General features: G+C 42.2%; 1 protein-coding gene across 3 annotated transcripts; it reads right to left on the bottom strand.

The window, feature by feature from the left end:
- Positions 1 to 36,039: 36,039 nt before the first annotated feature.
- On the bottom strand, positions 36,040 to 95,033 carry zdhhc13 (zDHHC palmitoyltransferase 13). Of its 3 annotated transcripts, none has more exons than XM_079462378.1 (17): positions 90,951 to 91,088; positions 90,326 to 90,528; positions 89,287 to 89,409; positions 86,135 to 86,212; positions 74,555 to 74,699; positions 74,373 to 74,437; positions 73,848 to 74,010; positions 65,486 to 65,611; positions 65,146 to 65,279; positions 52,331 to 52,431; positions 51,064 to 51,188; positions 44,970 to 45,032; positions 44,759 to 44,852; positions 44,586 to 44,669; positions 44,305 to 44,462; positions 38,010 to 38,104; positions 36,040 to 37,831 (listed from the first exon to the last, which is right to left on the bottom strand). In XM_079462378.1, the coding sequence occupies exons 1-17, from the start codon at positions 90,972 to 90,974 to the stop codon at positions 37,687 to 37,689; spliced, it is 1,926 nt and encodes a 641-aa protein (XP_079318504.1). In that variant the 5' UTR covers positions 90,975 to 91,088; the 3' UTR covers positions 36,040 to 37,686. The 3 variants fall into 3 exon arrangements, with proteins under 3 accessions (XP_079318504.1, XP_079318505.1, XP_079318506.1); XM_079462379.1 differs by lacking the exon at positions 90,951 to 91,088 and adding an exon at positions 94,766 to 95,033 and having other exon boundaries at positions 36,041 to 37,831; XM_079462380.1 differs by lacking the exon at positions 90,951 to 91,088 and adding an exon at positions 90,596 to 90,845 and having other exon boundaries at positions 36,041 to 37,831.
- Between the last annotated feature and the right edge of the window lie 49,146 nt (positions 95,034 to 144,179).

Raw genomic sequence — 144,179 nt, 5'->3', positions numbered from 1 at the left:
TGTGGGTCTCTGGAACTGCCAGTCAGCGGTGAACAAGACTGACTTCATCCATGCTTTTGCTAGCCAGTCTGACATTCACATTCTAGGTCTTACTGAGACATGGATTCGTACTGAGGACTCAGCCACACCTGCTGCTCTCTCCACTAACTAATCCTTCTCTCACTCTCCCCCCCAAACTGGAAGAGGAGGAGACACAGGTTAGCTTATTAACAATAATTTTAAATATTCCGCACTATCTTCCCTATGCAACAACTATTCATTTGAATACCACGCTGTCAATATAACTTCTCCTACTACAGCTCAGTATTGTCATAGTTTACCACCCCCAAGTCCTCTGCACAACTTCATTGAAGAGTTAGATGTGCTGCTCTCATCCTTTCCAGCGGATGGTGGCCCTCTCATAGTCTTTGGGCACTTCTTCATCACTTTCAACATGCTCCTCCCTACATGCACTACACCAAAACCACCACCTGTTTATTTTAGACAAAACCTTCGCTCTCTCTTCCCTAGAACCCTCTCTGGTAAAGTGAGATCTTCTCTTCCCTCCAACTTTGCATCTCTAGATGCTTACATCCTGTCTAGATAATCTCTGTCTTCCAGATCAGCTTGTGTCACCCCTCCAGCCCTTCACCCGATCCCCTCCCGTTTCCTTCAGGTTATATACAGAACACTCACACCTGCACTCACACACATCATCAACACCTCCCTGCTCACCGGCACTTTTCTATCCACATTCAAACAGGCCCAGGTCACGCCACTACTAAAAAAACTCCCCTGTTAATCTCCCAGATTGAGATTTAGAACACCCTTGTTCATCTCTCTCCACTGGCTACCGGTTGAAGCCCTTATCAGATTCAAGTCACTGATGTTTGCCTACAGGACTATCACTGGATCTGCACCGGCATAGTTTCACACCCTACTACACTGCTACACCCTATCAAGAACCCTGTGTTCAGAAAACGAGCGGAGCCTTGTATTGCCTTCTCATAAGGGCATTAAATCGCTTTCCCACTCATTCTCCTTCACAACTCCTTCCTGGTGGAACATTCTTCCTAACGTGGTCTGGTCAACCACATCTCTCACAATCTTCAAAAAACTACTTAAAACCCATCTCTTCTGTGAATACTTGACAGACAAATGAAGTACACTAACCCTCTCTCTTCTCTCAACAGGTAGTGATCTAGCTTTTGTTGAAACTAGTAACTTTGTATTACTATTGCTCTTATATGAAATATTGCATATTGCTCCCTGAACTCTTTGTAAATCACTTTGGTTAAAAGCGTCTGCTAAATGACTAAATGTAAATGAAAATTTTAAAAGCTCTATATACGTTGACTTGACAAGAGAAAACATTTTGAAGAATGAACTTTTGACTACCAATGTATTTTTCCTAATATGGTAGTCCATTGGGGTGGAGATCTGTTTGGTTTTAAGCATTCGTTCAAATTTCTTTCTCTTCAGAATAAAGAAATTTACACAGATTTGGAACAACTAAGTAAGGTGAGTAAATGATGACAGAAATATTGGAATTTGGGTGAAGTAGCTCTTTAATACAAACACTTTTGTTTTGGTGAAGAAGTTTTTTTTTTGCGAAGGTTTAGATGTAGTTGTTTGCCTTAAATGACAAGTGCTGATCAGTAATAACATTAGGGGAGATTTTTTTAAGTATTGATACTGTGAATGTTGAGATTACCAAACATTGTGAGAAAAAATTGCTTTTTTTAGGTAATTTTCAAAGTGTTTATATCACAACAAATGCCAAACAATCTGAAGATGAAATATAAAAGTCAAGAGCCCAATAAAGGTAAATACTGATCACAATAACCGTGATTTGTTGAAATAACAAATATACTACATAGGTGCATTGACCTGCTTTTTTACATCAATGTGAAGTACATTTGAAGTTTTGTTTGACGTCAATTTAACGTCTTTTTAACATCAAGGTACCCACTGGGTTCCTATAGTCATCATGCAGTGTTGGGCCTGATGGAAACACAACCTGTTTCCAGAAAATTGTCTTTTCCCCAAAACCGTAATTAGCAGTTAGATTAATACATTCCCTGTCCCCAGCTTGCAATGCTTATCTCGAAACTAACTCCTTTAGATTTGAAGTGTAATGAACATATTTAGATGTTTGGGACTTTTTGTCTGATAAGTAATTTTTGTGTAATTTTCTTATTAATTTGTGAGTGTATGATTAACATTGAATGATTTGTTTACAGGAGTGTTCTGTGTAAATGTTTCAACTGCCCCTATACAGTGGTATTTTGTAAACACACCCACATCAACCTTTTAACCAATCAGATCTACAGTATGCAGGTCGTGTTTATTTGTACCATAAAACATTTGATAAGGGCAAAACATGGGTGGCCGAAGGGCATGTAATTTAAAGGGGATTAGTTAACCAGTGCTTCTATCCGTTCTTAGAATTGAGAGAACTTGAATCAACAATAAAATCAGGCCAAAATAACACAATAAACTTTTCCCACAGTTTATGCAACAAGTTTCAAGGAACTCTCTGCCATAAAAAAACTTAAACATTTTCTTAATGTAGCTTTATTTGTCATTCATGAATTGGACGTGTCTCTCAAAACTTAACAAGTTTGGATGAGCTTGGCCTTGGGACCTCTCAAAGTAATACAAATACAAAATATATAGACATAGATAAGAGACACACACAAATGCCCGGTTTCAGAGACAAAGGATTAAGGCTAGTAACCGACTAAAATTAATGTTTGAGCTGTCTTAACTCAAAATAACTTGCCCTGTAAATATCATTAAATGTGTCAGTGACATTGTTTGGTTTCCCAGAAAGGGATTATACTGGTCCTAGACTAAAATAAATGCAAGAGCTGTGTCCTATTGTGTGACAAAGCAAAATTCAGAAAAACTAAATGTTAATAATATATTATTAATAGTTCTATTTATAATATAAAATAACATAAGAGATGTTTGTCTTCAGTGTTAGTTTTTTCACTAAATGTTTGCTGTCACACCATACTGTAGGACAGTGGCGTAGCAAATCAGGTGCAATTGACATTTTCAATACATTGACCTTTACAATATAAAGAACACTTACCTAAAACTTGAGATTTATTTTTAAAAAGACTGGAGATTTACATTTAAATGTTTTACATTTATTCATATGGAAAAATAGATTTAGAAACTATTTACATTTTCTTTACTGACTAACCATCTCTTATTGCAGGCAGAAGATGATACTGACCTGCCTATTATCCATGGATTTAAAAAATAAAATGTACGTGGGCCTAAGCGTGTTTGTGTTTTTATTTAAGTAAAGTAAATAAATTGTATACCAAAAGTATGAAGTGTAGCGGTTTAGAGATCATCATCAGGCTGCACCTTCATCACAGGTCTCCTATCTTTTCTGAAGATGTGTGTAGTGTAGCACATGCAACAGCACAGGCCCTTTCAGGTTCAATTTTTTTGACTTTTTATACACTGAAAACCTTCATTCCTATCAGTTGCCTAAGGGACATTTCATGATGCTGTCCTGGATAGAGCTGAATTGTTACAGGTTATGGTCAGGGAATGGTGTCTTCAAACACAGTCCATCATAAATGTGACTGAAGATTGTTGACATGCAGATTCAGGTGCTGGTGATACTGTAGGTATGTCACACACCATCTAAGACAGTGGTTCTCAAACTTTTCAGATCAAGTATCACCTTCAATTCAATTAATTGTTCAAGGTACCACCTAATGACCGCCATAGAAAATCAGCTACTTTGTGGGGACTTATACATAAATACAGACTGGTGGTCAGAGCGTTGGGCTTGTGATCAGAAGGTTGCCGGTTCGAATCTCAGTGCCAAGTTTGTAAAAAAAACTACAAAGTCGCTTTGGATAAAAGTGTAAGCCAAGTGAGTAAATGTAATTATTTTCTACAATAGCGTAAAAAAAGAAAACATTAAATCAGTCATACACTACAGTTACAGACAATTACATAGGAATGTTCTATGTTCTCCACTAGATAGGGGGTATTTGACCGAAAGGGGAGGGGGGAAATCATCAATGACTAGGCTTACTGAAATGTAAATCAAATATTTTCATACCTGGATACACAAATCACGTAATACTGAAGCGAAAAAAGTTTGGGAACCACTGCTTTGGATCACCAGTAACTGACTTACATGTACGTACTGGTACAGCAGCTCTTTCACTCTATCAGAATTCCTCTCAAATGGTACCCTGTAAATTTGCTTCATTTTCATCTGATGCTTCTTGAATATACTGTCTATTGTGGAGATGCTTATAAAGTTGACATTTTGGAATATGGCATTGTCTTATAGGATTGCAGTGTCTCATTGTGATGGCATTATTTGCCATCACTATGTTACAGATCTCTTGTTCATTGAGAAGTTTTTCCTCTGCCACCTGTGCAAGGTTGTCGTGGAAAACTGTGTTTTTCTTGTCATTTTTAGTATCATAACATACCATTAAGGTAAGATATTACTGTAGGCCTATCACTCACACACTCACACTCACACACACACACACACACACGCACACACTCTCACACACACACACTCTCACACACACTCTCACACACTCACCACACACACACACACGCACACTCTCACGCACTCTTTTCCATCTTTAAAAATATATCTAAACTACGTCATATGCTGTCACCATCGGATGCAGAGAAGCTTATACATGCCTTTATGACATCAAGACTAGATTACTGTAATGCACTATTAGGTGGTTGCCCTGCAGGCCTATTACAAAAACTCCAACTGGTCCAAAAAGCGGCAGCTCGAGTTCTTACGCGTACAAAAAAGTATGAGCATATTAGCCCGGTTCTGTCAACCTTGCACTGGTTACCTGTAAAGCATCGCATAAACTTTAAAATCTTGCTTATTACCTATAAAGCCTTGCATGGTTTAGCTCCTCACTACTTGAGAGAACTTCTAACATATTATAGTCCATCACGTGCACTACGCTCTCAGGTGTCAGGTCAGTTGGTAATACCTAGAATTTCAAAATCAAGTGCAGGCGGCAGATCCTTTTCCTATCTAGCGCCTAAACTTTGGAACAGTCTTCCCTGCACTGTACGGGAGGCAGACACACTCTGTCAGTTTAAATCTAGACTAAAGACGCATCTTTTTAATCTTGCATACACTACACTATCATAATATATATATTTCAAAGATCTAGGCTGCACTAGTTAGATCAACCGGAACCAGGGACACTTCCAATAACAACTGATGCATTTGTTGCATCAAAGAGTGCAGAACAGTACTCTACTCTCAGCCAGTCTGGTCTCATTGTTCCAAGGTTACCAGAGCGGGCAGGATGCAGTCCAAGGTTACCGGAACGGGCAGGGCGCAATCCATTCCCAGACCTGACAAATGCTGGACGAAGGACATGGCGACTCTACAAAACTTCAGTCGCTATTAGATTATTAATGATAATTTTAAATCTAAATTTGTTTTTTATTTTGCCTTGTTGTGCAAGCACTGTCGAGCTTGTGCAGAGGCAGCAGTTTTTGCCAGGGGGAACTGGAATCCCCTGGTTAGGCCTGGTCTCCCTCTGAGGTTTTTTTTCTCCTCCAATGGAGTTTTGGGTTCCTCGCCACCGTTTGCATACTGTTTTGCACTGTTTGCCTGGCCGGGGGGCTGCTAGAATTTGATAGTCTTATTTAATTAACTCTGCATATAGTCATTTATTGTGTGTCTGATATTTGAACTGTGTTTTGACTTCCATAACCTTTTATGTTTTACTTATAGTCAATGTTTTCTTGTACAGCTGCTTTGTAACAATGAAAATTGTAAAAAGCGCTATATAAATAAAGCTGACGCGCACTCTCACGCACACTCTCACGCACTCTCGCACACACTCTCGCACGCACGCACACACGCACACTCTCACACACACTCTCACACACACTCACTCACACACACTCACACACACACACACTCACACACACACACACACTCTCACACACACTCTCACACACACTCTCACACACTCTCACACACTCTCACACAAACAAAGTAGAGCGAGGCACATTAGGCTGAACTCGGCGACCTGCCTCCACCATTGTGAGGCCATGGTTGATGACATGGTCTATAATTGTGGCCCGAATTTCATTTCATGCTCCTCTGCCTCTTCCCCCTATTCCATCACCACGCACCCTTACTACTCCTCTTCCTCCTCTTCTTCCTCCTCTTCCTCCTCTTCCTCGAGCAGGCAGTTGCCATTGTTCATTTACTTGGCCCGGTGCCTCCATGTTCAGAAATTGTATTGGTTCTGCATGTCAAGCTCTTTATATACATGTTTGGCAGCATTCACAGTCATGGACATCACCTGTCAGGTAACTTAACATACTGTTTAATTGGTCATCTGAGATGTGTGAATCTCCTCCTTCGTTAGTCAAGTTCTAGTTTCACCTGACTGTCAATTGCTGTAATAAATTTATAAAATGTTCCAAGGGATTCATATATGGTATTCATGGTATTATGGTCTTGACTAATTTTGACAATTGAACAGACTATTGTGCATATGATGACTTATACAATGAAATGACGCTGAAACGTTTTGGAGCGAACAATCATTAGACTGAGAATCGACAATCAGTTTAGATCAACAAGATCAATTCACTTGGAAATTGTGCTAAATGTAGGCTACCTGTAGATGTAGCGAGATATTGACACATGTATTTAGACATTTGCAATTTGATCAAATGAATGAGAAATTCCATTCTGTTGTAAACAATTGGCAAGTTGTTTGGAGGTTTGTCCATGTTGTTTTGAGAATGTAATTTCTGTTTCAAGAAATGAGCCAAACCAATGGAGAATATATAGAGTTACCTGTCGTGTCAACTCAAGTACCACTGGGGTCTCTTCAAGAACCACTAGTTGTACGCGTACCACAGTTTGAGATACACTGATCTAAGATATTTAATTAGTCAGCTTTATTGATTCAATTCCTTTTTGCTTAATATTATCATTTATTTTCAGAAAATAACCTGAGGCCTATGATTCAGTCTATGACATCAATCAAGACGCATACAATCCTCATTGAAATGATCATGACTGCATTATCTTTAGTTCCCTTATATCATATTCATTGTGATTCATTAATCACAAATTTGCAAATGGAAAGACTGCATTGTTCATAAATTCCCTCCATCATATGCACTTTCTGTGCTTTTAAATACTGTATATTTAATATAAAGGTCCAACAAATTAACATGGCAAAAATTATTCATTTATTTCGTCCTCACTGAAGACTTTCACAGTAGATGAGAAATAAAAATTGTTAATATAGTATACAATACAATAACTATTGTTCGCAAAGCAACACACCACTTGATCCGATTCTCATTTCCATCATTGTTATAACTATAGTTTAAAAGAACACAATTACAGCACATCAAGATTAACCCAATATATAAAAGCAAAGGGTCAAGAGCCCGACTCAAGGAAACACTAATCACCATAACGGTTTATTTCAAAACGAACCACTTTCAACAAAAGTATTAAGTGTTTTGCCCGCCACGGGTCCTGTGCATATTAAGGGTTAAAAATAGTAACTAATATTTTCTATTTGAAATACTCCCAGCTCTGCACATGAACAAGTTAAATCAACCTGAGTTAAAGATCACTTCATTATCATATTAATGATGAAGACCTGCAGTTTACAAACTCAATCACTGAAATAAACCATGAACAATAAGAAGTCACGCTAGTAGTGTTTAGTGTTTCCTTTAGTTGATCTCTTGGTTGCTTATATTAAGGCATGTTGATAGTTTAATATGTTGCCGATGATAGAAATTGGAATTGGATAACCTAATGATACCTGAAAAGAGCTCAAGAAAAGGAAACATTAAACTCTATAAGGCCTAGTCCACAGTCCAGACAACTGGGACAAACAGGAAATGAGGCACAGGTGAGACCAATACACGACATAAAGCATGATGGGAACTGAGTTCTTACAAAGTCACAGGCAGAACACAGAGTAGCATGGCGCCCTCAGGTGGTGAACCGAGGAGCTTAACACTTGGGGTGACTTCTTATTGTTCATGGTTTATTTTAGTGATTATGTTTGTTAAGGTGTTCATCATCAATGAGTTAATGAAGTGATGATTCATTCCTTAACTCATTCTGATTAAACTCTAACTCATGTGTTATTAAGGGAAACATTCCTTGTGGGAAGGCACGTGGATAAGAGTGGTCCAAGGAACACATTTTTGCTTGTTGGGTCACCCAGAAAGGGTCCATCATCATGCAGTTAAGTCCTAGATGGACATCAAGTGTAAATAACAGATAAACACAATCATCTGTTAATATCTCAGCAGAGGTGAAATAGACATGTTCGCTTTACCGATGATATTACAGACACCACTTTCACTTTTTTTTCTATCTGTCTAAGATCTTATTGCAGATTAACAGAGATTTAACTCTAGTTCATTATGTTTTAAGTCATTGTTATGGTGATCAGTGTTTGTTATAGTTGGACTCTTGACTTTATAGTAATTTGTTGGTTTGCTTGATAGTTGCATTAGTACTTTGCAATGTACACTTATTCAAAGAAAGTGAAAGGGCCTTCACAGGAAATACAACTGTATGTTTGATAAATAATTGAAAATAAATTTTTTTTAGTTCATATTACATTTAAATATATGTTTAGTAAAGTGTCTACAGCTGTTATAATCAGAACAGCTTTATTGCCAAGTGTGCTTACACACACAAGGAATTTTCTTTAACAGAAAGATTTCTGTCAGGAAATATAGTTCTGCAATTGAGACAGACTTAGACACTTGAAATAAAAACCGCATCAGGGGTGACGAACAATCATGAATGAGTTTTGTACTACATATCCAGCATGCACTGCAGCATGAAGCAGTTCAGCTGATTGTCACCATTGTTGAGAATCATATGTGGATTGTTGATGTCTCTGTGTGTCGTATTTACTCTGTAGATCTCCTTCCAACTATAGATAGTGAGCACCTATGAACCAGCAAACAAGAAAATTGTGATTTGTATATCACTATTGCCACCATATGGTCATTTATAAGCATAACTTTTTTTAAACTAACAAATAATGCAGGGAAATGATCTTAGCTGCATTTTAAAACTATGATGAGCTTAGCTCACCAAATAAAATTCTCCACCATATCTATCAAGATCAAATCCATGAACTGAGTTATTTAAAAAAAACCTGTTCCAGTCAAGGAATTGGTTTAACCCAGAGTAAAATGCGTATTATAACCGTGATTAAATATACATATTTTACAGTCTCTGATTAGTAATGTAAAGTGTATTAATCATTGATGCATTCACTGGACGAATGAATACCAATATTGTAATACTGTACGTTATCTCATGGCCATAAGTAACGTGACTTTACCAAAAAGACTTTAGAGCAAAGGTAGCATAAATCTAACACGGTTTAAGTGACTTTGTATTGTGAGCACTGAGCACATAAAAAAAATCACAAGTGAATATATGGTTGTTTATTAAAGTACCCTACGTGGTACACATAACGATCGCAAATACGAACAAAAACCCACACGAAACATAAAACAAAACACAGAAAGAGGTAGAGAGAGAGACAGATGAATTGTGAGAAAGCATATCAGCATTTCCTAAACACCAATAAAATCATCTTTAACAAAGAGGGACAAACTTAACGCAGCTATTCTTTAAATAGGAATGCATACTTGCTGGCTCTGTGCTAGATCCGTATGCGCTTGGAGAGATGGAAAGGTTCAATTGGTTTCAGGATGCGGTCATGCTGGAACAGTTCCGGCCTTGTGGCCGCGTGGCAGGCCGCAGTCCATTGTCCCTTCCCCCCCCAGTGGGGGGAAAGGCGGTCTCCAATTAGACGCCATGAACTGGTTTCTGCTCGAGGCAGGTATATAGGAAAAGGTCCACAATGAAAGAGCGCACAAAAGAGAAAAAAAAGAAAGGAAGAGACGGTGGTCCCTTAAGTTCTAAAGATGTCACGCCCTACAGATGTGACTCCCTCCAAAGGTGCCATCATCTGATTGGGTCAAAGTAAATTGTCTTTGTCTTCCAGTACTTGTTTTGCATGTGGAAGCTGATCGAATGTCCTCTAAGAAACTTCTAAGAGTTGAATAAAACTATTATAGAAATAATTACCCAAAACACAACTAACATTAACATTAAGGATATCACAAATGCATCTCATAGAACCCAAACATGATCTACATATCATCTTGGTTAAATGAGTTACTGCCTATCTAGTAATTCCAGAAGTTAAACATTAAACCAAAGTTGCTGGAATGAATGTGTAAAAGAAAGACATATTAACAAGAACATCAATACATGGTATGGTTCTAATGTACTGTGGATATATGTACTATATTTCTATATAACTGGATATAGGATTGTATTCTGTTCCCCCAATGAAGAGAGCAGTCTCTATACATTCCATTAGGTCGTAAAATAGTCTTATCTTGATGGTTTGGTGTGGGTCACTATGGTAACCAGGGGTCTGGTTCTGCGGTGTTAGTTGCAGAGTGGGGGTAGATCACCCGGTCCCTAGCTTGCTGGCTGGGTGAGGGGCGAAGTTGTTATAATTTAGAAATCAAACTTATTGACCTGCCTCAGACACTACAGTGCACAGCTTGGGTCCATTTGAAGATCCCCGCAGCTGGGAAACTTTGTGACTGTGAGATGGCTTAGTCGCAGGTCAAAACTCACTCAACTGTTCCGATTACAGTCTCGAACAGGTTTGCCTCACTCAGTGATGCACCGACTGAGAAACCTGCTGAAAGCGCCCTAGTTATTTGTGATTCTATTTTTCGGAACATTAACATAGAGGCACCAGCCACCATAGTTCAGTATTTACCGGGAGCTAGAGCGCCTGACATCAAGTCAAATTTAAATGTGCTGGCTAAGGCTAATCCTAAATTTGATAAGATTGTTATTCACGTCGGCACAAATGATGTTCAACTCCGTCAATCTGAGATCACAAAAGATAATATTAAAGAGGTGTGTGAGCACGCAAGCACGATGTTGCTTATCGTGGTGATGAGATACAGTATTTAGAGTGAAGGAAAAACGTATCTCATACCCTGCTGATTTCGTATGTTTGCCCACTGACAAATAAATTATCAGTCTGTAATTTTAATGGTTTATTTCAACAGCGAAAAAGAGAAAAGCAACAAAAAAATCCAGAAAAATGCTTATGAAAAGTTATGAACTAATTTGCAAATACTTTTTCCCCACACTGTAGTAGATTATAATCACTAAATGGCTGGCTGTCTGAGGGGTGCCTGCAGAATGACAGTTTTATAAATAACTGGAAGAGTTTTGGGGCAGAACTAACCTGTTGAAAAGTGACGGTCTCCATGCCTTCTGGGCTGGTGCTGTCCTCTTCTCTAGAAATATGGCACATAGTTTTAATGCTAAAACTTGACTCACTGAGGCCCAGGTTAGGGAGCAAACAGAATGGCATAACCAACTGTTTGCTTGCCGTCTCACATCACAGAATACACAAAATGCACAACATGCAATAATCCCTTTTTATAAAATAGAGACTGTGTCTGCCCATGGATTAGCAAATATAAAATAATGTGTAAACCTCTTAAAAGTAATTTAATAAACGTTAAACAAATGAAACATGAACAAAATACAGATAATCAACTGTTAGGACTCGGATTGCTAAATAGTAGATCTCCGTCTAATAAAGCACTTTTTGTTAACGATATGATAACAGATCATAAAATAGACATGCATAACATAATCATCTGGCTTTAGCCATGTTTCTTTTACTTTAAAAGAGTCTGTGCCCCAAGATTATTTTAATAAATATGAGCCTCGTCTAAAAGGCAGAGGGGGAGGTGTTGCTGCACTTTACCATTAATGTTTTAGCATTTCCCAGAAGTCTAACCCTAAATACAATTATTTTGAAGTCATGGTACTTCATGTATCAACAACTAATACTAAGGATAAAGATTTTTTAAATGTACTCTGGTTATTGTATATAAGTCTCCAGGGTACAACACAGATCTCATTAAAGAATTTGGTAGGTTCTTATCAGAACTAGAGTTGGTGACTTTAACATCCATGTAGATATCAATACAGATGCTTTAGGATGGCTTTCAAAGACACTCTTAATTACTGTATATGGGCGTAAGACAACATGTGTCAGGACCCACTCACTTTCATAATCATACTTTCGATTTTATACTGTTTTACGGTATAAATGTGGGCAATACCGAAAATACAGGAAAGCCCTAAAAACGTGTAGATCCGCCTACTTTTCATCACTAATAGAAGAAAACCAGCACAACCCTAGGTTTTTATTTAACACAGTGGCTAAATTAACAAAAAAAAATCGTCAGCGACTTCTGATTCTGGATATCAGCTTAGCAGTGATGAATTTATGAACTACTTTACAAATAAAAGATCCAAGATTTTAGAGAAAAAATTATAACTATGCGACTAGAGGCAACACTAGCTGAACTATATAAAATCATTAGATCATCTAAATCAACTACATGCATGCTGGACCCTATACCTACAAATCTACTGAAAGAGATGCTCCCAGTAATTATAGATCCTCTTCTTAGCATTATCATCTCTGACACAAGGACATGTAATATAAGGTGGCTGTTATAAGGCTCCTTGTCAAGAAACCCAAACTCAACCCTAGAGAACTATAGTTAACTACAGACCTATATTGAATTTACCTTTCATATCTTAAGTACGGTGGTTTCATTAAGTTTTAAGTCACCATTATGGTGATCAGTGTTTGCTTTAGTTGGACTCTTGAAATTATTGTGGCTTGTTAATTATTTAGTAGTTGTTTTAATACTGTCATAATGAAAATGTATGCATAAAAATTGAGAGGGGCTTCTCAGGTATTGCAACTTTATTTATGCTTAGCAACTGAAACTACATTAGCAATAAGTTGATAATTATGATACACTCTCGGAAAAAAAGGTACACTAGGGTACAAAAAATGTTCTTTGAAAAACAGTTTTGTACCTCTTCAATAAATGTACCCTTAATGGTACAAGAAAAACCTGTGATGATACTGTTTGGTAGCTTTCAAGGTACAATTGATATTAAGGTACATATGTGTTCTCACATTAAGGGTACAGTAACCTTTATTGATATATAACTCATTTTTATTACACATGCAAATAGCATATGAAATTGAAATTTTGTCTAAATTAAATCACGAGTAATCCCCTCATAAAAATATGATAATACATTTGGTTTTACTCAATTGACTTTAAAGTTCGTTATAATATCAGTTTGAATACAGAATATTGACACGATTATTTATTGAGTATTTAGGATTTATTTTGATACATAAAAATATCTCTGACTGTTTTAAATAAATGTTTTTATAATATATGAGAATATATATTCGCATATATCCACAATTAGTATCGCACGCATTATTGGTTGCTATGTTAATTATTAGGCATAGCAACAACAAGCCGATTGGCCGTAGTTAACTGCCACACAGTGTTCTAGAATTTTCAGTCAGAGCGGAGAGCGGGAAGCAGGTTGCGTGCCAGTGTTTCTTGGTGAGGCTTTTATTAGTTCAAAATAACAGAGTTTGGATTTGGATTAGTATTATCAAACTATAATTCGAGAAATTTTGAAGATGTGTTTTTAGTTTTAGGGTTATATTTAGTTCTCAAGTCTAAATGTCAGTCACCCGGTTAAATTCGGGCATTCACGAAACGTTAGGCCTACTTATACCCAATGCTGTTATATATTCTTTATACCTTTTAATAATTCCTGGACATTTAATAACTTTAAAATTAGGTTATCGCGGGTGCATACACCGTAGAGTATTGAATTTAACCATTTATTTCGCTAATTTTTGGGATTGCAAGTGATACGAGATTGGACGATTTCTGCCGCCATTACGGAATATTCCGCCAACCTCAAGCATCTCCGGCATGGCTTTGGCGTCTTTGTCATCAGAGGAACTTCTGTCAAAATTAACAGAGGCTGGGCTTAAATTGTGGATGCCAGAGGAGAGGCTGTAGCAGAGAATATTTGTGGTATGCATGATTTCGGTCTAGGCTTTGCTTGTTTTAAAATTTCTATTTTCGTACTGTTCAACATTAGACCTATTAAATGTATTTTTAGATATGGATTTCCGTGCTGCTCTGGTTTTACTTCCAGTGATATTCAGGGAGAAAGTGGACAATTATGTCACCATTGGAGTCGTACAGGTATTGTGTGTTTCCTATGCATTCCCAAAAAATGTACTCTATCCCCTCTCACACTGTAAAATCAGTAAATTTATGAAAGATTGCAAGAATTACTTAACTGGTAATTACAATAATGTGCTGTTCACACATGCGACGGGGTTCCATCTCTTTACTGGTTAGATGACATTCACACATCCTTACTAAAATAACAGCTCAGTGGCGGTTTCCCAGACACGGATTTGTTTAAATCAGAAGTTTAATTATGAAATTTAAGTGATTTTAACAAACACTTCACACTAAAAACATTACTTGAGTGCCTTTTGAGACAACACAATGGTACTGGTGTATTTTATGATATGTCTGTGCAAGTTGTTATCAGTTTGAACAGCTCTAAGACTTTTTTTAGTCTAGGACTAGTCTTAATCCCTGTCAGGGAAACCAGCCCTTTAAGTCAACTTAATTATTATTTTGACTCTTTTATAGTCGTTTGGGAAATAATTTTTCTCCGGACTTTTCTAAAACTGATTTTCTTCTTTTTGTTCAGGATGAACCAGCTACTCCATATCCCACTGTATCGATTTTGGGAACATCTGACTGGAAACAGGTCTTCAGTGAGAAGAGAATCTTCAGCACTGTGAAAATGGAGGGATCTGAAATTTGCCAAGCAGTTGGAGTCGAGGATGGAGTTCTTTCAGCTTTTTGTGCGTATTTTGTCTTCAACCTTGCGTCCCCTGAACAGTACCGCCCTTTGTATCCGACCCTCGCTCAGCCCCCACCATACACTTCACCAAAATCGACTCTCAGCAAACAACAGGTTATGGTTGAGGTGCGAGAAGGAGTCCTAGACTGTCATTTGAAAGAATTAGGAGAGCTTCGACAAGAGGTACAACACCTGGGCAAGATAGTAACAGAACAGGTCAATGCGGCACGAGGGAAAGTAGGTGAGACAATGCGCCACGTGGCAGAAAATATGCAGCTTCCAGAGGGAAGTGGTGGTAATAAAAACGGAGCAGGAAGCGAAGAGGAAGGGGGCAGTTCTAGAGCATCTATCCCTGTAGGAACAACAGGTCAGGCCCATGGCACAATGCACACAGTATGTATTACGGGAACGATGGTAATGGAGGAGGAGCCAATAGCAAAACGTACTAGGGGAAGGGAAAGAGAGCAGCAGTTGTCTAATTTTTCAATTGATCATTGCCCCCCTAACGAGCCAGAGCAGAGAGAGCAGGCAATAAGTCACCATACTAATCAGTTATATCCAGGCGTACAAGCCCCATTGTTAGTAAAGAGCACTGGGGTGCATTTCCAGCCCTGGTCACACAGTGACATGACCGCTATTTCCAGTAAACTTCCTCCAATTACATCAGGGGGCTCTAAGTGGTTGAGTAAATTAACAGCCTTGAGTCATGGTACCGTTCTGGCTTTGGGTGACATAAGGTGTCTGTTGGGTAAGATTTTTACAGCCTCTCAGATGGGAGTTTTGAACTCGAAGCCCAAACTTTACAATATCCAAATGATCTGGATTTTTCAAAGGTAATCACAATGGTGGGCAGGGCACTCGGTCGATTGTACCCATCGCCACCCACCGTATACCAAAACATAAAGTTTCGAATAAAACCAGGTGAGACAGGTGTAGCATATTATTTCAGGTGCGCGGCTGAGTGGGAAAGGATGGTGGTAGAAAATAGTTTAAACAACCCAATTACACGAGACATATTCAGAGCAGCAGTCATGGCAGGTGCCCCTAGTGGTGTTAAACAAATAATGGAAAATAACCCTGACATTCCAATTGCTAGTAACGAAATATGGGAAAGGCATTTAGTCCACCACACAGATAGGGCTGTTGAGAAAACAGGCAAAGAGGAAGAACAATTAGAAAAGATAAAAATAGAGTTGCTAAAACTACAATTAGAACAAGCAAAGAATGAGGGAGGGACAAAAAAGAGTAAGCAGATGCCACAACAATCCTATCAGCCACCCCCTTACCAATATTACGGCCCACCGTATGATACAGAAGCCCATGCAGCAGGTGGGAGGGGAAATAGACAAAGGAGCAATTGGAGGGGTAGTAATAGAGGGAGGGGGTCGTATGGAGGGAGGCAGCAGGGCGGGGGAAATTGTTACATGTGTGGTGAGGCAGGCCACTGGATGAGAGAGTGTCCACAGCTTTCAGGTCAGTATAACGGACCACCTGCGGAGGGATGGGGTCCTCGAAGAGGTGGTGCCGGTGGTTGCGGCAGGGAACCACAAACCCCATACAACCCGGGGCAACACCCTCCACCACCCTCCAACTTCCAGGTGCCCTTGCTCCCGACAGGGGGCCGGCGAGGTGGCGCGAGCGATTGTTGATGGGACCCCCAGAGAGCTGAAATGAGGGCTGGGGCTGAACCTCTTATTTCGTTAGTGGTAAACCATTAAAAGCTCTGGTGGACACCGGAGCCACCTATTCGACTATCACAGGTGGCATAAAACAATCTGATTGTCTCCAGCAATGCTCCCATTCCTCTTATGGGTAGAGATTTATTAATAAAATTAGGGGCTAGCATTCTGTGCTCAGTAGAAGGGGTTATAGTTACATTTCCAGATGGTACAACCATTAACTGTTCCCTATCAGGTAATACGACAGACAGCCAGTGGATGCTGACCTCGTGTGGGGAGGAGGAGGCAGCTGATCTTTACTGGGTAAAATTAGATGATGACACACAGTGGGGCACAGCAATGGAACTGTATAATAAATACCGTTCATGGATTTCAAATTTAGATATCTATTTACCCCCAATAGACCCATTGCATTGTACATTGTTTTATGACAGGAATGACATAACCATTTATGAAGAAATGTTTCAGGAAGTGGTCGCAGGCTCCCAGCGAGTCTGTGTTATTCCATCATTGTAGAGGTTCATGGCGTGAGCCATGTCGGGGACAAACAGATGATGAGAGCGCTTGAATATTGGTGGCATCCTTTTTTAAAAGCTATGGTCTCAGCACATGTGAGCACGTGTGAAGTTTGTCAGGGATATAACGTTAAACCCACGATTAAACCAACAAGGGGTTCGTTTCCTTTGACCTGTGGTCCAGGGGACGAAATCGTGATCGATTTCACAGACATGATCACGAGGGTACAGGGTAAGGGTTATGTTCTGGTAATCGTAGACTATTTCACTGGATGGCCTGAAGCTTATCTTGTCGGCAGAGAAGACAGTACGGCGGTGATAAAATGTTTAATAAATCATTATATACCTCGTTACGGTTTTCCTCGCCGTTTACGATCAGATAACGGCAGTCACTTTAAAAATGAACATTTGCGAATCGTCGAAAAGGCCCTAGGCCTAAAACATGCATTTGGTGCTGTCTGGCACGGGTGGACCTGAGGAGTCAGGTCCAAGAGAGGGAAAGTGAGGGTGGAGAACCAGAGGCTGAAGAAGCCGCAGGTGAAATCACAACACCACCAGTACAACAACAATTGCAAATCCTTCACAAGACAGGTGTCGTGTGCACAAGTCCATACACAGATATGGTACTGAAAAGGTGATTGCACAGAACAGACAACCAGGTGAATGTGCTGTGACCAAAGGGAAGGACGGTAGAATCATTTTCCACTTAATAACGTAAAGGGTATTTCAACACCCCGGCTGGGGTGTGGTCTGGACAAAAAATATTCACGGATGTGGAAATACGTATTACCATTTATTCTTTATAATCAATATATATTGTTATAATTGTGATTTTTCATATTTTAAATATTCACATTTTTTCATATTTATTATTTTCATATTTATTATTTTTCATATTTTTCATATTTACTATTCTTCATACTTTTATATTGCTTTTGTGATTTTTATATTGTCATATTCATTAACGTATAACCATTTATTCCTTACAATTGTATTTTGTGGGATTTTAACCATATATTTTTCCTTAATTGCATAATCCCATTAAGTATACTGTGTGTTTAACCATTTTAATTTCCAAGAGTGTGTTTATTGTTCCTTTAAAGTCCAAGAGAGGGCAACAAGATGAAGCTGTGGGAAAACTGTAAACTGTCGGGGATCCTATTAATAATTTCAGGAGTAAATAATCCTATTGGAGATTGGCTAGACAAAACATTGGGAAAATGGAAAGCAATAGTAATGTCTATTGTGATGTCCATAGGGGTATTTGTAGCAATTTTGATTACGTGTGGTTGTTGTTGCATTCCTTGCCTTAGATCACTGTGTAATCGCTTAATAATTTCAGCTATTGAGAGACCGGAAAGCCCCAAACCATTTAATATGCCATTGTTGTCTAGCTATAATAACGATACGGAGGAACAAGAATTTTGACCTCTTTCGAGGTCAAGAGAGGGATTGTTGGGGTTACGATGTTCTATGGATTATAAGTTTATATTTACTGTTGTTTTACTGTAAAATATATTAATATGAGTATGTTTATGCTGTGCTGGTTTTCTAATCTTGAAAACTAGTTTGCAGGAGTGTGAAACAAGAGCTGTGAGGAATGCAGGAGCTGAGTTTCGGATAACGAGTGTGTGTGTGTGTGTGCGAAAGAATGTTCCTGTCGTAAATCACATTTTTCGGCTGAAGGGGCCAGGCTGTTTTCATATTATGTGTTACAGAGAACCAACAGTTTGGGGAGAATGGAGTCAGATTATCGTGGCACGAGGTGATTGGTTCTAGAGGATTGAACGCCTGCCCAAGGAAGGGGAGGACCCTGAAGAGAGAATCGACGTCACATATATTATAAATATTTGTAACCCGGAAGTGTGTTTTTCAGTTGTTTGCTCATATATTTGTTGAGAGGCAACCCCAGCTGGAAAGAAGCTTTTACATCTGATAATAAATTTTACTTAAGGTTATTGGGAAAAACTGTCTCTTTGACTCTTCTTCAAATTTTTGAACATGTAGGACTGAAGCGAAAAGTCCGTCAGTTAGCAGCCCGAGTACCTGGATGTGCTAAGTGCAGCACAAAACCTCATCTCTCTGCTAAAACAGACTCTTAATCAGAGTCCTGTAACACCACATCCACAAGTTCAAGTGCAGGGTCAGGGGCAGCAGACAGCGGTTCAAGAAAGCCAGACAAATACCACCATTGATCAGGACATGGCCAGGTGCATGTTGCTAGCCATACAGTGCATGGATACCCAATCTAATAGTTCAAAGCTTTAATTTGCATGCACTCTGTCATTTAGTTAAACCCCTGCACCATTAAAGTTGAAATTATGTTAAACGAACTTAGTTAAACATAAAAACATTTTTATAACTATATACCTGCAAACATTAATTTTATGTTGGAAACAAATCTAAATTGTTTTTTTTCTTTTCCTTGTAGGGCCTTTCCCAGCATGTTCCGGAGATATGCAATAAATGTAGCATCCAGAACACATACCAAGACTGCAAAAACATTTAAACCTTATGATTTAAATGTATATCTTTTAGATACAAATTCTGAGACTACCCCTTCACCTGCACACAAACTCAAGCTTGGGCTTGTCCAAGCAGGGCTTGTCCAAGCAGGGCTTGTCCATTGCAATTGAGAGGTCCTTTTGCCATGACGCATTCAGAGGTATGGTAGTGTAATTGTCTTTTTGTCAACTGGAAAAAATTAATGTATAGTACAATCATAAGTACAGGTAATAGAAACTGAGTTTCTCTGCATTTTACAATAGTTTTCCAGCACGTTGTATGAAGCATTCCTGAAAATGGAGTGTTGGATGGATGCTTTATAAGGCTAATGGGGATTTAATATTTTCTTTATTACCACTTGAGTCAGTATGTTTTGGGTTATAAAAACATTTGTCATGTTAATTTGATCTTTGATTATAGGGGGTGCTGTACCAGACGGATAAACATTATTCCTCCTGACTCAGAAGGTGTCATGATTGTGGGGTGAGACACGGACAGAGGACCCAGGTGCAGACAGCGGGTAACATACTCGGTTACTAACGTAACCTTGGTTCCCTGAGATACTGGAACGAGTACTGCGTAGCAGGACGCTATGGGGAAAACTCCTTTTCTCCGATGACTGAAGCAATTCAATAGCGCAGTGAAAACTGCACGGTGATTGGTTGGAAAAAAGTTAAACTTTAAACCAATCGTAGCGGATCTGCCGGACCAATGGCGATGGCACCCGCCAGAATGGGCGGGGCTTATGGCTATATAAGCAGACGCATCGCGCAGAGTCCTCAGGTTACTTCGACTGAAGCGACGACAATGCAGCTCGTAGCACGGTAAGGAACGCAGTACTCGTTCCCGTATCTCAGGGAACCGAGGTTATGTTAATAACCGAGTACGTTCCCTATCGACACTTCACTCGTACTGCGTAGCAGGCCGCTATGGGGAACCAGTATAATCATGCCGTGCTACAGTGGAACGAAAACACAGATAGTCTCGGAGCCTTTGCTCGGAGACGGGGTAGAACAGGGAATCCCTGAGAAGGCGGAGAAGGCCAAGCTAGTAGGAGGCCTAGTCTGGTTAATCGTCCCAAAAATATTAGGTGCTGGCGTGGCTGTAGAGCCAGGGCTCAGCGGCCTGTTCCAAAGCAGAAAGGACCCGAGCCTGAAGGGCCGGGACGTCCAGACTGTAGAATCTTGTAAAAGTGGACGGCGAAGCCCAGCAGGCCGCCGCACAGATATCCTCTATAGAGACACCGCTAGACCATGTCCAGGGAGCCTCTAGTAGAATGGGCTCTAACTCTCGTGGGACATTGAAGGCCCAAGGAAGAGTACGCCAGCGATACAGCCTCGACTATCCATTTTGACAGTCTATGTTTCGAGACTGAAGACCCTCTGGTGCAGTCACCGAAGCACACAAAGAGCTGTTTCGACCGTCTGAATGGGGCGGAGTGCTCAATGTATATTTTTATCCTCTGACTGGGCAGAGCAGGTTAGGCTCTGGGTCCCGCTCGGAGGAGGGGAGATCAGAGAGCGTAATAACCTGTGCTCTGAATGGAGTACAGAGCACCTTAGGTACATAGCCATGCCTTTGTTTGAGGACGACCTAGGCGTCGTTAGGCCCAAATTCAAGACAGAATGGGCTCACAGAGAGAGCCTTTAGGTCGCCCACACGCTTCACCAATGCTAAAGCGAGAAGCAGAGCGGTCTTGAGCGTTAAGGAACGGAGGTCCACAGATAGCAGAGGCTCAAAGGGAGGGCTCTTTAGAGCCCTCAGGACCGTGGGCAGTTCCCAAGTGGGAACTGTAAGAGGGCGAGGGGGGTGTAGCCACCTGGAGCCCTTCAAGAAACGAACGATGAGGTCATTTTTGCCCACTCCTTTTCCTTCAATGTGGGTATGTGAGGCTGAAATAGCTGCCACATAGACTTTGAGCATGGAAGGGGCACGGCCGTTATCCAACAACTCTTGCAAGAATGACAGTATCAGCGATATGTCACAGGACACCGGGTCAGCGCCGCGTGGTGTACACCAGGAGGCGAAGACAGACCATTTGAGGGCATAGAGGCGTCTAGTGGACGGGGCTCTAGCCTGGGATATGGTGTTCAGGACGCCCTCGGGGAGGTCCGTAAGGCTCCCGTCGAGAGGCCAAAGGTGTAGAGCCCACAGCTCTGGCTGGGGGTGCCATATCGTGTTCCCTGCCTGAGAGAGGAGGTCCCGCCTCAGGGGAATGGGCCACGGGGCTGCTACTAGTAGCTGAGAGAGATCTGCGATCCAAGGCTGGTTTGAACACAGAGGGGCTACCAATAGCACTCGGTGCGCTTGATCCTTGATCCTCCTGACCGTCTGCTGTAAGAGCGCGATCGGGGGAAAAGCATAGAGTAGCCGGTTGGGCCAAGTGTGGGCCAAGGCGTCCCTGCCCTTCGAAAAGTACGTTGGGCAATGAGTATTGTCTTCTGAGGCGAAAAGGTCAACTTCTGCCTTGCCGAAGATTTGCCAGATTTGCTGAACCGACATGGGGTGGAGCGTCCATTCGTCCGAAGGAACGTTGCTCCGAGATAGCATATCTGCCCCCCGGTTCAGTCTGCCTGGAACGTGAGTTGCCCTCAGTGAGCTCAGACTGGACTGGGCCCATTCCAAGAGGCGTAATACCAGGGAAAAAAGGTGTCTTGAGGACAGGCCGCCCTGGTGATTTATGTAAGATACCACCGTCATGCTGTCTGATCGGACTAAGACGTGGCGATACTTTAGCACGGGCAGGAAGTAGCGAAGAGCCAACCATACTGCCTGCATTTCCAGGTAGTTGATGTGGAGGCTTCTTTCCTGGTTCGACCAGAGGCCGAAGGCAGGTTCGCCGTCGCACAGAGCCCCCAACCCGTGTTGGAGGCGTCTGTCGTGACCACTTTTCGGCTGCACGTGGAGCCCAGGGGCATACCCTGCTCTAGCCAAAGGGGATCTTTTCACGAGGCTAGGGCGGTTACGCAGGCTTGGTTCACCAAAACACAAGCGTGTGGAGGAACTCTGGGCTTTAGCCAGTACTGGAGGGGGCGCATCCGGAGGATGCCCAGACTCATCACCTGAGATGCAGAGGCCATAAGGCCCAGCATTTTCTGAAAAACCCTGAGGGGGCGTGAAACCCCGGGTGTGAATGAGGCTGCAATCCGTCGAATAGCCAGAGCTCGTTCTGGCGATATTCTGGCAGTCATGTGATTTGAGTCGAAGACTGCCCCCAGGAACGATATACGTTGGCTGGGGGACAGTGCACTCTTGGCAAGATTGATCCTGAGTCCCAGGCATTCTAGATGGCTGAGGAGGAGGGATCTGTGGGACCGTAGCTCGTCCTCTGACTGGGCTAGAACAAGCCAGTCGTCAAGGTAGTTCAGAATGCGGATTCCCTTCTGTCTGTTCCGGAAAGAGCCGCATCCATGCACTTTGTGAAAGTGCGGGGAGCTAGAGAGAGTCCGAATGGAAGGACCATGTACTGATATGCAACCCCCTCGTAGGTGAATCTCAAGAATCGTCTGTGATGGGGGGCTATCTGGATGTGGAAGTATGCGTCTTCCAGGTCCAGAGAGAAGAATCAGTCCTCTGGGCGTACATGCGAGAGGATCTGTTTCATCGTGATCATTCTGAAGCGCCGTTTCATAAATGCGTGATTCAGATGTCTGAGATCGAGGATGGGGCGGAGGCCACCGTCCTTCTTTGATACGAGGAAGTAGCGGCTGTAGAAGCCTGACTCGATTTGGTCTGGAGAAACCATTTCTATGGCTCCTTTGTCCAGTAAGTTCCTCAACTTCGTGCCCAGAATGTGTGAATTTGAGTTCTGTACTCGGGTGGGGACGACCCTGCGGAAGCGCGGGGGTCGACGAGCAAACTGGAGTGAATATCCCCGAGATATTATACCCAGAACCCAATCTGACACACCGGGGATGGCTCGCGAGGCCTTGGCCCGGGTGGCAAGGGGTTGGGTGCAATGGGGAGGTACGCCGCCTTTTGGGGGCTTGGCTCCCAAGGACAATGGAAGAGGAAGATTGCTCTTTTTTTGCTGACGATAAAACAGGCAATTCAAGCTGTCAACAAGCATTATGGTAAAATATTAATTTAGTGCAGAGTAAAAAAAATGTATTACGTATTACAGTGGTAATGGTGTTCACCATCTCATTATCGCCTGCCACCGCCTAGAAGATATTCTGGAGCTCCTTGCTGGCTGAGTAAATGCAGAGAATCAGTTTCGCATTTGTGTTTCACGGGACAATCTCCTAGAGAGGGGGCTCAAGCAGTGGCAAAGACAGAAGAAAGGAAATCCTGCCAACCAGCTAAAGATAACCTTTATTGGTGAAGCTGGAGTTGACTCTGGTGCTTTATGAAAGGAGTTTCTTACAGGTAAGTTATTAAGTACAATAAAAGTGGAAATGCTGTTACAAAAATATATCAAAATTATCTGTGTAATTCATACACTGCTTTTTCTCAATGTTATTCAAAGATATGATCAGTGGCATTATAAAAAAAGCCTCTTCTTGGGTCAGAGAGCAAAGAGTTCACAGTACTCCAACAGTGACCTTGACAATGGTTTCTTTAGGTTTGTGATATTCTATGCTCCTAAATCTTTAAATTACATGTGTAGTGGCAATGACTGAGGGCTTTTTAAAACCTCACTTTTGAATAATAGGACTGCTGGAGAGATCTTTGCTGTCAGCCTAGCTCAAGGTGGCCCAGCCCCATGTTTTATGAGAGAGTGGTGCTACTCTTACATCACCACAGGGGAAGTTGATGTCACCAGAATTTGCAAGGATGATGTAGATGATGTTGAATACTGTCTATTGATCACAAAGGTAACTTCACTCTGAATACTGCCTAATAGTTACTAGCATAGTTATTGTTATATCGCATTGTCGCTTTGCATATTACCACAAAGTAATAACATAGTTAATTTGGGATCCTGTTATCACTGAATGTATTTCTTTAGGTTGAAGAGGCAAATGATCTGACTGAATTCACAAATGAAATTATCAGCTGTGGATACACAGGAGCACTGAACATAGAACAAAAAGATGCCATCATTCTGTAAATATGGAAAATACTTTTTAAGCTGACAGTTTTATGAAAGACAGAATTTGAAAGACTGTTCAATGTTACAATGGCAACTGTTAGGACTCTGTCCTTCCTGTCTCGAGCTTTCTAGCTCCCTGGGCAGAGTCATGACATTGCCACGTCTTTCGGGTTTCTGTATTATGTGTAGAGACACGTGGCTTTATGTTGTTCCTTGGTGCCACGTGTCTTCCTGTTATGTCTCTCAGCCCCACCCTCCTATCTCCTGTAGTTTCATTATGGTTTCATTCCCATCACCTTATGCCACTCTCCTCATGTAATCACTCCTCGTTAGTGTCTCCCTTTATATAGTCTCAGTTTCCCTGAGTGTCAGTGTCGGTGCATTGTCTAATGTCAGTGATTGTAAGTAACTACAGGCCTATTAGTATATTACCTATAGAATCTAAAATTCTTGAGAAAGCCATCATAGAGCAGCTAACCAATCACTTAGATTGTAACAATTTGTTGCACTCTATGCAGTTCGGTTTTAGACGCAACCATTCCACTGACGCAGCTTGCTGCTATCTGCTGCTTGGACAGGGGGGGCACGGTGGGTGCCGTGTTTTTGGACTTGAGAAAAGCCTTTGACACGGTAGACCACAGTGTCCTCTTGTCTAAGCTCTCTAAGTATAATCTGTCCATGGACAGATTTGCACTGGATACAATCATATCTCTCAAATCGGTTGCAATGTGTTAGGGTAAAAAATGCATTGTCTTCTCTGAAGCCCAGCACAACTGGGGTCCCGCAAGGATCAATTTTGGGTCCTTTGCTGTTCAGTATTTATATCACTGATCTTCCGACTGTGTGCAAAGACGTAGACATCATCATGTATGCAGATGATGCAGTCATCTATGTGCATGGGAGTGATATGGAGCAAGTAGCCACTAAATTGTCCTCAGCCATGGACAAAATAAGTAATTGGCTTAAACTTCTTGCCTAACACTAAATATTGAAAAAACAGCTGGAATGTATTTCGCTAAGTCCAAAAAAAGTAAAAGATATACCCAATATCTATGTTAATGGACAAATAATTAACATTGTGACAGAGATCAAATATCTAGGTGTCCAACTGGACCAAAATTTAAGTTTTAAAAAATTTAAAAAATATGCCACTCTATTAAATATAATATCTCCATTTTTAGACACATTAGAAGTAGTTTGACAACTGAAGCATCTTTTATGTATTTTAATGCCATGATCTCTCCACACATCATCTACTGTTTGTCATGTTGGTCTCAGGCATCATCAACCCATCAGTCTATAACCAGGCGTTAAAGGTGCTTGACAGAAAAGCCCCTCGCTATCATCACTGTAATATTCTCAGTAAATATAAAATATTAAGTTTTTACTCACTGATTCGATATACAAATTTAAGAACCGTTTTCAAAATTAATGCAAAAATTTATAAAATTGTTTTCTGAACAAACTAACCGAACATCCCGCTCTACTGCTCAAAGAAATTGTGCTATCCTGAAAAGATCTTCTGCCTTTGCACAGACAGCATTCTCATTTAAAACCATTAAACAATGGAATCAACTCCCAGGCAGTCTAAAGCTGTCTATAGACTTAATAAATTTCTCTCGCAATTTAAATAAATACATCCTTGATAACCAGCTGTATCAGCATCTGCACATTTAAGATCTATAAATGTAATATTGAAGTAAGTGTTATTGACTGGGTTGTACATGTTTTTGGCTGTGAGGGTTTTGTGATTAGTTTTTTCATTTAAATATTTGATAAGTTTAAATGATCATTGCTTAATTAATATTATACGTATTTGTTAGTGTTATTGACAGTTGTTTATAATGTTTTAATAATGTGTACACCTGCCCGGGGACAGCAGATGGAAAATAGCTTTTGCTAATTCTGGTACAAAACATCTTTTCATAAGATTAATGTATTTTGTACGATGTCACTGACAAATAAATAAATTAAATTACAAAAAAATTTAAGAAAGAAAGCAACCCAACCCAAAATGTACTGCTCAAAGACCTTGCCATGAACACTAAACACAATTGGTGTTTAGTGTTTGTTTTTTTGGTGTTGAATTGGTGAGTTTGCTGAAAAATGTTAATCCGAAGCCCAGTTAAATAGTGCAAAGGTGTGATGGGTTTCGATGTTCTATGCATTACAAGTTTATTTTTACGGTTGTTTTACTGTCAAATGTATTGACTGTGCTTGCTTTTAATCTTGAAAACTAGTTTGCAGGAGTGAGAAACAAGAGCTTTGAGGAATGCAGAAGCTGAGTGTAAGATAAGGAGTGTGTGTGTGAAAGAATGTTCCTGTCGTTAATCACTTCGGCTGCAAGGCCAGGCTGTTTTCAAATCATGTTTTGCAGAAAACCAACAGTTTGCTGGAAATTGAGTCAGATTAACGTGTCCCGCGGTGATTGGTTTCAGAGGAGAGTACGCCCGCCCCAGGGCAGGGGAGGAGCCTGAAGAGAGAAACAACGTCACCATATGTTTTAAATATCTGTTACACACGAGGCTGGGGGTTGTTTGTTTTACTCATGTATGTGAGAAGCAACCCCAGCTGGAAAGAAACTTTTAAATCTGATGAATAAACTCTATTACTTTTAAATCAGTTTGTTCCCCTCATCCTTCCAAATTTTTAACACGCAGGACTAGTAAATACCTATAGTCCTACAAATGGTGACCCCAACGTGATTTGGAACAAGGGGACACGGTTTGGAGAATCGATCTGAGAGATCCCTATAAGGCTGAGACAGACTCAACACAAAAGACCGCGCGGCATAATTAAAGGTAAGCAGAAACCTGTGTATTCGAATTCTGCCATTGACGAAATCTAAATTATTCTGTGTTAAGGTGGGCAACGCCCTCGGTCAATATATAGTAAATAATTGATTAAAAGAGGAAAAAAGTCCGATTTAAAAGGTTTCTTGGGAAAGAAGTCCTGTGATCGGCGTATCATAAATTCTGTTTGGTTTGAGTCTTTCGGCTAAAAGAGCTGTAAATTCTGTTAGGTTTGAGTCCTTCAGCTAAAAGAGCCGTAAATTCTGTTTTAGGTTGATTTTATTTGTATGAATGGCTATTGGGGATGAAAGTATTTAGACGTGGTGTTTAGTTGAATGCATAAGTAAGCCGAAAATTTGCAAGAGGTGTTAGTTGGATGTGTGTGGTTATAATCAGATAAAAGATTTAATAGTATATATATATATATATATATATATATATATATATATATATATATATATATATATATATATATATTGATATACGGTATGGCCGAGATTCAAAAGGAGTGTGATGAATATGGGTGTCCACCGTTATTGATGCAATGGAAAAGTACCACAGATATGTTATTAGCACAGACTGAGCCTAAAGAGAGACTGTAGAAAGACAGGAAGTGCAGAAAGGAAGCAATGAGTGTAAGTCACCAACACCGCCCCCGGAGAAGTACCACCCACTTTATCAAACCCTCAGTCAGCCACCACCATAAGCTCCACCAAATTCAACTCTCAGCAAACAACAGGTTATGGTTGAAGTAAAAGAGGGGATTCTAGATTGCAAAGTGAAGGAGTTTGAGGAGCTTAGACAAAAGGTAGAAGACCTGAACCAAGTAGTAATAGAAGACTTACGTGCCGCACAAGATCAGGTAAATAAGTCAATGCGCATTGAAGCAGAACATATGGAGCCTCTAGAGGGAGACATTGATAGCGGAGAATGTAGCAAAGGAGAAGAAGGCAGTGTACGATTGTCCACCCCTTTAAAACAAATGAATAATGATTGTGGTGAGGAAGGCGGGACGAGAGCCGTGACGCGGGGCCGGTGGCGTGAGTGATAAGTGGAAGCAGCTGTGCGCGCACCGGTCCCGCATCTTATCACGGAGGAGATTGGGAGCTTAAATGGATGTTCGGCAGGACTGTTGACGAGAGAGGACCGGGCCCGAAACTGTGTTTAGTTTGTGTATGTTTTATGGCCGGCAGTCTACCGTGAGGTGGCTGTCGGCTACTTCCGTGTTTATTGTTTGTTTATGTTTAATTAAAGTTTTATTTGAATGTTCGCCGGTTCCCGCCTCCTTCCTTCCCATCTAACGAACTTTGCTACGATGATATAGTGCATACAGTGCGTATTGAAGGAACAATGGTGATGGATGAAGAACCCATAGCGAAGCGGACTAGAGGAAGAGAAAGGGAACAACTTTTGACAAATTTTTCAAACAGACACAGGGAACACAGCCCCCCACCTAACGAACCACAGCAAAGAGAACAGGCTATGAGTCACCACGCAGAGCAGTTATATCCAGACATGCAGGCACCATTGCTGGCCAAAAGGACAGGGATGCAGTATCAGCCTTGGTCGCATAGCGACATGACTGCCATTGCTAGTAAGCTTCCACCGATTACATCAGGATATTATAGGTGGTTGAGTAAACTAACCGCCCTGAGTCATGGCACCGTTTTGGCTTTGGGTGACATAAGGTGTCTGTTGGGTCAGATTTTGACAGCCTCTCAAATGGGTAGTTTTGAACTCGAAGCTCAAACCCTTGAAGCGCCAAATGACACACCATTTTCAATAGTACGCACAAGCGTGGGCGTTGCACTTCGACGATTGTATCCATTGCCGTCCACCGTATACCAAAACATCAGGTTTCGCATAAAGCCAGTGCTGCTTATTATTTCAGGTGCGCGGCTGAGTGGGAACAGATGGTGGAAGAAAATAGTTTAAACAACCCCATTACACGAGACATATTCAGAGCAGCAGTCATGGCAGGTGCCCTTATTGGTGTTAAACAAGTAATGGAAAATAACCCTGACATTCCAATTGCTAGTAACAAAGTATTGGAAAGGCATTTAGTCCACCACACAGATAGGACTGTAGAAAAATCAGACAAGGAGACAGAAGAATTAGAGAAGGTAAAGACACAGCTGTTGAAATTGCAGTTAGAAAAAGCCAAAAATGAAAAAAAAGAGTAAGCAAATGCCAAAGCAATCTCATCAACCAGCCCCTTACCCATACGAAGGCCCACCCTATGCAGAAGGTCATTTTAAGGGACCCTGGGAAGCACCCAAAAAGTACATACAAGCCAATGCTGCAGGGGGGAGGGGAAATAGACAAAGAGGTAATTGGAGGAGTAATACAAGGGGGAGGGAAACTTTTGGAGGGAGGCAGCAGGGGGAAATTGTTTCGTGTGTGGTGAGGCAGGCCACTGGATGAGAGAGTGTCCACAGATTCAAGGTCAGAATAACGGACCACCTGCGGGGGGATGGGGTCCTCGAGGAGGTGGTGCCGGTGATCGTGGCAGGGAACCACAAATCCCATACAACCCGGGGCAACACCCTCCACCACCCTCCAACCTCCAGGCGCCTATGCACCCAACATGGGACCCGGGGGGTGGCGTGGGGGATTGTTGAAGGGGCCCACAGAGAACTAACATGGGGGGAATGGCTGAAACCTCTTATGAAAATAGTGGTATACAACAAACCACTAAAAGCTCTGGTGGACACTGGAGCCACCTATTCCACTGTAACAGGCCTCACTGCAGCGGAATCGGTTTGTTGTATCACTGCACTTGTACTTTCTTTCATATTAGTGTATTTTATTCATAGCATACATTGTTACTTATGACTGTTGTTGCTAAACTTATCCTGATATCTCAATAACCATCTCCTGGTTATTTACTTGAAGATCTTAAACCAAAACAGTCAGCACCATTAGCATAGCACAAGCGTGCTAGCGGGCTTTCTGTTTACACTGCTAAATATCATCTCGCCTTCTAGTTTTCTTGTGTGCTAACGGGTTCTCTCTTAAGCGTATATACTAAGAATCACCGAGCAGCCTTGGTAAGTTGGAATTACTCTTCAAACCTGGTGAGTTATGGCTTCTCTTATTATTGTCACCTGCACCTCATGTCAAATGTTTAGCTTAGTCTTCTCTGTCAGCGGCAAGGGCTTTACATGCGATAAATGCAGGGAAATAGCTAGGCTGACAGAGAAGATCTCAGAATTAGAGTCTCGCATCCAATCTTTATCTGTGGATAGTAAGAATGTAAGGAGCATAGAAAACACTTTGGATGCAAGCAATATTAGCGCGCACAGTTCGGTTCCGGTTGAACAACCCCCGCAGCTGGGAAGCTTTGTGACTGTGAGAGGGTGTAGTCGCAGGTCAAAACACCACTCAACCGTTCCGACTACAGTCTCGAACAGGTTTGCCCCGCTCAGTGACGCACCGACTGAGAAACCTGCTGAAAGTGCCCTAGTTATCGGTGATTCTATTGTTCGGAACGTTAACATAGAGGCACCAGCCACCATAGTCAAATGTTTACCGGGGGCCAGAGCGCCTGACATCAAGTCAAATTTAAATGTGCTGGCTAAGGCTAATCGTAAATTTAGTAAGATTGTTATTCACGTTCGGCACAAATGATGTTCGACTCCGTAAATCGGAGATCACAAAAGATAATATTAAAGAGGTGTGTGAGCTCGCAAGACACTGTAATATTCTCTGGCCCCCTCCCCGCTTATCGTGGTGATGAGATACATTGCAGATTATCATATCTAAATGGCTGGTTGTCTGAGTGGTGCCTGCAGAATGATATAGTTTTTATAAATAACTGGAAGAGTTTTGATGGCAGACTGTTGAAAAGTGATGGTCTCCACCCCTCCTGGGCAGGAGTTTTTCTACTGTCTAGAAATATGGCACATTGTTTTAAGGCTAAAACTTGACTCACTGGGGCCCAGGTCAGTGAGCAGACAGAATGGCTTAACCAACGGTCTGCTTGCCGTCTCACGTTGCAGAACACACTAAATACACAACATGCGATAATACTTTCTCCCAAACATCATAAAATAGAGACTGTGTCTGTCCCCCGGATTAGCAAACATAAAAGAATGCGTAAACCTCTCAAAGGTAATTTAATTAACGTTAAACTAACTAAACATGAACATAATACAGATAATCAACTGTTACGACTCGGATTGCTAAATATTAGATCTCTCTCTAATAAAGCACTTTTTTTTAACGATATGATAACAGATCATAAAATAGACATGCTCTGTCTAACAGAAACATGGCTAAAGCCAGATGATTATATTGCTTTAAATGAGTCTGTCCCCCACGATTATTATTATAAACACGAGCCTCGCCTAAAAGGCAGAGGGGGAGGTGTTGCTGCACTTTACCGTAACTCTTTTAGCATTTCTCAGAAGTCTAATCCTAAATACAATTCTTTTGAAGTCATGGTACTTGATGCATCAATACCTAATACTAAGGACAAAACATCTTTAAAATGTATTCTGGCTATTGTATATAGGCCTCCAGGGCACCACACAGATTTTATTAAATAATTTGGTGGGTTCTTATCAGAACTAGTACTGGCTGCAGACAGAGTCCTTGTTGTTGGTGACTTTAACATTCATGTAGATAATGATACAGATGCTTTAGGAATGGCTTTTAAAGACACTCTTAACTCCATGGGCGTTAGTCAACATGTGTAAGGACCTACTCACCTTCGTAATCATACTTTAGATTTAATATTGTCTTACGGTATAAACGTGGGCGACATAAAAATTCTTCAGCAGAGCGAAGACATTTCGGATCATTATCTGGTATCATGCTTGCTTCACTACCCAATGGTGGCAAATCAAACTCCAAGTTACAAATATTGTAGAACAATAACTTCGAATACAAAAGGTGCGTTTCTTGATAATTTGCCTGAATTGTCTCAAATCTCTAGCATGAGTAATAACGTTGAAGATCTTAATGCCACCTTCTCGGAAACGCTAGACACAGTTGCTCCTCTGCGCTTAAAGAAGATTAAAAATGACAGACCGACACCATGGAATAATGAACTCACTCAGGCTCTAAAGAAAGCGGCACGAAAAATGGAGCGCAACTTTAAGAAAACTAAATTAGAGGTATTTCGTACTGCCTGGAAGGATAGTATTAAAAAATACAGGAAAGCCCTAAAAACGTCTAGATCTGCCTACCTTTCATCACTAATAGAAGAAAACCAGCATAACCCTAGGTTTTTATTTGATACAGTGGCTAAATTAACCAAAAATAAATCGTCAGCGACTTCTGATTCTGTATACCAGCATAGCAGTGATGATTTTATGAACTATTTCACAAATAAAATCCAAGATATTAGAGAAAAAATTATAACTATGCAACCAGAAGTGAATCCCGCTGAACAAACGACTAACTACAGCGCCTCTAAGGAGAAATTACGTTTATTTTCAACTATAGATCACGATGAACTCTCTAAAATCATTAGATCATCTAAATCAACTTCATGCATGTTAAACCCTATACCTACAAATCTACTGAAAGTATAGATCCTCTACTTAGCATTATTAACTAATCTCTGACATTAGGACATGTGCCTAAAGCATATAAGGTGGCTGTTATAAGGCCCCTTGTCAAAAAAAACCATTTGGACCCTGGAGAACTAGTTAACTACAGACCTATTTCGAATCTACCTTTCTTATCTAAAGTTCTGGAAAAAGTAGTCTCAATTCAAATATGCTCCTTCCTCCAAAGGAATGAGATTAATGCAGATTTCCAGTCTGGATTTAGAGCACATCACAGTACAAAGACTGCTCTGATCAGAGTTACAAATGATCTGCTTATGGCGTCCGACCGAGGTTGTATCTCCTTATTGGTGCTGCTAGATCTTAGTGCTGCATTCGACACCATTGACCACAGCATGCTCCTACATAGACTCGAAAATGATGTTGGTATTAAGGAAATAGCTTTGAAATGGTTTAGATCTTATTTATGCTACCGTTTTCAATATGTAGCAATAAACAATGAGGTATCACGCAAATCGCCCAGTACGGTGTACCACAGGGCTCAGTCTTAGGGCCCATGCTCTTCGCATTATACATGCTACCTCTAGGAGATATAATAAAGCGACACGGAGGAAGCTTTCACTGTTATGCTGATGATACGCAACTTTATATTTCTTCGAAGCCTCATGAAACACAGCAATTCCATCAAATAGTGGAATGCATAGTCGATATAAAAAAGTGGATGAGTAGCAATTTTTTATTACTGAACTCGGACAAAACTGAAGTGTTACTTATCGTACCGAAAACCGCCCTACGTAACAACCAAGAATACTGCTTAACTATTGATGGATCTTCCATAAAACCCTTATCTTCAGCTAAGAATCTTGGCCTTATATTCGATAGTACTTCGTCATTTGAGAACCAGGTCACCAATACCTGTAAAATTGCGTTTTTCCATCTTAAAAATATATCTAAACTATGTCATATGCTGTCACCATCAGATGCAGAGAAGCTTATACATGCCTTTATGACATCAAGACTAGATTACTGTAATGCACTATTAGGTGGTTGCCCTGCAGGCCTATTACAAAAACTCCAAAATGCAGCAGCTCGAGTTCTTACGCGTACAAAAAAGTATGAGCATATTAGCCCGGTTCTGTCAACCTTGCACTGGTTACCTATAAAGCATCGCATAAACTTTAAAATCTTGCTTATTACCTATAAAGCCTTGCGTGGTTTAGCTCCTCACTACTTGAGAGAACTTCTAACGTATTATAGTCCATCACGTGCACTACGCTCTCAGGTGTCAGGTCAGTTGGTAATACCTAGAATTTCAAAATCAAGTGCAGGCGGCAGATCCTTTTCCTATCTAGCGCCTAAACTTTGGAACAGTCTTCCCTGCACTGTCCGGGAGGCAGACACACTGTCAGTTTAAATCTAGACTAAAGACGCATCTTTTAAATCTTGCATACACTACACTATCATAATATATATATTTCAAAGATCTAGGCTGCACTAGTTAGATCAACCGGAACCAGGGACACTTCCAATAACAACTGATGCATTTGTTGCATCAAAGAGTGCAGAACAGTACTCTACTCTCAGCCAGTCTTGTCTCATTGTTCCAAGGTTACCAGAGCGGGCAGGATGCAGTCCAAGGTTACCGGAGCGGGCAGGGTGCAATCCATTCCCAGACCTGACAAATGCTGGACGAAGGACATGGCGACTCTACAAAACTTCAGTCGCTATTAGATTATTAATGATAATTTTAAATCTAACTTTTTTTATTTTGCATTGTTATGCAAGCACTGTCGAGCTTGTGCAGAGGCAGCAGATTTTGCCAGAGGGGAACTGGAATCCCCTGGTTAGGCCTGGTTTCCCTCTGAGGTTTTTTTCTCCTGGAGTTTTGGGTTCCTCGCCACTGTTTGCATACTGTTTTGCACTGTTTGCCTGGCCGGGGGGCTGCGAGATTTGTATAGTCTTATTTAATTAAAACAGCATATAGGAATATATTGTGTGTCTGATATTTGACCTGTGTTTTGACTTCCATAACCTTTTATGTTTTACTTATAGTCAATGTTTTCTTGTACAGCTGCTTTGTAACAATGAAAATTGTAAAAAAAGCACTATATAAATAAAGCTGACTTGACTTGACTACAGCACTAAACATGTCAGTTATTTTTGCATGTTGAGGCATCAACCTCTAGATTTTAAATTTTTTGACCCGCAACTTCTCCGCACCCCCTCTTGCCCTTGTGCTTTTGTTTCTCAATCCTAAACCCACAGATTTCTGGCTCTGAACCACCGACTGCATCTGACACAAGAAACAGGGGGGAGGAGTGGAGCCTGTTAAGAGAAGATTGGGCCAGCCCAGTGTCCGTATGAAAAATGAACCAATGGGCAGCTGTCCCTGCTTTATGGGCCAGTCGTTGCCATTAAAAACAAAAAAACAAATAGGCTATTACATCCACCGGCCCCCAAGTGCGTCATTTGCACAATATGCCAGATTACCAGAACAGCCCTGATGATGAGGTAAAAATGTAACCTCACAGCTACATAAAAAATCAGTGCATGTATCTCAATAATGGTAAGAGTCAACTGAGACGCTTCATGCTGCAATGCATGCTGATAGTCATGAGTATTATACTACGGTAAGTGGCAGGTGTAAATTCAGCTGTTGGGTCAATGAGTTTTGACTATGCTGGTTCCCACTTCAGTCATGACCTGCTGGCACTGAGATTCGAAACGGCAACCATCTGATCACAAGCCCAACCCTCTAACCACTAGGCCATTTGTTGATTGTCGCCATTGTTGAGATTCATGTCTCACTGACACAGTTCTGTAAAACTAAAAGTTTGAATGACACAACAGAGCTTAAGGCCTCGTGGTTCAATAGCAGTAATTTAAGAAATTAATTTTATGGAGGTCTTGGTTGCTATCTGGAATGTGCTTGTTTACAATGTTTTTGTTAAGGAAAACCATATAAACATGGTGATCTTATACCGACCCTAGCGTTTATTTAAGGTTGTTATAGTATTATGCACAATATTTTTGATTAACAGGGTTTTCATCCGATCTGCTTGAGCTTATTTTGAAATGGTTAAAGTCGAAATGGTAAAAAACTTTTCTAAAACTTTGTTCAACAAAGATAAAGGTATTTTAAAATTCACATTTTTACACAACATTACACAACAATATATGCTACATAATAATAATAAAAACATTTCTGTGTACATTTTGGAACATGGTGTAAGAGCTGGAGCAGAGCAGAATAGACCCATAGAAACCACGTTAGTATAAATCGAGAATATCCAAAAGACACCGTTTTCATTATACCGAAAACCACCAAACATATATTATAATGACGTTAACTTCATTGGTCTTGACAAAAGATATGTAGATTTAAGCTGTTTTCGAAACCCTGAGAAGAAAAAGTAGTGGTGGAAGTAATAATAACTTAGCATAATACAATGTGTCAGGTATTATCTTTATTAAAAGTACTCAATTAGTATAAAAAAGGCAAAAATGTGTGTAATTTATTGCTTTAGCATTTTCCTTTTAGGGGATTTATAGAAGGAACAGTAAGTGTAAAGCAAAAGATCAACAGATATCTGTATAAGTAGAAAAATCATTAATACTGATGAAGCCTCTTGAAGAAATGAACAATGAAAAGTCTTTAAACTATACTCATATGTCATTTTCTCATCTGTATTGCTCCTTGCAAGAATAAACCTTTTGAACATTACCTTGAATCTCTTCAAGTGATTTCTCCAACAGTAGCTCATATATGTTCTTATAGTGATGCTATGCACTGACTACTGCATAAAAACAAACATATTTCAAATACAGCAATTTGTTCTATAAACTATATAAGCAACACAGTATTAATAAATACTGCTATGAAACTGAAAGACATTAAACCAAATATTTTAGGGCCCTTCAGATCATGTGCAAGAATTTTATGCTGCAAAAAGCATTTTTCATTTCGTTTTTGTATTTGCTCGGTGAGGTAAAAGGCAGCGCTAAACACTAAAGATATAGGAATATGCCCATTAAAAATTCACCCAATTTTATTTAAATGGGTCATATTTTTGGCCTTTTTCATGCACTGCCCTAGGTTTTTTAACAGATTGATTGACAACACATAGACCCTGTACAGTAATTGAACTGTATTTACCTTATGTAGTCTTTTGAGATTTCTCTACAGCAAGTTACAAAAGAAGTCAGATTTATTGTAAAGAACAGAACAGGTTTCATGAATAGCACACTTTTAGAAATGTTAGTATACAAAGTATGAGGAATAGTACTGAAAATCACATGTGTAAATTTGAATAATTGTTCAGGTATGAAAACCTAAAAACTGGATGATACTAAGGTGATGAAAAAACACTTTAAAATGGTCTGAATTAACTTCAATGTTTATGTTACTAACAGAAATAAGTATTTTTTTAAGTTTCTGGGGAAGCTTTTGTGGAAATACAAACAGTAAATAAGTCTGAATTACTTTTACAAATTTACAGTAAATTAGTTACGAAGTTACAAACTGTAAGCCAACCTGTGATCTTTTAGTACCTTACAAAATATTTCACTTATAAATACAGAATACCAGTATACTGTCAAATATGTTAACTTTTATGTTAAGGCAAAAACCTAACCCTCATTAGCATATACTGTAGTACAATATACATATACACTTGGAAGAAAAAAATCCCAATTAGTATTTAGTTCTGTTCTTCATATCCAGTTTTTAAAAAAGGCATTAAAATAATATCTATTGCAAAATAATGTTAAACAGCATCTGGCGCACTGAAAATGGAATGCTCCCTGTTGAGACCCGTTGGGTACTGCTGAGTCCAGTCCAACACCACTGGCTTACACAGACCACAGCATCGACACTGGAAGAAGTTCACTAGGTTCCTCACCATTCCAAGACTACAGAGCAAGAAACAAAAACTGTTGGAGCAGAAACACTGTTGTGTAAAACAAAAAGCCTAACATTATTTATATATGCCACTGACTGAGTAAATGCTACCAACAGCAGAGTTGCAGACCTGGCTCTCAACACTAAGCTTGGAGAGAGGAAATTGTTTTAGCAGTATCATCATCTTACTTGAATGGGTTCTGTCTAAGTGAGACTTGGGGAAGTTTTCTCTGCCTAAGCATCAGGTTTGTTCTCTCTGCAGTCGTCAGACCCAGAAAAGCAATCTGACAAGAAAAGAAAACAAATTATGAACAGGCTGTGTGTGCATACATGTGTAAAAGAACATACAACAGGGATAACCTTGGCTTGCGCAATGATAATTATTGAAATATTTAGTATTTTAATTTGAGTACTGCCATAATAAATCAATTTATGTGCAATATAAAAGCGTTAATAATGCTAGGATTCATACAGTACTGACACTCATACAGTACCCCTACTTTATATCTTCTCCACCAATAAAATAAACAAAATGTGCATCTTTTCTTTAAAACCTAATAAATCTTTTACAAATAATTTGTTATTTGTGTGCACAATTATTTATTTTTGGTAACAAATTACTGTCACTAATACTGCTGTTAGTATAGCTATGGGAAGCATTTCATTAAACATTTTTCAAAAGAAGTTTATACAGTATTTAGGTTTGACAGATAGCAAACAAAGTAATTTGGTAATAACCCCCCAAAAGAAATTACATCATCAAGTGTTTTTCAATTTCAAATTCAGCCCACTTCTTAAATGTTTAGATTAAATAAAAAACAGCTAAACTTTAAAGTGATCTTTCACCCCAGAATTTAAATGAGTGTTATTTACTTAACCCCAAGGCCATCCGAAATGTAGGTGACATTTTTAATGTAAATATGCATCCCTCTGTGCCTCATATAATAGATGTAAATGGTGACCTAAGAGTTCTAAAACTACACATCCAAAAGAAGTGTGATCCCTGCAGCTCCTGGTGACACTGATGTCACTGAATATCATTTATAAAATTACCAGCAGATATCTACAGCTTTTGCCAAACATAAGATTGCAGCAATGCGCTGATCCAGTAACATACTTCCCTAACAGTTTTCCCCTCATAATGTTTGTCCACGTCATATAGGCACACACAGAAGGGGGGCCAAGCACCTGTCCCTTTGCCTAAAGTGCCATTTTTTATGGCCAAAGTGCCCTTTTTGTGAACAGACTAGAGGGGAACCCCGGGGAAAGCGTTCAAGACCAGTCGAAATCCGATAGCAGCCGGACGAAACGGAGTGATGATAAATTAAGTTTTGAGCACCCACCTGCCCATCTTAAAGGCTTTTCACTAAATACATAACTGTTAACCGATTGTGTGTATTTGACCATTCAAGCAATGAGCCTAAAAAGAATACTGTCAGACTGCTTGCGCAAATGTTTGCTCCTGGTGATGGTGGTTAAAAGTAAATGCTTTTGTGATTAATTTACAAAGACTTCAAACCAGTTTTGCTCCACTAAATTACCCTGTAACCTAAATGACCCTACAATTAGCAATTGAAACAACCCGGCACAGGGCCGGAAAATTAGATCTGCGTCAGGCTGAAACTACCAAAAACACTTGTGGCGCATTGCGCCGGGTGTACGATAGGGCTCAAAGAGATAATTTGCCAGACCGACGGGGAGGGGGCGAGCGGGTCTGCTGAGTTACATGCCTAAACTAAACTCTTAGCTGCCGGACACACCGTCGTGTGGAGAGTGCAGAGGGCTGCGAAAATGGCATGTCACAATGTTGAATGGAGGAATTGAGGCTCCCTGTGGGCACCCAGGGAGAAGGAGGCTCTCCTGGAGACCAAGTGGGCGCCAGGCCCTGAGAAGTGCCCAGCTTGATGTGGGACATGGCAAGGACCTGTCTGGAACTGCGCCCGATGTCCTGGGTCTCCCCGGGTGGCTCCTGCCAGGGCAGCTTCCCGGGCTGCAGGCAAGGAGTTGATGCCCTCCCACAGGGGGCCACCTGAGGAGAGGGCACTGGAGGTATGGAGGGGCAAGGCTGTTGGGATGCCGTCCGGGACCGCGGCGCAATGGATTGTAAAAACACACGCAAAATGCTGGCTGCGTCGCTTTTTCCCACTTTCTTTTTTAGTTTAAGTTATATTTTAGGGGCCTTTTGCCTTTATTTGTGATGACAGTGGAGAAAAGAGAGTAAAGCCCTGGTTAGAGACAGGGGAGTGGGACAGGCAAAAGATGCTTGAGACGGGAATCAAACTCAGATTGGACTGCAAATGCACTGATCTCGCACTATATTCCAGCACAAACCACAGGGCTATTGACACCAATGTTTTCGCCCTCTTTTTGGCACTTGGGACTTTGCAGTCTCTTGGGGTCTGCCATTACTATTTGAGCATGATAGACGCACAATAAAATTTAAATAACAAAACAGAGTAAACAATCGATGTCCAGTAATGCACAACCCGGTCGCGAACAGACGGAGTTGCCCCGTTAAAAGTTGCATCATTCGCGCGTGAAATTCGCTTCATTACAGGCGCGAATTCGTGTCATGGGAGGGGCTTCTGCCGCGCGCTTACGGCCCTACTAGAGCAAGCTCCTAATTGGTTAATGTGACGCGAATTTACGTCAAAGTTCAGATTTTTCAACTTGCTCGAATCACTGGAACGCTCAGTTCGCGCAATTTGCGTCAATCCCACCGCAAGTAGGTAATCGCGATCCGGGCTGCAATCTATGCAGAGAACCCGCGTGGAGACGGAGAAGCGTAAAGCGCAGGAGAAGGAGATCAGAGCGCAGAAAAGACTCATCTCTCTGCACCAGATGAGGGACATACACCCTCGTTGTCTGATATGTTCAGTGAAATCCTGCAAGAAAGTGCCTCAAATAATAGGTAGTCTATTCTGTTCTTAGGCTTCTATATATGTCACTATAAACATATATAATCAACCGCTCAACAGCTAGATGGTTATCTGTCTGAAGTCCCTATCCCCAGAAGTGCTGTACATTATTATTTAATAAGTAGGGTCAAGTTAAACATTTAAGTTTGAATTTTATTTTATACTGTGCTAAATAAATATTTGCATAATTTTCTAATTTATTTATTCTTTGAAACTTTAATATTAATTTATGCAATTGCAATGCCTTGATTTTAGTAAAGTTAGTACAAGGTCATAGAAATAAATTATGCCAATTATTAGTACCATGGTATTTATGGCTGTGTTTTGGTTTTCGGCCAAGAATTTTTGGTTTCCTCTTTTTCGGTTTCGGACAAGAATTTTCATTTCGGGAAAGGACCGCTTTCGTGCTTTCCTGTAGCTCAGTGGTAAGAGCATTGCGTTAACAACTCAAGGTTGTGGGTTCGATCACAGGTGATTGCAGATACCCATGTATAAATGTATAGGATAATGTAAGTCGCTTTGGATAAAAGCGTCTGTCAAATGCGTAAATGTAAATGTCTTTCCTTTTTACATCTTGTATCAGTTTCTTTATATTGGATTATACTACCCATTAGTGTTAATTATCAGAACATTCCCGGGCCCCAAGTCCTTAAAAGAGGTACAAAGATTTTTAGGTCTTGCGGCTTGGTACCATCGCTTTATTCCTGATTGATCCACTAAAGCAGTGCCTTTACACAAACGGAAAAGCTGACAGACGACAGCCAACAATCATTTGATCTCATCAAAGACAAACTCACTAGATGACCTGTTTTAATTATACTTCTTTTAAAGCACAGAACAATGCAAGTGATCTGGGTTTAGGAGCTGTTTTGAAACATGCAATTACTCTCTCTTGTCCATCCACTTCCTATGCATCCCGTTTGCTCAGAGGTGCGAAGAAATCTCTGAGTGTCTTGAAGTAGTATGGGCTGTAGAGAAGTGGCACCATTAGCTAGAAGACAGACCTTTTGAAGTGATCATTATAACGCATCCTTAGTCTGGCTTTTTCAAGATACAAAACCCTCATGCAGACTGGAAAGATGGACAATCAGAATACAAGGATATCACTTTGCTAAATGTGGATTTATATTAATCTCATCACTTGCACAGAATAGACACGATCCTGCACCAGAAAAGCCAGACATTTGCGTTTTGCGGGGCAGTACTAACAGCATTTTTCTACTGAATCAACGCTTAATTTTATCCCAAAAGTTGCTAGATTTTACGCTATGCACCTGTTAAGTAAAAATTTGCGAAAAGGGTCTGATTGTCGCTAAATGATAAAGCTGCTAAATTGGCAATGCTGGATTAAATTAACTAAATTCAACTTTTTGCGTTTGCTATTTGAGGAATGCATTCAGTGCTACAATTGGTCGAACTTTTTTTTGCTGTTTCTTGATTTGACTACTGTGAGTGCACAGAAGCGTCACCAGGCTTTTGCATAGTTTAGAGTGTCACATTTTTCTAGTACTTTGTACTTTGTGTACTTTGAGGTAAAAATGCGTACCCACTATGAAAATTCGTAAAGGTTGGCAGGTCTTCCTACATCTCGGATGGTCTGGGGTAGGAATGTTCATTTCGGATAATTTTCTTAACCGACAACCGACGCTCATTAACCCAACATTAACCGTTAACTGAGATTATAAATCGGGACGTTGAAAAAAAATATAGTCGCGGATTGTCTGTGACCCAGTAAAATCTAAATTTTTGGGTTTATTACGCTGCAAACAGTAGCGTACAAAACGGATCAACAACGATCACAAGAGAACCTTGATAACAATGAACAAACAAATTATTTTACGGTAATGACATATGAAAATGAAATCTCGCATTATAATGCTATATTTTACACCGAATGTTTATTAGATTGATTTAACTAATTGATTTATTACAGTTTATTTAAATGCTCACCATAGTTAAAATGTAGGCAAGTTATGAAAATGATATCAAATTAAGTTCTGACAATCAGATGTATTATTTATTTCATATTTATATCATATCTATATCATATGTATACAGTAGGAAGATAGACAGCATGTATAATAATGAAGTTTTAATATGCACAAATAATGAGAGTACAGTATTTGACTCGTGTTATAAACTGGTGTTCATGGGGTCTGTACTATAGGTGTTCGTTTTCACTCTCTATTAGATGAGGAATATTCATGTGTTGCTCTCTGTCTTTAAGTTTATTCTCTATGTTTACTCCTCACCCGTCTCCCAAAATTGGATGTTAGGGCGCCACATCAAAGCGCTCATGCGGCGAGCATCATCGTGCATTTCAATGCAAGTTTCACCTTAGCTTGCCTGAAGTTAAATTTTATTAAAGCAAATAACAGCTTTTACAAAACAACCTGACTTCTGCAATACGTGTTGAGAATGAGCTTTTTTCTATGCTGGAGCAGATCCCTGCACGAGCACTGCGGGTGAGAGAAGAATCGCCGGACTGGAGCGGATCACTTAACTACAGACTGAAAGAAGGTCAAAAGAATGTTTGATAGGTTCATTTGTTACGGGTGGATTCATTAATTTGTTTTTTCGCCTAATTTGCAGAGCACCGAGTTAAACACGCCTACTAATTTACATTCCGCGGAATAGAAACATTTCGGAACGGAATATTCTGCCCAGCCCTAACTGATAATAGTAATCGGTCATAGGGTTTTACTATCGGTTAACGGTTAAACGTTAATATGAACATCCCTAGTCTGGGGCTGAGTAAACATACAGCTAATTTTTATTAGTGCTTTTCCACCATCACGCCAAATCATTCTTGTTGCTTAATTGTTCCACTCCGTGCAGATCCATGCCAGCCGGTACGTAAATGGTTTAATTTTCCACTGAAGGGCTGATAACAGAAATCTTTAGAACACGGGTGTCAAAATGAATTCCTGGAGGGCCACAGTTCTGCACAGTTTAGGTCCAACCCTAATTAAACACAACCGATTCAGCTAATCAAGGTTTCAGGATTACTAGAAACTTCCAAACAGGTGTGGGTTGCAGGTGGTTGGATCTAAACTGTGCAGAGCTGCGGCCCACCAGGAATTGAGTTTGACACCCCGCTTTAGAACGTTACCAAACACGTCACTCATTGCCTTGGTAACACAAGAGACTGAGCTATACAGTCTCTGCACCCATTCTATAATCACGATCCAGTTAGACAACCGTACCGAAAATCCGGAGCCGAGAACAAATTATAAATGTCACTCAAATACAAATGTATAGTAACATGCAATATAAGTCGCTTTGGATAAAAGCGTCTGCCAAATGCATAAATGTAATTGTGCAGTGTCGAACCAGGCTCACGTGGACACATAAGAACTGTGACCATTTCAGACCATGCTTAGAATGGTTCAGAGCAATGATGTAAAAGCGCTCTTGTCTTTTTATATACTTTGCATATCTTCTACTATAAATTGTATCATAACACTAATAATTAGCAATCAATGTTTCACAAGAATTTCACAACTGTGCATTCCACTTACAAATATGCTATAAAAAAAATATATTTAATATTATACAACACTTACCTGGTAGAGCTGCAACACAAGTAGGATGAAGGCCCAGGCGGTATTGAAGAAAGCAAATAAAAAGACATAGAGCACCCAGGGAGAGCAGCCCATCAGAGCAGTTACTACCCCCCATGCGCCCTCCTCTACATAGTGCAGTGGACAATGTTTGGACCAGTCTACACAAAACACAAAGCTTTAGCCTTTCACATAATCAGAACTATTTTCTTACAGCTGTAATGAACTGTACATCAAATACATCACCTATTTTAACATACTATTATGTGGTATTGGTGACCTACATATCATACTGCCGTAAAACATCCACATGCAGAAGAAGTTCAGAGCCACTAGAAAAAGCACGAAAAACGAGTGATTTCTGGCCCCTGGAACAAGTCAGAAAACAAGGTTTAGAATATGCAAGAAATTGAATTATTATACAGCATATATCAAAGTTGGCGATTTTGCATGTTACCTATGCAGCCATTGATCCAAACAGAGTGGTGGTCCTGTTTTGCAACACAGGCGTTACAATAAAAGCAATGATTGGCTCTCATTGGCTTCCTTGTCTACAAAACAAGGTTTATTAAAACATTTCTAACATGCTGATGTAATTTGAATGACAAATATATATTTTTGAATGTGTTGTTTTGGTTCGAATAAAACATTTTGCATTACAAACTTACCATACATGAAGTACAAAATATCCTTGGATCCAGACAGCCTGCCTCTGCCAGGACCACAATATTCTAAAAAAAGCCAATGCACAATAACTTTAGTGAACACTAAAGACACATTCACATAACTATTTTGTAAGTTTAACAATCATAATTATTGTTATGATTTTGCAAAGTAAAATAAAAAAGTCTTCCTTAAAGTAGTCCTGAACTGTCCTTTTTACATAATTTTATACCATTGTCTGAGGTCTACTTATGACGTTCGCGTGGTTTTTACATTAAAAAAACATCAAAATCAATAAGTAATAAGCTATTTTCAACACCATACATTTATGTTTGCACACATATTCAGGACATATAAGGTGATCTCTAACAAAGCGATAGTACATATATTTTTACTCCAATAAGATTGTGGTCGGATTCAATATTGACGGCACAGGATTGCTTTTTAATCTCAGTCTCTCTGGAAATCCAGCATCGACATGTGCCTTGTTTACAAAGGAATCCACAGTGAAATTAAGTGAACAAATGCTCAATGTTTCAACCAAGTGTTCAGGAACGTATTTCCAAATAAACTTCAACCATGCATTTCTAATATCAGAATCCGAAGGAAGCAACTGTTTTCTTCCACAACCAGGCGCTGCACAATGTTGCATGTTTGTTGCTTGGCTCTAAATAAAAAATAACAGTGAAAGAAGTCATTACTTTTGCATATATGAAACGGGGCTAGCCGCTCTCGAGAGCCCTACGCTTAAGTGACAGGGTTTCCAGATCTTCTCAGAAAAATGAGCTAATAAAGAAAAGACGAAAACAAACCTTAAAGCAGCCCTGCATCAATGTTTCATGCATTCTGACTTCTTTACATTGGTGAACGTGTTGTCTTCTCGTGCTTGACATGATCATCATTCAAAACGTATTGGACGTATGACATAATATTTCTGTGCTCGACACAAGTCACTTTCATTTTGTGCAGGAGGGAGAGAAGTACATTCGCGAAGTTTAGCTGTTCACTGCATTTGGGTGATGAATGTTATATAAACGGTGGATATAACGCTGGATTTGGACATCGTTTGAAACTGATAGATGGAGCGTTGCATGTTTTCAGAAAATAATCGTAAATGTTTATCTGTCTTTTATAAATGTGATCAAACTAAAGACTCACAGAATATTATTGTACCCTTCAAATATCCGTTAAGTACTCAAGATTAGCATAAGATATGCAGAAACTGTGCGAGTTAGGGCCGCTTTAAAATGTAAATTGTTTATATATTTTATAAAAAAAAAAAAATCTGCAACCAACCATTTATTAAGCCCTAAATGCCGAGGCTTTTTAATCTAATACTGAACAACAAGCATAAAAGCGCTTATTAATCACAAACACGGCAACACTGCAAAAGAGCACTGTGTGATGCAGCCATCCGAGAAGTGGTTTAGTGGTTTTGTTTCAACTGACGGACAAAACAAATCTTTAGCCGAAAAAGATGTCGCTATGTTTACAAGTTTGTCAATCATCACAAATACGGGAGCGTGTACTATGTGTACATGGCTAAAGTCATAAGATAAGTGGGCAGGGCTAGAGAAGTGGTCGTTGATATTCTTCTGTTCTATTCTGCCGTTCGCTGGGCTTGGTGTCAATTAAAGTCGTCATTTGAGTAACAAGGTGTTGCTTCAGTTCTGACACTTACAGGATGTTCTTTTGAATACGATGAGCATTTATATAACAAAAATTCTGGTAAAAATTTATTCTTAATTAATGACACCTTTAATATTTAATACCTTTAGTAGCTTTCCTGTAGCTCAGTGGTAAGAGCATTGCATTAACAACGCAAGGTAGTGGGTTCGATCCCAGGGGATTGCAGATACCTATGTATAAATGTATAGGATAATGCAATGTAATTGAAGAATCTTGGTGTGATTCTGGACTCAAACCTTAGTTTCATTAGTCATGTTAAAGCGGTAACAAAATCAGAAACTACCATCTGTTTACCGGTTCCGGTAAGGGCACGCTGGCGCGTTTGGCAGCCCATCCTGTTTGGCAGCCCAGCCTGTGAAGACTGTATATGTCTTTTTATTCTACAGAGATGTGGAATCATGTGTCACACGCTGGATTACTGATTTTATTTTTGAGTGCTCTTATTTTAAATTTCCTTTCCTGTTGCCTGGCCCAGGATGTACACCACTGTGAGGCTGCTGTTGGTGTGGATTATCTCAGAATGGTTCTCAGGTACACCGCTCGCCCGTTAATGTTACATAACTTAATTCAGTTTTTTAGCACCAAAATGGATAATATGCGTAACCACATTAGTAATACTCATACTTTGGCTGATTCTCCCTTATGTGTTTCGGCATTTTCTGGTATTTCTCTCTCCAACTTTGCCATTCATAGCTTTAATTTTTAAAACCATATTACAGAGAGATATGACTTTTAGAGTTGATCCGGTTCATTCTTGTCTGTTTAAATCATGTTTTGATTCACTATGTCCAGTTGTTTTAAATATTATCAATGACTCTTTGTGCACTGGTGTTGTGCCAGCTGCACTTAAAATTGCTGGTGTCACCCTGTACCAAAAACTAACGACATGGACATTTGTTCCACGGTTACCAGATCGGGCAGGACGCAGTCCAAGGTTATCAGAGCGGGCAGGACGCAGTCCATGCCCAGACCTGATAAATGCTGTGATGATAGAGCTGGACAAAGGACGTGGTGACTACAAAAATATGAATGATCATCTTAAATCGAATTTTGCCTTGTTGTGCAAGCACTGTTGAGCTTGTGCAGAGGCTGCAGCTTTTGCCAGAGGGGAGCTGGAATCCCCTGGTTAGGCCTGGTTTCCCTCTGAGGTCTTTTTCTCCTCCAATAAAGTTTTGGGTTCCTCGCCACCGTTTGCATACTGTTTTGTACTGTTTGCCTGGCCGGGGTGGCTGCTAGAATTTTATAGATTTATTTCATTAACACTGCATATGGGAATCTCTGCTCTCCAACCAAACTCTTTGCCATGCCCTTCTTTTTATTTTCTTTTTTATTCTTTCGCAAGCCATTGCTGCCACAAAGAAGCAATCTCTTCCTCTGACTCCATGTTTTTGGCGCAGAACTTTGTGCGATTGCTTCGGAAATCGGCAGGTAGTAAAATCGTGTCGTTTATCACCTCGTCCGTATGATTTTCACATAAACTCACTCGTGACGTGTGCGTGGACATACGATCTTCTGACCATCAGAATTCGCGCCGTGTACGCCCGCCTTTATAATCAATGTTTTCCTGTAAAGCTGCTTTGAAAATATTAAAAAGCGCTAAATAAATAAAGTTGACTTGACTTTGATCACCTGAATAATTTTCGTCCCATCTCTAATCTTCCATTCCTTGCCAAAATGTTTGAACAAACAGTGGCTCTCAATTGCTTTCACATCTTTCTTCGAACAATCTTTTTGAGCCACTTCAATCTGGTTTCCGTAAACTACACAGTACTGAAACAGTATTTGTTAAGGTCACCGATGACTTGTTAGTGGCTTCTGATTCGGGCCGCCTATCTATACGGACTCTTCTTGATCTTAGTACTGCTTTTGACACTATAGATCACTATTTTAATCACTATTTCAAACTCATGTTTTGAGTTTCTAACTCTGCATTGAAGTGGTTTTAATCTCTCTGATCGCAAGCAGTTTGTTGTGATGGGTAGTTACAGGTCTGGGGTCGGTGAGGTGACCTCTGGTGTTTCCCCAGGGATCGGTTTTGGGCCCTTTACTTTTTAATATTGAAATTTTTCCTCTTGGTGAATTTTTAAGAACACTTTGTCTTAACTTCCACTTTTATGCCGATGACACTCACAACACTACATCCATTCAAAACCAGATGTCAATATGCCTGTGATTTTTCTATCTCAATGTTCTACTGAGATTAAAAATGGATGTCTGAAAATGTGCTATTTCTAAATAGTGATAAGACCGAAGGGATGCATATTCGATCACCTCACCATAATTAAGGTGATATTTGATGTCAACATAACATTTGATCCGTATGTTCATAATACAGTCAAAGCATCTTTTTTTAATCTTAGAAACATTGCCAAATTATGTCCAATGTTAAATGTTAACCAACACTTGTGTTTTCGCGTACTGATTATTGCAATGGCTGGCGTCTCAAAAGTTACCCTAAGTAAATTACAGCTGGTAAAAAATTCAGCTGCCAGAATTCTGACTAGGACCAGCGCAAGAGAGCATATCGCACCTGTCTTTTATGTGATTACTCTGTGTTTTATTATATTGGCCTTGTTTTGTTTGATTTGTTTTTTATTGCTTGTACTTTTGTGTGTATCTTTTTACTTCATATTTTTATATGCATGTAAAGCACTTTGAGATGCTACTTTTAAAGGCGCAATATAAAATAAACCATTAAGACAGCTGCAGCTCATACAGAACGCTGCTGCCAGGATTCTCACTCGAACCAGAAAATCTGAGCATATTAGTCCTTAGATCCCTTCACTGGCTTCTAGTTACTTTTAGAATTAATTTTAAAGAACTGTTACTTGTTTATAAATCAATAAACGGCCTTGGACTGAAATACATTGCAGATATGCACGCTAAATATAAACATAACAGACCACTTAGATCATTAGGATCAAGTCAGTTAGATATACCAAGGGTTCACCCTAAACAAGGGGAATCCACTTTAGCTTTCATGCTACCCGTAGCTGGAATCAGCTTCCAAAGGAGATCAGATGTAATAAAACATTATCAACATTTAAATGCAGACTCAAAACTTATCTTTTTAGCTGTGCATTTACTGAATGAGCACTGTGCCTTAGCACTGTGAAATATAACTGCACTATATTTCATGTATAATCAGTTTATTCCAAACTGTTTTAATTAACTTTTAATCAAACTTAAAAAATAACTAAAGGTTTTTAAAATTCCTTGTTTTATTGTTGTGGTTATTTTAGATTATTATTTTTATTTAAAGCACTTTGAATTACCATGAAAATGTGCTATATAAATAAACTTGCCTTGCCTTGATAAAAATTCACTCAATTAAATAACAGCACACTTAAATAGCATTTTATGAATATTTTGCTTGATGATTTGATGTTTCAAAGTTTTATGGCGAGACATGAATTTTTATTTATGTGAGGCATTAAATATGTGTATTTGACAGTTAATTAAAGACATGTTTCATTGTGGGATTTTATGGGGAAAATTTGGGAGGGGGACCCTTGGAGGTAACTGGCCCCCGGGCCCTTTGAAGTCATAAACCGTCCCTGGTCCTGATGTACAACCTGTCAGAATTAGACTAAAAGTGCCTAGACGACATCGAAGAACCCCACGGTGCATCACGACCTCACCATCCAAATTAGCAATACCACAATCACTCCTTCCAAAACAGCCAGGGACCTCAGAGTCGTATAACAGCTGTCCTTCAATGATCACATTGCAAAGACAATGCGGTCATGCCGATATGCCTTAGAAAGGCATTAGAAATTCTATAATACATTATAAAGGTTAGGCACAACTCCTTGTCCAGGCCCTTCTCAAGGTTGGACTACTGCAATGCTCTCCTTGCTGGTCTTCCTGCAAAGGCCATCAAACCACTCAAGCTGGTTCAGAATGCAGCAGCACGCCTCTTCTTCCAACAGCCCAAAAGGGCTCATGTGACACCACTTTTCATCTCTCTCCACTGGCTGCCGGTTGAAGACTGTATCAGATTCAAGTCACTAATGCCTGCCTACAGGAATATCACTGTAACTGCACAACTCCTTCCTGGTGGAACATTCTTCCTAACTCAGTCCGGTCAACCACATCTCTCAAAAAACAATTTAAAACTCATCTCTTCTGTGAATACAGACAAATGAGAAAAAAAACATTCTCTCTTTCTCTCAACAGGTATTTTGGGTGTTTTGTTTTTTGTTGAAACTTGTAATTTGGTATTAGCACCTATTGTATTATTGCTTCTGTATGACATATCGCTATATTGCTCCCTGAACTCTCTGTAAGTTGCTTTTGATAAAAGTGTCTGCTAAATGTAAATGTAAGATATTTCGAAGGCTGTTCCCACATAGTGTCATTATGCAGCCAGCAGTTGTCTTGAAAGGAAACCCATTAACAGGAAAATACCTTTTTTTTCTCTTCCTCGGTTGCCTTGATGATCCCAGGGTCTGTCCTGCATGAGCGAAAGTAGTAATACAGCAGGGCTGTGATGTTGATAGTGAAAAGTATCTTAACTGTTGGACTGGGTTCATGTGAACAACACTTATGTTAAGGGTGTAACAAAAAACAGAAATGCATTATTAAGAATTACAGCAGAGCAGGAGTCTAAGCAGAAATCGAAGTATTCTAACAAATTGTATGCAATACATCCATATATGTGCATGTCACAATTATAGCTTAAGAAACTTGCAGAAACAGTTTGCAAAAATACATTTAAAGCCATCACAAAGACTCTAATTTCAGTGGTTCAGGAAGCATAAGAAATTGAAAAACCTTAAACTCTTAGTGTGATGGTCATTGCTGGTCAGCTGATTAGATTTGATTTAATTACTGTATAATGTTGCACACAACACTACCTCCAAAGGCTTGTCCAGTGGACAAGGTAGTTTTTTGTGCGTGTTGACATTTCTATTTGGCTTTGTTAATAAATCAAAAGTTACATTACTCATTGTCTTTATTAATAAAATGCTGTTATTGATGAAAAAGATAAATAGTCTTTATGCTAAACTTGACTCACTGGGGCCCAGGTCAGTGAGCAGACAGAATGGTATAACCAACTGTTTGCTTACAGTCTCATGTCGCAGATACACAAATTGCACAACATGCGATAATCCCTTCTCCCAAACAGCATAAAATAGAGACTGTGTCTGTCCCCTGGACTAGGAAACATAAAACCTCTCAAATGTAATTTAATAAATGTCAAGTATCTGTACTTTATGAGAGTGTTTTCACTTTGGAAAAATATTGCACTACGTAATAAAGCATATGGAAAATAAATTGCACTATATTTCATAAATACTTTTTTTACATGTTGTTTTGTTTTTACTTTTAATACAGTACTCAAGTACAATTAAACATCTAGTACTTTCACACTTTATAAAAGTAAATATATTTCTTAAAAAACAGCTGATGCTTAAAATTCAGGTATCAGAATCGGATCAGTAAAGGAAAAAAGTAGAATCGAACCACCCCTAGTCACCGCCATAAATGACTCCAAAAATTAGGTGTGTAAGACAATAGGCAGCACAGACCGTTCTCTTGATGATGTTAAAATGCATGTGAGAGATATCAAAGCATATGGTCAAAGTATCTACTATCTAGGATGTTTGTATGGGCTGCAACATGAGAATAAAATGAGATGCTATAAAAGCATAACTGCATTATAAAAGGATATCAGGCAAAAACCACAAACCCCAGGTAACCACCATCCAAAATACAGAAGCCATGAGGATTGTTGAAGGAATCAAAGATCTTACTGCCATACTTGCTAGCTGTCTGAAAGAAAACACACCCAAACACAATATCATTATGAGAAAATAATTGCAATCACTCAGTATGGGGTGGATATTTTAGACAAATGCAAATATCAATTAAAGCCTAATTAAAACATCAAAAGAATTGGTCCTTTAATCGTTATAACAATCATGCACAAATATTCAGATTTAGGCCCCTCAGTAACGCGTGCTGCAACAAACGATTATTTTGATAATCGATTAATCTAACGATTATTCTACTAATCATAGATTATTTTCGCAGATTAACCAGAAGGTTTTGATAGATTATAAACATTTTGCAATTCTTTAAAATATTGAGTTTGACCTATTTTAACTAAAATAAAACAAGGACATTATTTTAACTTTTACTAAGTACTTAGTATAAATTGCTTTGGATATAAGTGTCTGCTAAATACATAAATCTTTCTTAAGGTAAAACTGAACTAATGTTGTAAAAACTATACAGGGAACCAAGTCGGTACATCACCATACCATTAAACGGTAAAATTATACAACTTATTTGTATACAACTGCATATACTATAACGATCGCCAAAGACCGCTCTGCTAGTTCAGTTTGCACTGAGCCATTGAGAAAGTCGCGAACGATCGCCAAATACCGCTCTGCTAGTTCAGTTTGATCTGAGCCATTGAGAAAGTCGCGTCATCTGCGTTCACTGCAATGGAACAGTTTTTTTCATAGCAATGGCGGTTCATGGATGCTCTCAATAGTTACCGGAAGTTAGTAACGCATGGACCTCCGACTAAACAGACCAACTGATGTAAACTTCTAACCCATTTAAAGACTCAAGCCATTTAATGAATAAAAAAAGGAAAGAAATGATTTAAAGAGAAAACATAACTTCCTGGAACTATCTGAAGGCTCCATGAATCCGTGACGCTCCCGGGTTTTGGACTTCCATTTGCAGAACTCTCTCAATGGCTGGGAATTTGCGTTGGTAAGCGGCATGTTGTTCCATTGCGTTAATGCGTTGCCTATTGCGCATTGTTGTGCAAGCACTGTAGCTTTTGCCAGAGGGGAAGTGGAATCTCCTGGTTAGGCCTGTTTTTTTGGGTTATTCGCCACCGTTTGCGCACTGTTTGCCTGGCCTGGGGACTGCTGACCTGTGTTTTGACTTGCATAACCTTATATGTTTTTTGCTTATAGTCAATGTTCCCTTTCTGTCGGTCTCTCGACGTTGTGTCGACAGAATGGGGTTTGACTTGAGAACCTACCTTCTCTGACTGACTTGAACAGGCCAATGAAAATTGGCGAATGATATTTGCATGCCGGACTCCGCCCCCGGATATCCGGGTATAAAAGGGAGCCGGCGTGCCACATTCATTCACCTTTTGTTCTTCGGAGCCTTCGCATCTCATGCTGACGACTTCGCAGAAAATTTCTACGTGTTGCTGGTCTTACGACGTGGTGCAGCGGACTGTCCCTTTTCCTGTGACTTCCCCTGGGCGTCTCGGCAACCTCCAAGGCATCTCTCTAAAGCCCTTTTCAGGGCTTAGACTTTTTTTTTTCCCAGCGCGGCATGTCCCGCTGTGCTCGTGGGTGCGGCGCACTCATCGAGGAAGGGGACGGACACGATGTCTGCCTCGTGTGTCTGGGACTCCAGCACGCCGAGGCAGCGTTTGTGGATGCATCTTGCCCGCACTGCGGGCGGATGGTAATTCAGACGTTGCGTTCACGGGTAGCTGCGTTCTCTCGAGAATCAGCCGCCACCTCGAGTGCTTCCCGTTCGGCGGCAGCAGTGGCATCAGCCCTGCCGTCCGCTTCGGCGAGCACCGAGGGTGATCGGGGAATTACCGTGAGCCTCAATCCGTCAGCCATCGGCTCGCGGACCGTTCACGCCCCGCCTCGCTCGTCTGACCGTCCCGGAAAAGGCGGTACGCTGCCTTGTTCCTCCGTCACGTACTCGGACACGGGGCGTGACGACGACGATGAGATCTCGCTCGCAGCATCGGAGGGCGACCTCTTGGCATCCGACCCCGACGAGTCCTTAGAGCTTCCCCCTCCGGGGGGTCGAGCTCAGGATGAAGCGGACGTCGAGATGTCAACCATGCTTTCCCGGGCCGCCGCGAGTATTGGGCTGCGGTGCACGCACCGCCTCTTCCCCAACGCTCGCGGTTGGACACGTGGTATCTGGGGACCGGCCGTGACTCTAAGCCACGGTCGGCGCCGGTACCATTCTTACCGGAAGTGCATGAGGAGCTCAGTCGGACCTGGAACGCCCCCTTCTCGGCGCGTGCACGTCAGACTAGCTCGGTCGCCCTGACTTCCCTCGATGACGGGGCAGCTAAGGGCTGTGTCCACATCCCTCAGGTGGAACGTGCAGTCGCGGTGCACCTGTGCCCACAGACAGCTGCCACCTGGAGAGATCGACCAAGGCTCCCTTCCAAGGCTTGTAAGTTTTCGGCACCGCTGGTGTCGAGGGCTTACAACGCTGCGGGTCAAGCTGCCTCGCCTCTTCACGCCAAGGCGTTGAAAGAGTTGCACGAGGGAAAGTCCAACCCGGGGCTTATGCAGGTCCGCACTGCCACTGACCTCGCTCTTCGGGCGACGAAGGTGACGGCGCGAGCCCTGGGTCGTACGATGTCCACACTAGTGGTCTAGGAGGGACACCTTGGTTGAACCTTGCGCAGATGCGGGACGCTGAAAAGGTTCGCTTTCTCGACGCTCCCATCGCGCAGGGTGGGCTGTTTGGTGATACGGTCGAGGGCAGCTGTTCTCGACTGTAAAGAAGCAGACGGAGGCGTCCTGCCCCGCCGCGACCCGGCCGCCTATCGCCGTCGAGGTCCCGCGCGGCGCCTGCTCCCCAGCAGCCCCGCCCCTCGCCGACTCAGACTCCAGCGCCCCCTGCACAGGCGGCCTCCCGGAGAAGGACGTCGACGAGGAGAGCACCATCCCGTCACCGACCTCCGCGGAAGAGTTCCTGACGGGGTGAACCCAGGGAGATCAAGTTCACCGGGCCCGACCCTGGCAACTACATCGCTAGAGGGTCGGACTGGGACGGTGCCTGCCCCGTCCCAGCAACACCAGCCGGGCCCTTTCCAGGGCCTGGTGCCCACATTCTAACAAAGAGAGCTTTCTCTCTCCCTGGGTCTTTCTCACAGCCGCTCTCACCCTCCGCAGGACGGTGTTCGGCAACCCCACGTTGTGTTCCGGCGAGACACACGCTTGGGTATAACTCTCAGTGGCCACCAGCACCCTCAGTCAGACGGTGCGGTATGCCGCGATGTCGCCCGGCAGGCACCTCGGCAGAGCCACTCTCCTCCCCGGGGTCCCCCCCCATGGCGAGGGAGCTGTACTGCCAGCCATCGAACCACCCCCCACGGGGGCAATGAATCAGATCGAACCTTTGGTCCCCCTGTCTCGGTCCCTGGGAGCCTGGTGGCTCTTCCCAGACTAGCACGGTGGCTAGAGAGAACGATCCGTCTCGGCTATGCGATTCAGGTCGCCAAGCGCCCACCCAAGTTTCGGGGCATCCTCGTCACATCATTGAGAGTAGATGCTTCCGTGCTTCGGGCCGAGGTCACTACCCTTCGGGCGAAGGGGGCGATCGAGCTCGTCCCTCTGGCCGAGATGTACTCCGGGTTTTACAGCCCGTATTTCATTGTCCCCAAGAAAAGTGGCGGGTTGCGCCCCATCTTGGACCTGCGTACCCTGAACAAGCACCTACACAAACTGCCGTTCAGGATGCTAACGCAGAAGCGCATTCTGACGTCCGTCAGGCGTCAGGATTGGTTCATGGCGATCGACCTGAAGGACGCGTACTTCCATGTGTCCATCCTCCCTCGTCACCGGCCGTTCCTACGGTTCGCTTTCGAGGGACAGGCATATCAGTACCGCGTCCTCCCATTTGGTCTGTCCCTGTCTCCTCGAGTCTTTACGAAGGTCGTGGAGGCCGCCCTCACTCCCCTCAGGGAGCAGGGGGTGCGCATACTCAACTATCTCGACGACTGGCTCATCTTGGCGCACTCGCGAGATCTGTTGTGTACACACAGGGACCTGGTGCTCCGGCACCTAGACCATTTGGGGTTGCAGGTCAACCGAGAGAAGAGCAAGCTCTCCCCTGTGCAGAGCATCCTTTTCCTCGGTATGGAACTCGACTCTGTCTCCATGACTGCACGTCTTTCTTCCGAGCGTGCCCAGTCGGTGCTGACCTGCCTGAGGAACTTCAGGCAGCAGCCAGCGGTCCCGCTGAAACTTTTTCAGAGGCTCCTGGGACACATGGCGTCCTCGGCGGGGGTGGTCCCCCTCGGGTTGATGCACATGAGACCGCTACAGCACTGGCTACAGAGCAGAGTTCCTTGGAGTGCGTGGCACACCGGCAACAGGCGCGTCCCGATCACGCCCTTCTGCCGGCGCACCCTAACCCCAGGGTCTTCAATGACCTTTTTACGGCAGGTTCGAGGCGCATCGTGGTGACGACAGACGCCTCCCTGCAGGGTTGGGGTGCTGTGCGCAACGGGCACGCAGTGTCGGGTCTCTGGACGGGCCCCCGCCTGCGCTGGCATATCAATTGCCTAGAGTTGTTGGCGGTGCTGCTTGCACTGAGGAGGTTCCGTCCCCTCGTGCAGGGCAAGCACGCGCTGGTCCGGTCGGACAGCACGACTGCTGTGGCGTATATCAACCGACAGGGTGGTATTCGTTCACGGCAGCTATCGCAACTCGCCCGACGCCTCCTCCTGTGGAGCCAGCAGGTGACGAAGTCCCTGTTAGCCACTCACATCCCGGGCGACCTGAACCAGACAGCCGATGCGCTCTCTCGTCAGTCGACGCCCCGTGGAGAGTGGCGGCTCCACCCCCGCGCAGTCCGGCTCATTTGGGTGCAGTTCGGGCAGGCACAGGTGGACCTGTTCGCCTCCCTGGACACCACCCATTGCCCGCTTTGGTACTCCCTGACCGAGGGCCCCCTCGGCACGGATGCCTTGGCGCACAGCTGGCCGCGGGACAAGTGGAAGTACGCCTTCCCCCCAGTGAGCCTCATTGCACACGTCCTGTGCAAGGTCAGGGAAGAGGAGCATCAAGTGCTACTAGTTGCGCCTTGCTGGCCCAACCGGACTTGGTTCTCGGAGCTAATGCTCCTGACGACAACTCCCCCCTGGCAGATTCCCCTGACGAAGGACCTTCTCTCTCAGGGGAAGGGCACGTTGTGGCATCCGAGACCAGACCTCTGGAACCTCCATGTCTGGCCCCTGGATGGGACGAGGAGATCCTGAGTGGTCTACCCCCAGCGGTGGTAGAGACCATTGTTCAGGCTAGGGCCCCGGCCACGAGGCGGTTATACGCTTGTAAGTGGCGCCTCTTCTCCTCCTGGTGTTCTTCTCGTGGAGAAGACCCACGGATATGCTCGATCGGGAGCGTGCTGTCCTTCCTGCAGTCGAGACTCGAGAACAATCTCTCCTCTTCCACGCTGAAAGTGTATGTAGCCGCAATTGCCGCTCATCACGAACCAGTTAGTGGGAGGTCTCTGGGACAGCACGACCTGGTCATTAGGTTCCTGAGGGGCGCGAGAAGGCTGAATCCGGCCCGTCCGCGCTCCGTTCCCTCTTGGGACCTCGATGTGGTCCTGGCGGGCCTCCAGAGGCCCCCCTTCGAGCCCCCCGGAGTTGCCGCTCTTTCTCGTCCCTCGATGAAGACGGCTCTCCTAGTGGCGCTCGCTTCCATCAAGAGGGTAGGGGACCTACAAGCATTTTCCGTGGCCACGGATTGCCTAGAGTTCGGGCCTGGGTAATCTCACGTTATCCTGAGACCCCAGCCTGGCTACGTGCCCAACGTTCCCACCACTCCCTTCCGGGACCAGGTGGTGAACCTGCAGGCGCTCCCTTCTGGGGAGGAAGACCCAACCCCTTCCGTGTTGTGTCCAGTCCGCGCGCTGCGCCTCTACTTGGACCACACGCAGAGCTTCAGGAGCTCTGACCAGCTCTTTGTCTGTTTTGGAGGTCAGCACAAGGGGAGGGCTGTCTCCGAACAGAGGTTGGCGCACTGGATCGTGGACGCCATCACTATGGCTTACCGATCACAGGATCTCCCGTGCCCGCTTGCAGTGAGGGCACACTCCACCCGGGGTGTGGCCTCCTCGTGGGCACTGGCGCAGGGCGCCCCTCTGGCAGACATATGTAGAGCTGCGGGTTGGGCTACGCCCAGCACCTTCGCGAGGTTCTACAGCCTCCGAGTGGAACCGGTAGCTGCCAGAGTCTTACGAGACACCGCCAGGTAAGTCCGGCAGCCGGTGGGCGTACGCCTGCGATAGCACCCCTCCACAGGTGAGACGTGGTGCTATCCAGCCTCCCCTCTTCCCCCCACGTGGGCGAAGAGTAGGCATTCCATCCATCACTAAGCACTCCTCGGCGGCGGGCTCGGCGGAGCAGCCCTGCCCCCCTTGGCCTGTTTCTGAGCCCTAGCAGTGACTCAAACAAGGCCTAGTGCTCCACACGTAGTAACCCCCCCCACAGGGCGGTCCGTCTGTTGTCTTCTCATGAATGGCTCTCAATCGATGGCCCATGACCTCTCCCAGGTGTACTTCACCTGCTCGCGACACCCTCTCGTGTCTGCATGTTCCCACGTGCTCTCCCCTATCTGGTGAGACCGTGTGTGGGTGTCCACTGAACTCCTCCCTGCGGTAGGAAGTGATCTCCGTAGCGCGTTCCCTCAGGGGGGAATGACGCTTCCCAGTGGCCCTTACGGTGCCGGGCGGCTTCTCGCTGTTAAGAGAACTAGGCCGCCGTCCGTGACGGCCGGAGGAAGGGGCTCCCATCTTGTAGGTAAGCTCTGGACCCCTTCCCTTCCACAGGAAGGTTGCAATTCATGCTAAGCGCCCACGTTTTGACACGCCCAGGCCAGTCAACGTCGCTTCGCGAGGAATTGTGACGCGGCACAGCGCTGTGGCGTTTTCCGAGGAACCCCATTCTGTCGACACAACGTCGAGAGACCGACAGAAAGGGAACGTCTCGGTTACGTATGTAACCTCCGTTCCCTGATGGAGGGAACGAGACGTTGTGTCCTTCATGCCACGGGGGCAAGATCCTCAGGCTCCTCAGCACAAAAGGTGAATGAATGTGGCACGCCGGCTCCCTTTTATACCCGGATATCCGGGGGCGGAGTCCGGCATGCAAATTTCATTCGCCAATTTTCATTGGCCTGTTCAAGACAGTCAGAGAAGGTAGGTTCTCAAGTCAAACCCCATTCTGTCGACACAACGTCTCGTTCCCTCCATCAGGGAACGGAGGTTACATACGTAACCGAGACGTTTTCTTGTACAGCTGCTTTGTAACAATGAAAATTGTTGAAAATAAAGCTGACTTGACATAATTAATCAGTGGTGTCCTTCACCTGAGATCAAATTTGAAGACATAATTGTAAAACGAAAATGTTTTTTAATTCCGTTTTTTTTATGAACATAATTAGGACTGACAACGGTCTTCATGGCTGTATTTCCAGACTTTGACATTTGATGATTATTTACAGTATTTAAGGAAAATATATTTAGTTATTTTACACTGTGTTCTACAGTAATCATATTTGATGCTGTCCTGTATTCCATGCAGTAGGATCATCTCCTCATAGGCTTGTGTGTGATTAGATTTAATGTTTATTTAAGATTTGAGTTGGATTTTACAAGAAGGTGCATGAAACAATTATCACTCAATACAAGGCGCAAATAACTATGCTGATTTAATAATGTGGATTTTTAATGGATATGAGGTAAAATTAAATGTGTGTGAGGCATTAATACATAATCGTAGAACCTTTGCGTTGAAAGTGACGTACACACGTTTCCAGCCCCGTTTTGTGCATACGCAACTTTTATAAATGAGACCACAGATGACAAAATATTTACTTATTCATAAACTGTAGAAAATACTAAATTATACTTTAGTATATTTGAACCTTACTAATATTATAGTACACAATAATTTTACTGCTGTTTAATGTAGTAAATCACTCAGTATACTGTGTTATATTTATGGACTAATGTATTTACTAATATATGGTAAAGCATTGAAAATACAGAACAGAAAAAAGGAAAATATATATTTTTTGAAAAACTAAATGATTTGGCCCTAAATTATCAATTTGTATAAAGTTAATGTCATTTTTCAGTTAACTGTATGTTTATGTGATGACCATCACTTTTTTTAAAGATTGTAACAGATGTGTATACTGTTTGGCCTGTGCTACAAATCTTTCAACCTCTGTAGCACTGGGGCTATGTGCAAAAAAGGATGCTCTGTCAGGCGAGACCGGGTGTAACACTGATATGGTAAAACTTTACTCCGTCCATTATGTAACTTTAGCGATACAGAGTGGATTTCTTTGCACATTTATCCGACAGTAAATGAGGCACACCCTGTTTTTCTGATGCACATAGTCTTTTGGGACTTCATTTGTTGATGCAGAAATACGTTTTTGGGCTAGATTATTACATTTTTAAAAATTAGTTATTTTTAAAAGATGACGATAGGTACAGTGATATGCAAAAGTTTGGGCACCCTTTAGTAGAATCACTGCATCAGTTTGTCACTTGCTGAGCTTCTCGTGGAATTCAGTGTGGTTTTTTTTTCCGCCAGGCATACCCCCTCTTGTTCGGACCAAATAACTCTTAGTTTCATCTGACCACAGTATTTTTTTCAAAATGCTTCTAGCTTGTCCAGATGTGCTTTTGCATAGCTCATATGACTCTTCTTGTGACGAACACTCAGGAAAGGCTTTTTGCGCATCAACCTTCCAATGAGCTTTTCCTGGTGCAAAGTACGTTGGATTGTGGAACGATGAACAACTACACCATCAGCAGCCAGATGTTCTTGTAGTTCTCTGGAGGTGGTCTGTGACTCTCTTTTGAATACAGACAATGCCACAGCCACTCTGTGTTCCACGCTTTCATCCTGCTTGGACAACCTATGCCCTCTTGCATCTGGACCAGCCCGTGCATCCCCGTCGGCTCCCTGGTTATCGGATGTACTGCGTGAGCATCGCGCCAGGCTCCGGTCAGCTGAGAAAAATGGCACAAGTCAAAAGACCCTGCAGACCTCTCTCTCTACCAATCTCTTCTCTCTTCTTTCTCTGTAGATGTCACCTCTGCAAAATCAGATTACTACCACTCGAGGATCTGCAACTCTCCGGACTCTCGAACGCTCTTCAAAACCTTCTCTGCTCTCCTCTGTCCGCCTGCTCCCGCACCTTCATCGGAGTTAACAGCTGCTGATTTTGCATCGTTCTTCGTAAAGAAAACTACTGCCAGCAGCAGCCAGTTCTCTACACCACCACCTGTCGAACCCGCCCACATCCCTGACACATGTGTGCTCCCCACCTTTTCTCCTTTGTCTGAAGCTGATGTCTCCAAGGTCATTGGCTCCAACCACCCTACCACCTGCCCACTGGATCCCATCGGTTGTGCCTGCTCTGACCCACATCATCAACTCTTCACTCACCACTGGGACATTTCCCACAGCGTTCAAAGAGGCCCGCATCACGCCACTTCTAAAGAAACCCACCCTGGACCCTACACTGCTAGAAAACTACAGGCCTGTCTCCCTTCTTCCTTTCATCGCCAAAGCCCTGGAGCGAGTTGTGTTCAAGCAGATCTCCTCCTTTCTCATGCAAAACAACCTCCTGGACAGCAATCAGTCTGGGTTCAAGACCGGTCATTCCACAGAGACTGCACTGCTCTCAGTCATCGAAGCCCTGAGACTGGCAAAAGCATCATCCATGTCTTCTGTGCTCATCCTACTGGATCTGTCTGCTGCCTTTGACACAGTCAATCATCACATCCTCCTGGCTTCTCTCAGTGCTATGGGTGTCTCTGGAATGGCGTTGCAATGGTTTGAGTCCTACCTCTCGGGTAGGTCATTCAGAGTATCCTGGAGAGATGAGGTCTCCGCGTCCCAACAGCTCAACACGGGGGTGCCACAGGGCTCAGTGCTTGGACCGCTACTCTTCTCCATTTACATGACATCCCTCGGCTCGGTCATTCAGAAGCATGGCTTCCCCTATCACTGCTATGCCGACAACACACAACTCTACTTGTCATTTCAACCGGACGATCTGACGGTCGCTGCTCGCATCGCGGCATGCCTGAGTGACATCTCGCTTTGGATGAAGGATCATCACCTGCAGCTAAACCTTGCAAAAACGGAACTGCTTGTGATCCCAGCCAACCCAAAGATTCACCACAACCTTGCCATTCAACTAGGCTCATCAACGATTACACCGTCCAGCACAGCCAGAAACCTGGGAGTGGTAATCGATGATCAGCTTAACTTCACAAGTCATGTTGCCAGCACCACCCGGTCCTGTAGATTCATCCTCTACAACATTAGGAAAATTAGACCTTTCCTATCAGAGCACTCTACGCAAGTCCTAGTCCATGCTCTTGTCCTGTCCAAACTGGATTATTGCAATGCGCTTCTGGCTGGACTTCCTGCTTGCACAATCAAACCTCTCCAGATGATCCAGAATGCGGCGGCAAGAGTGGTCTTCAATGAACCGAAGAGAGCGCATGTAACTCCGCTCTTCATCCGGTTACACTGGCACCCTGTTGCCGCCCGCATAAAGTTCAAAGCTATGCTCCTGGCCTACAAGACCAACACCGGATCTGCACCATCGTATCTCCACTCGCTAATGCAGATCTATGTTCCTGCCAGATCACTGCGGTCTGTAAAGGAACAACGACTAGTGGTACCATCCCAAAAAGGAAAAAAGTCACTCTCCCGTACCTTCTCTGGATCTGTTCCACATTGGTGGAATGATCTACCAGCTGCTACAAGATCAGCAGACTTTGTTGCCATCTTCAAAAAACGCCTAAAAGCGCATCTCTTCCGTCAACACATCGCTGATTGATTTTTCCTAATTCTCTTCCCTTTCCTTCTTTATAAAAAAAAAAAACCTTACTAACCTCACTATTCTTAGCTTTTTATACTGTGCTAGGCTTTAATGGACTAGTTTGATGCACTTATGTATTTTGTGGCCTATGTTGTTATAATTGCTTTGGATAAAAGCGTCTGCTAAATGACTAAATGTAAATGTGACCATTCTAACCATCCTTCACCTGTGCCTTTCCTGTATTTTTTCTGGCCTACTACATCTTTCCTTCACAAGGACTGTTCTTGTGGCCTTCCATTTCTGCACTACGTTTCTGACTGAAGTATCATGAAATCTCAGAGGGGTGCCCAAACTTTTGCATAGCACTGTAATTCCCTTTTCCCACTAAGAAAAGAGGATAGATTTATTATGTAGTTTAAAATGTAATATAGTTTAATTTGTCCCAAATTCATAAATTTGTGCCCTCATACAATGCTCTACTGGATCTTTACAACAATTTCAAAGGTCCCTGAAGCAATGCAAAAGCAACTGTCAGCTAATGGACCTTCTTTTACAAGCCTGTGATGACGTGAAGATTTTTATATTTTAATTTTTTTTAAATGTATGTACGTTTATAACAGTGCTTTGTATTGCATTAATTTAGCATCAAATTACAAAGAAATTGTTAACGCCAATGCAAGGGTGTTTCTTATACAGCGTCTTTGAAAGTCACGGTAAATTTGCCATCATTCTGCCTAGTCTGACTGCCTATATCAGACTCTCTCGATTTTTTCAAATAGTTGAAAGTAGTGAAATCACTATCGTTGAGTTTTTCTTTTGCTATTTGAAAAATATATTTGTGATAGTTGGGTAAACTTCAATAGTGGTGAATGGCAGACTATGACAACTTCCACAGGTGAGAAACCCGGAAACGTGAAAAAGGTCCATTCGATGGAGATTCATTTATTTTCATTTTAAAGAGAGAGGACTCAAATGATTGTGGAACTTCCGCTGCAACGTGAGAATGCGCTACTCTCACGAGCAATGTGAATGCGCTAACCTGTTGACATTAGCACCATTAATTTTGAAACCGGGCTTAGTAGTTATGTGTCTGAAACTGTCTAAAGCAGGATCAATGTACATATGTCTAAGGTCTGAGCGGGCACAACTGATTACAGGTGGAGACAAATTAGCATATTCATGGTTCCTCAAATACTAAATAAGGTAAGGGTGTGGAGTTACATTTAAAATATACATTGGATTGTCAGAAACTACAAATGATTCAATCTCTGACATCTGTGTACAATGATTAGAGAAAACTTGGAATAGAACCATGTATCTCAATACCGTATATGCTCTTAAATTTCCCCCTTGTATCATTTTTATAAAAAATTATTACGATGTATGAAAAGCTGCTTTGCAACAATGAAAATTGTGAAAAGCGCTATATAAAACAAATTGACTTGAACACCATTTAGTATTACCCAAAAATATTTTGTGATCAGATGTTGCAGACTATAGGGTTTGTTTGTATTACTTCCCTTAGTCTAATCCCACCCTCAATGCTGACTGACAGGTTTCTGCAGATGCAAAGGGACCTGTAATTACATTTAAGTTGTGGCAGGCTTTATATGCAATACAGAGGAAATCTGCTATTGTAATTTAAATATGACAGGTTCATAACTTGTAAGTTCATTGGAAATACAACTGCAAATGGACTTGTATACTTCATACTCCTCTCTTAAACACGTGTTTCCAAGGACAATTAAACCTAAAGATGTACTCATTTAAATTATATTGTTGTTTCTGAAGGATGCCATTCATGTAGTATGTGCCTGCTCAGTATAAACATTTTCACCATAGTAATATTAAATATGCAAAAATAGAAATTGTCAAACTGCACCTTGAAGTAAGGTTGACAACAGCCATAATGCAGGCAAGCAGTACCCCCTTCAACAACCAAGACTCCGTCCTCATGTCTAATATGGCACCAATGGCACCCAACACAACAACACTAAATATACACTGCAGATACCCCTGAAACATAAGAAAAACACAAAAAATCAAACACAAAACAACATCACACACTGAAGTCTTTTAAACTCAATGAAAGTCTGAAACAGAGAAATGTGTGTAAACCTAAGATATGATCATTTAGATAATTTTCTTTTCTTTTTAATGAAAGCCTAATGATGGATTTACAATGTGTTCAATAAGCTGAACTTGTGTGACTGTAGGCCTACCTTGTATTTATTGAGAACCTTCAGACACATGGAGTTGGCCTTGATTCGTTCAGTCTTTACCACATTGAGCATGTGAATGAGGAGAGGACTGTTCACCTGGTGTGCCAGATCAATGGCAGTATGACCCTGAAATAAAACCAATGTTTCATTAAAAAAACCTTGGTAATGCACACATGGTAATGTTTCCATTACAGAAAGAGAGCAAGTATTTACTAAGCACAGTGCTTTATAAACAACATTCATATTTCTGCTTGGGTTAAATATCATCATTATGGTCTTGGATTTGTGAGTGGACATGTAAAAATTAGGGCTGTCACAATACCAGTTTCACTACACAATTAATATGGCCAAAAGAATACACAATAATTATATTTTGTATTGTTTTTAAGAAATAAATTATACTTTCAGTCAGATTGTTTTATTTTATTTGGTTAATTAAATTACACTCCAAATACAGATATAGAGAAAGTTTGCACTACTGTGACATGGCAAAATTCTACATGGATGATGAATAGTTTTTAATACTACACAATTGATAATTATGGCTTTTAAAATTATAGTTATTAGAGATCAATACCGATACTGGTATCAGCACCAATATAGAGCTCATGTACACCTACTCATAAAATTGCTTTGATGCCTAAATCAGATATCTCTCCTGATGTAATTGACAAAAAACTTTTACTGTAAAGAATGACCTGCAGGTGGAAGCAGAATCCCACTCTGTAAAAAATATCTGTAAATTAACAGTTAAATGACTGTATATTTTAAGGGAAATTTTCCATTTTACATGTGTCACTGTGTTTTTCTGTTTATATACATTTTCGAATTGGATTATGGGACCGTGATCGCGCCTTCGACAACTTTTGAGGGTCATGGACGTACAAGTACAGCCATAACACAACAAGTTTTCCACTGGTAAGTACTGTTGATAAAAAATGTACACGACATTTCAATTCAATGTTATTACAGACCGTCCATGTAAAGTAAAACAATTAATTTAGTTGGATATTGTTAACAAGAACAGATGGTTTTCAGGTACAAACTGAACTATGAGTTATTATTTGTAATACTTATTGTTTTTTTCTTTTTTTTTGCCTTTACCTCATCAGCGAACTCGCTATTTGTCAGTATTTTTAATCTGCTTGGTGCGCGAGAAGTGATACCCCCCATACCCCGCTTGCACTGTGTGACAGACACCGGTTACCTTCAGCTCCGCTCTGTGTGTAAAAGGTATGTTAATTATTGAATGAAATATAAAATTACTGTTTTCTTCGTACTATAGAACCAACAAGAGCTAGCATTGAAAGGTAAGTTAGTGATATTGTATAGTTTGGTTGACAGTTAGCGTAGTGTATTTCAAATTATCGCTATTTTAAATGTTACATCTGGCCGTCTGTGTTTCTGTTTGCATATTGATAACTTTTATATTTTAATGACATACGTTAATCTAATGTTTGCTTGGTTAGAGGGACTTCAAGTCTGTGTGGCTGAGTAAAACATGACATGGTGATGGGTTTTTTTCAGCAAGAGACTGACGTGAATTGTAAAAACTGTGTAAGGTTAAAATACATGGTTAAAAAAAATCCTGACAGGATGATCGGACATTGACGTGAAGCGGGAGCGAAAACCACAGGTTACGGTTATACCGCTTATAGACTTCACACCACCACCATGTTGAAATCAAGGAGGGTAAAAAAACAGTAAGACGGGAGACTGCAATGGTTTGTACAACCAACCTGGAGTTTTCAACCAACCTTCGGTTTCCTTCCCATCTCTGCCTCGCTTTCGATTTCAGAGTGAAATCAGTCTATTAGACAGCTACTTGCCAACAATTGTACTCAAAATAATGATTTGAAGTTATGGATTTTCATTTCGGATAATTTTCTTAACCGACAACCGACGCTCGTTAACCGAACATTAACCGTTAACTGAGATTTTTATATAAATCGGACGTTGAAAAAAAATACAGTCGCCGATTGTCTGTGACCCAGTAAAAACTCATTTTTATGGGTTTATTATGAAAGTGCAAACAGTAGCGTACAAAACGGATCAACAACAATCACAAGAAAACCTTGATAACAACAAACAAACATAATATTATTCACAATATGAATGAAGAATATAATTTCAAAATTTCGAAAATAAATAAACTCTAAATAAACCTAAACTGAAAAAAATCACTTAAAATAATATATTTAACAAATTAAGATTTTAAAATATTTATAAAAAAGGAGCATATCCACATGCTGCGGGGATAATCTGGACCGCAGCCTGTTAACTGTTATGCGTGCTTGCGCAGCCGCATCATCCGACAGCGCTTGTTCATCTTCTGTAGTGGCCATTGACAAAGATACACACAATTCTGTCGAAATGCTCGCACACATTACTTTCTCTCACTCGCTTCATTTTGTGTCCTCAGCGAAATGTCTGTTGGCACGTGTGGCTTCATGCGCCAACGTCTTTCACGTGTTGACGTAAATTAACAAGTATTAGCACATCTTTCGTTGTCATGCAAAAAACATGAAAATCTATTATTTATTATCTGCATTGTCATACCAAAAATATATTTGTTTCTCTATTAAAAGAAATTAAACCGTTTAGTAGAGGTGGCGGAATGGTCAAAAATCTATTTCACAGAATGAGTAAATTATTTTACGGTAACGACATTTTCCATGAAATCTCGCATTATAATGCTATATTTTACATCGAATTGTTCGTAGATTGATTTAACTAATTTATTTATTATAGTTTATTTAAATGCTCACCAAAGTTCAAATGTAGGCAAGTTATGAAAATGTACTGAAGATATCAAATTAAGTTCTGACAATCAGATGTATTATTTATAAACTGGTGTTCATGGGGTCTGTACTGTAGGTGTTTATCGTTTTTACTCTCTATTAGATGAGCAATATCCGTGTGTTGCTCTCTGTCTTTAGGTTTGTTTATTCTCCATGTTATTAATTAATTATTTTTTCTTTCAGAATATCGTCTAATTTGCAGAGCGCCGAGTTAAACACGCCCACTTTTTTACATTCTGCGGAATACACGGAATAGAAAAATCTCAGAACGGAATATTCTGCCCAGCCCTAACTGATAATAGTAATCGGTCATAGGGTTTTACTATAGGTTAACGGTTAAACCATTAATATGAACATCCCTATTTGAAATGTTTTATTGGCTTATTTTTTATTTCTTCTCTTACTGATACTTATTTTCTAAAGGAGACCACTACCTCAAGACGGAAGACATATGACCAGGATCAGCATTGAAGACTTGATGGCTACATTTACATTTATGCATTTGAAAGACTCTTTTATCCAAAGCGACTTACATTGCATTGTCCTTTACATTTGTTTCAAAGTATGTGCAATCCCCTGGGATCGAACCCATGACCTTGGCGTTGATATCGTTTTTATAAATAACAGGGCAGACCTGACCTGTTGAAAAGTGGTGGTCTCCACCCCTCCTGGGCTGGAGCTTTTCTTCGGTCTAGAAATATGGCACATAGTCTTAATGCTAAAACTTGACTCACTGGAGCCCAGGTCAGAAAGCAGACAGAATGGCATAACCAACGGTGTCGCAGAACACACAGAATGCACAAAATGTGCTAATACTTTCTCCCAAACATAATAAAAGAGACCCTGTGTCTGTCCCCCGGATTAGCAAACATAAAATAATGCGTAAACCTCTCAAAAGGAAATTTAATTAACGTTAAACTAATTAAACATGAACAAAATACAGATAATAAACATGAGCCTCGCCTAAAAGGCAGAGCTGCACTTTACCGTAACTTGTTTAGCATTTCCTCATGTATCAACTCTTTGATGCAACAAATGCACCAGAAATAAAAAAAGATGAATGAGAAAAATATTGCACCATGGTACAATAGCACCACTCGCGCCCTTAAAAGAGAAACACGTAAACTACAGCGCAAATGGAAAAAATCCCAATTAGAGGTCTTTAAAATTGCGTGGAAAGAGAGTGCAAACTGTTATAGAAAGGCACTAAAAGCAGCAAAGGCTGAGCACCTCCGTAACCTCATAGAAACCAACAAAAAGGTTTTTATTTAGCACAGTTGCAAAATTAACAAATAAACAGACATCAACTGACCTGGCTATTCTGCCGCACCTCTGTAGAAATGAATTGATGAAATTTGTTACAGGGAAAATCGAAAATATCCGCGACAAAATAGTAAAAACTCAACCTCCAAGTCTGTCCTATGAATTAGTACCAACCACCGATCCAAAAGAAAGGTTACAGTGTTTTTCACCTATAAAACAGAAAGATTTATTTAAACTTATTGCAACATCTAAACCTACAACTTGCTTATTAGACCCAATACCAACTAAATTATTAAAAGAGTTACTACCTGTTGCAATCGAGCCCATTTATAACTATCAACTCGTCAATTAATCTAGGCCATGTCCCAGGACACCTTAAGATGGCCATCATTACGCTTCTAATCAAGAAACCAAACTTAGATCCAAATGTATAGGCAACTATAGACCGATTTCAAATCTCCCATACCGGTCTAAAATACTATAAAAAGTAGTGTGCACTCAGTTGTGAAGTTGTAAATGTAACATCTCACTCCTAGTCCTGCTTGACTTTAGTGCTGCGTTTGATACTGTAGACCATAACATACTTCTAGATCGCCTACACAATTGTACTGGTATTGAGGGACAGGCACTACAATGGTTCAGATCTTACTTGTCAGACAGACATCAAATTTTCCATTTAAATGGGGAATCATCAAATCTAACGCAAGTAAATTATGGATTACCTCAGGGATCGGTTCTAGGACCCGTGCTGTTCTCCATATAAATGCTGCCCCTCGGAAACATTATCAAAAAACATGGAATTAGCTTCCATTGCTATGCAGATGATACTCGGCTATATATCTCATAAAGACCAGATGATTCCTCCCAGCTATCCAAATTGGCAGAGTGCATTGAAGATATAAAACATTGGATGAACTGTAATTCCCTTCTTTTAAATTCTAATAAAACAGAAATATTACTTATTGGACCAAAGATAAGCAAACCAAATATTTCGGATTATAAACTGCAAGTTGAAGGATGTACTGTTACTCCAACAAATACAGTAAAATATCTAGGTGTTATATTAGACAGCAACCTCCATCCATCCATTTTCTTCCGCTTATCCAGGGCCGGGTCGCGGGGGCAGCAGTCTAAGCAGAGATGCCCAGACATCCCTCACACTAGACACTTCCTCAAGCTCTTCCGGGGGGACACCGAGGCGTTCCCAGGCCAGCCGGGAGACATAGTCCCACCAGCGTGTCCTAGGTCTTCCCCGGGGTCTCCTCCCGGTCGGATGGGCCTGGAATACCTTCAGGGGAAGGCGTCCGGTAGGCATCCGGAACAGATGCCCAAGCCACCTCAACTGACCCCTCTCGATGTGGAGGAGCAGCGGCTCTACTCCGAGCTCCTCCCGGGTGACCGAGCTTCTAACCCTATCTCTAAGGGATCGCCCAGCCACCCTGCGGAGGAAGCTCATTTCGGCCGCCTGTATCCGGGATCTTGTCCTTTCGGTCATGACCCAAAGCTCATGGCCATAGGTGAGAGTAGGAACGTAGATTGACCGGTAAATTGAGAGCTTCGCCTTGCGGCTTAGCTCTTTCTTCACCACGACAGACCGGTACATCGACCGCATTACTGCAGAAGCTGCACCGATCCATCTGTCAATCTCCCGTTCCATCCTTGCCTCACTCGTGACAAGACCCCAAGATACTTAAACTCCTCCACTTGAGGCAGGAACTCTCCACCAACCTGAAGTGGGCAAGCCACCCTTTTCCGACTGAGGACCATGCCCTCGGATTTGGAGGTACTGATTTTCATTTCAGCCGCTTCACACTCGGTTGTAAACCGTCCCAGTGCATGCTGAAGGTCCTGGTTTGAAGGGGCCAACACGACAACATCATCCGCAAATAGCAGACACAAGATCGTGTGGTCCCCAAACCTGACACCCTCCGGCCCCTGGCCGCGCCTAGAAATTCTGTCCATAAAAATTACGAACAGAACCGGTGACAAAGGGCAACCCTGCCGGAGTCCGACATGCACTGGGAACAAGCCCGACTTACTGCCGGCAATGCGAACCAAGCTCCTGCTTCGGTCGTACAGGGACCTGACAGCCCTTAGCAAAGGACCACAGACCCCATACTCCCGAAGCACCCTCCACAGGATGCTGCGAGGGACACAGTCGAATGCCTTCTCCAAATCCACAAAACACATGTGGATTGGTTGGGCAAACTCCCATGAACCCTCCAGCACTCTGTAGAGGGTATAGAGCTGGTCCAGCATTCCACGGCCCGGACGAAAACCACACTGTTCCTCCTGAATCCGAGGTTCTACTATCGGCCGTATTCTCCTTTCCAGTACCCTGGCATAGACTTTCCCGGGAAGGCTAAGAAGTGTGATCCTCCTATAGTTGGAACACACCCTCCGGTCCCCCTTCTTAAAAAGAGGGACCACCACCCCGGTCTGCCATCCCAGAGGCACTGTCCCCGACCTCCACGCGATGCTGCAGAGGCGTGTCAGCCAAGACAGCCCCACAACATCCAGAGACTTGAGGTACTCAGGGCGAATCTCATCCACCCCCCGAGCCTGTCATTTCAAAATCACATCTCAAATGTCACAAAAACAGCCTTTTTCCACTTAAGAAATGTTGCCAAATTACGAAATATTCTATGGGTTGCTGATGCAGAGAAGCTTATTCATGCATTTATGACCTCAAGACTTGACTACTGTAATGTGGTTGTCCTGCATCATCAATAAACAAACTACAGTTAGTTCAGAATGCCGCTGCCAGAGTTCAAACCAGGTCTAGAAAATACGATCATATAACCCCAATTTGATCAACCCTTCACTGGCTACCCATTAAGTATCGTATTGACTTTAAAGTTATTTTAATCACTTATAAAGCCTTAAAGGGTTTAGCCCCTACCTACATAACAGAGCTTCTATCACACTATAACCCATCACGCTCTCTAAGATCTCAAAATCAGGACTTTTGATAACACCTAGAATAACTAAATCCACCAAAGGGGGCCAAGCTTTCTCATACGTAGCACCTAAACTCTGGAATAGCCTTCCCGATACTATTCTTTGGAAAAATGCACATTGTGAAAAGCGCTATATAAATAAAATTTAATGGTTTCATCAGACCAGAGAATTTTGTTTCTCATCGTCTGAGAGTCCTTCAGGCAAGCTTGCATCTGGCCACTCTGCCATACAGGCCTGATTGGTGGAGTGCTGCAGAGATGGTTGTTCTTCTGGAAGGTTCTCCACTCTCCACAGAGACATGCTGGATCCCTGTCAGAGTGACCATCGTGTTTTGGTCACCTCCCTGACTAAGGCCCCTCTCCCCCGATTGCTCAGTTTGCCGGGCGGCCAGCTCTAGGAAGAGTCCTGATAGTTCCAAACTTCCATTTACGAATGATTGGGCTCATTGAGAGTCAATGCTGCAGAAATCTTTTTGTACCCTTCCCCAGATCTGTGCCTCAATACAATCCTGTCTCGGAGGTCTACAGACAATTCCTTGAACTTCATGGCTTGGTTTGTGCTCTGACATGCTCTATTAACTTTGGGACCTTATTTAGACAGGTGTGTGTGCCTTCCCAAATCATGTCCGATCAACTGAATTTACCACAGGTGGACTCCAATCAAGTTGTAGAAACATCAAGGAAAATCAGAGGAAACAGGATGCACCTGATCTCAATTTTGAGTTTCATGGCAAAGGCAGTGAATACATATGTACATGTGCATTATTAATTTTTAATTTTTAATAAATTAGCAAAAACTAACTTCTTTCACGTTGTCATTATGGGTATTGTTTGTAAAATTTTGAGTAACATAAAGAATTGAATCAATTTTGGAATAAGGCTGTAACATGACAAAATGTGGAAAAAGTGAAATGCTGTGAATACTTTCCGGATGCACTGTATATGCGATCCCCTTTAGTCTCTGCCTACCCTTGACAGCACAAGCTGAAACCATAGATATACATACACACACAGATGTCGCAGTAGTTCCCGGCGCTGCTAAGCTGTTTCTCAATGCACATGAGAGCTGTGCGTAATCCGTTATTTACGAATTAAATGTAAAAAATATATATAGTACGGAAGAACCGGTACTCGACCTTAAAAAGTGGTATTGGTGCTTACCTAACGGTTATTGTCATTACTGTTATATTGTGAAAGCCATAGTTAATCCACAAAGTTGAATACCTTTTTGTGAATACCTTTTTTAATCAGTTAGTTACATCTACTAATCTGGGTAGAACTGCAGCCAGTTTCCCTCCAACGGTATTGTAAGATTTGCTTATGCCACCAGCCACTTACATTGGCATTCTCCAGGGCAACACTGGCTCCAGCCTCCAATAGGATGTGGGCAGCATCCACATTCCCAGCCAGCACAGCGCAGTGGAGAGGCGAGTTTCTGTTCACTTTATCTACTGCATTTACTGAAGCATTGCACTTCAACAGGAAGTTTGTGGGCTCAGGTCTGTGGAAAAAAATATCACAAAAACAAGTGAAGCATTGTTACCTCATTCCTTGTACAGCAAGACAGATGCACCTAAAAGGTTGTCCATTTATGCATTTGGCGAAAACTTTTATTCAACGTGTCTAGCAGGGCATTTAGAGTACATTTTATCCAAAGGTGTATTCCAACAGAATTGAACTCATGACCCTGGTGCTGCTAATGTCATGTTCTACTAGTGGAACTGGTATTGTTTTACAGTAGCTCAAGATGTCCATGTGTTTGATCCCAACGGAACACACAAATCATCACACAAAAGCCAAATGCATAAATATATTGTAATTTATGACCAGTGTCTATTCTAGTGAGTTGCCTGGGAGTTGTACCCAATTATTTTCTGTGCCGCTAACATCAATGGGGTCTGTCCATTTATGTCCAGGGAATCCACTTCCTAAAATCAACACACAAACAATTATAATGTATTTTAAACACAAACTTTGAAAACTGAGAAAGGCAAAACCATTTAAAAAGTGTAATTATAAGAGTTCACTGTGTATTTTAGTCACACCTGTCCTTTGGCCATCAAGTACGCTGCAATAGGCATATGCTGGAAGAGAACGGCAAGATGGAGACCACGATACCCCTCTCCATCTGCTAATGATGGATCAGCTCCATACCGCATAAGCTGAATGACCATAGACAAATGACCCTGTCTGTTGAAAGATGTGTACAAACATCAACACTCAACTACAAAACAGACAGAGGCTGTCTAAGTAATTCTGCAAGAGTCTTAGCCTGTTGCCTCTGATATTGCTGCTGTAGTGGACATAAAAATGTACATTTAGATATATTTGATGCTGTGAATGTTGATGTCATTATTACAGTACATACATTACATTACTGAGGTCAGCAGTCAAATATTTATTCTACTTTCCATAGAAACCAACTGTTTAACTAGAAAACCAATGTGTCTTATGAAGTGCCATTTGTCACATCGAAAAACTATAATTTTTTATACTTAAGTCAAATCAGAGCTCGAATTTTGGCATGGGATTGAGCATATTTTAATAATTTCCACAAATCCAGCTTTAACAATGCGAGAAATTCCTGCACCCATTGTAATTGATTCATCAATTATGAAATGAAACCCACTGCCGAATTCACATATGAAACTGTCTTTTTTCTAGAATTAAATTTCACAGTCTGTGCCGCACTGCACTGGCATATTTCACTGAGCCCTTGAGAATTGACGTGTTCCTCACTGTCAATTCAGTAGTTTGTGTCATGCTGATCTAACCAGAATTTACTGATAGAGATCCTATTAACTAAAACAGAATCAAATTAGTAAAAAGAAACCCACCCTGCATTAATAGTAGACTTTGAACAGAATGTTCACATCTGGTGCGCAATACCTGCGAGTTGAAGACATGATGCTGTGCTGAATAAAAGGGATAGATTCCCCTTTTGTACAGTCATTTATGCTCACACACACGGACACCAGCTTCCCTCATTTCAATTAATAATTGAAGCGCCTCCAGAGCATGCAGACCACGAAACCAATACAAAGTCAAGAAAAGGACAGCAACACTTTCAAGTTCATCATAAACCAGCTGACGCGTGAGCATTTCCAACCTCACAATCAACGCAAAGTTTGGGTTACTCGTCTAACCAGAGTGGTTTAGCGTCGCACTCAAACTTCTTAAAAAGAAAAGTTGTTTGACAAATTGTTACCGTCAATGTTTGCATAATGGCATTGTAAACTCCACAAACGACCACGTTGTTTGTTTGTTTACTCCGCTTTTTTGGTCTTCCGTAGCACAAACTCAATCAGCTGTTTCCGTGGATCACCCTTAGCACATCACTAAGTACCAACAATGTATGTCATATATCTCCTGCTTCGCATTGTTTTCCTATTAATGACTTTTAATATCACCTCATTTTGTAATGTTTTATTTGACCAAGTACCTGACGACTTAAATGGCTTTCATACTGAACTCTCCTATATTGCACTTATGTATTTTTCTTGCACTGCACTCTACCAGCCAGTTATTTTTTGCCTTGTAATATATATATTTCTGTGTTCCTTGTAAAACTGTCATGGAAAGCTTTGATGTATTAATTATCAACCGGCCAATCCCATAATTATGCTTCTCACAGTTCCAAAGCTGTTAGATTAAAATATTGTCTTTTAATAATTATACTTCTTTTAATGTCAGGTAACATTAAGTCAAATCCTGGGCCTACACCCCCATGTATTCATTTACCTACTGCATTTGATTTTAAAGAACAAAGTGGTCTTGGCTTCCTTCACATGAATGTTAGAAATCTTGTGCCAAAAATGGACCTAGTCAGGTTTTGGGTGTCTACCTCAGACCCTGATGTTTTGGTTTTATCAGAGACTTGGTTGAAGAAATCAGTTTGATTCCTCTATTCATATTACTGGTTATAATTTATTTCACAGTGATCGTCAAAGTAAGGGCGGTGGTGTTGCCATTTACATTTAAAAACAGGTTTAATTGCAGAGTAACTAAAATATTTGAGTTTTTCTCTATTGATATTTCTTTTTTTTTTCATCACTTCTTACTTCTTTCTTACTTATTTCTGCTGCTAAAGAGGCCTTAAATTCTCTAGTTCAGTGGTCTCCAACGTGGTGCCCGTGGGCACCTGGTAGCCCGCATGAACTCTGTAAGGTGTCCCCTAAATACAGGGCTCACCAATAATGCTCAAGACAGCTGACAACTCTGTGACTATACCGATCAGCCAAGTGCTACATCGTCATGAAAGGTTATTATTAGCAAGTGTTATAAGCTTTAATATCTGAAAGAAAACTGAATTTGGTTCTGTGAGCGTAAAATTAAGGCATCACATGTTTAAAGTTTGAATGTATGTTATGAACAAGTAGTCCTCTAGAGGATTTTAGATATTTTGGTAGCCCTCGCTTACAAAAAGGTTGGAGACCCCTGCTTTAGTTGATGTATTAGTCGAATTACAAGATCGGGAAATTGTGCTTATGGGAGATCTGAACTGGGACTGGCTCGCGGCTAATTCTGACTGCCTGAAAAATATAATGAGCTAAATTTTCCTCCCCTACCTGTCCTAATATAATATTTCCAGATAAGTCAACCCTAATACATCTAATACTCACTAACACTACACAGAAATATAAAGGAATAGGGGTATTCTCTAATGACATTAGTGACCATTGTACCGTAGCATGTGTTAGGGACACCAAGCTCCCTAAATCAAAGCCTTGCATTCTCATTAAAATACATTTTAAAAGGTAAAAAGGCTTGTTCTACAAACATGAATTAAACATCTGTGATTTTTCTAGAATTAGCCTTATGCCAGATATCAATGTGCATGGAACTACTTTCACTCACTTTTTCTCTCAATTACTGATAAACATGCACCCTTCACATGCTATAGAATAAAAGGGCGTGATAATGCCTGATTCTCTTCTCTAATCCACGAGAGAAACACAGCCTCCGGGACATTGGGTTGGGGACTAAGGCAGTTGATTGGTTCAGAAACTATCTTGTCAACAGAACACAAACTGTAGTTTTCGATGGGCATAGGTCTGCCCCATTGGGGGTCCATCGAGGTGTCCCTCGAGGGTCTATCCTTGGTCCGGTCCAGTTTACCATTTACATCAATACTATTGCCTCTGTAGCAGATAATGGCAAAATACACCTTTATGCAGATGACACAGTACTATATTGTTCCGCCCTCACCCTAGCTCAAGCTTACCAATCACTACAGTGGTCTTTTAATTTATTACAGGCCACTTTCATTGAACTTAGACTGGAACTAAACGTTGGTAAAACAAAGGTGATGCAGATCACAAAGTCTCGCATAGAACCCGCATCAACAGCCCTAGCCATTTCCACACTGGCTGTGAAGTGTGTTGGAAATGTTTCTTCTTATAAATATCTTTGTCTGTGGATGATGAAAAGCTAACCTTTAAAGTTACTTTTGAGAGTAAAGAAAAGTAAAGTAAAAAAAACAGAGTAAAGCTCTGCTTTTATTTTAAAAATAAATCCTGTTTTTCTCTTCAAGCTAGGAGGAAATTGATCAGTGCTACTTTTTAACCAGTCTTGAACTATGGAGATGTTATTTATATGCATGCTGCCTCTACTACGCTGCACACACTTGATACAGTCTACCATGGTGCATTACGGCTCATCACTAATGCAAAGTCACGGACTCATCACTGTCATCTTTATGAGGCGACTGGTTTTAGCTCTTTAGGTCTGCGTAGATGGTTCCACTGGCACATTTTTATTTATAAAGCTATTAATGGTAATTTTCCCAGCTATCTTACTAGTTTGTTGACCAGGAATTATCCCATTTACAATCTTGCATCTCTGTTAACATTCTGGCTTTAAATATCCCACGTGTAACAACTGAATTTGGTAAGACTGTGTGCTCCAAAAAGTTTTGAAGCTTTTTGTTTTTATTCCAATTGAACATTTTAAACATTTACTTAAGCAATCTAAATTTGAACAATGCACATGTTTTAAATGATCCCTTTATTGTTATTTTAAATAATTGTACATGTATTGTAAATCCGTTTTGTTTGTTTCTGTGATTCTGTGTAACTTGTGTAATTGTTGCCCCAGGGCTCCCTTGTAAAAGAGATTTGACTCAATGGGACATCTCCTGGTAAAATAAATGATAAATAATTCAGGATTTAAGATAACCGTAACCATAATTATACCGATATTTGCATCCACTCCAGCAGACACTAATGTTACGTTAATTCTAAACTCGCACGATGCAGTAGTCAACTGTCACACAAATCGTCCATTTCCTGATGGAGGGAACGAGACGTTTTGTGGTCAGAATGGGGTTTGACTGAGGGATCATCGCTGACTGACTTGAAAAGGCCCATGAAGTCTCTGCCCCGGATATCCGAGAAGAGGCACAACCCCCGCTGAGGGGAGGATTGAGACATGAAAGTACGCATCCTTCAGGTCAATCGGTATGAACCAGCCGGACGTCTGATGGACATTAGGATGCGCTTCTGCGTTAGCATCCTGAACGGCAGCTTGTGTCTGTTCAAGGTACGCATATCCAGAATGGAACACAGCCCCAACTTTTCTTAGAGACGATGAAGTACAGGCTGTAAAACCGGAGAACATTTCGGCTAGAGGGACGAGCTCGATCGCACCCTTCGCCAAAAAGAACCTCGACCCGAAGCATGGGAGCATCCTTGTCTCTGACTGAGGTGGAGAGGATGCCCCTAAACTTTGGCAGGCACTTGGCGAACAGAATCGCATAGCTGAGAAGGATCGTGCTCCCCAGCCACCATGATGGTCTGGGAATTGCCAACCAGGCTCCCAGGGAGCGAGACAGGAAGACTAGGGGCCCGGGGTGGAAAGCGGCTCTGCTGACTTACCTGCCCGGCGATAGTGCACCTCATCGCACCATCTGACTGAGAGTGCTGATGGCTGTTGGCGAGTATGCCCGATATCGTGTCTTGCCATGGCACAATGTTGGGTTTGCCGAACACCGTCCAGTGGAGGGTGAGAATGGCTGTGAGAAAGGCCCAGAGAGAGAGGAAACTCTTTTACAGAGAATCTGGGCGCCAGGCCCCCGAAGGGACCCGGCTGTTGTTTTTGGGACGGGGCAGAGACCACACGCTTTGGGACATGTCAGTGGCGGTGCGGAGTTCCTGCATAAGCCACAGGTCGGCCCTTCCCTCATGCAACTCCTTGGCCTTGTAGACCTGCAGGATGGCCATGGCGTGAAGAGCCGAGGCAACTTGACCCGCAGCAGAGTAAGCTTTACGCTTTGGAGGAGAGCCTTGGTCGATCTCTCAAGCTGGCAGCCATCTGTGGCGCAAAAATGCACCACGACGGCACGTTCCACCTTGGGCACATCGATGTAGCCCCTAGCTGCGCCGTCATCGAGAGAAGTGAGGGCGATCGAGCTAGTTTGACAGGCACGCTATAGAAGGGGGCGTTCCAGGTCCAGGTGGAACTAGCTCCTCATGCATTTCCAGGAAAATTGGCACAGGGGCCGAACGCAGCTTAGAATCGGGCCCGGTCCAGAGAAACCGTGTCCAACGTGTGAAACTTCGAGCGTTGGGGAGTAGCGGTGCGGTGCACTGCAGCCCAATACTCGTGGCGGCCAAGGAGACCTCCCAAGGGAGGGTGCTCCAAGGAATCATCGGGTCAGATGCCAACAGGTCGCCCTCCGATGCTGCAAGCGATATTTCATGATCATGCGCAATTTCCGAATACGTGGCTGAGGAGCAAGACAGTGTGGTACAGTCTTTTGAGGGATGGTTTGAGGCTCACGGTGATCCACATTTCACCCTCGCTGCTCGCCGTCATGGAACAGGGAGCAGACAGGGTGGTGACTGATTCCATAAAGAACACAGCCCCTCGTGACCGTAACGTCTGGATCACCATCCGCCCGCAGTGCTGGCATGACGTATCCACAAACACCACCTCTCAGCGTGCCGGAGGCCCAGACACTTGAGGCAGACGTAGTGTCTGTCCCCTCCCCCGCTGTGCTCCCTGCTCAGGATGAAGAAATTTGCTGTTTTAGACACCTCTGGTTTACTGCCGAGATGCCCAGGGAAGTCACTGATGAGAAGGGACAATCCGCGGCACCACGTCCAAAAGATCCAGCAATATAGTAAGCAGGAGTCGTCAGCATCCGATACGACGGCTCTGAAGAAAAAAAGGTGAATGAATGCAGCACGCCAGCTTCCTTTAATAACAGAATATCCGGGGCGGAGACCGGCATGCAAATTTTATTCACCAATTTTCATTGGTCTTTTCAAGTCAGTCAGAGATGATATGTTCTCAAGTCAAACCCCACTCTGTCGACACAACGTCGAGTGACCGACAGAAAGAGAAGGATGTATAGCTGATGTAATGGAAATTTTCTAGTCTCGCTTCTTGATGTGTCTGTCTATATGTTTATGAAGTGTTTATCTATGTTTTCTTTAAAATGTTATGTTTTTCTCAATACCACTCTGCCTTTGCCCTCGAGCAGGGGCCAAGATGTTCTGTTTGGAATAACGGGCGTCACTTCTCGTAAACCAGCTCGGGATTCTTGCTGGGGCAAAGGGAGGGGTGTCACATTTTAATCATATATATACTCTGTGTGCAGGAGGAAAGAGCGCCTTTTCTCTGCACCATGCTCATTGCTTATGATGCAGATTAAACGACAATAAAATACGTTGCAAAGTAACCTCACCTCTCTGTGTATTGTGTTTGTCAAAATTGACTCAACCTAGATTAAAGAATAAGAAAATTCCACAACACTGACCTTAATGTGGTGTATTAAGTGTTTTTACTTTCTCTAAAAATTTTGGATTGAGGTACTTCGGGCAGAGTTTTGGTCAGCCGTGATCCTTTGTGAAAATTGTGACAATTTACGACTTCATTGATGAAAACATCTGTCCTTGCAAATGCCGCTCTCTGAAGGCTGAAGGTGCGCTCATCATATCACAGGGACGCAAAGCATATCTTGACAGCTTGCTCATACATGTATAATGCAAGTAATATATCAATTAGTATTATATTACGCCTTAAAACAACACTTCCTGAACTAGTTTGTTCACACCAAATGCGAATGAAGCGTTAAGCGCGAGTGATTTACATGTTAAGTCAATGCAAAGACGCGATGACCTACCTGCGGTGCGATTCGCGCGAATGAGGCGGCACGGATGATGTGAATCGCGCGAATGAGGCGGCACGGATGATGTGAATCGCGCGAATGAGGCGGCACGGATGATGTGAATCGCGCGAATGAGGCGGCACGGATGATGTGAATCGCGCGAATGAGGCGGCACGGATGATGTGAATCGCGCGAATGAGGCGACACGGATGATGTGAATCGCGCGAATGAGGCGACACGGATGATGTGAATCGCGTGATTCGCTCGAGTTGAAAAATCTGAACTTTGGTGAAAATTTGTGCTGCGTTAAACCAATCAGGAGCTTGCTCTAGTACAATTTCAATTTCTATAGTTCAGTTTGATGTGTCATGATAAGTTAAGGGTTACTTAAAGTCTGTAATGCATGTAATGTCATTACCAATAAATTACCAATTCATAACATCACATTTACCGTCTCCTAAAGTTGCAGGATAACCAAGAACGGTCCAGTTACGTAATAAATTGGTAATATTTTTATATCAACATGACCTGCACCCAGGTCTCAAGCACGTAATTTCATTACCATTAATATTAGCCCATGCAATAACATTGACGATTCAGACGACAATTATTATGCTTGTTTAAAAAGTTTTTAGTTTGAACATTAAAAATCTGCAAGATTTACCACGCTATGCAGGCTGCTTTGTGTATGGGAATGTTAACATCGCGCACCTCCCGCCTTGGCTCAAGTTCAGAGCAGAACTGCGCCTGACAGGCCAGCTCGTTTCTTCTAAATTCTAATTTCATAACAGTGGATTAAAGAGTTTACTTTACTACTAATTTACTCGTAGGCTGACAGACGCCGTTAGCTAGAGTAACAATGCTTTTTTGAGGTGCTTCTTTACTGAGTGGAACAAAATTCCTCTGATAGGAAATTTTCGTTTTATCAGGTGAGACTTTTCAACAAATGGCATTTCTGAAAGAATGAGAGTAAAGTGGCTAAAAGAACGGTTTAAGGTTTTTGTTATTTTTAAAGTAGGCCCCTATTTATACTGCGGAATAGGTAGGAATCATTCCTCTGACAAAAATTGCATTCAGGTAAGACATATTTGCGTGGTTTGTATGAAATGTATAAAATGTTCTTTAACTAATTATTTGGTTTTATTTTTATATTATTAAGCACTGGTGGCTGTTAAGAGCAGAGTGACCATGTCAACCAGAATATGCACTGAAGACTGAATACAGCAAAATAATGACAAAAGATCAACAACATCATATTAAGTAACACTCATTTCAAAGGGTTTTTGTAAATGTTGATCTCCAAATTATTGCATAGCATGCTTACATCATATGTTATGTACACTGTCTTAATAGCTATAGTTATAAAACAGCATAATGTATTTAAATAGCTGTTATACAAATTACTGTTCATTTCTATTAACCTGTTCCATGTTTCTTGAAGCTTTTATTCTTTTTATTATTTTGCTTCAAAATTGTCAAAATAATAAATGTTATTTTGTACTGTTGTACCATAAATTAACTGAAGTTTGAGAATGCATTTGTCATTTATATATGAATATATTAATAACTATCTGACGTTGTCACAACGGTATGATAACGTAATCTGATGACCACACTTTCGTTGCGAAAACGTAATTTAGTGACGTTGTGACAACTGGAAAAGTGACATTCCTGGATTCGTTGCCACAACATAACTTGCTGAAGTTGTTAGTAAGTAACCGTGATGTTGTGACCCTGTACTGATTGGTACATTGTCACAACGTTGCGGTAACTTACTGACAACATCACTACGTTATGTTGTGGCAACGAATCCAGGAATTTCACTTTTCCAGTTGTCAAAACGTAACTAGTAACATTACCACAATGAAAGTTTGGTCGTCAGATTACGTTTCAGTTACGTAACAATCATGTGATATGATTAGCTGGGCATTCTGTGTGCTTTGCTTAGTGTTCAGATTGTTTAATATGAGCATAATTTTGCACAACACTTGTCAGCAGTTTAACTTTATTCTAACATCCTACTTGCTATTGCCGTTTAAGTCACTAACAGTGCGTCGTGATTCTGTCGTCCTTGTCATGAGTTTACTAGTTTAGAGGTTGTCTAACAGTCCTGAATCGTGCAAATGAATGCTTGCAGAGGCGTTATAGCTCAGTCTCTTGTGTTACCAAGGCAGCGCGTTACGCGTTTGTGCTTACATTCAATCGTTATCAGCCCTGCGGTGAAAAATGAAACCATTTAATGGCTGGCATGGATTTTATTTTATGTCATCGTAATGAATTCGCTTGCAAGAAACTTGGAATGTAATGATACGTATGCTGTATACGGTGAATCTACAGATGCTGTATAATAACTTCCGCATTTGTGTGTGCCTGTCACGAGTGACGCTCCTGCTTCGATCCTCGTTCGCCACCAGAGGGAGCCATCTCCCGAGTATTAACATTTATCAGGACTCCGCTTCCTATAAACCCACATACCAGAACTGATTGCACTTGCACCTAAACCTCATTGGACTGCCTATTTAAACCTCTCATTCATTCACACTCATTGCGAAGTCTTGTTTTGTTCCGGCATCATTACTGAGCGTTGTTTCTGTCTGTTTATCCTGTGTCTACTTTGGAGAGTTTACTTACCTTCTGATTGTTTGCTGCCTGGAGACAAGGGACTGGCCATTATTTTAAATAGGAATTTCTCTGGATTTTCACATTCATGGTATGTTTTTACTTATAGTATGATCTGTATATTTTTTATTTTTATGATTCTGCCAATCATTTGACAGTTTTTTAATGATATTTTTTTAACGGTGTAGTTTGTTTGAATCTTGCAGATACATTTTGATGTAGAGTTTTAAGTAATTTGGCTTTAACTTGATCAAGTAAATAATTCATTTGATTTCACAATAAAAAGTTTTACATTTGCATTTGGCAGACGCTTTTATCCAAAGCGACTTACATAGCATTATCCTACACATTTATACATAGGTATCTGCAATCCTGTGGGATCCAACCCACAACCTTGCGTTGTTAACGCAATGCTCTTACCACACAGAGCTACAGGAAAGCTTAAGTTAATTAACTAAATATATTATGTTAATTGATATCACAATGTATCTTTCCCTTACTCATGCATGGTAATTGCTCGTTACTTTGCATACTGAATACAACAAACTCAAAATTTATTTAAGATTTAAGCTATGATATTCCCAATTTTATGTAACGGATTACCTCAGTTCTTTGGGCTTTCCCAACTCATTCAGTTATACAGTTATTCAGTAGCCCACAACAAGTAAATTATGAAAAAGCCACAACATATGGACTCATTGCAAGAGAGATATCACCGTATCAGGTAAAAGACAAACTGTCAACATGTCCATATTGTTTTTTTTACATGACATACTTACTGTTTTAATTTACAAATATAGAACACAATTCATATTTTAAAATGTTTTTTTTAAATTGTGCTTATTTTTCTGTATAAAAAAGATAAACAATTAATTTGGTAATCCACTGTGAGTTTTCAAAATTCCTTAACAAGGGGAGTCAATAACCTATTGAAATTTAGTCCCAGTCAGCACTGTAACCACCGTATACAAACAAAGAAAAAAGTTTAACAATGAAAAGCTGACTTTAAACAATTAAAAGAATGACTAGAACAAACTATTTCAATTTAAAACATGAAAACATGGTGATAGTGACAACGCTTGTGATCTCAGAAAATCTTGATGTGTGCATTGTGTATAATGGACTTTATGTGTGTCAATGGAATCTTTAAAGCTGCAATGTGGAGAAAAAAAGAAGGATATCTTGACAGAACTGCAATATAATATACATAATTACCTCGTCAGAGGTATATTAAGACCTTACATAATGAACTGTTATATTACCTTAGAACGGGTTCAAACATTTTTATCAGCTAAACCCCTTTCATCTAAAATATTTACTTTATGTACCCTCTGAGATTTAAGAAAAACATTTTTTTATTATCACCTTTGCACGATTATCTTTAAAAAAAAATTTTAAACTGTTTTAAAGTTTTTTATTTTACATTAGAATTTTACATAACTATTGTTATATTGTAGCCTGTAACATCACTTTGCAATTTAACTTTTATCTTAGTATTGTAAACAACACTGGTAGAGATTTTGTGTACCGTATTAACTCACAATGCCATATTTCTATAGTAGCCCTAAACCGACAAACTGCTCAACAGAGCGCATCTCTTAAATAAGTTATCTCCTTCAGCAAAGAAGCGAAAACATGACATCTCTAGGTCCTGTGTCAGCCACCGTAATGCTTCGAAAGGGAGGAATGAGAAGTGGACTAAGCCGATGATTTCAATTTACCATTAGATGCCGCTAAAATCTCGTCATTGCTCCATTAACTGAAAGTATACACCATACTTCAGCAAAAACAAAAATACAGCATTGCATTTAGCCAATTTTACCTATGCAACATATTAGAGCTAATGTGACAATTCACAACATTGTTTGAAAGTAGAGATATAGCCAGCACTCACCGTATGGCCCAATGGAGTGGAGTAGAATTGAGGTCACCACCAAGTTGATCTATAATGGCACCTTTAGATATATAGTATCTATGATAAAAAGCAAAACAAAATGTAAACAAAAATATTAGGGAGAGTAAAGCAAGTTAAACTGTAATATACAATAAAGAGTGTGTTTAAAGGTTATGTACACTCTCTGGCCAATGCCAATTTGATTGGGACAGCCCCTTCTAATTAACAGATTTGACTACTTTGGTCATTCCCAAATCATAATGCTATAGCATATAATGATATTCTAGCAGATATTCTATATCTTGCGTGTTTTAAAATTTATGGCAACAGATTGGGAAGGTCCCTCTTTTATTCCAACATGACAATACCTCGGTGTATAAAGGTAAAAAAAATATTCAGTAAGTGTGGAATAACTTGACTGGTCTACATGAGGCCAAGAATAAGAAGCACGCAAATCTCCAGAATATCATCATATGCTGTGAGATTAACTTTTACACTCATGACAGAAGCAGACAAATTTTTAGAAGGGGGCCGTTAGTGATGTGGCCAAGCTGTCCTATCTCGGCCGATGTGCGAACCCCCGCTAGAAAGCACAAGGCTCAACAATAAAGACTGCTTGATGGCCCAGGCCAGCATAGGAGACCCTCGGGCCAGTTGACAGAACAGTCTCTGCTGTATCGTCAATAAAAAATATGATTTGCTTGTTTGTAAATATTAAGACGCAAAAGAGAACTTGATTCTGTTCTCACAGGCTGTTTGAGATATGCGTGTTAAGCGCGCATCCCAGACAATGCGCAAAATACTAAATTTAACTATCTTTCACATCATATAAAGTCTTCGGTATAGCATAGTCCATAGTCGTTCTGGGTTTCAGGGTAAAACGAAACTCGAAAATGTTGACGATATACTGTTTTCTAACATTACTTTGTTTCTGGAGGTGGGGTGTAAGCGGAGTATGTAAATAGCTAATGTGCACGTAATCTCAAACAAAAAACATAAAAGTGAGGGCTCCAGACTGCGCCTAAAAAGGTCACAAAGCAAGAACTTCGAAGGTGAAGATGTACACACAACAGAATAACTACACGTATGAGATTTAAAATTGTAAACTCATGTTATGTGGTTCTTAAGATGTATTTGGCGCCTGTTTTTTTCCCAATAGGAGCCCTGCCCAGCCATTCAACAACACAGAGCTATACTTTCGCACCATTTTTTTTAATGTAAACACATGCTAGATGGACCGGTTTCAGAGTTCGTGTGCGCGTCTGCAGCGCCTCACACATTAATCACAAGTGTTTACTGCGGTTCCCACTGCCAACACAGCTGTGCTTTGGGAGTGCTGACTGTATCAAAAGTACAGTATAGCAATTGCAATTTCACATTGCATTATTTTAAATACATTCACAGGCAAACCTCTTCAAAAACCGATCATCTGTCTCTTACTTATGTGCAATGTAAGCATAAAACACGATGGGCCCTTTTTTCACGATCTAAGCGCATGGTTTAAAGAGCACGGTGTAGGTGCACTCAGGGCGTGTCCGAATCCACTTTTGCTAGTTTAACGGCGGGAAAACGGTCGACACGCCTGGGTGCATGGTCTAAACAGGTTGTCCTTATTCTCTTAATGAGTAATGGGTGTCTTTGGGGCGTAACCTGCAATAAACCACCAAAGTGTCATCTTCTATTCCCTTTAAGAGACAGTTGCGCTCCCGCCATTCACTATTTACACCGTGGAATTCAGAAGAGCAGACACTTCGCCAGAAGATCTTGGGACAACACGGTTTGTATTTCCTTCAACACAACATTAAAATTCAACACCAAATATGATAACATGTATGTGTTAAATTTGAACATTAATGAAATATATGATTTTCTGCACGTTTCTCTTCTTCTAGCTAAAGGCCTTATTTCTCATCTATAATGTTTTTGTGTGTTGATTTAGAAGTTATCCCGCTCACCTCCCGCTTGGCCCCTCCTCACACTTTTGAATGAGATGAGAGATGTATTCAGCTTTCTGCTGTGCTGCAGATATATCAGGATATGACATCATGATTGTACCACGAGAGCTAAGAATATGAAGAAGTTTGGCTTTGAAGTGTTCTGATGGTGAATTTGATGTCATGTGCGCTGATCGGACTGCACAGTGTGGCATGAAGTTGAACACCACCCTTAGCGGCAATCACACTCTCAGAGTTCCAATAAGTTTAACTGACGGCATGGTGACATGAAATGATTGGCTTGTCGTGCAAATTCTCTGCCAGTGCGTGCCGCACCCTGCTAAAAGCCGCAAAGGCCAGCTGCCCACGTTGCCCGTGCCTAAATCCACCACAGAATCCATCAAGAATAATTGGTTATAGTCTTTTGTCGCGCTGCTCATGTGCGATGTAACATTAGACAGGATGTAAATGAAAAGGTATTGCATATCCGTTCAAATGTTTATTAGCAATCACGTAAATAATGTTTAACAAAATAGGTTGATGCTTTGTGCAAATATCTCATGCTAATGTCAAATAAGATGGCATTAACAAATGGCACCCCATCGAGCACAGAGTGGTGGGTGAGGAGAGACCCCCCCTCACATGATTGTAAATGCTTTGGGTATACAGCAATACACAATAAAGTGCTATATAAATGCCTCATTCATTCAAATACTATGTCATACGTCCAACTCGTTTAGAGTTTTTCAGTCTTCAGAATATTCAAACTTGTAAAGCTTAAAAAACATGGCAATTAAAAAATGTCTGAACTATACAGCCCTGGCCCGATAGGACAAGTGACAGTTCTGTCAACTGGCCCAATGGTCTCTCATGCTGGCCATCGGGCAGTCCTTAAAGTTGAGCCCAGACAAAAGCTTCTAAAAAAGACGATACTGTGTAGCCCTGCAACTGTTTCTGATGATTTCTTAATATGCATTGGATCATATGAGGCCACAGAAGCCGAGTAGCCAAAATTAAGCCAAATTTAAATACTGGAAAACTATGTCATTCTGCATAAGTGATATGGAGACTTTTTGATGTGCTTGTGAAACAAAATAACAACAAGAAAAATATTTTCACAGCTGTTGTTAGCATATCATAAGGGAAAGAACATACTGGTCACGTGACAAAGGAAACATGGAAATGTAGCCATTTCAGACATAATAAAAAAAATCTTACTTGACAATATCTGCTTGACTATTGATGGCGGCCCAATGAAGCAGCGTAACATTCTCTTTGTCAGGTAGTTGGACATCATAGCCAGCTTCTATAAGTTCTTTACACCTCTCAAGAGCTCCAAACCTACAATTATAAAGAAAAATTATTCTTGGCGTAAAAACTTACTGATTTCCAAATAAGGTGCATAGACCGAGTGCTGTCCAAACTAACAAAATAAGATTTTTTTCTGATTAATGCGCTACAAATATATAACACAACACACCATCTGTTTTTCAGCCTTTGTTTAGCATTACATTAAACAGTGCTCCAGACAAGCTTTTTATACTAGGAGCACTGTTGCCCTTGAATTAAAATTTTAGGAGTGCAAGCAAAACATTTTAGGGGAAACCTAAAATCAGCCTGCAATGCAATTAATAAAAAATTTCCCCCAAATAATCTTGCAAGTTATAAAAAAATTATCGCATTTGCAACCCATTTGGTCGCAGTCTAGAGCCCTGATACAGACTAAACGATTAACAAACAGCAAGGTTCAACACAAAATATGTTTATTTAAGGCTTTTTGCATATTTCCCACGTTGAAATGGTACAAAAAATATATAAGGAAGCCTGAGTCCGCAAAATTTCCAAAGACTGGTGGTTCATAGGCAAGATGTGGTGATCACGGTTAAGTCCAACTGCTTTTAATTTCAGCAAATAATTGCATGCTTTAGTGCAGGTTTCATGGTTTCTCCATTTTGCTAAATGTTTTGCTACTCAAGGGGGGGTTGTTCCAGCAAGTTCCCGTGGGAAAGCAACTTAAAATCAATACCCTCTGTTATGAGTCCTAGTCATATTGGCAGAAACTGGCAATAGGACTTGCGTCACAACAGACTTTGAAATAGTGCACTTATATTTACCCACTTAAATGAACATGCCCACCGGGTTCACTGTTCTAAGTGCCACCATGTAGAGGTGGCTCAGTGGCCCCCTGGGCCCATCATTGCAGCTTACAGCCATATTTGAATCCTTTTTTTTTACATTCTATAACAAAAAGTCTTACTGTGTTGCCTTGACAATATCCCATGAACTGCGGTCTTCAGGGTGTGAGAACTTCCTAGGCTGTTGTGTTGAATCAAGAGGTCCTTGTACAAGTGGAAATCCGGCCATAAAACCTCCAATTCCAGGTCCTCCATGATTGTGGCTGTGTGAGTAATTACCACCATGTCCATGGCAACTGTCACTCATGTGACCATGGGAGTGGCACTGCAAAATATGACAACCTTAGTCATTTCTGTCTCAATGTGTGTATTGTTCAATATCACTAGTGTACCTTTGCTGATGGTGCAGTTTGCTGTGTGATCTCTAAACTGTATTAGCACAAAATCAAGAGATGTATATGCAGTAATACTACTTTAAGGATATTGACAGAGAAACTAGAATAGTTTATACATATCTCTGATCATACAAATCTGGTACGACTAATTATTATCGAATTTCCAAGAGCACGCGAAGGAAGCATAATTACGTAAAATGCAACGATACCTAGTTCCGCAAGGCAAGCACGAACACAAAGGCACACCAGGTGAATAGCATTGGCTACGTTAGCTTTATAGGTCTGCCCAGCATTTGAAAAACATGTTATCGTCAACCAAATTATATCAAATGAAATTTTCTAAGACACTTACACCCTCCCCATCTTTCCAATCCATTGCTTCTGCTCGATTTTATCCGTAATCATGAATTATCTTTACTCTACGCTGACAGGGGGCATAACAACCAGGGCGTGTGTTCAGCGTTAGACTTCCTGGAAACGGTAAGGAGTTCGGCACTCTAATTGGCCAGCTTGTTCCAGTGACGTGGTTTTAGCTTACCCAGAGCCATCCAAAATGGTTGTTGGTAGAAGGGATACAGCTACGACCGGAAGTGGTGCAAAATCTCGCCATATGATTACATTAAATTACATCAGCTAACGACTACACCTACCCTAAACCTAACCTTAAAAAAACTTTTTTTTAAAGCGTGACAAAAATTAAGCGATATAGATGTGCGCATGCCCAGTGGAGGTAACTGTATCCCTGCTAATCAAAACCATCCAAAATCAAATGGTATACTCAAGTAGGGGTGCTTCTCAAGTTGTAGTTTTACAAAATACATAAATGAAACACTACGTTTTACTACAAAATCATATGTAATATCTAATTATATAGTCAAGTCATATTTATTTTAATAGCGTTTTATTTGTATTGTATCAGCAGCTGTACCCAAAAAAGCAAAAACACCAGAAAAAACACGTTAGCCAAACATAGAATAAATAAATATATAAACCCTAAAAAAGTAGTGGTATAACTTACACTATTCAAGATAGTGTGGGTTTAGGGTGCGTTAAGGGCACTGCACTTTGGCGTTTTTGAGACATTGGACAAGACTTGCGCTCTTACTTCCTGTCACGTGCACACGCACGCAAGTGGCCAAGACCGCAAGTGGGTGTATTTGGGGCCCATCCAAATGGCGCACTTCATGTGGACTTTCGGTCTCATGGACTTAAATTGTGCGTGCTCGCCGAGTCTACGAGTCCGAAAGTAGGCCTTCCCATTCAGCATTTTAACGCCCTGAAGTGTGCTCAGCAGCGCCCCCCTTGAAGCGGTCTTCCGCGAAGCCCGCATAGATGCAGGCACACTTTAACTACCCAGGCATCCTTGCGAACGCCCAATCACAGAACGGATGGGAGGAGTGTCGTGGATGTCAGACATTTAGTAAACATGACGGATACATTTTAAAATGTATGTTTTGATAAAATTCTAAATGAATTGATTAATTACTTATTCACATTATTGCTTAATTATTATCTATTAAGCCAGCTATTCAAGAATAAAACCTTTTAATGCAGTGCATTTTATTACTTAAGGTAATAAGCCATGTATTATTGTAGATTTATATAGGCGTATTGTTGTCTCTGGGCTCTGTAAAGCTGAACAACACAGCTTATGTATTATAAAGAAATATTAAATAACAACATATATGCAAATTAAGAAATTTATTAAAATAAATAAATATACATAAAGCAGTTGTATTTGCGTCGTGACAAATGAATGCATTACAAACATAAGAATATATATTGCATAATGCTCGGGTGGCATATCAACATATGAGATACAGAACAATATAAACTTGCAGCTCCAGTCCCAAATAACTACAATGGGACAATAAGCCTCTCCTTAAGGAGCAGCAACCTGATGCTCCTCAAGGCACAAACAAGACAAGACAGACAATGACATAGGCAAAAACAAATCAACATGATAAACCAAATCACAACGGGCAAGCACAAGAGTCCAAGGGAAAGGGAGCACAAGAGTCCAAAGGGAAGTCCAAACAAGGGCTGACACGGACACGATAGCCGGCATGACAGGTACCAGACACAAACAGGATAGCCGGCAAACACAAACAGGACAGCCGGCAGACACCAAACAGGGTAGCCGGCAGACACGGAACAGGATAGCCGGCAGACACGGAACAGGAATGCACCGGGCTGGAATGGCAACGTTAAAGGGGTGGTGCAACGTTATGTCATGCATTCTTTACAATGCTAAACGTGCTGCCTTCTCATGCTTAACATGGTCAACTTGTCAACGTTTTATGAGGTATATAATAATCCTGCTCCTTAACACCTCCAAGAAAAAGAAGATCAACGTGGACTTCAGGAAGGTGAAAGGAGGCACACACGACCCCATCCACATAAATGGGATGGCTGTTGAACGTGTTTCCAGTTTTAAGTTCCTGGGGACTCATATTTCGGAGGACCTGTCCTGGACCACCAACACCTCATGCCTGGTCAAGAAGGCTCACCAGCGTCTCTTCTTTCTCAGGACACTGAAGAAGAACCAACTGTCTTCAACTATCCTGGTGAACTTCTATCGCTGAACAATAAAGAGCATCCTGACCAACTGTGTCACAGTCTAATACGGGATCTGTTCTGTTGCTGAGCGCAAGGCACTGCAGCGGGTGGTGAAAACAGCCCAGCGCATCACTGGGACAACAATTTCTCCAATTGAGGACATCCAAAAGAAACGCTGTCTGCGTCGAGCTTGCAGTATTCTCAAGGACTCCTCTCACCCCTCTCATAGACTGTTTACTCTGCTGCCTTCCGGTAGGCGCTTCCAGTGCCTCCGGACAAGATCCAGCAGACTAAGAAACAGCTTTTTTCCCAGAGCTGTTTCATTATTGAACTCTGCCCCCTACTGATTCCACTACCTCTCTTACCTTTAACTTCAATGCTGCTATAATATTGTTTACATTGCACTACAGGGCTTCCATGCATGATTGAACTGTACACACCAGTACTTCGTGTTATCTGCTCTACTGGACTGTTTATACACGCACAGCATCATTTGCACTCTATACTGCTCACTTGCACACCAGGAATATTTTACTGAATGCTCATGTGCACTAATGGACCACTTTCATAACTGCACTAACTTATCTACTGCACTGTAACTTCAATAACTACATTAACTAATATATTAATACATTAACTAATCTACTGCACTGTAACTCTATTAACTGCATCTACTCATCTATTGCACTGTAATTTCAATAACTGCATTAACTAATCTACTGCACTGTTACCTTATTAACTGCATTTACTCATCTTCTGGACTGCAACCTATTAACTGCATTAACTTGTATACTGCACCGTAACTTTAATAACCGCATTAACTCATCCAATGCACTGTAACTTCAACAACTGCATTAACTCACCTATTGCATTGCAACTTTAATAGCTAATGTCAATAATTTATGCACACTTAAGTCACTTGCACTATTGTTTAGTCTAAATTATTATCTGTTCATATCCACCTGTACATTAATGTTCATAGTGTTAATGTTCATAGTATATAGTCATCTGTATATATTGTTCATAGTACATACCTACTGTCATATTTTCATAAGAACATACCTACTGTAAAATATTTTCATAGTCCATGCACACTGTATAATATTTTCTCCATATTGTATTCTGTATTTATTCAAACTGTATATCCTGCACTTGCTAATTGCACTTCTGGTTAGACCTAAACTACATTTCGTTACACTGTACTTGTATATGTGTAATGAAAATAAAGTTGAATCTAATCTAGTATTTCTGTTCTCATTATTTCACCTTCCCAAAATGAGGCCGGTTATGTCAATGGGGAATCCTTCCACAGCATTAATGTGCAGGTACACTGACATGGCCTGATGTTTCATAATGTCAAAGACTATGTGTGTCTTTAATGTAAAAAAAACCTCTAATGTCTTTGTTGGTCACTGTGAAGATTATATGTGATGCAGCACACATAATTACAAATGTGGAGGCTAAGTCGCCCGGCTTGGTTCATGACTCACTGCTATATCGCGAGTCATCTCTGAGCAACAGAATGGGCCAAGGGAAGTGAATATATGCACTGAACCCATTGTCATGTCTGTCTGTCTGTGGAAAAACAATAGATCAATATCACCTTACAGGAGAGGCTGATGTCCTTCCGCTGGATGATAGTGGTTACCGTGCCAACCTACACTCTTAACATATATTTAATAAATAATAAAACAAAGACCCACGTGGGGGTAACAGAACAAAACATGACATGACTACAATAACAAGACAGGACTAAAACTACCTACACTTAAACAAGACTAAAATAAACTATAAACATGAACATCAAAACTACACTAGACTAGACTAACAAGACACAGGAACTCACCACACAAACCACAATGAACCAGCACAAGACAGAAGACACAAGGGCATTAAATAAGGGAGCAAATCAAGAGGGGAAAAGGTGAAGGGCATTAATCATTAACGAGGGTAACGAGAGAATGGGAACAAAGACGAGACCGGAGAGAGATTATGGAAGGCCATAAGAACAATAATTGTCTCTCTCCACATTTAACATGAGGTTCTGTCATGATCCTGCCACTACACTAAGAAAACATGACATGATGCAGCAGGATCATGACAGAAGCCTCTCCTTAAGGAGCAGCAACCTGATTTTCCTCAAGGCACAAACAAGACAAGACAGACTGTGACAGTGGCAAAATGATAATACAATAAATCAGAATTGGGCAAGCACAAGAGTCCAAGGGAAGGGGCACACAAGAGTCCAAAGGGAAGTCCAAACATGGGCAGACACGGACTGGGTAGCTCCGGCAGACACGAAAACACTAGCCGGCAGACATGAACAGGATGGCCGGCAGACATGAACAGGAGAGCCGGCAGACGCGAACAGGATGCACTGGGCTGGAATGGCCGCATACACCGGGCTGGAATGGCCGCATGCATCGGGGTGGAATGCCCGGCTCCGCCAAGCAGGAAAGCCTGCGGGAGTGCCCAGCTCCACCGGGCGGAAATGCCCGGCTGCACCGACCTGGATGCCCGGTTGCACCGACCTGGAATGCCCAGCTGCACCGACCTGGAATGCCCGGCTGGGGATCTTTGGTGGCCACAGGATTCCGGCGGCTTCGACCCTGGAGGGAAGACCGGCGGTCTCAACCCTGTAAGGCAGTCCGGCGGTCTCGGCCCTGAGCAGGAATCCGGCAGTCTCAACCCTGGTAGGGAGTCCGGCGGCCCCGACTCAGGAGGGAGTCCGGCGTTTTCGACCCTGGAAGGGAGTCCAGCAACCTCTAAGCCTGGAGGGGAATCCGGCAGCCTCAACTGCTGCCACAACGATCCCTCTGTCTGCTGGGTCCGATTAGGGCTGGTTCATTCTGTCATGATTCTCGAGTGGTGAGACACAGAGAGAGGACCCAGGTGCAGACAGCGGTTAAGGGGTTAACATATATTTAATAAATAATAAAACAAAGACCCACGTGGGGGTAACAGAACAAAACATGACATGACTACAATAACAAGACAGGACTAAAACTACCTACACTTAAACAAGACTAAAATGAACATGAACATGAACATGAACATGAACATGAACATGAACACTAGACTAGACTAGACTAGACTAGACTAGACTAGACTAGACTAGACTAGACTAGACTAGACTAGACTAGACTAGACTAGACTAGACTAGACTAGACTAGACTAGACTAGACTAGACTAGACTAACAAGACACAGGAACTCACCACAACACAATGAACCAGCACAAGACAGAAGACACAAGGGCATTAAATAAGGGAGCAAATCAAGAGGGAAACAGGTGAAGGGCATTAATCAATAACGAGGGTAACGAGAGGATGGGAACAAAGACGAGACCAGAGAGAGATTATGGAAGGCCATAAGAACAATAATTGTCTCTCTCCACATTTAACATGAGGTTCTGTCATGATCCTGCCACTACACTAAGAAAACATGACATGATGCAGCAGAATCATGACAGTGAAGATGAGCATTTGGTGTAGTATTCACTTTTTAAGTGCTCCATTGGGTAGGTCACTTACAACTGCCTGGGGCTCCACAAGGCAAATGTTACCATCAGAATATGCTTGGACAAAGAAAAAGGCCAAAGTGCAATAAATGTAAGGGCAAGACATTTTATTTCTTTAAACTCACCTGACTGAATTATGTTTTTATATTTCATTTTCAGCTGCTGCCATGTTCTTTTTTATTGCAGAAGGATTGCACCTACGTAAAAAAACGTAGGTGTATATATGTATATATATATATGTGGTGGTCCGTTATCGGGCGATAAAAAAAATATCGCCTTTAATCTATTCTCAAAGTTGGGTTGGGAGCTGGGTCTATACTACGCAAGCGTGATGACTTTCACCTTGATATTTTAGCGAGGATGTAAACCTAGCCGAATTGCACTGTTCAATTCAATAAAATTTTATTTATATAGCGCTTTTCACGATTTGCATTGTTCCAAAGCAGCTTTACAGGGGAAAATAAGAAAAACACAAAAAGGTAAAACACAGTACATGAATAGTTTAACTTGTTATATAAACACCTTGTTAATAATATCTGATGCCAGCAGTCTCCTGGTGGTTTATTTTGCATATTTTGCATTAAGTGAATGCTTGGCTGAAAAGAAGTGTCTTTAATCTAGATTTAAATTGGGCGAGTGTGTCTGATCCTCGAATTGTATCAGGAAGGCTATTCCAGAGTTTAGGTGCTACGTATAAGCTCGACCCCCTTTGGTGGATCTAGTTATTCTAGGTATTATCAAAAGTCCTGAGTTTTGAGATCTTAGAGAGCGTGATGGCTTGTAGTGTGATAGAAGCTCTGTTAGGTAGGTAGGGGCTAAACCCTTTAAGGCTTTATAAGTGATTAAAATAACTTTAAAGTCAATACGATACTTAATGGGTAGCCAGTGAAAGGTTGATAAATTGGGGTTATGTGATCGTATTTTCTGGACCTGGTTAGAACTCTGGCAGCTGCATTCTGAACTAACTGTAGTTTGTTTATTGATGATGCAGGACAACCACTAAGTAGCGCATTACAGTAGTCAAGTCTTGAGGTCATAAATGCATGATGAAGCTCCTCTGCGTCAGCAACACACAGAATATTTCGTAATTTGGTGGAAAGGTTTTGGTGACATTTGAGATGTGATTTCGAAATGACAGGTTGCTGTCTAATATAACGCCTAAATCTTTTACAGTATTTGTTTGAGTAACAGTACATCATTCAACTTGCAGTTTATAATCAGAAATATTTGGTTTGCGTGTCTTTGGTCAGATAAATAATATTTCTGTTTTATTAGAATTTAAAAGAAATTACAGGTCATCCAATGTTTTCTATCTTCAATGCACTCCAATTTGGATAGCTGGGAGGAATCATCTGGTCTTGATGAGACATATATGGCTGAGTATCATCTGCATAGCAATATAAGCTAATTCCATGTTTTTTAATAATGTTTCAGAAGGGCAGCATGTATATAGAGAACAGCACGGGTCCCAGAACCGATCCCTGAGGTAATCCATAGTTTACTTGCGTTAGATTTGATGATTCCCCATTTAAATGGACAAATTGATGTCCGTCTGACAAGTAAGATCTGAACCATTGTAGTGCCTGTCCCTCAATACAGGTAGGCCTATAATTGTGTAAGCGATCTAGAAGTATGTTATGGTCTATGGTATCGAACGCAGCACTAAGGTCAAGCAGGACTAGGAGTAAGATGTTATCTTTATCTGATGCTATAAGCAGGTCATTTGTAATTTTAACGAGCGCAGTTTCAGTGCTATGATGCGATCTAAAGCCTGACTGAAATTTTTCGTGTATGTCATTATTTTGTAAGAAAGAGCACAACTGAGCGGACACTACTTTTTGTAGTATTTTAGACAGGTATGGGAGATTTGAAATCGGTCTATAGTTTCCTGGTTCATTTGGATCTAAGTTTGGTTTCTGGACGGAGTTTCACCTCTCTGCGGCGGAATCAGTTTGTTGTATCACTGCACTTGCACTTTCTTTAATATTAGTGTATTTTATTCATAGCATACATTGTTACTTATCACTGTCGTTGCTAACTTATCCTGATATCTCAATAACCATCTCCTGGTTATTTACTTGAAGATCTTAAACCAAAACACTCAGCACCATTAGCATAGCACAAGCGTGCTAGCGGGCTTTCTGTTTACACTGCTAAATATCATCTCGCCTTCTAGTTTTCTTGTGTGCTAACGGTTTCTCTCTTAAGCGTATATACTAAGAATCACAGAGCACCCTTGGTAAGTTGGAATTACTCTTCAAACCCGGTGAGTTATGGCTTCTTCTCTTATTATTGTCACTTGCACCTCATGTCAAATGTTTAGCTTAGCCTTCTCCGTCAGCGGCGAGGGCTTTACATGCGATAAATGCAGGGAAATAGCTAGGCTGACAGAGAAGATTTCAGAATTAGAGTCTCGCATCCAATCTTTATCTGAGGATAGTAAGAATGTAAGGAGCTAAGAAAACACTTTGGTTGCGAGCAATATTAGCGCGCTCAGTTCGGTACCCCCGCAGCTGGGAAACTGTGTGACTGTGAGATGGCGTAGTCGCAGGTCAAAACACCACTCAACCGTTCCGACTACAGTCTCGAACAGGTTTGCCCCGCTCAGTGATGCACCGACTGAGAAACCTGCTGAAAGTGCCCTAGATCTCGGTGATTCTGTTGTTCGGAACGTTAACATAGAGGCACCAGCCACCATAGTCAAATGTTTACCGGGAGCCAGAGCGCCTGACATCAAGTCAAATTTAAATGTACTGGCTAAGGCTTATCGTAAATTCAGTAAGATTGTTATTCACGTCGGCACAAATGTTGTTCGACTCCGTCAATCGGAGATCACAAAAGATAATATTAAAGAGGTGTGTGAGCTCGCAAGCACGATGTCAGACACTGTAATATTCTCTGGCCCTGCTTATCGTGGTAATGAGATACATAGCAGATTATCATATCTAAATGGCTGGTTGTCTGAGTGGTGCCTGCAGAATGATATTGTTTTTATAAATAACTGGAAGAGTTTTGAGGGCAGACCTGACCTGTTGAAAAGTGATGGTCTCCACCCCTCCTGGGCTGGAGCTTTTCTACTGTCTAGAAATATGGCACATAGTCTTAATGCTAAAACTTGACTCATTGGGGCCCAGGTCAGGGAGCAGACAGAATGGCTTAACCAACGGTCTGCTTGCCGTCTCACGTTGCAGAACACACTAAATACACAACATGCGATAATACCTTCTCCCAAACATCATAAAATAGAGACTGTGTCTGTCCCCCGGATTAGCAAACATAAAATAATGCGTAAACCTCTCAAAGGTAATTTAATTAACGTTAAACTAACTAAACATGAACATAATACAGATAATCAACTGTTACAACTCGGATTGCTAAATATTAGATCTCTCTCTAATAAAGCACTTTTTGTTATTGATATGATAACAGATCATAAAATAGACATGCTCGGTCTGACAGAAACATGGCTAAAGCCAGATGATTATATTGCTTTAAATGAGTCTGTCCACCAAGATTATTATTATAAACACGAGCCTTGCCTAAAAGGCAGGGGGGAGGTGTTGCTGCACTTTACCGTAACTCTTTTAGAATTTCTCAGAAGTCTAATCCTAAATACAATTCTTTTGAAGTCATGGTACTTGATGCATCAATACCTAATACTAAGGACAAAACATCTTTAAAATGTATTCTGGCTATTGTATATAGGCCTCCAGGGCACCACACAGATTTTAAATAATTTGGTGTGTTCTTATCAGAACTAGTACTGGCTGCAGACAGAGTCCTTGTGACTTTAACATTAATGTAGATAATGATACAGATGCTTTAGGAATTGCTTTTAAAGACACTCTTAACTCCATGGGCGTTAGTCAACATGTGTCAGGACCTACTCACCTTCGTAATCATACTTTAGATTTAATATTGTCTAACGGTATAAACGTGGACGACGTAAAAATCCTTCAGCAGAGCGAAGACATTTCGGATCATTATCTGGTATCATGCTTGCTTCACTACCCAATGGTGGCAAATCAAACTCAATAACTTTGACTACAAAAGGTGCGTTTCTTGATAATTTGCCTGAATTGTCTCAAATCTCTACCATGAGTAATAACGTTGAAGATCTTGACTTTACCATTGAAAATATTAATGCCACCTTCTCGGAAATGCTAGAAGTAGTTGCTCCTCTGCGCTTAAAGAAGATTAAAAATGACAGACTGACACCGTGGAATAATTAACACACTCAGGCTCTAAAAAAAGCGGCACGAAAAATGAAAACTTTAAGAAAACTAAATTAGAGGTATTTCGTACTGCCTGGAAGGATAGTATTAAAAAAATACAGGAAAGCCCTAAAAACGTCTAGATCCGCCTACCATTCATCACTAATAGAAGAAAACCAGCATAACCCTAGGTTTTTATTTGATACAGTGGCTAAATTAACCAAAAATAAATCGTCAGCGACTTCTGATTCTGTATACCAGCATAGCAGTGAGGATTTTATGAACTATTTCACAAATAAAATCCAAGATATTTGAGAAAAAGTTATAACTATGCAACCAGAAGTGAAACCCGCTGAACAAACGACTAACTACAGCTCCTCTTAGGAGAAATTACGTTTATTTTCTACTATAGATCATGATGAACTATCTAAAATCATTAGATCATCTAAATCGACTGCATGTATGCTAGACCCTATACCTACAAATCTACTGAAAGAGATGCTCCCAGAAATTATAGATCCTCTACTTAGCATTATTAACTCATCTCTGACATTAGGACATGTGCCCAAAGCATATAAGGTGGCTGTTATAAGGCCCCTTGTCAAAAAACCCTGTCTGACCGAGGTTGTATCTCCTTATTGGTGCTGCTAGATCTTAGTGCTGCATTCGACATCATTGACCACAGCATGCTCCTACATAGACTCGAAAATGATGTCGGTATTAAGGAAATAGCTTTGAAATGGCTTAGATCTTATTTATGCGACCGTTTTCAATATGTAGCAATAAACAATGAGGTATCACGCAAATCGCAAGTCCAGTACGGTGTACCACAGGGCTCAGTCTTAGGGCCTATGCTCTTCGCATTATACATGCTTCCTCTAGGAGATATAATAAAGCGACACGGAGTAAGCTTTCATTGTTATGCTAATGATACGCAACTTTATATTTCCTCGAAGCCTCATGAAACAGCAATTCCATCGAATAGTGGAATGCATAGTCGATATAAAAAAGTGGATGAGTAGCAATTTTTTATTACTGAACTCGGACAAAACTGAAGTGTTACTTATCGGACCGAAAACCGCCCTACGTAACAACCAAGAACACTGCTTAACTATTGATGGATGTTCCATAAAACCCTCATCTTCAGCTAAGAATCTTGGCTTTATATTCGATAGTCGCCAACACCTGTAAAATTGCGTTTTTCCATCTTAAAAATATATCTAAACTACGTCATATGCTGTCACCATCAGATGCAGAGAAGCTTATACATGCCTTTATGACATCAAGACTAGATTACTGTAATGCACTATTAGGTGGTTGCCCTGCAGGCCTATTACAAAAACTCCAACTGGTCCAAAATGCGGCAGCTCGAATTCTTACGCGTACAAAAAAGTATGAGCATATTAGCCTGGTTCTGTCAACCTTGCACTGGTTACCTATAAAGCATCGCATAAACTTTAAAATCTTGCTTATTACCTATAAAGCCTTGCATGGTTTAGCTCCTCACTACTTGAGAGAACTTCTAACGTATTATAGTCCATCACGTGCACTACGCTCTCAGGTGTCAGGTCAGTTGGTAATACCTAGAATTTCTAAATCAAGTGCAGGCGGCAGATCCTTTTCCTATCTAGCGCCTAAACTTTGGAACAGTCTTCCCTGCACTGTCCGGGAGGCAGACACACTCTGTCAGTTTATCATATATATTTCAAAGATCTAGGCTGCACTAGTTTGATCAACCGGAACCAGGAACACTTCCAATAACAACTGATGCATTTGTTGCATCAAAGAGTGCAGAACAGTACAGTCTTGTCTCATTGTTCCAAGGTTACTATAGCGGGCAGGATGCAGTCCAAGGTTACCGGAGCGGGCAGGGTGCAATCCATACCCAGACCTGACAAATGCTTTGATGATAAAGCTGGACGAAGGACGTGGCGACTCTACAAAACTTCAGGCGCTATTAGATTATTAATGATAATTTTAAATCTAACTTTTGTTATTTTGCCTTGTTGTGCGCGCACTGTCAAGCATGTGCAGAGGCTGCAGTTTTTGCCAGAGGGGAACTGGAATCCCCTGGTCAGGCCTGGTTTCCCTATGAGGTTTTTGCCTGGCCAGGGGGTCTGCTAGAATTTGATAGTCTTATTTAATTACCACTGCATTTAGGAATTTATTGTGTGTCTGATATTTGACCTGTGTTTTGACTTCCATAACCTTTTATGTTTTACTTATAGTCAATGTTTTCTTGTACAGCTGCTTTGTAACAATGAAAATTGTAAATAGCGCTATATAAATAAAGCTGACTTGACTTGACTTTGGAGACACTTACTTTGTGTTCTTTTCTCTTACCCTTTTAAACTGGAAACAAAAGGCCTGCGCACCGGTGAATTTGGGCATTGCACAACTATGCCTTTTTTTGAGAAACTCGTTAAATATTGGCCTTATGCCATTGAGGGATTCTGGTTTGATGGCTTCTGATTTGAGGGGGTATTGCTGTTTGTGAAAGGGGTTATTTTGTGTGTGAAAACACTTCAAGTCCCCTTGTTGCTGACAGACAGGCATGATTCTCATGATGGGCGTGCAACAAATTTGAATATTGCACGTCATCCCTTTTAACCCATTCTATGGCGTGCACATATTTGTCAGCAAAAACTACATTCTCTACATCGTACAGAGACCGCTGGTGCGCGGTGAGCTGTACGAGCGTTGCACGTGGGTCGTGTTGGTATCATGCTCAATCTATCATCATACACATTATGACTCTGCCCAGCAATTTAATCGGGCAGCAGTCAGATATGAGAAACCTTTGTTGAAATTTGACACTCCCCAACTCGCATTGCACCCTTTTGACATAAATTATTTTACATTAGAGCCACTAGCATTTAGGAAATACACAGCTAGTTTAGACTCTGGCAAATTTAAACACTTCTTGTGAATCACAGTAGGCTATTTGTTGCCCCTGAATCTATCAAAAATTAAAGCGGTTTATTGCACACAAGCATTGTGCATTTTAGCAAAGTCCAGAAAGTGGTGTCATTCATCATGGAATGTGAGCTTAGCAGATCTTCATTGCATATGGTGGGAAAAAGCATTTCTTCATTGCATATGCTAGGGAAAATGATACTCACCACCCTCGGAATGATGCATCACCTCCTCACCTCAATCATCCTTTTCTTTTGACCTCCGTGATCTCTGAGGCCCAAGACTTTTTTTTTGCCAGTGCCCCAAGTTCCCACAGTTGAAACACTTCTCTCCATAAGTGGCAGAGGGTTTAAAACCTCCTCTCCCTCTTCCACGTTCACGCCAGTTTCCTTTCCCTCCATGCTTTTCTCTGATGTTTACTAGAGCCATGTGGAGTTCTTTGTCTTGTGAATGTTTCTTCTGAAGCTCTTTCTTGCCTGTTTGTCTTTTGGCGTGTACAGCATGACGGGCGATCTCACTCATTCTCGAGCAATCTGGCTCGATGCAGGATTTTTCAACTTCTCGTCCCAGCTCTCCTCTGAGGTTTCGCAGAAAAGCCGACCTGAGATGTCCTTCGAACAGACCATCGTCTGTTCCGTCTGCATCCGGTTGAAGTTCAGAATGTTCTTTCCATACCTCCTCCAGTCTGGCCAAGAAATCCTCCATTCGTTCATCCGTTTTTGCACACAAGCGGCGATCTTGTCCAGGTTCAGAGATTTGGGAAACGTAGTTTTTAGTCCTTCTAAGAATTCTTCCAGAATCCTCCTGTACTCCGCATTGTCTGCATGCGACCAGTTGACATGTTTTCTTCTATAATCCTCCACAGGCCATTTAACCTGTAGCTTTCTTAGGTCAGATGGTTTCAGTTTGACTTTCAACATTCTCTCTAATTCTTTCATTGAGGGTGAGAATTCTTTGCAAATTGTCAAAAGTTTACATTTACATTTAGTCATTTGGCAAACGCTTTTATCAAACGCTTCCAATGTTTCCTCATCTGTAAGTACAGATGAGGAAGCATTGGAAGCAATTATAACAACATAGGCAACAAAATACATAAGTGCATCAAAACTAGTCCATTAAAGCCTAGCACATTATACAAAGCTAAGAATAGTGAGGTTAGTAATTTTTTTTTAATTCTTTTATTTTTTTATAAAAGAGGAGGAAAGGGAAAAGAATTAGGATAAATCAATCAGTGACGTGTTGATGGAAGAGATGTGCTTTTAGGCATTTTTTAAAGATGGCAACTGAGTCTGCTGCTCTTGTAGCTGCAGGTAGATCATTCCACCAATGTGGAACAGATCCAGAGAAGGTACGGGAGAGTGACTTTTTTCCTTTTTGGGATGGTACCACTAGTCGTTGTTCCTTTGCAGACAGCAGTGATCTGGCAGGAACATAGATCTGCATTAGTGAGTGGAGATATGATGGTGCGGACCCGGTGGTGGTCTTGTAGGCAGGAACAGGGAGCCAGTGTAACCTGATGAAGAGCGGAGTTACATGCGCTCTCTTTGGTTCATTGAGGACAACTCTTACCGCTGCATTCTGGATCATCTGGAGAGGTTTGATTGTGCAAGCAGGAAGTCCAGCCAGAAGTGCATTGCAATAATCCAGTTTGGACAAGACAAGAGCCTGGACTAGGACTTGCGTAGAGTGCTCTGATAGGAATGGTCTAATTTTCCTAATGTTGTAGAGGATGAATTTACAGGACCGGGTGGTACTGGCAACATGACTTGTGAGGTTAAGCTGATCATGGATTACCACACCCAGGTTTCTGGCTGTGCTGGACGGTGTAATAGTTGATGAGCCTAGTTGAATGGCAAGGTTGTGGTGAATGTTTGGGTTGGCTGGGATCACAAGCAGTTCCGTTTTTGCAAGGTTCAGCTGCAGGTGATGAACCTTCATCCAAAATGAGATGTCACTCAGGCATGCCGCGATGCGAGCAGAGACCGTCGGATAGTCCGTTTGAAATGACAAGTAAAGTTGTGTGTCGTCTGCATAGCAGTGATAGGAGAAGCCATGCTTCTGAATGACCGAGCCGAGAGATGTCATGTAAATGGAGAAGAGTAGTGGTCCAAGCACTGAGCCCTGTGGCACGCCCTTGTTGAGCTGTTGGGACGCGGAGACCTCATCTCTCCAGGATACTCTGAATGACCTACCCGAGAGGTAGGACTCAAACCATTACAACGCCATTCCAGAGACACCCATAGCACTGAGAAAAGCCAGGAGGATGTGATGATTCACAGTGTCAAAAGCAGCAGACAGATCCAGTAGGATGAGCACAGATGACATGGATGATGCTTTTGCCAGTCTCAGGGCTTTGATGACTGAGAGCAGTGCAGTCTCTGTGGAATGACCGGTCTTGAAACCAGACTGATGTCCAGGAGGTTGTTTCTCATGAGAAAGGAGGAGAGCTGGTTGAACACATCTCGCTCCAGGGCTTTGGCAATGAAGGGAAGAAGGGAAACAGGCCTGTAGTTTTCCATCAGTGTAGGGTCGAGGGTGGGTTTCTTCAGAAGCGGTTTGCTGCGGGCCTCTTTGAACGCTGTGGGAAATGTCCCAGTGGTGAGCGAAGAGTTGATAATGTGGGTCAGAGCAGGTACAACCGTTGGAGAGATGGCCTGGAGGAGATGGGTGGGGATGGGATCCAGTGGGCGGGTGGTTGGAACCAATTACCTTGGAATCATCAGCTTTCATACAGAGGAGAAAAGGCGGGGAGCACACATGTGTCAGGGATATGGGCGGGTTCGACAGGTGGTGACGTAGAAAACTGGCTGCGGATGGCGGTTGTTTTCTTTACGAAGAACGATTTCAAAATCAGCAGCTGTTAACTCCGATGAAGGTGCGGGAGCAGGCGGACAGAGGAGAGAAGATAATGTTTTGAACAGCGTGTAAGAGTCAGGAGAGTTGCAGATCTTCGAGTGGTAGTAATCTGTTTTTGCAGAGGTGACGTCAACAGAGAAATTAGAGAGAAGAGATTGGTAGAGAGAGAGGTCATCAGGGTCTTTTGACTTGTGCCATTTTCTCTCAGCTGACCGGAGGCTGGTGCGATGCTCACGCAGTACATCCGATAACCAGGGAGCCGACGGGGATGTACGGGCTGGTCCAGATGCAAGAGGGCATAGGTTGTCCAAGCAGGATGAAAGCGTGGAACACAGAGTGTCTGTGGCATTGTCTGTATTCAAAAGAGAGAGCTCATCAGAAGGGGGGGGGTGCAGAGAAGCCAGCAGAGGAAAAACAGGAGGGAGGGAGGGACCTCAGGTTGCACCGGAAAGTGACCATCGTTCCGTTTTTGCAAGGTTCAGCAGCAGGTGAGGATCCTTCATAGGTACAAAAGAAGTGCAATACCCAAGTGCCCTGTCGGTGTGTCCCGGCTCGGTGGAGTCGCGCGCAGGTAGAGTCTACGTCTTTACTCTCTTCGGTCATCACGCGATGAGGGCTGCACTAGGCCGCTGCCGGGGTGGGTAGTCGCTTTTTAAATACCCGTCTAATTAATTGAATTAAACAGGCCCCCGCCCTCAGATGACACGCGCACACAAAGCAAACCAATTAAACTAGCCCGAGAATTTAAATACACTTACACAATTCTGTACGCTTCTGGTGCTGAAGTGCTTCTCCTACAGATTTAAGACTAATCTCCGTTTAAATAACAATGCTGGCGTTTGGCCCCGCCCTCAGATGAAACGTTGCACACCAATTAAACTAGCCGGAGAACGAACGAACGATACTACACGCGGTTTCACCACTTGACAGAGTGGAAGTAAATACAAAGCGATTTCTCAGTTTTACAGTTTTACAAATGACAGTACTATCGATTAAAATGCCAAGATTCTTTGCTGAAGATGAGGAGCAAACCAGTTAAACTAGCCCGTGAACGAACGAACGATACTACACGCGGTTTCACCACTTGACAGAGTGGAAGTAAATACAAAGCGATTTCTCAGTTTTACAGTTTTACAAATGACAGTACTATCGATTAAAATGCCAAGATTCTTTGCTGAAGATGAGGATTTTATGGAACATCTATTAATAGCGAAGCAGTATTTGTGGTTGGTATGTATGGCGGATTTTGTTCCAATAAGTAACACTTCAGTAATAAGAAATATTTACTCATCCACTTTTTTATATTGACTATGCATTCCAATATTCGATGGAATTGCTGTGTTTAATGAGGAAATATAAAGTTGCGTATCATCAGCAACAGTGAAAACTAACCCTGTGCCGCTTTATTATATCTCCTAGAGGTAGCATGTATAATGCGAAGAGCATAGGCCCTAAGACTGAGCCCTGTGGTACACCGTACTGGACTTGTGATTTGCGTTACACCTCATTGTTTATTGCTACATATCGAAAAAGGTCAGATAAATAAGATCTAAGCCATTAAAAAGCTATTCCCTTAATGCCGACATAATTTTCGAGTCTATATAGGAGCGTGCTGTGGTCAATGGTGTCGAATGCAGCACTAAGATCTAGCAGGACCAATAAGTAGATACAACCTCTGTCAGACGCCAAAAGCAGATCATTTGTAACTCTGATCAAAGCAGTCTCTGTACTGTGATGTGCTCTAAATCCAGACTTCATTGATGTCATTCCTTTGGAGGAAGGAACATAATTGAGTTGAGACTGCTTTTTCCAGAACTTTAGATATGAAAGGTAAATTCGAAATAGGTCTGTAGTTAACTAGTTCTCCAGGGTCGAGATGTTTGTTTTTTACAAGGGGCCTTATAACAGCCACCTCATATGCTTTAGTGTCAGAGATAAGTTAATAATACTAAGAAGAGGATCTGTAACTTCTGGGAGAATCTCTTTCAGTAGATTTGTAGGTATAGGGTCGGAATACATAAAATGCACAACATGCGATAATCCCTTCTCCCAAACATCATAAATTAGAGACTGTGTAATAATCGACTGTAAGAACTCGGATTGCTAAATATTAGATCTCTCTCTCTAATTAATTTTTGTTAACGATATGATAACAGATCATAAAATACACATACTCTGTCTGACAGAAACATGATGATTAAATTACTTTAAATAAGTCTGTCTCCCAAGATTATTATCATAAACATGAGCCTCGTCTAAAAGATGTTACAATAACTATTTTAACATTTCCCAGAAGTCTAACCCTAAATACAATTCTTTCGAAATCATGGTACTTCATGTATCAACACCTAATACTAAGGACAAAACATCTTTAAAATGTATTCTGGCTATTGTATATAGGCCTCCAGGGCACCACACAGATTTTATTATAGAATTTGGTGGGTTCTTATCATAACTACTACTGGCTGCAGACAGAGTCCTTATCATTGTTTACTTTAAAAGCTATAAAATGAGGATCGTTATCTACATGGATGTTAAAGACACTCTTAATTTCATGGGTGTTAGACAACATTTGTCAGGACCCACTCAGCTTCGTAATCATAGTTTAGATTTAATACTGTCTCACGGTATAAATGTGGACGACGTTAAAATCCTTCAGCAGAGCAAAGAGATTTCAGATCATTATCTGGTATCATGCTTGCTTCACTGGCATATGGCTGCAAATAGAATAGAATAGAATAGGATTTATTGCCAGGTATGTTCACACATACGAGGAATTTGATTTCGCGACAGAAGTTCTGCAGTGCAACAGAATGACAGCGACAGAACAAGAAACACAATAAAAGAATAAAAAATACAAAAGATACGAATACAAATAAGTAGGTATGGAGACAATATACAAATTAACAATTGTATGGCAGGTATATTACAATGAGCAGTTATGTATGTACAGGTATATTATGTGCAAAAAATGTAAGTGTACACTGAGTATGTGTGTTGGATAAATAAGTGTATGTGTATGTAAATATAAATAGTGTAGTGTGTTCCACGGTTATATGAAGTGTTCATAAAATGGATTGCCTGAGGGAAGTGGAGTAGAACTGTTTAAGCAGCTCCTGTGGCAGGTTAAACTTCCTCAGCTGGCGAAGGAAGTACAACCTCTGCTGGGCCTTTTTCACAATGTAGTCAATGTGAATGTCCCACTTCAGGTCCTGAGAGATTGTGGTGCCCAGGAACCTGAATGACTCCACTGCAGTCACAGTGCTGTTCATGATGGTGAGTGGGGGGAGTGCAGGGGGGGTTTCTCCTGAAGTCCACGATCATCAGCTCCAGGTGATTGAGAGTGCACCAGACAGCCAGCTCTTTAACCTCCTGCCTGTAAGCAGACTCGTCACCATCCTGAATGAGGCCGATGAGCGTGGTGTCGTCTGCAAACTTCAGGAGTTTGACAGATGGGTCCTTAGATGTGCAATCATTAGTGTACAGGGAGAAGAGCAGTGGGGATAGAACGCAGTCCTGGGGAGCTCCGGTGCTGATTGTACGGGTGCTGGACGTGTATTTTCCCAGCCTCACTAACTGCTGCCTGTCTGTCAGGAAGCTGTTGATCCACTGACAGACAGAGGTGGGCAGGGAGAGCTGGGTTAGTTTGGGCAGGAGGAGGTTTGGGATGATAATGTTAGAGGCCAAGCTGAAGTCCACAAACAGGATACTCACATAAGTCCCTGGTCTGTCTAGGTGTTGAAGGACATAATGCATTCCTATGTTTACTGCATCGTCCACAGACCTGTTTGCTCTGTAGGGAAACTGAAGAGGATCCAGTAAGGGTCCAGTGATGTCCTTCAGGTGGGCCAGCACCAGTTTTTCAAAAGACTTCATGACCACAGACGTTAGAGCCACAGGCCTGTAGTCATTCAGTCTTGTAATTTTGGATTTCTTTGGGATGGGGATGATGGTGGAGCATTTGAAGCTTGAAGGGACTTCGCACAACTCCAGCGATCTGTTGAAGATTTGTGTGAAGATGGGGGCCAGCTGGTCAGCACAGGATTTCAGACAAGCTCAGACAAGAGCTTTTTTTCCTTTTCTGCTTCCGGAAGACCTGGCGCACCTCATCCTCGCTTATCTGTATTGCAGGTGTGGGGGAGAGGGGGGATGCAGGAGGTGTAAATGGTGATGGCGGTTGTTTGGAGAGATGTTCAGGGTGGATTGCAGGAGTGGATGGTGTGAACGGTTGTTTGGAGAGGGGTTCAGGGTGGGTTGCAGGAATTGTGAATGGTGTGAACGGTTGTGTGGGGAGGCGGTGCTGGGGGGTGGTGTCTTGTAATTGGTGATCTCCTTCAGACTTTTCCACACTTATGCGGAGTCGTTGGAGTTCTTATTTTTCCAGAATAATTCCACTTTGCCACTTTGATCTCCTTTTCCAGTGTGTATTTAGCCTGTTTATACAAGACATTGTCCCCCTTCCTGTAAGCATCTTCTTAGGCCTGACGGAGCTGTCTGAGTTTAGCAGTGAACCACGGTTTGTCGTTGTTGTAGTTTAGTTGAGTCCTGGTAGGAATACACATATCCTCACAGAAACTGATATAAGATGTTACCGGCTCTGTGATTTCATCCAGATCGGTGGCAGCAGCTTCAAAAACACTCCAATCAGTCAGGTCAAAACAAGATTGTAAATCCTGCTCTGCTTCATTAGTCCATCTTTTTACAGTCCTTAATACAGGTTTAGCTGATTTTAGTTTCTGCCTGTAAGTCGGTGAACCAGATAGTGATCAGAACGTCCAAAAAGCTGCATGTGGAACAGAGTTATATGCCTCCTTTATTGTGGTGTAACAGTGATCCAATATATTACTGTCTCTGGTGGGACAAATGATGTGTTGTCTGTTTTTTTGGCAGTTCACGGGAGAGATTGGCTTTATAAAAATCCCCAAGAATGATTAAAGTGGAGTCCGGGTGTTGTTGTTCTGTCTCTGTGATCTGATCAGCGAGTTTCTGTAAAGCCATGCTTACGTGCGCTTGCGGAGGAATGTAGACACTCACCATAATGAACGAGTGAAACTCCCGCGGCGAATAAAACGTCTTGCAGTTAATGAAGAGTGTTTCGGGATCTGAGCAGCACGTCTTCTTTAACACAGTTACATCTGCACATCACCGTTCATTGATGTAAAAGCATGTACCGCCGCCGCGCGATTTCCCCGTTGATTCTGTGTCGAGGTCCGCTCAGAACAGCTGAAAGCCCGGCAGATAGAGCACGCTGTCCGGTATGGCGTCATTCAGCCAAGTTTCCATGAAACACAGAGCAGTAGAGTGTGAGAAATCCTCATTTGTCCGAGAGAGCAGAAGGAGTTCGTCCAATTTGTTGGGTAGAGAGTGGAGATTTGCCAGATGGATGCTAGGCAACGGCGTTCGAAATCTCACGAGTGCGCCAGCTCTTTTCCCCCGTCTTCGCGTCCTCTTGAAGCGCGTGATCAGCGCAGCTGCTCCGCCGACAAGAATGTCCAGCAAAACATCAGAATAGTCGAAAACCGGTAATATATCGGGAGATGTGTGTTGCCGAATGTCCAGCAATTCGTCCCTGGAGAGACTGATTGCAGGAATATAACCTCAGACAGGACAAACTAACAAAAACACAAAAACAACTGCCGAGCACGTCACGGAGGCAGCCATCCTGTATCGCGCCAGCGACAAATACAAACTCCGTGTTACAAATACGGTAGAACAATAACTTCAACTACCAAAGGTGCGTTTCATAATAATCTGCCTGAATTGTCTCAAATCTCTAGCATGAGTAATAACGTTGAAGATCTTGACTTTACCATTTTAACTCCAACTTCTCCGGAACGCTAGACACATTTGCTCCTCTGCGCTTAAAGAAGATTAAAAATGGCAGCCCGACACCACGGCAGAATTAACACACTCAGGCTCTAAAGAAAGCGGTACGAACAATGGAATGGAAAAAATAAATTGACTAAGCGACTTCTGATTCTGTATATCATCATTGCAGTGAAGACTACTTCACAAATAAAATCCAATATTTTAGAGAAAAAATTATAACTATGTCACCAGAAGTGAAACCCGCTGAACAAACAACTAACTACAGCGCCCCTAAGGAGAAATTGCAATTATTTCGAAGAACTATCTAAAATCATTAGATCATCTAAATCAACTACATGCATGCAAGACCCTATACATACAAATCTACGGAGATGCTCCCCGAAATGATAGATCCTCTTCTTAGCATTATTTACTCATCTCTGAAACTAGGACATGTGCCTACAGCATATAAATTGGCTGTTATAATGCCCCTTGTCAAAAAAAAACTTGACACTAGAGAACTAGTTAACTTCAGACCTATATCGAATCTAACTTTCAAATCTAATGTTCTGGAAACGTAGTCTCAACTCAAATATGTTCCTTCCTCCAAAGGAATGACATCAACGATGTCACGCCTTGTTGCTGGCGCCTCGGTTCGCCACCTGAGGGCGCCATCCTATTTTGTGTTCTGTCTGTATTTTGTAAGGACTCCAGTTCCCATCATGCTTTGTCTCGTTATCATGTATTGGTTTCACTTGTGTCTCATTACCTGTTTGTCCCTTCATCTGTGTATATATAGCCCTTATGCCCAGTTGTCTGGGGTGCATTGTTCTTGTATGTTCCCATGTGTGTCTCTGAATCTGGATTTACCTGTATGTGTGTCTTTTGGAATTATAAAATACATAATTTACTGCATGTGGAGCCGCTCTTTGTTTTCCATCTGCTATCCGTGACAAATGAAGTTTTCCAGTCTGGATTTAGAGCACATCACAGTACAGAAACTGCTTTGATCAGAGTTACAAATTATCTTCTTTTGCCGTCTGACCAAGGTTGTATCACCTGATTGTTGCTACTAGACCTTAGTGCTGCATTTGACCTAGTGCCCCACACATAGTAACCCTCAACAGGGTGGTTCCGTCTGATGTATTCTCATGAGAGAGTTCCCCTTGTGGCAACCCATGACCTCCTCCAAGTGGACATCCACCTTGGGGCACTTCAGTCCGCACATACCTCCCATAAGTTCTCCCCTGCCGGCGAGACCATGTTGGTGTCTCCACTGTACTCCTCCCTACGGCCTGAAGTGGTCGCCGTAGCGCGCATCCCCGTTAAGGCGACAGCGCTTACCCAGTGGCCCTACGGTACCGGATGGTTTCTTGCCATCAGAGAAACTAGGCCCCCGTCTGTGGTGGCCAAGGGCAGGGGCCTCTCATCTTTGCCAAAGCTCTGGGACCCCCTGCCTGTCCACTGGATGGTTACAATTTCACGCTAGTGCTCACATCTGACACGCTCAGTCCAGTCAGCGTCGCTTTGCTACAGATTGTGACGCGGCACAGTGCTGTAGCGTTTTCAATAGGAACCTCATCTGTCGAACACACAATGTCGAGAGACAATTTTGTCCCTCATGCCACAATACTTGCCGAAGTCATGCTGTTGTAATAGCAGCAGTATGTGGTTTTGCATTGTCCTGTTGAAGTATACAAAGCCTTCCCGGAAATAGACAACGTTTGGAGGGAAGCATATGTTGCGCTAAAACCTTTATATATCTTTCAGGTAATTCAACTTTTCCAGAATTCGGGTTGTAAAACAACTCCATGAATGTGCCTTCAAAATAATTTTTTAACCTAGAAACAAATATACTTATTCATGTTTTAAGTTCAGCAACCAACCCCCCCAACAAACACAAGCCGTGTATGTGCTCTTCAACGGAATATAGGTCCGGTTACACACACCCGATAAACACTGCCTCCCAGTCTTACCATATGCGTCACACACATTAGCAATAATGTTTAATTATTGGCTACTTCCTCCTATTATTTCAAAACAGATTAAGAGCAATTGCAATAGGAGATGTTTAGGCTACAAGTTTGTTCTTTCTATTCCCCCCACCTAACCACAAGCAAGAATTTTAGTAATAATATTCTAGAATGCTACAAATTCATTGTTCCTAAGATAAAAGATAAAGGATCTCCGTGCTTCGTCGCATGCTCTCAATTGCCAGTTCCGCTGTTTCACATTGGGTCGTTTTTTTGGTCAATTTCGCATATTGCATAAATTATGGTTATTTCAATGTTAATGACATACATTTTACATTGACATATTTGGCAGACGCTTTTATCCAAAGCGACTTGCAAGTAGTTTTTTACAGTGGCACATTACTGCAGAGAAATCAGGGGTAAGGTGCCTTGCTCAAGGGCACTTGAGTCGTGACCTGCTGGCACTGAGATTCGAACTGGCAACCTTCTGATCACAAGTACAATGCTCTAACCAATAGGCCACCTTGGTGGGTGGGGCGGAAATAGAAAGGGGTAAGTCCCGATCTTTTATGTTCCATGTTGGGAGGTGATTGGTTAGGAGTTGATTGGTAGTGGATCATTGAAGATTGAGTCTTCCCGGCAGAACTTGCGCTGCAGCTATATTTCAGACGTTTCTCACACTATGAGCCGCTTCTCGCACTATGAGCCGCTGCCGTACCTAATTTTCACGTCAGTGGGCACCTATTTACATTTACATTTAGTCATTTAGCAGCACCTATTGTAATGGCAGCATGCCGGGTCAAGGCATGTTGTGATTATTCTTTCAAATGGGTGATGTTCAAAATGGCGACAAGCCTTATCACGCACGTGCTACATGCATTTGTGAGGTGTCCCCCGCTGGCCTCTGCGGAGGCATTCGCTGCGGTGATGCTGGCTTATGCGCTTGAGATGGAAGCACAGGCCTCTGTGGAGGCGGTCTGAAGTGGATGGGCATGATTTTAAACGCGGAGGTGATGTTGACTTTGGTTAGCAAAGGGTCTCGGCCTGCATTTTTAATGATCGATGTTGTGGTAGTGCAGTGAAAATTCTTCGAGCGGAATGAGGCTGTTAGTGCTTGGAAAGAAAGAGCCTTGTGGTGACGAGAGATCGAATATTAAAAGTATTTTTGCCTGAGAATATCCGTGAAGCTTCACCGATGGGGCTGATGCAAAATACGGTGAATGGGGAGCCTTGAAGGGGCCGATCATAAAATTAGCCCTGTTTGAATTTATTGCAGACCAGTTTGGGTGGGCTAGGTGGTTTGGCAGACGCGTAACAGAGGAAGTGAGGCGAAGTAGAGCGTGGGGAAAAAGATGGAGTGACAAGGGGGCATTCAAGGTTGCTGTGGGCTACTGAGCAGCAGACCGTGCATGAGATGTTGCGGACGCCCAGGAAAACCCTGTTATGCAGCTCAGTATCCAGTGCTCCCCAGTAGGGGCACCGGTTCCACTGAGCCATGCGAATGGCGCATTTGGCAGAGAGTGAGCTCTGCCACGACAGTGATGTAATTGCCTAGCTTGTGTCTCCTATAAGGGAAATGGTGCAAATGACGTCGTTGTAACAGGAGAAGGCGACGGTGAATTGGGGGAATGAAAGCTTGTGGGAGTGGTTGGGTGACGTGTTTTTTAAAGTAAGTGATAAGTCGTTGTAGGTGATCTGCCGATCGGTTGACGGGGTTGATAGAGGTGAGAGGAGTAAAAAAGATCCGTAAAAGCACCTGCCAGAATCTGGGATCTAATGGTTCCTGAGATGGGAGGCAGTTCCGGGCTTTGGCTGGCATCGCTGATGCTGTGGTCAATGAGAATTGCGGTCGGGCCTGTGGAAGAGAGAGAAGGGAGGGAATGGCGGCCGCTTGAGTGGCTAGAGGAAGCATGCTCGCAATAGCAGCGGCTTCAAAAGTGGTTGTGTAAGGTCCGGGGACCGGCAACGTCGACTATTAGCAGCTTGCTTGTGTGACTTGCAGGCAGTGCTTTGGGCAGCTTGTGCAGTGCTCTCCAACAGCGTACTCGCTGTCGGACTATGCTGTGTGTGTCCGCTAGGTAGGATAGGCATTCAAGGGGGCGGTCCTTCCTCCAACTATCACTCACACAAGCCTGTGCTTTATGCCTGCATGTTCGCAGTTTACATTTAGTCATTTAGCAGTTCAGGTTATTACTCGCGTGTGCCTGTGTCTTATACAGTATGTGGCCATGTCCTTCACCATCAATGTCTTTGCTGCTTTGGGGATGGAAACATACCAGGTTGCACCTATTTCCATCCTCACTATACACATCGGTTGCCTCGGTCCGGTGTTATGTATTCTATATCGCTGGCTGCATGCCAGCACTTAATATACAGGGTTTGTTTCTACCTACACTTGTTATTCTGCTCAGTGTAAATGTATAGCATTCCTGCAAACTATGGTGGTATGGCATCCCCCAGAGTTCTGAGTGTTTTGATTGGATCCCGTAGCAGAATGTGGTATCCAATCGTCTTGGAGCCTAAGGTGTGCCCTTATCAGTGGGAGTTGTGCTGTGTGCTACTGCCAAGTGTTATGTGGTGCACGTTATGTGTTAGCTCCACTAAAGTGGACCTGTATTTGGCTGTTCTCACCACGTGATTGAACACATTGCCTACTGCGTCACCGGAAATTATGCATTTTCCCGATCATAGAACCGTTTCTGATGGCTCCTGCTTGCACGGCATGCAATGCTCGTGCTTGCAGCTACGCTGATTGGCTGAGGGAGTTTTCCCTCACATTTGCTTTTTGATCATGTTGGGAGAGTGCTGGGTTCCGCTCTTTGATTAATTATACTCTATGCATCCATTAATAAGACTAAGTATGATTCTTGCATGCCTCGCCCATTAAAAGAAAGTATACTGATGCAGTTTGTTGTGGCTCCAGTTTATCTTAAATTAGAAGTTGCAGTGATGAGAGAGAACCAATTTGATGCAGAGGATCTTTGGTGGATGGTAAGACAAGCCAGGAACACTGGGTGGCATACTGCTCAGGAATCTGTCTTTCTCTGAGACTCTGGAAGGATTCTGGAAATGCTGCCTACTCTACTATAGCTTGGTGGATAACAGGAAACCTTTGCTGAGGAAACTATCTTTAACAAAACACTTTTCCCTTCTCCTTATGTAACGGGTGCAAGCTAGTGAAGAACTGTGCAGTGTGTAAGCTCACTCCCCGACCAACAGAGACGCTCTAGCGACAGACGCTAGAGACTGCGGTCTTTAGCCTCCGCGTTAGAGCGCCCGTCTCCCATTCGGACCGACGTCGGTTCGAAGCCCGCGGAGAGCGGGGCTAGTGGGATCGGCTACATTGGTGTCGTGACCCAGATGGGAGTGAGGTTTAGGGGGGTGGGTGTAACAGGTGCAAGCTAGTGAAGAACTGTGCAGTGTGTAAGCTCACTTCCCGACCAACAGAGATGCTCTAGCGACAGACGCTAGAGACTGCGGTCTTTAGCCTCCTCCTCCTCGTCCTCGGCCCCACTCGCCCCGCTCTCCGTGGGCTTTGACCGATGTCGGTTCGAAGCTCGCGGAGAGCGGGGCGAGTGGGATCGGCTACACTTACAATGGAACAACTTGGAGAATTGAGTGATTCCCATATCTTAAAAAGTCTAAGAAGATGTGCATCTACTCTGGCTTCTGAACAATCAAGAACAAGCATTGTATTGCCTGAAACAGGTCAGACATGCAATAACTAGTTAGATTTCTCACTACATCTCTTTCTCTCTCAGCGCTCCCTAAGCGCATGTGCATTTGTGTTTATGTATTGTTTGTGTTTATGCGATCGTCATTATGTTTACCATGTAGAGTAGTTTAATAAACAACCATAAATTCACTTGTGATGGGTTTTCTGTGCTCAATGCTCACATACAAACTCACTTAAACCGTGTTAGATTTACGCTATCTTTGCTCTAAAGTCTGTTTGGTAAAGTCACTTTAACAAAGTGTATTAATCATTGATGCATTCGCTGGACGAATGCATACCAATATTGTTATACTGTACATAACTAATCAGAGACTGTAAAATATGTATATTTAATAACAGTTATTATATGTATTTTACTTTGAGCTAAACTAATTCCTTGACTGGAAATTATGTTTTAAATAACTCAGTTCATGGATTTGATCTTGATAGATCTGGTGGAGAATCTAATTTGGTGAGCTAAGCTCATCATTATTTTAACATGCAGCAAAAACCGCTACACGGTAAAAAAGGATTCTATGACTCAGATCTCGCCCAAGGGGTAAGAAAGCTGGAAGGAATTATATTTGTTCAATATGTACAATTGTTGGAAATCACTCTACTTCTTGTGGAACTGCAGGGGATATCAAGAGACAGTTGACCGGGCAAAGAATGTTTCCATATGACTGTTAATACCATCCTAATAACTTAATTCATATCAAGACAAAACAACACAAGTCAATACCATCTATGCCTGGTTTTCTATTTTAAAATGTGTGCTCTTTACATCACAAATGTGATAGCATCGATTAGTAACTCAGCAGTTGTCGTTGTTTCAGAGATATGGATTCATACAATACACCGGCGGAATCGCAAGGGAGGTGCTGTAAGAGAAGTTGCCTTGTATGTCTGTAACACCATCAAGCAAAAACGACTGACTCATCTAGAAGAAGATGAATATGAAGCTCTTTTGGTCTGGTTACTTCCCAGTCATTTAACTAGAGGACTAAGTTGTATTATTGCAGCAGTGCTCTATGTTCCACCACGTTCTTATGCAACAGCCCAACCTGATATACTAATTACGTAGTATTTGGACAGTTGTACTCCAAAGAAATTCAATGTAACAACCAGCAGGCTGCAATTGTCATACTTGGTGATACAAATAAGTCGGAAACCAACTGCAGCAGATATGTGTAAAAACAAACCGTGGCTGGAGCAACAAGAAAGGCAAGTCAACTAGACTTAATATTTACTAATATTTCCTCCATGTATCAGCCACCTGAGCACATGCCTCCTTGGGTTCTTCTGATGATCAGACTATCTCTCTAAATGCAGGTAACTGGCCCAACAAATCTATCAAACACATTTATTGTAGAAATCGTACCCCAGAGACAATCAGGGAATTGGGTCTCTTTATGAATATTACTTACTTTTCTCACAATTATGAAGCTACAGACCCTGAAGCTAAGGTTGGTGCCTTTACCTCAAATATCACATCCGTCTTGGATAAAACAGTTGAAGAAGGTATCTATTACAAACACAGATAAGCCTGGGATGACTGTGTAAATTATAGATATGAAAAAGGACAGACAACCGTGCATTTTGTTCTGGTGACAAAAGCTCTTATATGAAATTAAAATCAACATTAGCCAAAAAAATCAAGTCTGCAAAGAAACAATATTACCAGCATGAGGTGGAGTTTGTGGTTTAAAGGTTTTAGTCTGTGAAGGCTTTAATGGGGATGATAGGAGTTAGGAGTGATGTGGTGCCTCAGGAGCAAAACTTTGTTCAACGTCAGTGTAACATTCTGGCGAGGCACTTTGCTTCTGTGTGGAACTTTGCATGCCATACTTCTCTGTCTGAGAAAGAAGTCACCCGTAAGTTGTCAAATTGCGGTGTACCTCCTCTGAGTACAGGACAAGTCAAAGCTAGACTTCGTAAAGTGAATGCAACCAAGGCTGCTGGTTCTGACTGCATTCCTGAGTGCTAAAGACTTTTCATGAAGAGTTGGCACCATTGTTATGTGATATCTTCAATACCTGCATCCAACATACATTTTTCCACAACAACGGAAGGAGGCTATAGTAAAAGTTGTTCCCAAAATAGCAAAGCCTAGTTTTCCAGTAGATTTATCGCCAGATCTCATTACTCAGCTATGTTGGAAAAGTTTTTGAAGGAAGCCTCAGAGATGCCATTCTGGAGGATACAGTTACTAAGATTGAACCATCACAACATGGATTTATGAGGAATAGACCAATTGACTCTGCTCTGATTTAAGTTTTGCAGCACTGGCATGAAGCTCTTAACAGTTCCCCCAAAATTGACATATATGCTGTTTTTGTTGATTTCACTCGAGCTTTAGACACTATTGACCATTGTCGACTGCTACATTCCTTAACTGACTTGCATGTCAGACGGCCACTATGGCTTATCGTGAGGAGTTACTTGTATAATAGAGAACAAAAGGTGAAGTGGGGCTCCTGTGTGTCCAATTCCTTTCCAGTTCCAGCAGGTGTTCCTCAGGGGGACTTCTATCCTCTCTGCTTTTTGTCAACTTTATAAACAGCTTGGATTCACATCTGCCTCCCTCTGTAATTCCTGTGAAATACGCTGATGATCTGACTAATTGGATCTCTACCTGGACTTACTTGGATACCTGCAATATCCTGTCTTGTCAAACTTTAAATAAATAACATTCAAACTAACACATACATATGTCACTGACCCAATCAGAAGATGACACTTTTGTAGGGAAAGTTAATGGTCTTTGTTTTCCAACAAAGTGTTTTGCATGTTGACGCTGATTGGATGTTCACTAAGCAACTTCTTATGGTTCTATAACAATAATATAGAAAAGAGTTACCAAAACACAACAAACATTAATTTTGCGAGCAGGGCAGGACGAAGGCCGTGAGGGATAGGCGCGAGCTGTGTGTGCACCGGTCTCGCATCTGTCACGGAGGAGCGACAGGAGTGTATGACGAGAGAGGACCGGGCCCGGACATGTGTTAATTTTGTATTTATGTTTGTGTGGCAATTTACTTCAGTGTTATTGTTTATTTTATTAAAGTTTGTTGAACGTTCGCCGGTTCCCGCTTCCTTCCTTCCCTTTTAAGGATCTTTGTTACAATTAACATTAAGGAAATGAATAATGCAGCTCATACATAGGGCTGGTTATAAATATCCTTAAATCCTGTTTTTTGTTTTGCTACTTACCTTCATCTGTGTCCATGTGTGTGTAGTGGGTCCAGTAGCACCAGTGCTATGTGCAAAAAAAGTTAACGTACAGCCCTGCTCATACAAACCAAACATGGTCTATATAATCATCATTATTAAATTAATAATTTAAACCTTATTATTCTAGTCCTTATGATAACATTAATTCCAACAATTGTGTAAATAGTCAGACACACAAAAATACCAATTTGTCTTTATATAGCCTTTATTGATTTAGAACAATTAATGTGAATTTTCTACTGCCATGAAAACAACTTTTTTTTCTATTTGGTAAATGTGTTAAAAAAGTTGATTTAAAAGAACAGTTTATTCATGTTCAGTCCATTCTGTGAATGTATAAATGGTTTCAGCAGAGGGCAGCATAGAGTTCATTTTCAAACTCTCAGGGAGGTGGATAAAGACCTCAGATTAGGTGCAAAAAAAGAGGCGGGGCAATAGAAGTTAGAGATGGGGTAAAATTCCACTGCAGTGGTTGAGAATTTGAACGAGAGCTCACATGTACAAGCACGTGTGCTACAGTGACTGACCAAACCTTTTTCTGTCATTAAGTATGTATTGTTTGCATTGCCCCAGATTGCTGGCCCAAAGTGCTAAACGCAGACACAAGCCATTCTAGCCTGCGGCCCGTTACTGAAATCAGAGATCATGAAAATGATGCTTATTTTTGCTCTTATGGGCATTACAGCATCCATGAGGAGATGCTAAAGGTATGTGTGTCCCCTACTATCTACGGAACTGAGTAGAAGGTCACAGGCAAATTGGTTAGACCAACTTGCATGGTGTACAAACTATTGCTAAAAGTGTAACAAAAGAGAGCCAATGATTTGCTTATTTTTGCCACAGGGTATATTACACCTAAAGGAACATTTATCAAAGTAAACGTTCTTTACAATGTTTTTTTTTGCAGTAAGAAATGCACAGTTTGGATCATTGGCTCTCATACTGCAGTATATGCTGGAGAGGCCAATGATTGGTTCTTTCTCCAACATGCATTAACCGCAGATTTGCGTCAGTCGAAACTCTGTCACACTCTCTGCAGAGGAGAGGCAAGCTGTATGGTGCAACGTAAGCGTTGACGCCTTTTAATGTCCACTGTAATGATGCCATTTACCATCAGCTCAAGAAATGGCAAAATATTTAACCCTTTAGCAGCTAACTCACAACAAAAAAAGAAGGTTGAACAAAGGCATGTACTGTACTTTCATGTTGAAGGGATTCTCAAATAAGTTTTATAATAAAAATCACTGCACTCAGCTGTTTTTTACTTTTTAAACAGCCCTTAAGACAAAATGCCATTCCTTTGTTGCTGTAACTATGCTAAATTAATTTGTAGTATAATGGTACAAATGTATGTACACTATGTTATACATTCCAAAAGTTTTAAAGGAAAGCTTATATAATTTGTATTATACTGTGGAACTAATCCTAAAAGGATCCATTACAAATCCTGTATATATAAATGTATGCATACTGGAATAGATCGTTTTTTTCTTTCAATTTACTGAGAAGGGTCTCGTGATCCATGTTGACCTCTGCCTTTTCAATCTTCTGTATTAAAATTATTTGAATGAAAAATCTCATGGCTGAAATGTAAATGCCCAACGGCACAATGTATATTCGGCATCAGCGGTGCTAGTTAGTCTGATTGGCAGGATAATTAGCAATTTCTGGCATAAATTTTGCCAGCAAAGCAAGAAGTGTCAGGGTCAGTTTCATTTCATTTTTTCAGTTCCACTCCCAGCAACAGCCACCTCCTCCCCTCCGAAAAATGACCAGTTAAACACCATTTTAATTGCTTTCTAATTTTATCTTGACTGTTAAAAAATTTGATTTTTTATTTTATGCTGTTAAAGGATTGTTGATTTGATTTTCAGTGCAGTCCTTGAAACAGACTCAGCTATAACTGTGGATAAGCCTGATTAAAGGCATTCGAATTGAATGTTTGCCCTGAATGGTTGGTTTGTGTTCAACAATTTCTCTTTTGCAGGGATGGGTGCATGCTTTCTTCTTAAAGGAAATCAGAACAATTAAACTGTGTCTTAGAACTGTGTCTTAACCCGCTCACTGAAAGCTATCGAGACTTCTTGGATGAAAACATGGATGTATTCAAGGTCAAGGTTAGTATGAGATTTTAAAAAGCCCAGCAGCGTTTAGGAACTTTTCTTTATCGAGATGGGGTAACAGTGACCATAATAGCACTTTTTTAAAAACCCTTCACTTTCCTCAAAGCTGCATAATTTTTTAGCTAGACTTTTATGTGCCAACTGCAGTGAGCTGATAACAAGGTAATGGTAGTTCAACACACACACACACACACACACACACACACACACACACACACACAAACAATCTACTTGTCTCTATGTGAAATACATAGCTCCATAGCTCATATATAAAGCATTAAGCCTTCGGTGGTTAGATTAGCCTGCCATGGTTCAACGTGGATACTGAGGTCATGCGATGAGCTGAAGAGAGCGAGGTGATGGGGGCAACAAGGGTCTTATCTCAGCCATCATGGTCTAGTCAGTGGTCTTTGACAAAGAAGGATTCGATCCTGTCAGCGTGATAAATGCCTTTGGTGTCGTTATTACACATGTTTACACTCAAGATGGCAACAAGCAAGCAGTTCATGGCCATCACGTAGTGTGAAAAGGTTACATGCTGCTTTTTTAACGTGCAGGTGGTGCATGACATCGGTACAAAAATCCTCTCCATGTTTGCCACAAAAGCGGGAGCCAAGAAGGTCATGGCTGTTCACCAATAAGAGATAATTTACAAGGCAATGGACATTATAAGTTGATGTTTTACCATACTAATGCACTTGAGATTTGGGGTATATGAGAGAGGTCTTCTTGGGTCAATACCACTTTTCCATCAGTGCAGATGCAGGAGCTGGGACATAGTAAAATGGTGTCACTCAGTACTGACTAGTTTTACCACTTAAATGTAACCCACTATGTTCTTGTTTCACCTTACTCCTGTCTAAACAATGAATATACTGTAGGTAATGTCATATAATTAAATAGTATGAACTGTAGATAATTTAGACAAAATCTTACTAGCAACTCTTCCTAAATGGCCTAAGAACACCTATGTTTTTAGTGCTCTGAGTGACTGATTTGATATGCAAGGATTCAGACAATGAGTCTCGTGAGTTCAGGGTTAGCCATTTGATTTGATTTGACTGTTCATTAAAGTCATTGTGAACTGTTTTGGCTTTAGTATTCTGATGCTTTTTTCAAGTGGAACGGAATATCAAATAAGATTAATTATGGCAGTGACTAGTGTTTTCCACTACTAATTGGCTGGATGTGTAAAAACAGGTACGTGTTAATGGATGTTCTGCCCAGAGTAGTTGAAAGAGATAGGGTTTCGCAATGTTTTCTAATAGTAAACAACACATCACATGTATTGATTATTCTGCTGGCTACAATTTTACCATCACTTGGTCACACATTCACATAATACTGCACAACAACTAAATTATGTAGCTACACAACAAAGAATGTTGATAAATGAACCATACAACCAGTAGTATTAACATACACTGTCAAAATGTTGATTGATTTATGACCCTCCTGTCAAAGGTCTGTCAACCTGTCACTCAAAGGGTTCTTTTATGGCCTGTCAATCTTACTGACATTTATGTTTTATGGCTGTTGGGAATCCTATGGCCCCCACCTTCCTACAGTGGTAGCCCCCCTCACCATTTCAACCTGGTTGCTTTTCTACTAGGGTACATGTTGTGAAAAGTCATATGCTTTTGTAAACTAGAGAGATATAGAGATCATGTAAAATGTGTGATTGTGACATAGGTTTTGTAAGAGTGATTTTGTTTTTATTTTGTTTTATGGCTTTTTATCTGTTAGATGTGTGATTGTGACATAGGTTTTGTAAGAGTGATTTTGTTTTTAGTTTGTTTTATGGCTTTTTATCCGTTAGATGTGTGATTGTGACATAGGTTTTGTAAGAGTGATTTTGTTTTTAGTTTGTTTTATGGCTTTTAATCTGTTAGATGTGTGATTGTGACCTAGGTTTTGTAAGAGTGATTTTGTTTTTAGTTTGTTTTATGGCTTTTAATCTGTTAAATGTGTGATTGTGACATAGGTTTTGTAAACATTTATTTTGTTTTTATTTTGTTTTATGGCTTTTTATCTGTTAGATGTGTGATTGTGACATAGTATTTGTAAGAGTGATTTTGTTTTTAGTTTGTTTTATGGCTTTTAATCTGTTAGATGTGTGATTGTGACATAGTATTTGTAAGAGTGATTTTGTTTTTAGTTTGTTTTATGGCTTTTAATCTGTTAGATGTTTGATTGTGACATAGGTTTTGTAAACATTTATTTGGTTTTTATTTTGTTTTATGGCTTTTTATCTTTTAAATGTGTGATTGTGACATAGGTTTTGTAAACATTTATTGTGTTTTTATTTTGTTTTATGGCTTTTTATCTGTTAAATGTGTGATTGTGACATAGGTTTTGTAAGAGTGATTTTGTTTTTAGTTTGTTTTATGGCTTTTAATCTGTTAAATGTGTGGTTGTGACATAGGTTTTGTAAACATTTATTTTGTTTTTATTTTGTTTTATGGCTTTTTATCTGTTAGATGTGTGGTTGTGACATGGGTTTTGTAAGAGTGATTTTGTTTTTAGTTTGTTTCATGGCTTTTAATCTGTTAAATGTGTGATTGTGACATAGATTTTTTAAACATTTATTTTGTTTTTATTTTGTTTTATGGCTTTTTATATGTTAGATGTGTGGTTGTGACGTGGGTTTTGTAAACATTTATTTTGTTTTTAGTTTGTTTTATGGCTTTTTATCTGTTAGATGTGTGATTGTGACATAGGTTTTGTAAGAGTGATTTTGTTTTTAGTTTGTTTTATGGCTTTTAATCTGTTAAATGTGTGATTGTGACATAGGTTTTGTAAACATTTATTTTGTTTTTATTTTGTTTTATGGCTTTTTATCTGTTAGATGTGTGGTTGTGACATGGGTTTTGTAAACATTTATTTTGTTTTTATTTTGTTTTATGGCTTTTTATCTGTTAGATGTGTGATTGTGACATAGGTTTTGTAAGAGTGATTTTGTTTTTAGTTTGTTTTATGGCTTTTAATCTGTTAGATGTGTGATTGTGACATAGGTTTTGTAAACATTTATTTTGTTTTTATTTTGTTTTATGGATTTTTATCTGTTAGATGTGTGATTGTGAAATATGTTTTGTAAACATTTATTTTGTTTTTATTTTGTTTTTTGGCTTTTTATCTGTTAGATGTGTGATTGTGACATAGTTTTTTTTTAGAGTTATTTTGTTTTTAGTTTGTTTTATGGCTTGATTTTGTTTTTAGTTTGTTTTATGGCTTTTAATCTGTTAGATGTGTGATTGTGACATAGTTTTGTAAGAGTGATTTTGTTTTTAGTTTGTTTTATGGCTTTTAATCTGTTAAATGTGTGGTTGTGACATAGGTTTTGTAAACATTTATTTTGTTTTTATTTTGTTTTATGGCTTTTTATCTGTTAGATGTGTGATTGTGACATAGGTTTTGTAAAGAGTGGTTTTAATAACTTCTAATAAATGTATAAATTATTTTTCTATATGTGTAAATTCTTCTTTTTTCAGACAGATCTGACTAATTTTGTTCAGGATTGTGTGTTAGACATAAGAACATATTTTAAATGTAAAAATCTAGACTTAAATGAAAAAACTACTAATAAACTTAAAAATGCCTATAGCATGCAAGGAAATGGGCCACTTATGCAGACAATGTGTCTTGCGAAACGCTGTTAATGGGGGGTTTAAATGTTTAACAACATATAGATCTCCCAAGATAGACTTGCTCTGGTTTCAGCTTTTAGAAAGTTCTTCATTTAAAAGATTTGATGCTACCCTAGGTTTTAGCCTTATTACTTGAAAGTAATCTTATTACTTGAAAGGTGAATATACGGTTTTGTGTTACCATGTTACATATCTTAAGTTGTTGTTTTAACATTTGAGTTTAGTTAAAACAAAGTTGTCGGGCTTTACACTTACATTTATTAGAAGTTATTAAAACAACTCTTTACAAAACCTATGTCACAATCACACATCTAACAGATAAAAAGCCATTAAACAAAAAATAAAAAACAAAATAAATGTTTACAAAACCTATGTCACAATTAAAAACCATAAAACAAACTAAAAACAAAATCACTCTTACAAAAACTATGTCACAATCACACATCTAACAGATTAAAAGCCAAAAAACAAAATAAAAACAAAATAAATGTTTACAAAAACTATGTCACAATCACACATCTAACAGATAAAAAGCCAAAAAACAAAATAAAAACAAAATAAATGTTTACAAAACCTATGTCACAATCACACATCTAACAGATAAAAAGCCATAAAACAAACTAAAAACAAAATCACTCTTACAAAAACTCTTACAGGTTGAAAGGTGGGGGCCATAGGATTCCCAACAGCCATAAAACATAAATGTCAGTAAGATTGACAGGCCATAAAAGAACCATTTGAGTGACAGGTTGACAGACCTTTGACAGGAGGGTCATAAATCAATCAACATTTTGACACATAGTGTATGTTAATACTACTCATGATTGAATCAAGTAACCTCAACATAAAATTTTCCAAGAACAAATCACCATTATTGTGAATACAAAGAAACGGCTGTTAGCTGGAGCTCCTTCAAACTTATTCTTAATATATTGTTTATTCTTGTTATATCTTAAGATTTATGTTTTAAATTGGTATTTCACTGAGGGTAAAACGTATCCTGAAGTGTATTCCATACCAAAACTATCCTTACATGCACTGAAAAATTATTTGTATCCAATCATTCGCTATCAGCCCTCACGCTGTTAGCATTACTAGCCTTTACATATTAAATATTTCCCTCACTGCTTAACTCACTGTTCTCACCTATTACATCACAAAGGCTAATGTTTCAGACATGTGTGTACCTCTGGGTGCAGATGAGGAAACGTGCACTCTTCAGTCAGTGCAGTTGGAACTGGAGGTTGTGGAAAAGCAGATCCAGGATTTAATGAAGAGGAAGGCATGGCTGCGATAAAGTAAAATGGTGCTGGAACATCCTGGGCTGATGGTCACAATCCGTGGTAAGTTTTCGTTGTGATTACAAGCCAGGTCTGAAGCAATGACCTCTCCACCACTGCCGCCTCCGGTCTTCGAGATCCCAACCGCTTTGCTGCCCTCTGCGAGACGTAATGCAACGCTGTGGTCAGCGTAGACTCAATTGTCCGGAATGTACAAGTTTCCTCCATTAAACATAAGGTGCAGAACTCACTGTTCCTGCCGCCAGTGTTCTTGACGTCTCTGTGCAAGTACCTGCGATCCTCAAGGACAACGCTAACGCCGTTAGCTGTCGTGCTGATTTGGGGGGTGAGCGAGATCAGGATAATTCCGACCCAGCAGCATCAGAGCAGATCTTTTGTCTGACAGCATCTCAAAGACCCCACGCACCATTTGTCAAAATTTTAAACAAAGTCTGTGATCCTCCCACTCAATTATTAAAATGTTACTACCTCCAAATGCATAGAGACTATGTCTGTCCCCCGAATAATTAAACAAAATAATAAATTCTGTAAAAGTCAGAGAAAATATCTGATTGTGATTAAAGCTGAAGACAATGTAATAAATGAGCAAAACCAACTCATAATGTTTGGGCTACATAAAAGGGTGATTCGCCAGAAATACTTGGTGTGTTGTTTCCCATGCATGTATTAGACACACAAATTGGCAAAAATGTAAGTGTCGGAACAAAAAAATTATTTTATCTAGATGCAAATACTCACCCAGACCTGCCTGAAACTGGTCACATGAGGAGTTTCTATGTCAGCTCTTGGTATGATTTGTCTTCTAAAAGTAAATCTCATTGAAATCCCGTTGACGGTGCAGCCATGTCGCAGAGACGATGTGTGTTTTGTTGGGAAAAGAAATCATCTTTGTTTGCCCTGCCAAAAGATGATACAACAAAAAACGAATGGTTACATTTTATTTTCAACACTGTTCCAGAGAAATACAATCCAAATGTTCAGTTTTGTGTGGAGCATTTCACCAACGATTGCTTCACGAATCTGGGAGAGATTAAGACCGGCTATGCATGTGTAGCAAAGTGGCCAAACTATAGTGACTACGCCACCCTGAGTAAACAGGGAATATAAACTAAAGCATACACATTCACTCCACTCAAGAGGACAAGGCAAGAGGCGCGGGTAAAGGTACAAAAATAGTTGTATTTATTGCAGTTAAAAAGATGATAAAAATAATAAATTAAGTCAGAATACACAGCGTAAATATCAGGAAAAACAATACAGTAACCAAACAAACAAACTCAAACAACAAGCTATCCATAATAATGACACAGCAAACTTATACACCGTAACACCACTGGGTGCGACAAAAAGAGACAGCCCGCCTCAGGACACACTCAGCTCCTGCAACAAAATAAATATAAAATTAAAGCAAATATCAAACATAACACTTCCACACAAAATAACCCAATAAAGAAAAGAAAATTAAATTTTACCAAGGAAACAAAAACAGAAAAGAAATTAAATAACTACAATTCTACCCACAAAGCTTACTATATCACGTATAAAAGGTAAAAGGTCTAACTATTATCAAAGGATCGACTCCGCTATTACAGTATGAAAATACTCAAGATAACGGGTAAGATGACACCGAGATACACGGGAGAGAAACTGCAATAAATAGATTACGTGACAATGTAAATAAACAAAACTCAAACCAGTAATTCATCACCACGACAACGTGGCAACACAGATCAAGAGGACCACACTTGGGGTGGTAAAATACTACAATGGCAGATAAAACAAAAATAAGGTACACGGCAAAAGCTTTGTTCTCCACAAAGCAGCAGCGTGGTCCCGGAAATAGCGTCACAACAAAAATGCTTAAATTGCTCTAACAGGAAAAAGGAAGAAACTAATTAATAATTGTATTTAAGAACCATAAAAGAATTCAACCCGGACAATTTACCTACCCAATGATTCAATGAAGTATTGACCAGAAATCCACCGTAAACTACCAGAGAATTCTTTAGCCGCTACAGCAATACCAGCTTATGCTCCGCTATCCATTAAACCGAGAGACAAAACTTGTAGCTCTAAGGGCAAACCAACTAAAGTAAGCGCACATAAAAGAGCGCAAGCGCGAAATTGTAAGCATCCAGTGGGTTTGGCAGGGCGTCCCAGAGCTTTGGCAAAGATGAGAGGCACCTGCCCTCGGCCACCACAGACGGAGGCCTTGTATCTCTAATGGCGAGAATCCGTCCAGTACCGTAGGGCCACTTGGGAAGCGCTGTTCCCTGAAGGGGGATATGCGCTACGGGGACCACTTCCCACCGCAGGGAGGAATATAGTGGAGAAACCAACATGGTCTCGCCCGCAGGGGAGAACTCATGGGAGGTAAGCGCAGACTAAGGTACCGCTAGGTGGATGTCCACCTGGACCATCTCATGAGGTAAACGTCAGACGGAACCACCCTGTTGGGGGGTTACTACGTGTGGGGCACTAGGCCCGGTTAGAGCTATGTGATAACTCAGCTGATACCCGGCCATAGGAGGCAGGGCTGCTCCGCACAGTCCGCCGCCATGGAGTGCTTAGTGATGGATGGAATGCCTGTTCTGCGCCCGAGGGGAAAGAAGTGAGGCTGAATTAGCGCAATGACCCGCCAGCAAAGGGGGGGAAGGCGCTTTCGCAGTCGTACACCCTACTGGCCACCGGTCTTACGTGCTGGCAACATGCAAGACTCAGGCTGACACCGGTTCTACACGGAGGTTATAGAACCTCGCAAAGGCGTAGCCCAACCCGCAGCTCTACAAATATCTGCCAGAGAGGCGCCCTGAGCCAGTGCCCACGAGGAGGCCACACCCCGAGTGGAGTGTGCCCTCACTGCCAGTGGGCACAGGCAGTCCTGTGATTGGTATGCTGTCGTAACGGCGTCCACGATCCAGTGCGCCAACCTCTGTTTGGAGACAGCCCTTCTTATGCTGACCTCCGAAACAGATAAAGAGCTGCTGTGTGCGGTTTAGGTAGAGGCGCAACGCGTGTACCTGACACAACACAGACAGGGTTGGGTCTTCCTCCCCAGTGGGGAGTGCCTGCAAGTTCACCACCTGGTCCCGATAGGGAGGGTACGTAGCCAGGTCGGGGTCTCAGGATCACGTGAGACCAAATTTAAGGCAATCCGGGGATACGGAAAATGCTTGTAGGTCCCCTGCCCTCTTGATGGAGGCGAGCGCCCGCAGGAGGACCGTCTTCATCGAGAGGTCAGGAAGAGCGGCCTCCTAGGGGCTCGAAGGGGGGCCTCTGAAGGCCCGCCAGGACCACATTGAGGTCCCAAGAGGGAATGGAGCGCGGACGGGCCGGATTCAGCCTTCTCGCATCCCTCAGGAACCTAATGACCAGGTAATGCTGTCCTAGGGGCTTGCCAGCAACTGGTTTGTGATGAGTGGCAATTGCGGCTACATACACTTTCAGTGTGGACGGGGAGAGTTTCCTCTCCAGCCTCTCCTGTAGGAAGGACAGCACGTACCCGATCGAGCATTCCCGTGGGTCTTCTCCGTGAGAAGAACACCAGGACGAGGATGCCACTTAAAGGCTTACAGCCGCCCGGGGCCCTTGCCTGTGTAATGGTCTCTACCACCGCAGGGGGCAGACCACTCAGGGTCTCCTCGTCCCATCCAGAAGCCAGACATGGAGGTCCCAGAGGTCTGATCTTGGATGCCACAACGTGCCCTTCCCCTGCAACATCAGAGGAATCGGCCAGGGGGGAGTTATCGTCAAGAGCATTAGCTCCGAGAACCAAGTCCGGTTGGGCCAGTAAGGGGCAACTACTCAGACTTGATGCTCCTCTTCCCTGACCTTGCACAGGACCTGTGCAATGAGGCTCACTGGGGGGAAGGCGTATTTCCACTTGTCCCGCGGCCAGCTGTGCGTTAGGGTATCCGTGCCGAGGGGGCCCTCGGTCAGGGAGTACCAAGTGGGCAATGGGTGGTGTCCAGGGAGGCAAACAGGTCCACCTGTGCCTGCCCGAACCGCGCCCAAATGAGCTGAACTGCGCGGGGGTGGAGTTGGCACTCTCTCCGAGGCGTCGACTGACGAGAGAGCGCATCGGCTGTCCGGTTCAGGTCGCCCGGGATGTGTGTGGCACGCAGGGACTTCGTCACCTGTTGACTCCATAGGAGGAGGCGTCGGGCGAGTTGCGTTAACTGCCGTGAGCGTACGTCACCCTGGCGGTCGCTACGGCAGTAGTACTGTCTGACCTGACCAGCACCTACTGGCCCTGCACCAGGGGAGCAAGTAGAACAGCTAACAAACTCTTGGCAATTGAATGCCAGCGCAGGTGGGGGCCCGCTGACCCGATACTGCGTGCCCGTTGCACACCGCACCCCAACCCTGCTAGGAGGCATCTGTTGACACCATGACTCGCCTCGAGACCTGCCCAAGAGGGACTCTGGCCCATAAAAAAGGTCATTGAAGACCAGGGGGTTAGGATGCGATGGCAGAGAGGCGTGATGACGATACGCCTGCTGCCTGTGTGCCACACTCTCCAGGGAACTCGTCTCTGTAGCCAGTGCTGGAGCGGTCTCATGTGCATCAACCCGAGGGGGACCACCCCCGCCGAGGATGCCATGTGCCTCAGGAGCCTCTGAAATAATTTCAGGGGGACCGCTGGTTGCTGTCTGAGAAGGCTCAAACAGTTCAACACTGACTGTGCGCGCTCTACGGTGAGTCGTGCCGTCATGGAGACAGAGTCGAGTTCCATAACTAGAAAAAAGGGAGCTCTGCGCCGGGGAGAGCTGGCTCTTCTCTCGGTTGACCCGTAATCCCAATCGGTCCCAAAGTTCCTGTGTGTACACAACAGATCTCGCGAGTGTGCCAAGATAGCCAGTCGTCGAGATAGTTGAGTACCCGCACACCGCTCTCCCTGAGGGGAGCGAGGGCGGCATCCACGACCTTCGTAAAGGCCTGTGGAGACAGGGACAGGCCGAATGGGAGGACCCTATACTGATATGCCCGTCCTTCGAAAGCGAACCGTAGGAACGGCCGATGACGCATCTTGAGGGAGAATCGAGACATGAAAGTAAGCGTCCTTCAGGTCAATGGCTACAAACCAATCCTGATGTCTGCCAGACGTCAAGATGCGCCTCTGCGTGAGCATCCTGAACGGCAGCTTCTGCAGGTGCCTGTTCATGGTACGCAGATCGAGAATAGGGCGCAACCCTCCGCCTTTCTTGGGGACGACGAAGTACGGGCTGTAAAACCCGCTGGACATCTCGGCCGGGGGGACGGGCAATCTCGGCCCGTAGTACAGGAGCATCTCTGCCTCTGCTGAGGTGAATAGGATGCCCCGAAACCTGGGCCGAGGCCTGGCGAATTGGATCGCATAGCCGAGACGGACCGTATTCTGCAGCCACCGTGACGGCTTGGAAAGTGCTACCCAAGCACCCAAAGACCGAAACAGGGGGACAAGAGGTACGATCTGCTTCATGACCCCCACGGGAAGGGACCAGCTCTGCTGTGTTTCCTGCCTGGCGATGGCTCAGCTCAACGCACCGTTGAGGTGAGAGTGCTGAGGGCTGGCTATGTTTATACTCTGCACTGCGCGTCACCGTGACGCAATGTTGAGTTGCCGAACACCGTCCGCAGAGGGTGAGAGCGGCTGTTAGATAGACCCAGGGGGAACGAACGCTCTTGTGAACATGTGGGCACCAGGCCCCCAAAAGGGGCCCAGCAGATGTTGGGACGGGGCAGGAACCATCCCAGTCCGACTCGGCAGCGATGGAATGGCTGGGGTCGGGCCGAATCTTGTTCTCCTTGGGTTCACCTCATCAGGAGCGGTTGTGCTTCAGCGGCGGCTGAACCAAACAGCCCACCCTGCGAGATGGGAGCTTCGAGAAAGCGGACCTTCTCGGCGTCCCGCATCTGGGCAAGGTTGAGCCAGAGGTGCCTCTCCTGGACCACAATCGTGGACATCGTCCGACCCAGGGCCCGCGCCAACACCTTAGTCGCCCGGAGGGCGAGGACGGTGGTGGCCAGAGTTCCTGCATTACCTTTGGGTCGGTCTCCCCTCGTGTAACTCTTTCACTGATGGACCTGCAGGACGGCCATGGTGTGAAGAGCGGGGGCAGCGGGGGCACCGGGGTGCCGAGAACCCACAAGCCGTGGACGGGAGTCTAGATCGGCTCCCCAGGTGGCAGGCGTCTGCAGCACAAGAGCACCGCGACGGCAAGCGCCACCCGGGGTACGGCGACATAGCCCCTATTTGCCCCCCCATCGAGGGAAGAGAAAGTGACAGAGTTAGTCTGACGGAAAACGCGCCGGAAAGGGGGCGTTCCCAGTCTTACCGAGCTCCTCATGCACCTCAGGGACAAAAAGGCAACGGGGCTGGGTGCGGCCGACATTTCAACATCCGTTTCATCCCGAGCTCAACCTCCCGGGGGAGGGGGCACCAAGGAATCATCCGGGTCGGAAGCCAGTACGTCACCCTCCGATGCTTCAAGGGACATCTCATTTTCGTCACGCATCGTGTCCGAGTACGTGGGGAAGGAGCAAGACGGCGAGGTGCCTTCTTTTAGGGAGTGGCCAGAGGGAGTGGTGCCATTTTTTGCCTCAAAGCGAGCTAAGAAGGTGTTCAGCTCATTAAACAGTGAGATTTGTAGTCTGTGATAGTCTGAATCCCCTACCACAGAATCTGAGTGTCTCTGGTGTCGCTGAAATGCTAGGCTATTCTCCTTGAGTACTGTCTCTTAGCCTTTCTGATGCCGTGGGCTAGATTGGCCCTGGCTGTATTCAGGCTCTCCTCATCTCCAGCTCTGAAGGCAGCGTTCCGAGCCTTCAGGAGACCATAGACCTCCCCTGTCATCCATGGCGTCTGGTAGGCCCGCGCAGTGATGGTCTTTGTGACTGTTACTTTATCAATGCACTTGTTGATGTAGGCAGTGACCGTCTCTGGTTGACCGGACCGCGTTAGGAAGAATGTTCCACCAGGAAGGAGTTGAGGTGTAGATCTGTGTGTCGTCAGCATAACAGTACTGCAAAGTCTTCAGCAGTCAAATAGGTACCCTTTGGGGGAGGAGGGGGACAAAGAAGATAGTTAAAGGTCTTGAAAAGCTGCCGAGTGTTAGGTGAATTGCTCACCTTGGTGGTATAAAAATATGTTTTCACTGTGGTAACACTAGCAGAGAAAGAGGAGAGTAGTGACTGGTAGTCCCCTAGGTCTTGATGGTTCTGTCTAAAATAAACAAGTGGTGGTGTTCGTGTAGTGCATGTAGGGAGGAGCATGTTGAAAGTGATTAAGAAGTGGTCAGAAGTGTGAAGAGGTGTGACTTTGATGTTGTCTGTGGTGAAGTTAAGGGTGTAGATGAGATCAAGCTGGTTTCCTGATCTGTGAGTACCGGCTGTGGTGAGGCGTGTGAGGTCGAATGAGGCACTGAGAGTGTGGAAGTCAGAAGAATAGGGTTTGTCCAGGTGGATATTGAAGTACACAAAGACTACGATAGGGCCACCATTCTCCGGAAATGATGAGAGCAGCACATCTAACTCTTCAATGAAGTTGTGCAGAGGACCTGGGGGACGGTAAACTACGATAAAACTTAGCGGAGTAGGAAAAGTTATATTGACAGCAAATTAATAGTTGTTGGATAGGGAAGATAGTGTGGTTCCAATAGTTGTTGATAAGCAATTGCTGATATCTATGTAAAATGTATAGGATAATGCAATGTATGTCGCTTTGGATAAAAGCGTCTGCCAAATGCCAAAAAGTAAATGTAAACAGCATCAAAAATACCATCTGCACGAAGCTGCGTGAGAAAAACTAGACTAATGTTCAGATGTCTCCCTAGTGTTCAGCTTTGTATACTGTGCTAGGCTTTAATGGACTAGTTTGATGCACTTATGTATTTTGTTGCCTTTGTTGTTATAATTGCTTCCAATGTTTCCTCATCTGTAAGTCGCTTTGGATAAAAGCGTCTGCCAAATGACTAAATGTAAATGTTCAGGTTTTTCTCCCGAGCTGATAGAATGATTGGTGTGAACCTACAGAACATGACCTGGCAATGATATTACATTTACATTTAGTAATTTAGCTGATGCTTTTATCCAAAGTGACTTACAAAGAGTTCAGGGAGAAATAAAGCGATATGTCATACCGGAGCAATAATACAATGTGCTGAAACCAAATTACTATTTAACGCAAAAGCCATAACAATACCTATTGAGAGAAAAAGAGAGGTTTATTTTTTATTATTCACAGAAGAGATAGGTTTTAAGAAGTTTTTGTAATGTTGTGAGAAATATGGTTGACCGGATTGAGTTGGGAAGAATGCTCCACCAGGAAGGACTGGTGAAGGAGAATGAGGAGGAAAGCGATTTACTGCCGTTTCAGATGCTGTACAAGATGCTGCTCACTTCTGAACGCAGGGTTCTTGATGGGGTGTAGGAGGGTGTGAAAGTATGGTGGTGCAGATCCAGTGATAGTCCTGTAGGCAAGCATTAGTTACTTGAATCTGTTACAGGCTTCAACGGTTGTCAGTGGAGGTCAAAAGGGTGTCACATGAGCCCTTTTGGGCTGTTGAAAGATGAGGCGTGCTGATGCATTCTGAACCAGCTGGAGTGGTTTGACAGCCTTTACAGGAAGACCAGCAAGGAGAGTATTGCAGTAGTCCAACCTTGAGATTACAAGGGCCTGGACAAGGAGTTGTGCTGAATGCATAATAGGGTCCTTTCTAATGTTAAAAAAGGTAATTGGGCATGACCGTGTTGTCTTTGGAATGTAATCATTGAAGGACAGCTCATCATCAAACATGATTTTTTGTGATGACTGTATTCTTGTTATTCTAGTTCAAGTTCATGTCTTACGTGGTAATCTCTCAAGGCTGGTGTAGCCAAGTGCTGTTATCAGACTTTTATTCAATAAAGATCTCATGTTTTCCTGCATTTGCATCTCCGAGCTTTCTTGTGTTCCAGTGTCATGACATAATATAGCATGCAGTGATGTAAATCACGAAATGACCGTAAATGTCTTCAGTATTAGTTTCTTTATTTCCTGTGATCATGTTAGTTTAGTTCTCTCAATCTTCGTTCCTTAGTTCCCTTTGCCTTTATTGTTTTGTTTATTTTTGCCCATCAGTGGTTCTCTCGTCTGGCACTGGCTGGCAGGTCTAGGCCCTCCTACTCCTTCTCCCGAGAGTGCCGTTGGGTCGAGTCCACTCCTCACGTATCGAGATCTACTTTGACTCAGATCTTTGGGGGTGTCGTCTCTGCTCTCCCGTAAGTCCCAGTGGATCGAGCCCACTCTCCACCGGGTTTACGTGGTAATCTCTCAAGGCTGGTGTAGCCAAGTGGTGTAATCAGACTTTTATTCAATAAAGATCTCTTGTTTTCCCACATTTGCGTCTTCGAACTTTCTTGTGTTCCAGTGTCATGACATAATATATCATGCAGTGATGTAAATCACAAAATGACTGTAAATGTCTTGAGGCGAGCTGGACAATCGCATGCATTACAGTTTTTCAACTGTTTACACACAAAATCTTACCATTACATTTTTTGAAACCTCACTAAAAATGCAAAACTACACACAAAATCTGCAAAACCATAAGCTATTTCTCAGCCCTTGACTCAGTTTTCAATTGCACTAAACACTTTTTCACAACACTACACACCATTCTCTACCCAAAACATAAAACCTAACAGGAAGTCCCTTTTTTCCCAAAAAACAACCAATGAAAATGCTACACTTATTCACCAGGTCACACACACACTCCTCACATGGAAAAAAACTTGAAATAAATAGAAACAGTTTTAATTGTTGTATATTATTAAACTCCAGTTTAATAGTTGTGAAAAGTTTGATTAATAGCATTAATTACCCACACGATGCCATACACACAGTCTGCCATCTGCCCTGTACAAAGAAAACCGGGATTCATCTGTGAAGGGAACACCCCTCAGAAGTGCCAGACTACATCGAATGTGAGCATTTTCCCACTCAAGTTGGTAACGATGACAAACTGAAGTCAGGTCGAGACCTCAATGAAGACTACAAGTATGCAGATGAGCAGTTTGTGCAGAAATTATTTGGTTATGCAAACCGATTGTTGCAGCAACTGTCCAGGTGGCTGGTCTTAGATGCTCTTGGAGGTGAAAATGCTGGATGTAGAGGTGTGGTTAAAAGTGGTCTGCCATTGTGTAAGGATCTGTCTGCAATGACTCTCCCCACCACCAGGTGGCGCTGCATCACTTCTACCCTACAACGAATCTCCCAACCACTAGGTTGCACCAACCATGAACTATTACCGAGGCTCGTTAGTTATAATTTGCATCACCTGATGTTTGTCTATTTAAGTTTGGCCAGTGCTTTATTTCTCGTTCAGTCTTGAGCCTACCCATTGTATGGAGTACCTGAGTTCTTGCATTTGACACCTTTGTTTTAGTTGCTCTGTGATTTTGCCTTTTGTTTGTTAGTTTGTTTGTAATGCCAAGTAAAGCGTGTCTAAGTGTGAAGAGTTTAAGCCTCCTGGTTCTTTCTTCCTCTGCACGTGGGTCAACAATGGTCTAGAGGTAGTTAGGTTATGCTCTCAGCAGGAAGATCCGGGTTCTAGTACCACTTCAGACCCTTCTGAGCACTTAACTCATCACAGCAAGACTGAACCATGAATGTAGACCCAGCAGAGGAGACCAAGCCTTCCTCCAACGTGGATCGTATCCTGGCTCAACTCTCGAGTCAAGCTGGAGCCATTCAGAAGCATGACCAGATGTTATCAGAGATTCTTCAACACCTCAGGCACCAAACCCCATCTGAGACTTCCCCTTCCACAGCAACCCAGTCTACTCCCCAACTCCTAGGGCCACCAGCAGGCCTTCAACTCGAGCCTAGACTTCCAGCTCCTGAGAGGTACGATGGAAACCCAGAAAGGTGCCGCGGGTTCATCACACAGTGTACTCTGGCTTTTCAGCTGCAGGCTAACAGTTTCCCCACAGAGAACAGCAGAGTGGCATATATGACGACTCTTCTCACAGGAAAGGCGTTGGATTGGGCTACATCCCTCTGGGAGAAGGAGTCTCCTCTTGTCTCCAACTGCAAGCTCTTTAAGGACGAGATGAAGAAGGTGTTTCATCACCCTGTTCGTGGAAGAGACATTGATCATGGTTTGCTTCAACTCACTCAAGGAGCACGTAGTGTGGCAGAGTTTGCCAGAGTTCCGCACCCTAGCTGCAGAGAGTCAGTGGGGGTCACAAGCTCTAAAGGCAGTTTTTTATCAAGCCCTACTACCTGAACTAAAGGATGAACTGTCCTATAGAGAGCCAGCTCCGGACCTGGACTCCCTAATCGACACCGCTATTAGACTGGACAATCGCATCCGAGCTCGCCAAGGCGAGCGCTGTCGTGAGACCTGGCTACCCCGGAGCTATACACCAACATCTCCATCATCTATGGGTAATGCTGAGGAGCCAATGCAGCTGGGCGGGACCCGATTGTCACAAGCTGAGAGGGACAGACGGATGACGGAGAGGTGTTGCTTATACTGTGGGGAGGCAGGACACTTCCAAATCAGTTGCCCGCAGCTGGTGGGAAAAGGCAACTCTCGCCCGAGGAGAGGGGGCCTGGGACGAGAGTAATTACTTACCCCCAACCAGCAGCCTCCGGTTTTTTGATTTCCGTTACACTTTCTTGGAAGGAGGAGGTGCACGAGTTAAGGGCCTTTATAGACTCTGGGGCCGCTGGAAATTTTATGGATCGTAACTTGGCCATGAGGTTAAGAATTCAACCCATAACCCTCCAAGACCCACTATCTGTCACCGCATTGGATGGTAGACCCCTCGGCTCTGGTCAGGTAAGCCAGTGTACCTCACTTCTATGTTTGCAAGTGAACTCCCACAGAGAAGAGATACAGTTTTTCATAATTAACTCTCCTGAATTCCCTTTGATACTTGGTTACCCCTGGCTAGTTCACCACAATCCCCAGATCAATTGGTCCTCCAACCAGATAAGGGGGTGGGGCCCCAATTGTGATATGTCTGGCTTGTCTCTTTGTCACCCTCTCGAGTCACAGAGGAATTTCCAAGGTCCGCCTGCGCCACCAGTCCGACGCATGGAGGTGTTGGCGGTCTCCGGGTTAAAACAAGTGGATCCCCGTGCTCCTGGGGCATCTCCAGATGTATCCGCCATACCCATGGAGTATACCAACCTGTCTGAAGTGTTCAGCAAGGTACGTGCGGCCGCTCTTCCACCCCACAGACCATATGATTGTACCATTGAATTGTTCCCAGGCACTTGTCCTCCTCGAGGAAGGCTTTTCTCACTGTCAGCCCCCGAGAGAGCGTCCATGGAGGAGTACATTAACAAGTCCCTCGAGAGTGGATTTATTCGCCCATCAACCTCACCGGCAGGGGCCGGGTTCTTCTTTGTGGGGAAGAAGGATGGCAGTCTTCGACCCTGCATTGACTACCGGGGACTCAATCGGATTACAGTGAAGAACCGTTACCCACTGCCGCTGATGACCACGGCTTTTGAGCTCCTGCAGGGTGCAACCATATTCACAAAGCTGGATCTGCGCAATGCCTATCACTTGGTGAGGATTCGGGCCGGGGATGAGTGGAAGACAGCCTTCAATACCCCGACAGGTCATTATGAATATCAGGTAATGCCTTTCGGGCTTGTCAATGCCCCAGCCGTTTTCCAAGCCCTCATCAATGATGTCTTACGAGATATGCTAAACAAGTTTGTGTTCGTGTACCTTGATGACATTTTAATCTTCTCCCGATGTTACCAAGATCACGTTCAGCACGTTCAGCAGGTTCTGTCTCAACTCTTAAGAAACAACCTCTTCGTGAAGCTGGAGAAGAGTGAGTTTCATGTACCCACTGTCTCCTTCCTTGGTTTTATAATCTCAGAGGGCAACATTCAGATGGATCCTGGAAAGACTCACGCAGTCCTGAACTGGCCACAACCCTGCTCTGTGAAGGAGGTACAACGCTTTCTCGGGTTTTCTAACTTCTACAGAAGGTTTATTAGGGATTTCAGCTCCATTGCAGAACCTCTCACCGCCCTTACCAAGGGGACACAGAAACCGTTCAAGTGGCCTGACAAGGCAGATAAGGCATTTAGCCTGCTCAAGCAACGCTTCACCTCAGCACCCATTTTAACCCTCCCTGATCCCGAGTTACCCTTCGTAGTAGAGGTGGATGCGTCAGACGCTGGTGTTGGGGCGGTTTTGTCCCAAACTTCCAAGAAAGATAACAAGCTTCATCCGTGTGCCTTTTCACGTCGTCTCACACCAGCAGAGAGAAATTATGACATAGGTAACCGAGAACTGTTGGCAATAAAACTAGCACTTGAGGAGTGGAGACAGTGGCTGGAGGGGGCCAAGCATCCATTTGTCATATGGACAGACCACAAGAACCTTATATACATCCAGGAGGCTAAGAGGTTGAGTCCTCGCCAGGCCCGATGGGCTTTGTTTTTTAATCGTTTCGAGTTTCTTCTCTCGTATAGACCAGGTTCCAAGAATTCAAAGCCAGATGCCCTTTCGAGACAATTCAACAGGCTGGAGGGAGAGGACAGAGCTGAGCCCATTATCCCCAGTACAAAGATGGTGGCAGGAGTCCAGTGGAGTATTAAGTTGGCAGTGAAAAAGGCCCAACAACGGCAGCCTGACCCAGGTAATGGCCCCCCAGGTCGTCTCTTTGTTCCGAAGGTTGTCCGATCTGATGTTTTGCAGTGGGGACATGCATCTGTCCTTTCGTGTCACCCTGGGGCTACAAGGACTTTGAAGCAGATCCAGAACCAATTCTGGTGGCCGGGCATGCAATCGGATGTTAGAGACTTCGTGGCAGCCTGCTCTGTTTGTGCTCAGAATAAGGAGCCTAAGGCCCACCCTTATGGCCTGCTTCATCCATTACCCATCCCTAAACGCCCTTGGTCTCACATTTCGTTGGATTTTGTTACTGGACTTCCCAAATCACAAGGTAACACAGTCATTCTGGTGGTGGTCGACAGATTTTCAAAGGCTTGTCATCTAATACCTCTGCCCAAGATCCCTACAGCCAGCCAAACGGCAGACCTCATGATGCAGCATGTTTTCAGAATCCACGGGTTCCCTCAGGACATGGTCTCTGATCGGGGACCGCAATTCACGTCTCGGCTTTGGAGAGCTTTTGGTCGTCTAATTGGGGCATCCATCAGTCTATCCTCTGGGTTCCACCCCCAGTCCAACGGTCAGACAGAACGGGTCAACCAGGAGATCGAGAAGACCCTCAGGTGCTTGGCCTCCAACAATCACAGCACCTGGAGCTCCCGTCTGATTTGGGCTGAGTTTGCACACAACACATTATACAGTTCATCCTTGGGCATGTCTCCTTTCGAGTGTCAATTTGGCTTTCCTCCCCAGTTGTTTCCTGAGCAGGATCTAGAGTCCCATGTACCAGCCGCAAGCCTACTAGTCAAGAGGTGCCACCAGGCCTGGAAGAGAGCACGTACATCCCTAGTATCAGCATCTCAACGGCAGCAGAAACAGGCCAATAGGCACCGTAGACTTGGGCCATCACTACGCCAGGGCCAGAGGGTGTGGTTGTCAACCAAGGACCTTCCACTCCACCAAGAATCTCGGAAACTGGCTCCTCGGTTCATTGGGCCCTTTAAGATCCTTAAGAAGATCAACCCTGTATCCTATCGGCTACTTCTACCAAGGTCCATGCGCATTCACCCCACTTTCCACATTTCCCGTTTAAAGCCTTTTGTCTGCTCTCCTTCATCCACAGCAAAGAAACCCCCCCTACCCCAGCTCATTGGTGGGAAACCAGCATACTCCGTCCGTCGACTGCTTGATGTACGCCGAGTCCGGGGCAAGGTCCAATACCTAGTGGACTGGGAGGGTTATGGCCCAGAGGAGAGGTGCTGGGTTCCAGCAGGAGACATTCTCGATCCGGACCTTATAAAAGACTTCCACCGTTCTAGGCCCCAGCCATGATTGAAGGAACGTCAGGAGCCGTCCCTGAGAGAGGGCCTCCTGTAAGGATCTGTCTGCAATGACTCTCCCCACCACCAGGTGGCGCTGCATCACTTCTACCCTACAACGACTCTCCCAACCACTAGGTTGCACCAACCATGAACTATTACCGAGGCTCGTTAGTTATAATTTGCATCACCTGATGTTTGTCTATTTAAGTTTGGCCAGTGCTTTATTTCTCGTTCAGTCTTGAGCCTACCCATTGTATGGAGTACCTGAGTTCTTGCATTTGACACCTTTGTTTTAGTTGCTCTGTGATTTTTCCGTTTGTGTGTTTGTTTGTTTGCAATGCCAAGTAAAGCGTGTCTAAGTGTGAAGAGTTTAAGCCTCCTGGTTCTTTCTTCCTCTGCACGTGGGTCAACAGTGGTCTAGAGGTAGTTAGGTTATGCTCTCAGCAGGAAGATCCGGGTTCTAGTACCACTTCAGACCCTTCTGAGCACTTAACTCATCACACATTGTGAGGCCGGTTGGATGTACTGCCAAATTCTCTGAAACGCCTTTGGATACTAATTCATGGGAAACAGCTCTGGTGGACGTTCCTGCAGTCGGCATGCCAATTGCACGCTCCCTCAAAACATCTGTGCATTGTGCTGTGTAATAAAACTTCACATTTAAGAGTGGCCTTTTATTGTGGCCAGCCTAAGACACACCTGTGCAATAATCATGCTATCAAATCAGCATCTTGACATGCCACACCTGTGAGGTGGATTATCTCGGCAAAGGAGAAGTGCTGACT

This window comes from Barbatula barbatula (genome assembly GCF_947034865.1).
Source record: "Barbatula barbatula genome assembly, chromosome: 1".
Classification (NCBI taxonomy): domain Eukaryota; kingdom Metazoa; phylum Chordata; class Actinopteri; order Cypriniformes; family Nemacheilidae; genus Barbatula; species Barbatula barbatula.
This window is presented reverse-complemented; position numbering and strand designations above follow the sequence as displayed.

What these genes read in the sequence shown, in the direction of transcription:
- zdhhc13 (XM_079462378.1), bottom strand. Translation starts at nt 90,974, where the DNA reads ATGGATTGGAAAGATGGGGAGGGT. An exon ending in TATTTTGTACTTCATGTATG is followed by an intron (nt 44,853 to 44,969) that starts GTAAGTTTGTAA and finishes CTTGTTTTGTAG; the next exon opens with ACAAGGAAGCCAATGAGAGC. An exon ending in GTTTTACGGCAGTATGATAT is followed by an intron (nt 44,463 to 44,585) that starts GTAGGTCACCAA and finishes TGTTTTGTGTAG; the next exon opens with ACTGGTCCAAACATTGTCCA.